Source organism: Thamnophis sirtalis, unplaced genomic scaffold (genome assembly GCF_051295495.1).
Source record: "Thamnophis sirtalis isolate CommonGarterSnake01/CBP01778 unplaced genomic scaffold, rThaSir2_p1.2 scaffold_2, whole genome shotgun sequence".
NCBI lineage: Eukaryota > Metazoa > Chordata > Lepidosauria > Squamata > Natricidae > Thamnophis > Thamnophis sirtalis.
Genome location: NW_028261382.1, coordinates 20,656,302 through 20,778,785, shown reverse-complemented (window position 1 = coordinate 20,778,785; position 122,484 = coordinate 20,656,302). Strand labels below are relative to the sequence as shown.

The 122,484-nt window shown below is 42.2% G+C and overlaps 1 protein-coding gene across 1 annotated transcript; it reads left to right on the top strand.

The window, feature by feature from the left end:
* Positions 1-22,362: 22,362 nt before the first annotated feature.
* Positions 22,363-115,187, top strand: DENND4A (DENN domain containing 4A). Its single transcript, XM_087704376.1, has 31 exons — positions 22,363-22,493; positions 35,976-36,305; positions 40,903-41,152; positions 46,119-46,188; positions 53,126-53,295; positions 55,285-55,511; positions 58,073-58,139; positions 59,085-59,143; positions 61,790-61,934; positions 65,029-65,204; positions 67,269-67,369; positions 69,457-69,675; positions 72,593-72,738; positions 79,351-79,484; positions 83,248-83,383; positions 86,072-86,278; positions 86,580-86,708; positions 90,161-90,305; positions 93,631-93,747; positions 94,746-94,895; positions 96,036-97,126; positions 99,130-99,343; positions 100,394-100,470; positions 103,530-103,705; positions 103,799-103,945; positions 104,852-105,068; positions 106,877-107,131; positions 108,071-108,188; positions 108,839-109,001; positions 111,094-111,158; positions 113,419-115,187. Exons 2-31 carry the CDS (start codon positions 35,998-36,000, stop codon positions 113,553-113,555), a joined length of 5,616 nt encoding a protein of 1,871 aa, XP_087560502.1. The 5' UTR covers positions 22,363-22,493; positions 35,976-35,997; the 3' UTR covers positions 113,556-115,187.
* The last annotated feature ends 7,297 nt before the right edge of the window (positions 115,188-122,484 follow it).

Genomic DNA, 122,484 nt, shown 5'->3' with positions numbered 1-122,484 from the left:
CTGCCTCAACTTGGTCTTCTAAGTAGAAATGATCCTTAACTCCATTTGCTGAGAAAGGTATAGTTTACTAGAAGTCAAGTGAATGAGAGTGGTGAGAGGCCAGAGTTGAGGGTTTGTGCCAAATTTTCCCAGTTAACTTTCCTCCCTTAGTCCCAGTCCCATTGCTTGCCTCTTATTACCAATTACTGCCAACCTGCCTCCCAGTGAGGACCTGAACACTGCACGAGTCAAAAAGAGGGCTGGGAAAATATCTATAGACCCCTCGCATCTTGGACATAAATTGTTTCAACTCCTATCCTCAAAACGATGCTATAGGGCACTGCACACTAAGACAACAAGACACAAGAACAGTTTTTCCCCCCGAACGCCATTACTCTGCTAAACAAATAATTCTCTCAACACTGTCAAACTACGGTATTCACTAAGGCTGCATTACTATTACTATTAGTTTTCTTCTTTTTTATAAACATTTTTTTAATAAACATAAACAGACAAAACACCAAAAAAAACACAAAACCATCTTCCATTACAAATTGTAGAAAGTGTGTCGATTGGTTACAAAAACTTCCGTGCTTCCCTTCCACAGTCATCACCTACAATTCATATCAAATCATATATTTTAAATCAAATATATTTATATATATATATTACTATCATCATACCTCAACCTTCATTTGACTATAATTGTTTTTATGTCCTTTTATATAAAATATTCCAGATTTAAAGCAAAACCACACAATGGCATTCCATTAACTCTTCCCAATATCATCCAGTAACATTACATCTTTATAATATGTTCTATATAAAAACATTTGGTTATATTTAATAACAAGAGTTTGTAAACCTCCTTTCGTAGTCACCATTTGCAATTTATATCAAATTTCCTCTTATCAAACCAATACATATATATGCATTATTATCATTATTTAACTATAGCCATTATCACTTCATTTTATACATAATGCTCTAAATTTAACTCAATTTGACTTAATTTTTTATTATAAGCTTTCATTACATCAACCTGTGTCTTTCCAGTAATAGTGCAGTCTTATGGCATTAGTGGCATTAGTATTCTGGTTATTTCCTTAATAACTTATTGCAACTTCACAACTTATTGCATATTGCATATTTTGCATAAGCTCAAAACCCTTCTTCGATCAGCTTATCTTTGGTTATCACTAGTGCTTCTGACAAAATGTATCTCCTTAGTTCCATCAATTCTTCTCTCTTTTCTTCTTCTATACTTTGAAATCTGGGATAGAGCTCCAGTGCATCTATCTCCCCTTTCCATATTCCACTCTTTCCATTTCCAACCATGCTCAGTTCACTGTCAGTATCAACAATATTCTTGTCTCTTTGTTTATTTTTCCTTCATTTTTTAGAACTCTGACCGTCACTTTCTTCATTTGATGAACATCCTCAATTTTTCCAACAAATTTTACTGTTCTATGATCTATGTTCTCCAATCTCTTCTCAATTTTCTCTGTTACTTCTAATAATTTTTGAATTTCAAACATAATCTTTTGCAATGTTAAGATTTCTTTTTCATGTTGCGCCATTCTTCCAACTTGTAAACACTGCGACTCTGGCATTCAAACTGTTTATTAAATTTAAAGCAAGTTCATTTATAATCTTTCAAGGTTCCTCAGCTTGGAGCAAAAAAAACCATCCAATCCTGCATTATAAAAATAAGGTAAAAGATTTTAATCCATAGATATTAAAAAAAAAAGAATATAAAAAGTAGTAGAAGAAAAACTAATCCATTCAATTTAAAGAATAGGAAGCATTTGCAAAAGTTCCATCCATAAAAGAAAATTTAAAAAAGGATAACACATTGTCTAATGTAGCTTAATTTTGCTGCTTGTTCTCTTCTGTTTTCAAATTTAATTTAGCTTTAATTTTTCTGGGGGTAGTCTCTTTTATAATAATAAGTTTTCCTCACCAGATTCACACTTTCTCTTTTGTTTTCCTCCCATTCTGGAGCTGTCCCAAGTTCAGCAGCTTCAATGGCTGCATTCTGTCGCTGGCAAAAAGAGATTCTATATAGAGCTGAGGTGGCGCAGTGGTTAAATGCAGCACTGCAGGCTACTGCTAGATCAGCAGTTCAGCTGTTCAAATCTCACCGGCTCAGGGTTGACTCAGCCTTCCATCCTTCCGAGGTGGGTAAAATGAGGACCCAGATTGTTGGGGGCAATATGCTGACTCTCTGTAAACCGCTTAGAGAGGGCTGAAAGCCCTATGAAGCAGTATATAAGTCTACTGCTATTGCTATTGCTATTCTCTTGGATCAATCAGGGACTTTGCGGTGTCCCTGAGATCAGCAGGACATACTCTTCCCTATCACCATCTCTTTGTGATGGTTTAGGTCCAAAAGGACCGTCCAGCGGTAAAAGTATCCACTGCGATCTTGGAGCTCCAAGATCGCACATCGTGTTGTTGCGACATCAGCTCCTCCTCCCAAGACACACCAAGGTTTTGAAGAGGCAAATTAAAAAAAAAACACCAGTTTTTGCACTCTGCAGACCTCCCCAAAACAGCCAGTTTTTCACAAAAACGGGCCCGGGTTTTTTTTTAAAAAAGGGGCATGAATAGCCTTTAGGAGCCTTGCAGAGTGCTCCTGGGGAGTTCCCCCCCCCCCAAAATGAGCAGAAAACGGGATGGTTTAGGTCCAAAAGGACCGTCCAGTGGCAAAAGTATCAACTGCGATCTTGGAGCAAAGGGGGGCAGCTACCCTCTACACAAGGCTGTAGGAATACTCCACAGATAAGATAAGCTAGACAGAGACAGGAGCTTGAACCAAAGAACGCTTTGCTACAGCCATAAATAAAAGCTGATATTTTATGCAAGCCTCGTCTGGAGTCTCCTCTCTCTTCGCCATTTCAGTGGGACCTTACAACGTTATATATATATATATGCTGGTCTTGTTGTATTCGGGTCTTTTTCCGTGTAAGATTGAGATTGTCTTGGCAACGTTTCTCTCTAGACGGCAGCTCTGATCACGCTTTACTCGCACAAGCAGGAAGCCGAAAATACCAGCCTGAAGATGGCGAGTGAGACCTCGCTGAAGGCTGTGCAGGGGGAGGGGTCAATAGATTGGGCCCTTGAGGGCCTCCTGATTGGGCTCCAGGGTCCCTGTCTGCTGGGGCAACAGGTATCCAACACCTGGCAACTAAATACAGGTAGTCCTCTACTTACAACAGTTCATTTAGTGACCGTTTGGAGTTACAATGGCACTGGAAAAGTGACTTGTGATCATTTTTCACACTTACGACCATTGCAGAATCCCCATAGTCATGTGATCAAAATTCAGACGCTTGGCAACTGGCTCGTATTTACGACGGTCGCAGTGTCCCGGGGTCATATGATCCCTTTTAACGACCTTCTGACCAGCAAAGTCAATTTGGAAGCTGGTTTCACTTAACAACCGCGTGACTTAAACTATCAACCGCAGCCATTTGCTCAACAACTGTGGCGAAAAAGGCCATAAAACGGGGCAAAACTCATTCAACAATCCTCTCGCTTAGCCACAGAAAGCTTGAGCTCAACTGTGGTCGTAAGTCGAGGACTGCCAGTATCGAAAGACCTTAATTTCATCCTGAACCACAGCCCAGCAAGGACCATTTCGGGAGGCCATCCTGATCTTCTCCTCACAGCATCCACCGGCAGCTTTGATGTATTTTTAGCTGCTCTCAAGGCAATTTCCCTGCTTCCCTCGCTCACTGTTGCCACATAAGACAAATCTGGGACAATCTGCACAACGTTGGCAGTAGCTCAAGCAAGGCCTGGGCTCTTCCCAGCTCCCACTGGAGACACGTCCGGCTGCTCTGGGCCACACCACACCTCTGTGGCCACTGGACGCTTCCATCCCTGGCAGTCGGTTGCAGCAGAAAACAGATTTTTTGACTTCCAGAGTAGAACTGAAGAAGATTCTTGGATGACAAGTGGAAGGAAGGAAGGAAGGAAGGAAGGAAGGAAGGAAGGAAGGAAGGAAGGAAGGAAGGGGAAGAAGGAGGGTGGGAAGGATAGAAGGAAAGAAGGAGAGGAAGGGGGAATGGAGGGAAAGAAGGAGGGAGGGAGGGGATGAAAGGAAGGAAGGATGAGAGAGAGGGAGGGTGGAAGGGAAAGAAGGAGGGAGGAATGAAGAAAGAAAAGAGAGGGAGGAAAAAAGGAGGAAGGGAGGAAAGGATGGAAGGAAGGAAGGAAGGAGGGAACAAAGGAGGGAAAAAGGGAGGGAGGGCAGGAGGAGGAAAATCCAGTTACCTTCTGGAAAAATCCCCTTTAGGACAACCATGACCTGGATGCTTGAGAATGTCCACAGAAGATCATAAAATCAAGTTGGCTTCATTTAATGACTGCAGTGCTTATCAACGGATGTTCTGCTCTCAGTTGTGGCCATAAGCCGAGCACCACCTGCATAACTGTCACTGTATCCAAACAACACAACACACTTTTTGCGTTTTATAATACGTAATAAATTACAACAATACATACTGTAGATCTTCTACTGTAGTTCATTTAGTGACCATTCCAAGTTACAACAGCACTGAAAACAGAGCCTTATGACCGTTTTTCACACTTACGACCATTGCAACATGCCCAGGGTCAGATGATCAAAATTTGGGTGCTCTCATTTTTATGACGGTTCCAGTGTGATTCCCTTTTGTGACCTTCTGAAAAGCAAAATCCAGATTCAATTCATGACCACGTTGCTAACTTAACAGCTGCAGCATTCACTTAACAGCTGTAGCAAGAAAGGTCGTAAAATGGAGCAAAGTTCCCTTAACAAATGTTTCCCCTTGCAACGGAAATGTGGAGCCTCAATGGTGGTTGTATGTTGAGGACTACCTGTACTTCCAGAGAGGCATTTCTCTGCAAAATGGCAGAGCGGGGCATCAAGTTATATGAAAGCTGGGACACGACCAGTGAAGTAAAGACGGGGACAGAGAAAGCTCAAACAGCAGCCTTCAAAATGGAAAAGGCCTTCTGCAGTCACGACTTAAACCCAAGACTGAAAAACAGGCTTGTCAAATGCTGCATCTTTTCTATCCTGCTCAGTGGTGAAATTCATTTTTTTTTACTACTGGTTCTGTGGGCGTGGCTTGGTGGGGCGTGGCAGGGGAAGGATACTGCAAAATCCCCATTCCCTCCCCACTCTGGGGTCAGCCAGAGATAGTATTTGCCGGTTCTCTGAACTACTCAAAATTTGCGCTACCGGTTCTTCAGAACCTGTCAGAACCTGCTGGATTTCACCCCTGATCCTGCTCTATGGAGTAGAATTGGTCTCTGGACCAATTGAAAGCCACTTGAAGAAACTAGAAGCATTTGGAATGTGGATTTACAGGCAGCTGTTATGTATAAGTTGCATTGACAAAATCAGAAATGAGATGGGGATGAGCCCCCTGGGAAAGCCAAGGAAAATCATCAAAACCATAAAAAAGCCAAAGTTAAAATATTTCGGACATGGGATGCAACACCTGGAAAAATATGCCACACTTCACTTAATCCTATAGGGAGAGATTGAAGGCAGACGAGGTCCAGGCAGAAGAATAACATCCTGGTTTCATAATCTAAAGGTTTGGACAAAACTCAACAGCCCTTTTTCTGTGTGGCTGTTGATAAAAATTGGATCACCAACATGATCGCCAACATCTGATGAAAGATATGGAAGAAGAAGAAGGGGAAGGGGGAGGAGGAGGAGGAGGAGGAGGGGAAGAGGAAGAAGAGGAAGAAGAAGAGGAGGAGGAGGGGGGAAGGGGAAGAAGAGGAAGAGGAGGAAGGGGAAGGGGAAGGAGGAGGAGGGGAAGGGGAAGGGGAAGAAGAGGAAGGGGAAGGATAAGAGGAAAAGAAGAAGAGGGAGAAGAAGAGGTGGAGGAGAAGGGGAGGAAGAGGAAGAGGGCATCAAGAAGCATCCTCAAGCACTGTCAGGCTTCAGCTGCCCATTGGTTTGGTGTTCTTCTGGAAGAGCATTTGCCCTGCTCCTAAACATGTTTTTAGCCGTCTTTGGAAAGTGTGGTAGACACTCAGTGAGAGAGGAAATGAAGCCCAGGGAATCCACCAAATCCTGTCCCTAAATTACTCTTCATTAAAGGGCAGCATCACCCATCAGCCTTGCCCCTGAGGCAGAAGAGGGCTCGGTCATCAAAGCCACCTTCATTAGTCTGGCATCTTTTTCTGCCCACTCAAGGGCATGAGGAATATATATGATTGCAGCTGGTAATGTGCTCTTGATGGAAATTAAAACGATCCCATCGGGCACAATAAAAAAAAGTGCAAGAAATATATTGAATGTCTGAGGTACACTGATGGTGTTACTTAGTTGGGTAATGAAATGTCTGCAAGAAAACAACCGGACTCAGAGAACATGGAGGACCCTTCATTCCTCCTCCTCCACTCCACAAACCCCTCTCTCTTCCAGAACTGATGATTTTACCTAGTTTGGTGATGAAATGTCTACAAGAAAACAAGCAAGCTCAGAGAGTACCAAGGACTCCACATTATTATTATTCCTCCACCTCCCTCCCAACCCACCACACTCTTCCAGAACTGATGGTGTTACCTACTTGGGTTATGAAACGTTTGCAAGAAAACAAGGAAGCTTGGAGAGCATCAAGGACTTCACATTATTCCTCCTCCTCCTCCTCCTCCCCCTCCCCCTCCCCCTCCCCCTCCCCCTCCCTCCCAACCCCCACACTCTTCCAGAACTGATGATGTTACCTACTTTGGTAATAAAACATCTGCAGCAGTAGTGGGTTGCTCTCCCCATCGCTACCCATATAGGCTCGTGTCCTGTTCATGCACGGGCGCTGCGCACGCATATGTACTCCACCACCCCTGCGACACCCAGCTATTTGTTGGAGCTCGCACAGGTGCTACATGCTGTGTGCGCGTGCGCAATTGGCCGGTTGATTTAAAAACAGGTATAGAATGCGGGCGGGCAGGTAGGTGGGTCAAACGAGCCACCGAACCAGTACGCTGTCAGCTGCTCCCAGCTACTATCGGTATGGGCGTACCAGTGGTGGGTTGCAGGCGGTATGCCCCAATCCGGCGTACTGGAGCCTGCCCGGTACACCCCGATCCCACGTACCGGATACTGTTCCGGAGGGCCCACCCACCCGCCCAAGCTCCTTACCCGTCTTTTAAGGCTTCTGCGCTTTCGTGCATGCACATGGTGCATACAGCACCTGTGCAATGCTCTGCGGAGCAGCTGGAGTGCCACGGAGGCGCTAAGACGCATGCACACGTTGCATGCATGTGTATGTGGTTGCTGCCGGGCACGTTCCAACTGTACCGGTTGGAACGGGATCCCTAGCCCACCACTGGGCCATACCGTACCAGGGAGAACCCACACTGGTCTGCAGGAAAACCACCAAGCTCAGAGAGCACCAAGGACCCCTCATTTCAACCCTGAGCTACAACTATTCTCCTCCATCGATATTTTACACCTATTTTGTTAAAACATGATACAACAACCGTGTCCCTAACTTAACAACTGCAGCGATTCCCTTACCCACGGTGACCAGAAAGGTTGTAAAATGGGACAAAGCTCACTTAATGGCCTTGGCTAGCAACAGAAATCTTTGGCTCCCGAGGGCTACCTGTCAATGTTTTTGCCCTTGGATGTTTACGGAAAGGAAAAACTCAGCTGCTCTGGTTGGTTTGGATCCCTGCGTCAGAAAATGCCGAAAGGGGTTTGGCCGGACCCTCCACCAATGGCTGTGATTGCGGAACGCAAAGCCCGCAGAAAGGACGAAGGAAGCCACAGCATCCTCTTTCAGAAGCCACATTGGCAAACTTCTTCCTGTGCAAAGGCCTCCTTCTCCGAAGGAGAGGCACAGACGGTCGCCATGGAGATGGAAAATCTCTCGTGCACAACCAGCAAAAGATTTCCAAGGATTCCCACAGCAGCCTTGGCAGCAGAGGGATCTGCAGGCTCTGTGTTCTGATCCAGCTCCCCAAACGCCACAAACCCTCTGACGTGAACGCAAAAGATTCCTTTATTAGGAGGGCTGCCAGCTCCGGCAAAAAGTTTCTCTAGCAGGCTAACACGTCTGTCCGACAGAGAGATGAATAGCTGTCTTCCACATCTATTCATCTCCGCCCCCTGCCTTTTATTCCCAGAGCTAGGGTGGGGCTTTGCTAGCAGCGGTGGCTCTTCTGTCCCGAGGACCAGCCCATAGTTTTCCACTGCTCTCCTCTCCTCTCCTCTGCCTTCTGCATATCCGCACATCAGGCACTGGACCCAGATGTTCCTCCTCTTCATCATCAGCCACCTCCAGACCTAGCAGCTGTTGACTCTCCATCTGACGGCCCAGGCTCCGCCTCTGTCTCTGTCTCTCTCTGTCTCTCTGTCTCTGTCTCTCTCTCTGTCTCTCTCTCTGCCAGCTCCATTCCCTCTTCCCCCTTGGAGCTCCCAGGTTGACGATGCTGACCCTGATTCCCACGCTTCTTCCTCTGCGCTGGCTGCTGGAGGGCCGGCCGCCGACAGGCACAACAGCCTGGTCCAAAAAGCCAGATGGTGGCTCCCACTGTGCAATCCGAGTGCTGCCTTTTCCTCCCTCCCTTAGACAGGTAGTCCTTGACATACGGCCACAACTGAGCCCAAAATTTATGTTTGTTAAGTGAGAAATTCGTTAAGAGTGTTTGACCCCATTTTTTCACCAGATTTGTTAAGTGAATTCACTGCAGTTGTTAAGTGAGTCACAGGGTTGTTAAGTGAATCTGGCTTCCCTCTGTTGGTTTTGCTTCTCCGAAGGTCGCAAAAGGGGATCACATGACTCCGGGACATTGCGACCGTCACAAATGTGACTCAGTTGTCAAGCGTCTGAATGTAAATCGGAAGAGTATGGGGATGCTTCGACGGTTATAAGTGTGGAAAACGGTCATAAGCCACCTTTTGGAGCAATGTTTTTAACTTCGAACAGTCACTAAATGAACTGTTATAAGTTGAGAACTTTCTGTATATTGTTTTACTATATTTCATGTTCTGAAATGCAAGTAGTGCATTGTGTTATTTGGGTAAAGTAGTCATTATACAAGTAGTGCTTGGCTTACAACCACAATTGAGACCAGAACTTGATAAGCCCTGTGGTTGTTAAATAAGTCCAACCTGATTTTATGACCTCTTTTACTTAGGTCAGTGTTTCTCAACCTTGGCAACTTGAAGATGTCCGGACTTCAACTCCCAGAATTCCCCAGCCAGCGAATGCTGGCTGGGGAATTCTGGGAGTTGAAGTCCGGACATCTTCAAGTTGCCAAGGTTGAGAAACACTGACTTAGGTTGTTAAGAGAATCTTGGTTTTCCCTATGCCTTTGCTTGCAGATTAACAGAGTTGGAAGGGACCTTGGAGGTCATCTAGTCCAACCCCCCACCCAAGCAGGAAACCCTACACCATTTCCGACAGATTGCAGTCCAGTCTCTTCTTGAAAACCTCCAGTGATGAAGCTCCCACAACTTCTGAAGGCAACTTCTGTTCCATTGGTTGGTTGTCCTCACTGTCAAAAATTCCTCCTTATTTCCAAGTTGAATCTTCCCTTGTTCAGTTCCCATCCATTGTTCCTTGTTTGGCCTTCAGGTGCCTTGGAAAATAGCTAGACCCCTTCTTCTTTGTGGCAGCACCTCAAATATTGGAACACTGCTGTCATATCTCCTCTGGTCCTTCTCTTCACTAGACTAGCCATGCCCAGTTCCTGCAAGCGTTCTTCATATCTTTTAGCCTCCAGTCCCCTAATCATCCTGGTTGCTCTTCTCTGCACTTTTTCTAGAGTCTCAACATCTTTTTTATAATGTGGTGACCAAAACTGGATGCAGTACTTTATGGAGTGGTATTAATACCTCCCTTCATCTTGATCGGAAACTCTCTGGGGGTTCCATGACCTTGGGATGCTGCAACCCTTGTGAATTCATGCAAGTTGCCTAATTTTAATCCTGTCACCATGGCAATGATCCTTACTTAGAGGGATGATGATATAATGATGGACATTTCTCATCCTAATTAGAACGAAATGATTACCACGGATGTCAGGATGGAGATTTCCTGATTCTCTTTCTAACATCCCCCCTGTGATCTGGCAGGGAGGCAGTTCCCTTTGTCTATAGTGGGGGGAATGCACAGGAGTGTGTAGACACCCACAGAGAGAACAGAGACAATATATATACAAGTATGGTCCTTAACTTACAAAGGTGACAATTCAAAGTTACACCAGCACAGGTACAAGGGACTTATGACCGTTTCTCACACTTATGACTTTTGCAGAGGCCCCGAGATCATGTACTCAAAATTCAGACGCTTGGCAATTGACTCACATTTATGACAGTCACAGTGATTCCCTCCTGTGACCTTCTGACAAGCAAATTCAATGGGGGAGCCAGATTTATATAACACCCACGTTACTTACTTAACAGCTGCGGTGATTCACTTCATAAATGAGCTAAGAAATGTTGTAAAATAGAGCAAAGCTCACTTAACAAATGTCTCACTTAACAACAGACATTTGGATTGTAAATCGAGGATTACCTATTACAGCCATTTGTTGAGTGACCATTCAAAATTACCATGGCACTGGGGGAAAAAATGACTTATGACCAATTTTCACACGACTGTTGCAACATCTCACACGATCAAAAGTCAGGCCCTTGGCAAGTGACTCGTATTTATGACGGTTGCAGTGTCCTGGGGTTAAGTGATCCCCTTTTGTGACCTGCAAAGTCAAGAGGGAAGCCAGAGTCATCGAACAAGTATGTGTTATTAAACTTAACAACGGCAGTGATTCACGTAATGAAACTGCCACAAGAAAGATCGTAAAATGAGGCCAAACTCACTTAACGTCTTAATTAGCAATGGAAATTGTGGTTGTAACGTAAAGCACAGACTCACACTCACACTCTCCATGCAACTGAAAGGGGAACATTTCGCTTAACTGATTCTTAGCCAAAAAAAGAGAAAATTGATCCTTGCCCTAATTTCTCCTGCATGGCACATTTTTGCAACTTAAGTCAAAAAAAGTATATTGTTGTTGGAGAGACAGCAGTTCTCCAGGAGGGTGGACATTTTTGTAATGTCAAAGAGGTTTCATAATGAATTCCTGATTTTCACATTCTTCGCTCTCTACGTTCCCATTTCCAAAAAGCGGCTGTGCCTTGCCTTCCTGCTTTTGTGTTTTAGCAGCTGGTTCCTATTATTTTTTTTCAGACGGGGCAAGCTGAACGTGCCAGAAACATTTCCTAAGTGATGATTTAGTCAAAAATGTAGGACAGACTGGGATTCGGTGGACGCTGACCGCTTGCAAGCAGTCCCTGGAGCATTTCGCTACTCAGGATCTAAATCTTGTTTCCTTTTGTGATAATCTCAAGATTTTAAAATGTTGCAGGTACACAAATAGATAAAAACTGTGCCAGGTTGGGTTTTATTACAGATTAACAGAGTTGAAAGGGACCTTGTAGATCATCTAGTCCAACCCCCCCCCAAAACAGGAGATCCTACACCATTTCTGCAGTCCAGTCTCTTCTTGAAAGCTTCCAGTGATGAAGCTCCCACAACTTCCGAATGCAACTTCTGTTCCATGGGTTGATGGCTCTCAATGTCAAAAAAAATCTTATTTCTAGGTTGAATCTCTCCTTGATCAGTTTCCATTCATTATTCCTTGTCTGCCCTTCAGGTGCCTTGGAAAATAGCTTGACTCCCTCCTCTCTGTGGCAGCTCCTCAAATATTGGAAGACTGCTATCATGTCTCCCCTGGTCCTTCTCTTCCCTAGATTAGCCATGCCCAGTTCCTGCAACTGTTCATCGTATGTTTGAGCCTCCAGTCCCCTAATCATCTTGGTTGTCTTCTCTACACTCTTTCTAGAGTCTGAACATCTTTTTTATAGTGTGGGGACCAAAACTGGATGCAGTACTCTAGGTGTGGCCTTACTAAGGCTTTATAGAGTAGTATTAGTACCTCCCTTGATCTTGATTGTATCCCTCTGGATTTTCAGGGATCCTGCAATGAGAATGAATAAGAAGGAGGGAAGCTACTCATCGTGGTCCTGGGTGAGATCAGAAATGCCTTCTGTTAGTAGCACTCACTAATACAAACTGACTTATAAAGCCTGAGAAAATTCTCAATCATCCATAGTTATCATAATTCCCTCAAATATGCTTTTTTTCTTCAAAAGGCAAGTAGGCTATTTTTTTCCTTGAGGAAGAATAAAACATTTCCCTTCTCACCCAAGAAGCTTCATCAATTCTGATGATGTTGGGAGTGTTGGAAGGAAAGGTACGGACAGTTGAGACTAGATGGGGGTGGGATGGAAGGATAGGATGTTTCCAGAGGTAGCCTCTTCTGGCACAGATCGGTGTGCAAAAGTTGTGTGTTTCTTTTCAGCAGCAGCCAAGAGCTGGAGAAAGGCCACCTCTTGAAAACGACTTCCAAATCCCAAATATGTGGCCAGGGGTCACACCCATTTCCTCTGTGCAATTATAAAAGAAGACAACTCAGCCAAACATTTCCTTTGGGCTTGAACAGCCCCAGGAAAATCTGTGCTGCAAATGTCATCAGCCGGTCTGCGGCGTGCTTCTGAAATGTCAATCCATCAACAGGAACATTGCAAGCTCTTTCTTTATCCCAGACAGGGCATGTGTCAAAGATGTATTTCTGGAATGTCTTCAGATCAGGGGTCAACAGACTATCTGCTGTTTTCTCCAACAAAGAAAGTCGTGGTTTTGTTTTTCCCTCCTGAGACCTGATTTGAATGGAATTTGGTTTTCTATTTCATTGGGGAGTCCTGATTATATTGGTTGAAGGGATAAAATAAAACTGCCAATTTCCCTTGGGAACAAGTGTAAAGTGATAACTCACACCAGTTTGAGTTGCTTCTTCTTCAGATTAAGAGTTGTAAGAGACCTTTTAGGTCATCTGGTCCAACCCCATACCCAAGCAGATCCTACCCCATTTCTGATAGAAGGCAATCCAGTCTCTTCTTGAAAGCTCCCAGGGATGAAGCTCCCACACCTTCTGATGTTCCATTGGTTGATTGTTCTCACTGTCAGGAATTTTCTCCTTATTTCCAGGTTGAATCTCTCCTTGTTTCGTTTCTATCCATTATTCCTTGTCTGGCCTTCAGGTGCTTTGGAGAATAGCTTGACCTCCACTTCTCTGTGGCAGCCCCTCAAATATTGGAAGACTGCTATCATGTCTCCCCTGGTCCTTCTCTTCCCTAGATTAGCCATGCCCAGTTCCTGCAACCGTTCTTCATATATTTTAGCTCTTTGCGCTCTTCTTTGCACTCTTTCCAAAGTCTCAATGTAACACAATACATTGACCTTGTAGGTCATCTAGTCCAACCCCCCACCCAAGACCCTGCACTATTTTTCTGACAGATGGCAGTCCAGTCTTTTCTTGAAAGCCTCCAGTGATGAAGCTCCTACAACTTTCGAAGGCAACTTCTGTTCCATGGGTTGATTGTCAGAACATTTCTCCTTAGTTTTAGGTTGAATCTCTCCTTGATCAGTTTCCATCCATTGCTCCTTGTCTGGCCTTTGGGTACTTTGGAAAAGAGCTTGACTCCCTCCTCTCTGGGGCAGCCCCACAACTGTTCCACAATTGCTCCACAACTGCGCTGGGCAGATTGCTGATTTTTCTTCTGCATATTGAATGGTTTCCGCATTTTAACTTTTTCTCCCTCCTGATTAGCAACAGGAAAGAAAGATCAGGTTTCTGCTAGAGAAAGCTGGCCCTTCATGGGGCAGAATATTCATTAGCCGCTTTTGCAGAAGTGGATTAATCAAAAGCAGCTGTTGATGTGGGTGGGCCCATTGGCATCAGCCACCATGCTGCCTTTCGAGGGCTGAATTATCCTTAATGTGCCTTCTTCCACTGCTGGAGATGATTAGAACAATGGCAGGCAACATGTATAAATGTATTAATTGTGGCAGAAGCAGAGCATCACGTGAATACTAGGAAACGGTTAACATGGAAGGAAGGCAGAAGGATTTGGGATGCCAGCCACTGTGAAATTATCTTGTAAAAAAATCTGTACCGCAGTAACTGCTTCTTCCTTTCGAATTTAAAAGAAGAAAGTCTGGGAAGGAACGGGAATGTCTACAACTATCAATAAAATACCTTTATCTTGAATCCATAAACATGGCAGATTATCCACTGGGAATGTCCTTTGCAAATGAAAAGTGTTTCAGAAAGGAGATTAAGAGTTGCCACTCAAGGGCTTGGTTACAAGATTCTGAACTTTTTCAGCCTGTCAAATTGACTTGGCAGCCCAGAATTATTGGTGCATTCACAACAATATTTGCCTGTTACGGCTTAATTCCAGGAGGAAAAAGCAAGCTATGGGTATGTAGAGTAGTCCTCAACTTAGTCCTCAACTTACAACTATTGGTTTAGTGATGTTTGAATAGGAATAGGAATAGGAATAGGAATAGGAATAGGAATAGGAATAGGAATAGAATAGAATAGAATAGAATAGAATAGAATAGAATAGAATAGAATATAGCTGGAAGGGACCTTGGAAGTCTTCTAGTCCACCTATCCCATTCCAGACAAGTGACTGGCCAGTCTCTTCTTAAAAACCTCCAGTGATGGAGAACCCACGATTTCTGCAGGCAAGCTAGTCCACTAGCAGCTTCTCAAATGCTGTCCTCACTGTTAGGAAGTTTCTCCTTAATTCCAGATTGCTTCTCTCTTTGATTAGTTTCCAACCATTTTTTTTTTGTACTTCCCTCTGGTGCTTTGGAGAATAGCTTGACCGCCTCTTCTTTCTGGCACCCCTCAAGTACTGGAAGACTGCTATCATGTTATCACTAATTCTTCTTTTCTTTAGACTGGCTGAACCCAAAACCTGCAGCCGTTCTTCCTATGGTTTAGTCTCCAGGCCTTTGATCATTTTAGTTGCTCTTCTCTGAACTTTTTCCAAAGTCTCAACGTCTTTTTTGTAGTATGGTGACCAAAATTGATTGCAGTATTTCAGGTGCATATAGTCAAGGCTATGGTTTTCCCAGTTGCAATGTATGGCTGTGGAGGTTGGACCATAAGAAAGGCTGAGCACCGAAGAATGGAGGCCTTTGAACTCTGGTGCTGGAGAAGACTTCTGCAAGTCCCTTGGATTGCAAGGCCATCCAACCGGTCAGTCCTAGAGGAGATCAACCCTGGCTGCTCTCTAGAAGGCCAGATCCTGAAGAGGAAACTCAAAGACTTTGGCCACCTAATGAGAAGGAAGGACTCGCTGGAGAAGAGCCTCATACTGGGAACGATGTAGGGCAAAAGAAGAAGGGGACGATAGAGAATGAGGTGGCTGGATGGAGTCACCAAAGCAGTTGGTGTAAGCTTAAATGGACTCTGGGGGGTGGTAGAGGACAGGAAGGCCTGGATGAATGTTGTCCATGGGGTCGCGATGGATCGGACACGACTTCGTAACTAACAACAACAATTCCATGTCTGGTCTTACTAGGGTTTTATAAAGTGGTAGTAATACTTCACGTGATCTTGATTTGGGACGTGGCAGCCCAGCATCATTGCTGTGTTCACAACAATATTTGCCTGTTACGGCTTAATTCCAGGAGGAAAAAGCAAGCTATGTAGATATAAGAAGTCCTCAACTTACAACTATTGATTTAGTGATATTTGAAGTTACAACTGCACCGAAAACAAAAGTGACTTAGGGCCTTTCCTCATACTTATGACCATTGCAGGATCCCCCATGGAAGCTTGGCACCTGGCTCATATTTATGACGGTTGCAATGTCCTGGGACTCACTTAAGACTCAGTCTTGTTTAGCGTCAGAAGTTTTGGGCCCAATTGTGATCATACATTGAGGGACTGGGGATGGTGAGAGTGGTGTGTGTGTGTCTGTGTGTGTTTGTAAATCCCATGGATGTGGCCGTCACCTTGATTTTTTGACCTCCAACAGACCTCCCTGACTGTCTGGATATTTCTATACCGGATCTATTTTTCATATCGTTTATTCAGATTTTCTCTTGTTTTCTTAGAGTGATTGTCTTTCTCCAGGAATTCTTGATTCCCCCCCCCTCTCTCTATAATAACACTGAACTTCTCTAGTTCCACCCTGACCTTATTTGCCTCTCATCCCACTTAAAGTTGCTTTTTCTGGCAAGAGTAAGTTAGTTCCTTTCTACGCGTTCTTCTCAAAAGTTTTCTTCAACTTTGGAGTGTTCTCACCACATTTTTTGCTCTGCTCCTATAGGGATCCTGTGGGCCTTTAGATTTCATCTCGATCTCTAAAGTATCTTATGCAAAGCAATGGTGGATTCCTACCGGTTCGGACTGGTTTGGCCGAGCCAGTGGTGATTTGGTGGCCTGGGTCACTGGAACCGGAAGTGACCCAGGCCTGCCATGTCCCTGAACCAGTTCTCCAGGCGCTGCCCGAGATGCCGCCATCTTGTTTTTCAGTTTTGCACATAAAAACAACAATTTTAATAGCACTGTGCATGCACGTACATCAAGCGCAAGTGCTCGGCGCGCACATGAGCAAACAGGCAATAGTGCCTGCCGGAACCCACCCCAGATCCAAAGTCAGCATTTTCAAATAAGGAGGCCTGAAGGCCAGACAAGGAATAATGGATGGAAACTGACCAAGGAGAGATTCAACCTGGAAATAAGGAGGAACTTTCTGACAGTGAGAACAATCAACCCATGGAACAGAAGTTGCCTTCAGAAGTTGTGGGAGCTTCATCACTGGAGGCTTTCAAGAAAAGACTGGACTGCCATCTGTCAGAAATGGTGTAGGGTCTCCTGCTCGGGTGGGAGGTTGGACTATAAGTATAATCTTTATTGTCATTGTACTTAAATACAACGAAATTGGACTAGATGACCTACAAGGTCCCTTCCAACTTTGTTAATCTGTTGAAGGATAGATGACGAATTTTTCTGTTAAGGTCAGTTCTTACAAACGGGAGGGTATTCTCTCTATTGCAATGAAAATAAACTATGACTTTATTCCGCACCTGATGTAAAAACAATTGGAAAATGGAATACTTGCAAGCTTATTTAACAGAACAGAGAAATACAAACAACAGTTCGTTTAGTGACCATTCAAAGTTACAATGCCACTGAAAAAAGTGACTTATGACCGTTTTCCACAGTTACGACCTTTGCAACATCCCCATAATCATGTGATCAAACTTCAGATACTTGGTAACTGTTTCATATTTATGACGGTTGCTGTGTCCTAGGGTCATGTGATCCCCTGTTGCAACCTCACCCGCAATGGGGAAGCCAGATTCACTTAACAACTCATCCACTGCAGTGATTCACTTAACAACTGAGAAAGGTTGTAAAATGGGACAAGACTCACTTGACAAATGTCTCACTTAACAACATAAATTTTGGGCTCAGTTGTGGTTGTAAATTGAGTACTACCTGTGCATTAGAATTTTAAAAGCTACTTTCTCTAATTGGGGCCTCTGATTGCTGCTAAAAAAACAACAACCCAAAAGGATCTTGCAATTCTAAAAGACACGATCACCATAACATGCTGTTGGATGAGGAGTTTCACTCATTCACGTCTCTAAAATCAGTGCAGGTAAAGGGAAAGGTTTCCCTCCCACATATGTGCTAGTCGTTCCCGACTCTAAGGGGTGATGCTCATTTCCATTTCAAAGCCGAAGAGCCAGCGCTGTCCGAAGACGTCTCCGTGGTCATGTGGCTGGCATGACTAAACCTCAAAGGTGCATGGAATGGTGCTCCCTTCCCACCAAAGGTGGTTCCTATTTTTCTACTTGCATTTTTTTACATGCCTCCAAACTGCTAGGTTGGCAGAAGCTGGGACAAGTCACGGGAGCTGATTCTGTTATGTGGTGCTAGGGATTCGAACCGCCAAACGACCGACATTTCTGATTGACACGCTCAGGGTCTTAGCCACTGAGCCTCCACGTCCCCACAAAATCAGTGGGGCTTCCCACTAAATATTGAATAGCTTTTCAATTTCACTCACTGCCATTTGTGCTGCAAATGACTTCTAATACAGGTAGTATTAGAAGGCTTACAACTGTTCAAAGTTACGAAGACACTGAAAAAAGTGAATTATGACCATTTTTCACAACAATGACCACTGCAGCATCCCCAGGGTCACATCATGTGATCAAAATTCTTACCCTTGCGGTATCCTGGGGTCATGTGACACAACTGTGGCAAGAAAGGTTATTGATGCCAACTCGCTTAAGTTTCTTGCTTATCAACAGAAATTTTGGGTTTAATTGGGGTTGTAAGTTGAGTATCTTTTGTCCCCATCCATAACTAATATCTGCTTTCCTCTTTTATGAATGTCAAGCCAGTGTCATTGCTTTCCCAAACTTGCTTTTGTAGAAACAAAACAAACAAAATATTTTTGTAGAAACAAAGATATTTAAAGCTGCTGTTTTAAGTCTTGCCCCATCATTACTCCTACATTCAAATATACTTTTCTTTGCTTGGTTTAAAGTTAATCAATTCCCATCAAATATAAGCTCTGAGGGATCAATGCTAAATTTCTTGACAAACAGACCTAGAGCTTTTCTTGGCATTATAGTCTGAATTTTAATAGGCAGATCGCAAGCCAAAAGTCTCATTTTGTATAACCTTTAAGCATCCTAAGAGAACGAGAGGAAAGGGCTGAGCCAATTAGCTGTTTGAAATAAGAAATATTACATTTGCTCACTGTTTATGTTAGAAATGTTTGCTTCTTTGTTCTTCTCCACGCAGGATCAATGCCATACCAAACAGTCACGTACACATAGATATAACCCCTGTGCCTAATGCGGTTAAAACTTCAACTTTAAAAAAATGGTTTTATTAACTGAATTCAACTTTAAAAAAAATAAACATTACACAAAATTATTTTTAAAAGGAAACAAAAAACTATAAAGAAAAACAGAGAGAAAATATATTAATCGATGCACATACATCTATGAAAATTCTACATGAATATTTCAATATATGGTGACTGTCTTCCATTATAAATATCCATCACTGTTCTATGCCAAAAAGCCATTTGTGTTGCTAATAACATCAGTCTGCAAACCAGAACTGCTGCAATTAATATTTTGAAGAGAGACAATAATGTTGAGCCTCGTCACGCAGATTTTTAAGTACATTTCAGTAAGCATACTGAGTTCCTTCCTGGAACAAAATAAGCCAAATACAAAACAATAACCATGTACAGCTTTTGACATTTCATCTGGGAGAAAATCTATGCAGAAATCCTTTTTTTTAATAAACATTGCAGCCTTTAGAATAACAGACTACAGAATTGGAAGGGGCCTTGGAGGTCTTCTAGTCCAACCCCATGCTCAAGCAGAAGACCCTCCACCATTTCAGACAAATGGCTGTCCAGTCTCTTTTTAAAAACCTCCAGTGATGGAGCACCCCCAGCTTCTGAAGTCAAGTCCTTCCACTGATTCTCATTGTCAGGAAATTTCTCCTTAGTTTTAAGTTGTTTCTCTCCTTGATTAGTTTCCATCCATTCCTTCTTGTCTTGCCTTCTGGTGCCTCTCTGTGGCAGCCCCTCTTAATCCTTCTTTTCACTAGACATGCCCAATTTCTGCAATTGTTTTAGCCTTCAGCTCCCCAGTCATCTTTGTGGCTCTTCAAACATCATGGACTGAGCCCCATGGAGTCAGGTCCACCTCCTACCATTGACCTGCTCTCTATTTTCCCACTGAATTAATAATCAAAGTTGATTAGATCTATTCTTCACTGATATCAGCTAATCTAATTACATCTTGAGCATCTGAATAATGGGTGGAAGCTGACCAAGGAGAGATTCAACCTGGAAATAAGGAGATATTTTCTGACAGTGAAAACAATAAACCAATTGAAGAGCCTTCCGAAGTTGCGGGAACTTCATCACTGGAAGCTTTCAAGAAGAGACTGGACTGCCATCTGTCAGAAATGGGACCCTGTGGGTCATCTAGTCTAACCTCCCACCCAAGCAGGAGACACTTCAACATTTCTGACAGATGGCAGTCCAGTCTCTTCTTGAAAGCCTCCCCCTGCTTTTGGTGCACGATGACACGGTGGACCCGTTTTTCACCCTCCCCAGGCTCCAGAGGCTTTCTTTCTTAGGTTTGCCATCACGGATCTATACTACGCAATTTCTTTGGAAGTTGGCAATTACCCCCAAACATATGGAGGTCATAGGAGAGAGTAAGGGGGGTGAATGTTTAATCCAACTTCCCCTTTATAAATTCTCCAGGACTTTCCTCCATGCATCTGTTCCTTCCGGGATGAAAGCATGTCATTGTTTTTCCAGCTGGACAGACCTCCCCCCCCTTTATAAATACATATTTCTCCCTTTTGCCCAGAGGCTTCCATGTAATCATTCATTTATATTGACAAAAATCTGCACACTGTTTCAATCTGACAAGACCAGTTATTATATAATATGGATTTTCTCCCCCTAATTGGGAGTGCCTGAAGGAAGAATCCTTGTTTTAACAGATTAACAGAGTTGGAAGGGACCTTATAGGTCATCTAGTTCAACCCCCCCCCCCCGCTCAAGCAGGAGACCCCACATCATTTCTGACTACGGTAATCTCTGTCCAATCTTTTTTTGAAAGTCCCCAGTGATGAAGCTCCCACAACTTCCGAAGACAACTTCTGTTCCATGGGTTGATGGTTCTCACTGTCAGAAAGTTCCTCCTTATTTCCAGGTTGAACCTCTCCTTGATCAGTTTCCATCCATTGTTTCTTGTCTGGCCTTCTGATGCCTTGGAGAATAGCTTGACCCCCTCCGCTCTGTGGCAGCCCCTCAAATATTGGAAGACTGCTATCCTGTCTCCCCTGGTCCTTCTCTTCCCTAGATTACCAATGCCTAGTTCCTGCAACCTTGCAGTATCTGACCCCCTTCTGCACAAGAAGCTCAACGTAATTTAGGAGACTTAAATGTAAAGTTCTCCTCTACTTCTCAGGGACCAAGACTAGGAACCCCACATCTCTCTCTCTCTCACTCCTGTGGAGCCCCCTCCATAATTCAGGGCATTGGAAGGAGTGTCCCTTCTGGACTGCTGCCAGCCACCCCTCATTTTTCAGAGGTGTTCAGTTGTACACAAAGCCATTATTTTGCAGGGGTTTGAATATGATCCCCCCTTATTTCTGGATGCTGAATCTTAGATCTCTCCTTGGATGGTCCCTCCTGCTGTCGCCATTGTATGGGGTGCTCAGTAATATGAGGGTACCCCAATACTTAGGTCTGTTGCATACTATGAACCCCTTTGAGCACTCACTCCTGGCTGTAACCCAGGACCCCCACATTATTTCAGGGGTGCTTCATAAGATGATCTGCTCTGGCCTCCTGCCTGACCCCGACACCCCCCCCTCTTTCTCAAGGAAAGTATGGAAAAACACCTTAGGGGTGTCTATGAACCCCTTAATCAGTTTGAACTGCCTGCCCCCAAGGATTTTCTCATTATTCCAGGTGATTCATACTATGAGGGGTCCTTGGTGCTCTCTGAGCTTGCTGGTTTTCTTGCAGAAGTTTCATTACCCAAACTAGGTAACATCATCAGTGCACTCCAACCCTTTGCAGAACTGATGATGTTATGTGGTTGGCTCATGAAACATCTGCATGAAAGCCACCAAGCCCAGAGAGCACCAAGGACACCATACCCCTTCTCCTTCTCTCTGCATACCCCACCCCATTCCAACACTGTTGATGTTTCCTAGTTGGGTCATGAAACGTCTGCAAGAAAACCAGCAAGCTCAGAAAGCACCAAGGACCCCTCAGTAGTAGTAGTAGTAGTAGTAGTAGTAGTAGTAGTAGTAGTAGTAGTAGTAGTAGTAGTAGTAGTAGTTCTCCTCCTCCTCCTCCTCCTCCTCCTCCTCCTCCTCCTCCTCCTCCTCAACATCTTCCCCTCGCACAAACCCCACTCCCTTCTAGCACTGATGGTGTTCCCTAGTTGGGTCATGAAATGTCTGCAAGAAAACAAGCAACCTCAGAGAGCACCAAGGACCCCTCAGTAGTAGTAGTAGCAGTAGTAGTAGTAGCAGCTGTACTACTTCTTCTTCGTCTTCCTCCTCCTCCCTCCTCCTCCTCCTCTCTCTACTCACAAACCCAACTCCCTCCTCCCACTGATGGTGTTCCCTAGGTGGGTCATGAAACATCTGCCAGAAAACAAGCTCAGGGACCATCGAAGACCCCACATGTCAACCCTGAGCCACAACTCTTCTCCTGTATTAGGGATTAATTCTGTGTCTCTCATTCCTCTGGGGATTCTATAGACCCCCTTCTTCTGAGGGGGGGGAGGGGGCTCTGCTAGGCCCCCCCACCCCTCATAACTGAAGGGCGCGCACCGCCCCTCCCCACCTCCGGCGGGCCGGTTTCCATGGCGCCCGTGGCTCCGCCCACTCCCCCCGCACGCCCCTCCCCTCGGCCAAGATGGCGGTCGGCGCGCTTCTCCCCGGCGGGGCGCGAGGCGCGGCGGTGGCGGCTGCTGGTTCAGCTGGTGGCGGAGCCGCGTGTGACGGGAGGCTGCCGCTGCCGGCACCGTGACCGGCCTCCTCCGCCTCCGGTGAGCGGGACTTGCGGGAAAAGAGGGCAGCCGGCTGCCTGATGGTGGTGGTAGTGGTGGGTCCCCGGGGGAGGGGGCGCTGAAGTCCCCCAAGCCCTCTAGCGGGGAGGGGTCGGCGACCCTCACCATTTTCTGGAGGGGGAGGTTCCTGGGGGGAGGCATCAGAGTTGGGGGTCCGCCGGTCCGCCCGGGATGCAGAGCCTTTTTGGCTTTCGGGATGCTGCTGCTACTCCTATTAATGGACCTAGCAATAAAAAGCTGCTATTATTGTTATTGGCGTTGCTGTTATTGCTATTATTATTATTACTATTATTATTACTATTATTGTTATTACTACTATTATTATTGCTATTGTTATTATTGTTGTTATTATTGCTGTTATTGCAATTGTTATTATTAGCTATTGATGTCACTGGGACTGGGATGGCGATTGTTAGGATGATCCTTGAGGGAAACAGGTTTTCTCAGCTTCCCCCTGCATCCCTGCCATCCTGGAACCTTTGCCCGGGATTGGCACTGCCTCCCCATCTCTCGGGGCAAACAAGGACCTGGAGGTGCCCAATTTAGAGCCGTGGGCACCTCCCGAAGTAGCTCAGCAGGAGAACGTGGAGGATAGGAGTAGATGATGGGGCTGGTTTCATTCATTCGGGTTCCCCAAGGAGGGCAGGAAGGGGGAAGCCCTGGGAGAGAGTGGTGAGGGCACATTGGGAAAAGGGCGGGGGGGGTCCCCTTTTGGGAGATGCCCACAAAAGGAAAGCCGTATGGACCCCCCCCCCCTCCTGATGTGCTGATGAGACATAGAATCAAAGCACTGGAAGAGACCTTGGAGGTCTTCTAGTCCAACCCCTTGCCCAAGGCAAGAGACCTTATTCCATCCCAGACAAACAGCTGTCCAGTCTCTTCTTGAAAACCCTACAAGTACAAGGATACCCTTCTTGGTGGCAGGAGATGTTGTGATCTTCCGATTCCCCCCAATCTCCATCAACAGACTGGGTTCAGGTTGCTTCTTCCAGCTTGTTTTCATCTCAATATACCTATCCTAAATTCTCATTTTGTCAGGCATTTTAAATCAGGCACAGGGTAGTTGTATGAGTCGATGCCCACCCGTCTACCCGTCCACAGAGTTTCCCTCGGGAAGAAACTCAATCTGCATTTTAGACACTTCTCCCTCCTCTCTCTCCCCACATCCAGGAAAGCTGGTTTACCTCTTTTATTTTATGGCCATCAAATCTAAGAGCCCTCTTGCCCCTTTCAAAGTAAAATGTTTTGGGTGAAAATGCCAGCTTTGCTTTTTGCGAAATGCACTATGTGTTCCTGTTTCGTGTAAACATAATAGCTCCGGTATATATCCGGTTCCATTTATGTAGAATTATAATTATAGGATGGCTGCAACTATCCCATTCCTTGTACGTAGAATGATAATTAAATGTTTACTGTGTATATCCTATTTCATTTATATTGAAGGGTGTGAGTCTTCTGTTTGTACAGCAAAGAAGAAGATTCACATGCTTCAGTAAAGGAAGATAAAAACAGTTTAGAATATTGACATTTTGCTGTGTATAAGAAGAAATCCTTAACTTTCTTGGGATGTATAGCATAAATGCTTAAATTACTCTGACTTCAGACCTGAAAATTAGGTAAGCAATTCTTGCTTTGCATTGAAACAGAAATAAATGTGCTTGATTTTTATTATCTGAGACTGAAGCAGAGGTGGAAAAAGATTTTCTTTGATAGTATTTTTAGTACAGGATTATTACTGTTTCTTTAGCGGTGGTATTTTCAGATTGCCTTTTAGGACATTTAAAAAAAAGATTATTTCTTTGTCTTTGAGGTAATTTACCTAGGATTAGTAATCCGACACGTGGAAGTTTGCTATTGGAAAATAGAGCTGGGAGCTTAACTGCTAGAGTTGTTATGATTGTGGGAATAGCACAATGACAGGCTTAGGCATTTGAGAATGGCTGTGTTTATAGCTTTAGTTAATTCCGTTGGTCTTTTATAAGCACGTTCACAGGAGAAACTGAATTCTAATTCTGTAAGATCAACCGGATAGCATGTGGACTTTCAGATCCAAAAAGATTTTCTTCTTCAGAAAATATATTTAAATGTGAGAAATATATGGAAGGGGAAGCTATTTGTTACAAATTGAATTTACATTGGAAGGAAGGATACTATTTGGTGAAGATGGTGAGAATGAGATACACAAGGTAAAGTTCGAGGATAGAAATAATGCTTTCATTGGGGACTGGAAAATTAGGAGGAAGCAGGTTAATAACACTACCTTTTGCAAACACCTTTCAAAATTTTAGTATCAAGTGTTTATGTTGATCTATGATGGTAAATAAAGATTTGAACATCAAGTGTCAGTATTAGAAGGCATGCTAGGAATGGTCAGTATAATAAAAGAATTGTCCAGAGCTCTGGAACAATTTAGGGGTTCCAAAGAGACCCCAGTAGTCACCAGTCTCCCAGGAAATGCAAAACTGATTGATCGCTCCCTCATTTACTCTTCTCTGTGAGTGAGAATGGTATATATACTGTAATTTAATGTGTGTTGAGTAAGGAGGGGATTAAACTATCTAAAATTAGACGCCTCCGTTTTGTTTGGAAGAGTCGTGATGTGATTTCCACCACCACCTCCCCTTCATTTTCTGGTTTCCAATGGAGACAGTAACTTTCCTTTAGATTTGTGTGTGTGTGTGTGTGTGTGTTTGACATTAGAGGAAATATACTAGATAAATAACTTCGAAATTCATGTTAGAAATGGCTAGATGCTTTAGCGTTTGTTATTTGTCCATGATCTGAAACTGTATCAATGTTTTTTTTTTCATCATAAATGGCATTATAAATGGATTTTTGGAGTGTAGGAATAAATTTGGGTTTGGGTTTAGCTTTGTTTTAGGAAGGTTTCATATATATCATCAGTCTCAAAGATCAGGAAGAACCGAGGTAGTGATTATCTACAGCTACAAATCATTTGTTGACATTGATTTTGATCTGCATTCTTGCAGCACCATAAACATGGTGAAAAGTTTCACTGCATAGAGTGAAGAAAGAAATGTTTTGAAGTTTTTGCTCAGTAGGTCTGCAAATTCAGTTGAACCACATAAAACTGATAACTAGGATGGATCGGATAAACATCAGAGCGACTCAACCCAGTTTTCTAGCGGAGATGAAAAATCAAATGCAACCCACCTTTTTAATGAATCCCTAATTTATCAGAACATTCCTCTTGCATCCATTTGAGAGGACTGAAAAGATAGGAAAATGTACATGCATAAATTGGCCCATTTTCCACTTTGCTGCCTTTAATAGTACCCAGAATGTGCCTACTGAGGCCATTATCTGTGCCAACTCTTGATGCTCTCCCTTGTCTACATAATATCGGTTACTTCAAAAACAGAGTGATTAGTATTTTTCCTCTAACAGAGCAGCAGTGTAAACTGTAAAGGGTATGGGATATTTATGGCTTACCCCTTCTTTAATAATCAGAAAAATCAGCAGGCCAGATACTAATAACACTTAACAGCTTGTTAATTATGGTAGTGACTTTTGGAACCCTGCTAATCTCATGTTCTGTTTTTTTTTAATGCACAAATGTGTCTTGGATACAACCCCAGTCAAGATTTATGTTTCATGGATATTCTGGAAATGTTGAGTGGGTGGGAGGTATGGATTTCACTGTTGAATGCAATGTTTGAAGAGATTAGTGAAATGATGCATTGGATAGTTTAAGAAACATTACAGTTCACATCTAGTCCCACCTTTCTGCTATCCAATATTTTCTTATTTTTTCATTTTCTCGGTTATTAAATGCAGAACAGCAAGGACCTAATCCTGGGGGGATTGATTTCAGTAATGGACATGGGCTTTGCTTGTTACGACTGTCCAGTCTCTTCTTAAAATCCTCCAATGTTGGAGTACCCACAACATCTGGAGGCAAGTCGTTCCACTGGTTGATTGTTCTTATTGTTAGGAAATTTGGTTGCTTCTCTGTTCAGTTTCCATCCATTGCTTCTTGTCTTGCCTTCTGGTGCTTTGGGAAATAAGTTGGCCCCCTCTTTTTTGTGGCAGACCCTCAAATTCTGGAACACTGCTATCATGACAGCCCTACTCCTTTTCCCTAGACTAGACATACTGAATTCCTGCAACCGTTCTTAATATATTGTAGCCTCCAATTATCTTTGTCGCTCTTCTCTGCATTCTTTCCAGTGTCTCAAGATCTTTTTTATATTGTGATGACCAAAATTAGATGCAATATTCTAGGTATGGTCTTACCAAGGGATTATAAAGTGCCAGTGTCTAAGTGTCTATGTTGACTCTTACAAATGAAGATTTAGGATCTGGTGGCTCTATCATCTAGGTAAAGTAAAAGTTCCCCTCACACATATGTGATACTCGTTCCCGATTCTGGGGGGCGGTGCCCGTCTCCATTTCAAAGCCGAAGAGCCAGCACTGTCCAAAGACGTCTCCGTGGTCATGTGGCCAGCATGACTCAATGCCGAAGGCACACGGAATGCTGTTACCTTCCCACCAAAGGTGGTTCTTATTTTTCTACTTGCATTTTTACATGCTTTCAAGCTGCTAGGTTGGCAGAAACTGGGACTAATAACGGGAGTTCACTCCGTTACGTGGCGCTAGGGATTCAAACCGCTGAACTGCTGACCTTTCTGATCGACAAGCTCAGCATCTTAGCCCCTGAGCCACTGTGTCCCTTAATCATCTAGGGAGGAAATTTAAATTTTTGCTCCAGAGTAGACATCCACAAGTGGCACCTTTGACTCTAGTTCATCTCCTTGAGGGGAGCAACTAAGCTATTCAGTTGTAAGGCAGGGCTACAAAAAGAGTACAGTTGTGATAACAGAGTTTGGGAGGGACATCATGTAAGACTGTAACTTGACATCTGATATTGTCTGGCAAAGTTAACTGAATAATGAAAGCTTTCCTTGGGACTTCTGCGCTGAAATGTAGAACCAGATTTATTTATAGGGAAAAGTGCAACCTTCCCAGCAGGCAACATGAAAAGATTTCCTTTCTTGTAATCTACTTTCCACATTGATGAACATTATTCTTGCACTTCGTAACGTTTAAATCTTCTGAAGATATAGATTTGTTGGCCAATCGGTTCCTCTGGCGTCGATTGACGGATGTATTGGTGTGCTTGACTGAATGAGATGGTTGTTGGGTTGTGGTGCAAAGGAAGGTGATATTGCAACCCAGACGTTGCAATTGGAGAAGTAAAGTCGTATGTTTTGTTCTTTTTAATAGGAAACAAAATTAGTTACGGCTTGCTTTGGAAAAAAAAACAGTGTTGATGCATGTAGTAGTTGTTGACCTGCTTGTCAACTGGAGGTGGGGGAGAACTAGAATTTAAATTTGGAATGTTCCCCCATCCCATGAAAGTTAGGATATGCTCCTTTTAATTCATGTGGCCCAACTAAAAATAAGGAAAAAATTGGATAAACCAGTTGAAAGAACTGCTCTCCTGTCTTAAATAATCCTATTACTTTGTGTCTGATAATCAAGACAGGGTTGAACAGAAGGGGAAAAAAACATGTTGGGGTTTAGGGCCAGTTGATACAATAACCAACAATGTATTTTGAAGTATTTCTTAATTACATTGCTAGCATGCTAACATTATTCATTCATCTATGTAATTCCATATGTGTGAATATTAGGTGGCTGTCTGCTTCCTGAACCAGGCAGCTATGTAGGTTGCTACTCTATGTGTAAATGAAATAGAAATAGTATCATAGAGCTGGAAGGGACCTCGGAGGTCTTCTATTCCTTCCAAGACAGGAATCCTCATTCCATCCTGAATAAATGGTCAGGTAAATCTTTTCTTGAAGAACTCCAGTGATGGAGCACCGACAACTTCTGAGGGCAAGTTGTTTCACTGATCAATTGTCCCTCACTGTCAGGAAGTTTCTCCTTAGTCCTAGGTTGTTTCTCTCCTTGATTAGTTTCCATCTGTTGCTTCTTATTTTGCCTTCAGGTGCTTTGGGGAATAGGTTGACTCCCTCCCCTCCTCAAATATTGGAAGATGGCTATAAGGTCTTCCCTAAACCTTCTCTGCATTCGGCTAAACATATCTTTCTCCCCAGGAATAAAAGTATGGGAACTCGTTAATTTCCTGAGGTTTCTTCAAAAAGGCACAGGACAGAAAGCTAGTGAACAAATGAACTTGGAGAGAAATTCCAATTAGTTAAAATGCATCGCACCTTAGGATTGTTGGAAGAAATGTCCTTCTGGGTTCAGTTACAAATGGGGGAAAAGACACTGGAAACATGGTGGACAGGATTACATGGCTTGAGCTCCTGAACAGAAAAGGGGGATCACATGGTTTCAGATCAGTGGTGGGTTCCGGATCCCGGTGCAACCGGTACGGTGCAATGGGGCCGGGCGTCCACCACATGCAATCGCAGCATGCGCGTGGGTACTTACCACCCGTGACACTCTGCGATGCTCCAGCTGCTCGGTGGAGCGACGTTCAGGCACCGTATGCTCCATGCGTGTGCCGTAAGCCCCAATTGGCTCAAATACAGGTAAGGCGGGCGGGCAGACCCTCGAGCACCGTACCGGAATGGTACCTGGTGCTCCCAGCAAGTACCGGAATTCCCATCGTATCAGACCACTGTTCCAGATGTAGGGTGAAGAAGGAAAAGGGGGGAAAGGGCTTGCTGAGAGTTCTTGGGTTTTTTTATACTCTCTGTTCAGCCCCATCTCTCTGTTTCCTGTTCCTGTCTAAGAAATGCATTCTGATTGGTTGTCAGACTTCCAGGGGTGGGTCTTGACTAACTTTGTAGGTTGTGTGTCTTTTGAGTCTCAACCTTGGTTGAGTTCCCAGATGCCATGTGGTGAGTTTCTGTGGAAGGTGAACCCTACCTTTGTTATGTAGAGTAGACTAACTCAGGCTTTTTAATGCCCATTGACAAAGGTGGGGGCTATTAAGAGTGAGTCTCTTTCCTGCCTAAAAATATTCTTATCCAGGGAAATATAATATTCTGCCTTTTCAATATTTCCCAGGATATTTCATTTTTTAGGAGAGGGGTGGGTGCTAACTTCCTACAGGATAACAAGTGGAACATGGATTTTTGTGTTGGAAATATGCTTTTCAGAAGAAGAGAGCCGAAAGGAATTGCCCAACCAAATAAATTGTCCTAAAAAGGTATAATTGATGTAATCATTATTTTACACATAACACTTTAATTTCTCAGAAGAGAAATGTGCAGTTATTAGGCAATTGTTGTCTGACATAGCAGGAGGCAATGATGTAACCATTACTGGGTTTTTATTTTTTCTCAAACTTACTTTCAATCTTCTTGCTTGAGAACGGGCTCTTTTTGCCGGATGACTCTGATCTTCCACTGAGAGGTAGGAAAACGGTTCTTCCTCCGTTTAAAAGTGTAAAATTGCTAATATTAGAGAAAAATTATAATTTTGGAAAACAAAGAATGACCTGCTTTCTTCTTTTTAATAATTACAATAATCAGTCCAGGAGGCTAAAGGGAGATTATTAGGTTTGTTTAAGGGTGGCGGGGGGGGGGATTCATTAAATAAGGTTTACAAAATCTGCATTTCGGTGAAATCCCTTGGTTTTTTTTTAGAATTAACCATTTCTATGGAGGATTTGCTTGTTTTGTACAGATTGGATGGGAAAAGCTTCTCTGTTGAACTCGGATGAGTCATGCCTGTTTTCTTTTCTGCCAGATAGCCTGGCTGGCTTTAAACAAATGCTCAACCCTCCCCATTGCAACAGGAGCCACGTTTTCGAAGGGAGTCATTGCCTCTGGAGAAAGAATCCGAGATCTTGTCCCTCTGTTTCAATTTTTAAAAAACCGTTCCGTACCCTCTTTTAAATCAATTAGATCAGCATGTTTGATAAAATAGCATCAGCTTTCAGAGATTAAGGAAGGTGAAACCAGTTCTTCCCTCCCTGTGAACATTACAGGTCCTCATTAGATGGAAACTGCTTTGTCTTTTTAGAATAGAATAGAATAGAATAGAATAGAATAATAGAATAGAATAGAACAGAAGAACAGAACAGAACAGAACAGAACAGAACAATTCTTTATTGGCCAAGTGGGATTGGACACACAAGAAATTTGTCTTTGGTGCATATGCTCTCAGTGGACATGAGAATAAAATATATTCATCAAGAATAAAAAGATACAACACTTAGTCATAGTAAACGTTACTAATAAGCAATCAAATCATATTAGGAAACAAATAAAACAATATAAATTGTAAAGATACAAGCAACATGGTTATAGTCATAAAAGATAGATACTAGGAAGGAAGAGAAGAATGATAGTAATATAGTCAGTAACTTATTTGACAGTGTTGTGGGAATTAGCTGTTTAGCAGAGTGATGGCATTTGGGGAAAAAAACTGTCAAGTTGTTCTGGTGTGCAGTGCCCTATAGCGTCCAGGATGTGAGAGGTCTGTAGATATTTTCACTGCCCTCTTTTTGACTCGTGCAGTGTACAGGTCCTCAGTGGGAGGCAGGTTGGCAACAGTTTTTTTCTTCAGATCTAATTATCTGTTGAAATCGTTTTTGAGAAAGGATCTGTATTTGTGTTGTTTTGATCACCCCATCAATATTTTATGTCTTTCTCTTACTTTATCAGCACAATTGAGCTGGCAATTCTGAGTATTTTTATCGGAGTTAAGAGGAGGGGGAGGAAGTGCCATATTAGTGAGGCTGAAACAACATAGCCCACCTTTCAGTAGTCATGGAGAGAGATGATGTAAGCACAATGGGATGTCATCATTGGAAGCCCTGTTGGAATATCTCCCTTCCCACACACTGAGGAATTATCTTTATGGCTAATCTCATTTTTTTTTTAAGTTGAAGCTGTGACTGCAAAGATGCAGCTGAAAGAACCAATAATAGAGGCTTTCTCTGCTTATCCCTACTCCGAATCAGAATGACAGAAGAGTTGAAAGGGGCCTTGGAAGACTTATAGGCCAACCCTCTACTCCAGCAGGAGAACTTGTATCATTCTGGACAAATGGCTATTCAGTCTCTTCTTAAAAACCTCCAGTAATGGAGCGCCCACAACCTCTGAAGGCAAGCTCTTCTAAAGGTAAAGATTCCCCTCACACATATGTGCTAGTCGTTCCCGACTCTAGGGGCAGTGCTCATCTCCGTTTCAAAGACGTCCAAAGACGTCATGTGGCCAGCATTATTAAATACCGAAGGTGCACGGAATGCTGTTTCCTTCCCACCAAAGGCGGTTCCTATTTTTCAACCTTCACATGCTAGGTTGGCAGAAGCTGGGACAAGTAATGGGAGCTCACTCCGTTACGCGGTGCTAGGGATTCAAACCGCCGAACTGCCAAGCTTTCTGATCAACAAGCTCAGTGTCTTAGCCATGTAGCCACCGCATCCCTACTGATAAACTGTTCTACTGATTCATTTTTCTCAGTGTCAGGAAATCTCTCCTTATTTCTAGGTTGGCTCTCTCCTTGATTAGTTTCCATCTGTTGCTTCTTGTCCTGTTTTCTTTTTCTGGAGGACGAGAAGTAATGCGATCAGGGCGGTTGAATCTTATTTATTGATAAATTTGACTGTAACGGTAGATGTTTCCTTGCTTTCTTGGTGAAGGATTTCTCAGTCTAGTAGTCTTAGAAGTGGAATATGTTCTTCCAGCCGGCTTGACTCGAAGAATGATTGACTGTTAAAGAACTTCTCTGACAGAGCAAATCAGTGGCTCTTCTTGGTGTTTAGTGATGAATAGGAAGTCCAAAAGAGGGAAGGAAGTGTCCTTCAAGAGGACAGAGAGGTTCTTCAACATTGCCCAACCAAGTGACGGAAACGTTTCCCCCACGGACCCTTTTAGTCATTAGGCAACCTTGGGTCTTCCTTAGTCCTCGTCCTTTCTTTATATCCTTTGAGAACAAGTGGGAAGTGAAAGCAGTGAATGACGGCCACACATGTCACCCTGACTTCCCTTGAAGGCTGGCAGACCATCGCTTAAAAATATGCTGGATTGTATCGAGGCTTAGTTCTTGGAACCTATGAAACAGAACCTATATACGTTCAGTGTCAACTGTACTGATTTATTTGCTGCTTATAAGAGTGCAGTCCCAAGACGCCTGAAGATTGAAGAATCAAAGAACAAGGAACCAGATTTGTGGATCCAGGTGATGAGCAGAGACAATAGAAGCCCAGGAGAGCTTCAAAAGCCAGTTTTCTGCTGGCCAATAAGCTTTGAGAAGAGGAGGGGAGCTGTCTTTGGCTTTCATCTTTCTTCTTCCTTACCATTGGAGGTGTCTCCCACCCCCCCCCCCATCCCCCGGGATAGCTGAGCCTCAGGTAAGAGAAGAAGCCTCAATCCCTAATGATAAGGGCTTGCTTTAAACTCAGAACTGCTGGCTCAATTGTGCTGATAAGGTAGCGGCAAACTGTAGAGACTAAAGAAAGCTAAATGCTGGTTTGAAGTTTATTTTATGTGATATCAGCCGTGGGGATTCCACAGTCAAGGAGCGGTGATTGAAAAGACATCGGTCCATCTTTTCTTTTTCTTTTCTTTTTGTTTCCTTTCTCCTTTAATGCCTTCTCTCTAATGCTTTATCCTTAATGCAGGATTAAAGACTTCAATACTTAGTGAATCAGCAATGCTCAGTCTGGAAAAAAGCCTTTAGTCATGTTTTCTCCCTTTGCTTAAGCTGTGGCTAAAAAGAAGATTTCTCTCTTTCTAAATAAGGTAGACAGAGAGGGATTTTTCTGGGGGAAAATAGTGGATAGCAGCAGGATGGAGGATATACAATAAGATTGTGGTTTAGAGGCACTCATGGAAATCAGTGACATCCAACCTACTATACTGTGTGTGTGTGCATGAGTGCACACATGTGCTTATATGTATCGCCTACAATTATTTGGTGTCAGTTGTGGCATGAACCGTCAACAGAAATTGGGCATTAAAGGCAAAGTGGAATGAATGAAGGATTGAAGCGGACAGGAAGGCCCTACAGAGAGTGATCAGTTCGGCACAAGAAACCATCGGCTGCCCTCTGACACCACTGGATGATATCGCCAGATCTCGCTGCTTTAGCAGAGTAAGGAAGATACTCAGAGATGATTCACACCCTGGTCAGTGTCTCTTTGCACTTCCACCATCAGGCAGAAGACATCAAAGCACAGCCAGCCGAACAAATAGGTTTAAAGATAGTGTCTATCCTTGGGCTGTGAGACTTTTAAATACAACCACAATCACTCCATGCACACACTATTTTTTTTTTTTTGTTTCTGCTATAATTTTGCACCAGTGAGGTTAAAACCAATTTCGTTGTATTTAAGTACAATGACAATAAAGATTATTCTTATACTTATTGAATGAACACAGTATGATGAGGATTTTAAGAAGTGCTTGGACAGCCATTTGCGTGGAATAGTGTAAGGTCTCCTACTCAAGGCTGGGGTTGGACTAGAAGACCTCTAAGGTCCCTTTCGACTCTGTTATTCTGTAGGTTGATGCTGAATTGGTAAATAAGACTCTAATTCCTATATCAGCCTCACTAGTAGACTTGATGAGAACACCATAAAAGAAATAAAAGAGAAGTGCATAGAAGAGCAACTAAGATGATCAAAGGCCTGGAGACTAAGATGTATGAAGATTGGTTGCAAGATTTGGGTATTGATATTCTAGAGGAAAGAAGGATTTGGGGGGAACATGATAGCAGTATTTCAGTATTTGAGGGGCTGCCACAAACAAGAGGGGATCAAGCTATTCTCCAAAGCACCTGAAGGCAAGACAAGAAACAATGGCTAGAAACTAATCAAGGAGAGAAGCAACCTGGAATTAAGGAGAAATTTACTAACCGTGAGGATAATTAACCAGTGGAAAGGCTTGTATCTTGAAGTTGGTGGTTTCTATCGATGGAGGTTTTTAAGAAAAGATTTGTCCAGAATGGTATAAGATCTTCTATTTGAGCAAGGTTTTGGACTAGAATACCTTCAAGGTCCCTTTCAATTCTGTTATTCTGTTCTATAGGAATTAGTGGGATCCAATCCACTTTATCCCATGTGTGTTTGTGTGTGTGCAAGCCACATTTAGATTCAAGTTCATTCCCCCTTTTTCAGTGTAAGCCGCCCCACAGGACTGTTATTAACAGAGAAATATTATAAAGGGAATATTCCAGGTAAGATTCTTTGAGCTCCTGGAGAAAAAAATGGAATATATATTTAGCATCTCTTCTTTTCTTGTTCAATTATTAGTCATTCTGTACTTGACATTTCTGCAGTGCATACAGTTATTTTCTTAATTCCCCTTTTACCCCCTGTTACAAAATAGTGTTGGGGTGGTGGTCAGGGAGAGTAGGAAGACGGCTAATCTGGATTGCAATGTGTAAACTCTTACAAGCATTTGCTTACACAGCCAATATTATGTTTGAAAAAATATTGAAGTTCCATTATGTCGGCACAAATTGCTTTTGAGGGTTGAGGCTATAATTTCACTTAAAGTTCCCAGTACAATAAGTTGCTTAAAATGATGTTGGTGTGTTTTATATGGTATATAACACAACATAGTGATTTTACAAACCAGTGTTTCTCAACTTTAAGATGTGTAGGCTTCAGCTCCTGTGTGCTGGCTGGGAAATTGTGGGAGTTGAAATTCATACATCCTAAAGTCAACCAGGTTGAGAAACACTAGTGTACACTATGGCTAATCCTGAAATTGTGAGCCGCCCTGAGTCCCCCCAGGGAAAAGGGCGTCATACAAATAAAGCAATTACAATTACAATCTTAGCCAAAGGCTGAAAAGGGAATATCTTGATACAAAATTCTGGTATTATTGCAAAAAAGAACTGTGCATTCCTAGTACATGAGTTTTTTGAGCTCACAACTAGACAAGCTCTTTATGCTTATGGTCTGTTGATAAATGGACATTTCTGGTTTTTATATAATGAAGCTGGAACTTGGGTGTATAACCAAATCCTGAAATCTTAAGTGTATTTTCATTCCATGATGAGGGGAGGGGGAAAAGTCTCTTTTACATAAAACTGAATGTGGCTGACTTTGATTAAAGAAAAATATATAAGTATTTTTGTTTCCACATGGAGACCACCTCTAAACTTTGTGCTTAAAGTAGAAAAGGATGAAACACTGATTTGGGGTTTAAAGATTAGACTGATAGATCTTTGTAGAAATGGCTTGTTCATATTATTATGAAAAAGCAAAAAGTTGTGATTTGATGTTAATGTCTTATTTTAACCGCAACAGAGAGAGTGGGAAGTCAATGGTATCCTTCCTCGCTTCTCTTCCTCCCTACCTTTTTCCTATTTACTTTTCTATTTTACATCTTACAATATTTTATAACTCAATAAAAATGTTACACCGAAAACTGAATGTGGACAAGTCATCCCCCTAAAATGTAATAGTTCTTGAAAGTTGCTGGTTTTAAGGGATACTTCCATATGGTCACGTTGACTATGCTATTTATTTGTTTGTTTGTTTTGTTTTTAACCCTTCACCAGATAGAACTTTCTGGAATGGAAGATGGAAGACAGAGGATCTCGGGTTGCTGACTATTTTGTGGTGGCAGGATTAACCGATATTTCTAAACCACTTGAGGAGGAAATTCATTTCAACGATGCTTGTCATAAGCTTGCAAAGCCCAAAGAACCAATCACAGATGTGGCGGTGATCATTAAATCCCTTGGGGAAGAAGTCCCTCCTGGATACAAATGCATTGATGTCACTCCTTCAGGACTGTCTGCTGATCTCAACAATGGCAGCCTCATGGGACCCCAAATATATATGTGCTACAGGAGAGGAAGGGACAAGCCCCCACTAACAGATCTGGGGTAAGTCAGTTTTTCCTTACTAGTTTATTGTTCTGGGGAAACTTGGCGGGAATTGGAGCATTTAATATGGCAGGAAGCATCTGTAGGGAATGAAATTGAAGATGTTTTGACTAGGTTGGGCAAAGAATTTAAAATAAACCATTTGTTCTGACCGAGGCTTCCCAAGAACACGAAGCAAACTCCTTGTCCCAACAAAAAAACCCTTTGTTAATTGACTCTGAATTCTGCTCATTCACATCTAGCAAAGTCTTTCAAGGGAGGATTTACAGCCACCGACCTTATCTGGCTTGGAGAGCTGCCAGGCCGATATCTGCAAAATTTGGTAAAGAGTCTCAGAAGGTCATGAACCAATTAAGCGAACTAACTCTTTCCTGCAAACTCCACTCCCCTTACGCTCCTCTTTTATTTCCTCTGGGAGGCGCCATTCATCGTCTACCTGTGGCCTTACTCCCAAGTTGACCCTTGTTCTTTAGCTGTTCTCTTTGTCTGGCAACTCTGCGCATGCGCACATTGAGAACAGGCTCCAGCTGTTCATCTGCCTCACTGATGTCCGACTCTGAAGGCAGCTGATAACTGTCAAACAGCCCTGGCCCCCTCTCTGCCTCCAACACCGAGCCCTCCTCAGAGCCTTCCCCAGCCTCCAGGACTGGTCCATGTTCCTCCCCAACCTCCTCACTGTCCGAATCTGTTGCCAGTTGTGCTGGCTGCTAGTGGGCCACAACCCCATTCATAACGTAGGTCAGGTGAATGAAACATCTGCCTTTTGAGCTTTAAAGCAGCTGCATTCTTCAGGAGGATAAATGTGGCCATGTTGATGGCTTTCCTGAATTTGGGTGTACATCCATACTCACCTCCACTGAGATCATTATTGAAATGAAGCAACCAGAGAGAGCTTTTGAAACAGTTAAGTCTGGGCCTTTTCATGGAATCACAAAATCATCGGATTGGAAGGGAGCTTGGAAGCCTTCCGGTTCAACCCTTTACTCAAGGCAAGAGACCTTATACCCGTGATGGTGAATCTATGAAATCCATGCCCAGAGTGGCACATGAAGCCATGTTGCCTGGCACATGCAGCCTTTCCTGTTTGTCTTCCTGGTTTCTGGCTCGCATGCACGTATGATGATCATCTGTCCTTTGCGTGCGCAGCAGTGCATAAAACAGATGTGCGCATGTGCGCTAGCTAGCTGATTATCGGGCACACATTCATGCCTGAACCCAGAAGTTCAGCTTTTCCAAAGCGCGGTCCCTTCCTGCACACAGCAGTGCCGAAAACCGGCATGTACGCCAACCAGCTGATCGTCAGGCATGCATGTGCGTTAGAACCCGGAGGTTTGGCTTTTCTGGAGCATGGTGTTTCCGTGCAACCTTTTTGGCACTCGGTGCCGAAAAGATTTGCCATCACTGTCTTATACCATCCCAGACAAACAATTGTCCAATTTCATTTTTGAAAACATCCAGTGATGGAGCAACCACAACCCCAGGAGGCAAGCTGCTCCATTGATTAAGCATTCTCATGGTCAGGAAATTTCTCCTTAGTTGCAGGTTGGATCTCTCCATGATGAGCTTCCGTCCTTTACTTCTTGTCCTTCCCTCAGTTGCTTTGGAGAATAGGTTGACCCCATCTTTCCTGAGACAGCCCCTCTCATGTACTGGTATTTGAATGAGCCAAAAGGAGAATATTATTTTACTTATTTATTTACATTTTTACACCTAACGTAAGAAGGCAGAGAGTATATATTTCTCCTTGTATTTTCTCCACAAGTGTGAGGCGGGTGGGGCTGACAGAGGATTCTGCATATTCAGAAAAGCACAGGAAAAAAAATACAATATGGTATTTCAATTTCAGTGGTAGTTTTCTTAAAGCCACTATGGAAGGATGTTTGATCTTAAAATAAAACACAACTATTTCAGAAAACTGTTAGGACATCTGTTGATCTGTTCATGTCTTGCATTTTTAAACTGTTCAGTTATCATAATTTCATCGGTGGTGTGTAAAGCTATGTATAAAATAAACCAACTGAAACCAACAAAAAAAAAAAAAACGGCATTATGGACATAAAATGTTCAGCAGCAGCAATAAGAGCTGATAAATTGATTGCAAAACAAGTAGCAAAATCACAGTCTTCTCACTATGAAACCTGAGAAAATTACAGATGATTTTTACCATGATGCTGGAATGTAGGTGTCAGGTAGACCTCTCTGGGGAGGGCCTCCCACAGATTTTGGCAGGAGCACCTAGAGTAGGGTCTCAGATGAAGATCACACAGTTTGGATGAGCAAATGCGGAATGGAATTGTCCGTTGGATAGGCAGATTTCAAGATACCTTAGACTCCTTAGTTAAACCACCATTTTGAATTGTTTCCGGGGGAGGGCTGCTGGGGGTTCGCAAGGGTCGGGGAGAACCTCTAGCTAAGATTCTGTGCAGTTTATCTGCTTTTATGTATATAAAGAAGTTAATGAATCCAGCTGAATCAGTTATCTCTGTGTGCTTTCTGGATTTGATTTTTCTGCAACAAACCCTGATATCTCCCTTGGCTAAGAAATGGAGATGATCACTGTCCTCTAGAGTCAGACATGACTGGACAGGGTAAAACTTTACCCTGTAAAGGAGCCGAGGTGGCGCAGTGGTTAAATGCAGCACTGCAGGCTACTTCAGCTGACTGCAGTTCTGCAGTTCGGCTGTTCAAATCTCACCGGCTCAGGGTTGACTCAGCCTTCCATCCTTCCTAGGTGGGTGAAATGAGGACCTGGATTGTTGGGGGCAATATGCTGACTCTGTAAACCGCTTAGAGAGGGCGGAAAGCCCTATGAAGTGGTATATAAGTCTAACTGCTATTGCTATTGCTATTGCTAACTTTACCTTTACAAAATATGCACGGGGGGCTGGAGTCTAACGTAAAAGCAAGAATCTGATTCTCTGAGCAAAAATCGACTGGCTTGACATGATGAATCTGTGAAAAACTGACTCAGGATTTGATTGCTATGAAAAAAGTAAATTCTCTCCTGGAGGTTATTAAGAAAGGCATAAAAAAATGAAACTGACAATATTAATAATGCTCTAATCGAACTTATGGTGCAGATGATGATTTAGAATATTAGGTGTAATTCAAATACCACGTATCATAAAAGATACTAAAGGCATAAAATGGCTGTCAAGAAGATTCAGTAATAAGGAGAAGAGTTTCTTCCTTTCTCAAAAGTATTACAACCTGCGGTCGTTCCAGAAAACCTATTAGTGGGAAAATTGGAATAAGAAAAAGGACTTTGTCACACTGATATGTAGCTCATAAAATATAAGGATGGCCATCAATTTGGAGACTTGACAATACCAAAGAGAAAGCTGTCAGCAGCTAATATATATTTCTCTTGGTTTGGGATCTGCAAGTTTCCCACTATTTACCTGTACTTGAAGCTGAAAAACATAAGAGGAAGGTTGAGTGCCCTGTTTATGGACTTCCCTTTGGCCTCTCATTGGCCACAGTGAGGATGTTATGGTTTAAGAGCCTGCATTTAGTCTGATCCTGTCCTTTTGGGTTTCTCTGCTTCAGATGACAATAGTAACTTGTAAATTATAAACCCAATGGGCCTTTAGATACTCCTTGGTGGCAGAACCAGAATTGACTAGAAAATGTATTTATTTGCAAAAATGCCTATATACGACATTCGATTTTGAGTATGCGACTGATTCTGACTGAAATGGTAGTCCTCAAGTTACAACTTTTGTTTAGCAACCATTTGAAGGTGCAGTGGAACTGAAAAAAATTAACTCACGATCGCTCCTCGCACTTCCGACCGTCTCAACATTCTCACGGTCACATGATGAAAATTCAGCCACTCGGTCTTTACAACGGTTGCAGCATCCCGGAGTCATGGAACCACCCCTTTGCAACATTCCCAACTGGTTTCCGCCAAGCCAAGTTTATGGGGGAAGCGGAATCAGCTTAACGATTCCGTGGGTTTGCGACAACTTCCCAATTTCCTTTTTTTTTTTTGTCACCATGGTGAAAAGTCATAAAACCAGGCACAACTCATTTAACAACCGGTCGCCTAGCGAAGGAAATTCTGGTTGCAATTGGGCTCATTACTGGAGGACTACCTGTAGGGCAGGGATGTCAAACTCAAGGCTCGTGGGGTGGATCTGGCCTGTGGGGTGCTTAGATCTGGCCTGCGGGGCTGCCTTGGAAACAGGGAAGGACTGGCCCGCGGTGCGTCTGCCAGCAAAAATGGAGCTTGGGAGAGCCATGTGCTGCCCTATTGAGCTCCATTTTCAGCTGTGACGGCCTCCTGCAACCCTCTGCCAGCAAAAACGAAGCTCAGGAGGGCCGTATGCAGCCCTTCCGAACTCCGTTTTCACTGGCAGAATGCTCGGGCCACCACAGGCGCTCCCGACACAGTGACGTTGAGCTGGCCATGCCCCCCTGGTCACGCCCCACTGAGGTCAAACACAACCCTGATGCGGCCCTCAATGAAATAGCATTTGACCCTCCCCCTGCTGTAGGGGAGATCTAGGATTGTGCTGTTATGACGGGGCTGAATTTGCTCCGTACCCCAGCAGTGCTTTAAGTACTTGCTTTTAATTTATTTTCTCCCGCCTAGGGTTTTATACGACGGGAAAGAGAGGTTGAAGCAGGGATGCGAAATCATCCAGACCACTCCGTCTGGCCGCCCTGCGAATATCAGCAGCGGTGCTTCGTCCCAGAAAGTGTACATAACGTATCGGAGAGCTTTGGAGAACATGACCCAGAACACCTTGGCGGTCACAGACATCTGCATCATTATCCCAAGCAAGGGGGAAACCCCGCCACACACCTTCTGTAAAGTTGACAAGAATCTGAACAATAGTATGGTAAGGTAATTTCTGGATTTGGAGTTATACCCCCCCCCCCCCGGTGGATTTTTAATACTTGCCATACGGTATAGCACAGGTGAGGGTCTGTTAATTCATTTTAATATTCTGAATTATGGTAGGTTTTCTAGCTAGTTGGGGCTAGATTTTCTCATGCTGCTATTGATGAGTGAGCAACTCTTTTTCTACTCTTGGTTACTTGGTTGTGTTATAATGTTGTCAGTTCTTAGCCATTCTTGAATGCCATAAAATAATGTTTCCCAAGCTGGACAAATTTTAAGACTTCAATTCCCAGAATTCCTCAAACAACCATGGGTGGTGGGTGGTGGGGGTCCTGGCTAGGGAATTCTGGGAGTTGAAGTCCACCCCTCTTAAATTTACCCAGGTTGAAAGCACTGACATATCCTGCTATACCTCTGGGAATTCACACTGATTTTTCCCCCGTTTGCATTTAGCATCTGATACTAAGAGATTTTTCATGAATATTGCCCTTAATGGCTAATATTTCAAGTGCAAATATTTTTTTAATCAGCGTCCGGCAATTACCCATTCCTTGCTTCAAGCAATGGAAATGAAGGTTTTCATTATCTTCTTTGTATTAACTGTTAACGATTCACATAACAGCTTTGAAATGTTGCACGGGTTTAAAGGCATGAATTAAACTACTCTTCAGATGTTACCTATTTTCTGATATTTCAGGTTATAGAAAATGAAAATCTCCTGTTTCAACTGTCAGTTGTGCCAAAAGGACTTCTTCAAATGTAAAAAAAAATGGAAGCTAATAGTTTATTTTTGAAAATAAACATTTTCATAGAATGTTGCTAGACTTCCTATGTGTTAAGGAATTCCTTATCTCCCTATTCTTCAGGGCTGTTTTTAAATGATAAAATGTGGTTTTCGGTCCTTCCTTAGAAAAAAAAAAGGCAAAACCATGTGCATTTTGACAGCTGAAAGAGAAGCATGATCAACACATTTGAATTTTAAAATTAATTTCTAATTACGGAGAGCTTACATATTGTTCCAATCGCAGTGATCGGAACAAATTATGGTGACAGTAAAACAGCAGCCTTCTTCGTTTTAAAATTGCAAAAAATTAAGCAGACAAAGCTTCCCATGTAATAAATGTTATTAATGTTATTAATTTCTTATAGGTTTAAATTTTATGGGTCTTCATTGAACTCCTATTACTGCTGGTCCTGAGATTCACTAGCACCATGATGGCGAACCGATGGCACGCGTGCCCAAAGTGGCACACAGAGCCATGTCGGCTGGCACACATGGCGTCGCCTGTTCCTCTTCTAGGTTTCTGGAAGGCATGCGTGCACGACAATCAGCTGACCTTTGTATGTGCGGCCGTGCCGGAAACTGGAAGAGCTGGTCTTCCATTTTCCAGCGTGAGCATGCACGCCGGCCAGATGATCATCGTGGATGCATGCGCACCAGTAACTGAAAGTCTACCTGCCTGGCACGCAGGTGCTCACCAGAAACCGCAAGTGCATTTTCTGGTGCACGCATGCTCTCTGAGTAGCTCCTCTTCCTGGTCACGGCCCAGATGAATGCGCATGCATGAAGTGCTCCCTTTTCAGCACTTGGTGTTCCCTTTCGGCGAAATGCTCCCTTTTTGGCACTTGATTCGCCATCACTGCTCTAGATTCCAGATTGCCTTTGCTACTAAACCTTAACACCATAGATTCCCAGCCTTTATATTGTAGAGTATATCATGTTTTGGCAGCGGTTTCTATTATTGCCCAATTTATCATGCTATTCTGTTATAAGAATGGCTAGGACTGCCTTAATACTCTGCTTGTCAAAATAGAGAAATTTAATATTTGCAGCGATTCACTTAACAATTGTGGCAGGAAAGGTTGTAAAATGGTGCAAAACTCATTTCACAAATGTTTTGCTTAGCAATGGGAAATTTGGGCTCAATTGTGGCCGTAAGGCAAGGACTACCTGTAGGCTGGTTTACATGATAGAAGACCGTCATCTAGCCTGTCTCCTTTACACAGTTTCTCGAAAACACAATGCTGAAAAAGGCTAATGTAGAAAACAGCTTTTAAAAAATGAAATAATGGTATCAGTTCGTCAGATGTTAGAACTGGGGGAACTCCGATAAGATAAAACTACAGACCTATCAGCCTGACCTCAATACCAGGAAAGATTCTGGAAAAAATAATCAAGCAACGAATTAGCGAACACCTAGAAGCAAACAAAGTAATAGCCAAAAGCCAACGTGGGTTTGTCAAAAACAGATCATGCCAGACTAATCTTATTGCATTCTTTGATGATGTGACAAAATTAGTGGACCAGAGGAATGTCGTCGATATAGTTTACTTGGACATCAGTAAGGCATTTGATAAGGTAGACCATAACCTACTACTAGATAAAGTAGAAGGATGTGGGTTAGACAGCATCACCACCAGATGGATTCGTAACTGGCTGACCAACCGCACTCAACGTATAGTCCTCAATGGAACTGCATCTACGTGGAGGGAAGTATGCAGTGGAGTACCCCAAGGCTCTGTTTCAGGCCCAGTACTCTTCAATATCTTCATCAATGATTTGGATGAGGGAATAAATGGGGAACTCATCAAATTTGCAGATGACACCAAGCTGGTAGAAATAGCCAACACTCCAGAAGATAGGCTCAAGATACAGAAGGATCTTGACAAACTTGAACATTAGGCACTATCTAATAAAATGAAATTCAATGCTGAAAAGAGTAAGGTTCCACATTTAGGCAACAAAAACAAAATGCAGGGAAAAGAGGAGCCATGTTGCGACGTTACAGCATGCAGTCTCGACACTCTGAGACCGCCGTTGACACTTTTGCCGCTGGAGGGTCCTTTGAGACCTAAACCGTCCCGTAGAGACAGTGATCAGGAAGACAAAGCCTTGCTGGTCTCAGGGATATCGCAAAATCCCTGTTAGACCCAAGGGAAGTGCTTCAAGCCCGCGGTGAACAGGCAGCCCCTAGGCGGGACGCTCTGGAAGGAAGGAAGTGAAAAGAAAAAGTGAGTCCATCTGGTGAGGTATTTTTTCTATTTTGCTAAAGACTGCCCAAAGAAATGTTTCCTTAAAGCCAAATTGATCCTTAAACAAAAGAACTGAGCTGCGAAAATAATCCTAATGGGATCGCTGTGGAAAGTTTTTTTCCCCCTTTGTCATTGTAACTATTTTTTGTGGATTGAAATGTCCGTCACATTCTCCATTTCTCCTCTTAAAGTGAACGGATTGATTTTTTTCCTTCTGCTTCTTGTTGCTTATTTTTTGACTTCTGGATTAAAACCTTCCTTTTTATTTTAGCAGTTCTTCCTATTACTTGTTATTAAATCACACTAAAAGCAATCTAAAGAACTTTGTTTCCTACAGAAGGTGAAAATTAACTGCCAGTCGGAGTTTTTTTTTTTAAACAACGTATCTCTTTCTTTATTTGACTTCACTAACTCTGCAGCTGAAGGGTTTGCAACTTGTTTACAGAAACTGATAAAAAACCAAGGGCACCAACTGTTTTCATAGGTGCCTCTGAGAACTATTTTGGCAGAGAAGGAAGGAAGGAAGGAAGGAAGGAAGGAAGGAAGGAAGGAAGGAAGGAAGGAAGGAAAGAAAGAAAGAAAGAAAGAAAGAAAGAAAGAGGGGGAACAGAACCCTTCCCCTTTGAAGAACATAAAAGAACTTGTGTTTAAGTCAACTTAAATAAAATAAAAGCTAAGAGAAGCCTGGAAGACTAGACTGGCAGTCATTATTGGTTTTTTTTCTTTTCTTTCTCTCTTCTGTTTTGGAAACATGGGTCAATACTTAGATGAGGAAACCTTAAAATTCCAAAATATCTTGGCTGGAATTCAAAATCTATTGGAAGGATATGGGATAATTGAGAAGAAGCTGGAAAGACTGGTCTTCCTCACAGCAAAAGATGATGGGGTTGAAGTCTCCAAAATTAAAGGGGAGAATGAAGATATAGAAGATAAAGAAAATAGATGAATGTAATAATGGAGCAAATGTGGGTGAAAATGGAAAGGGAATGTGGAAAAGGGAATTCGACGAATTGGAGCTCTACCCTAGATTCCAGGACACAGAAGAGAAAAAAATACTAATGATGATAGACATAAGATAAATTTTTTCAGAAGCAAGATTGACAAACAAAGACAAGTTAACTTTAATAGCAACTGGTGGGCAAGGAGATTATGTGTTGAATATAAGTGGTTGATTATGAAGATACCTCTTCATGATTATTTTTACATGCTTGGATGTTGTGAAATTTCATATTCTCCCAAGTTCTCTTACTGCCTTTGCAGTTAATGGAAATTTTGCTCTTTGCCTGTTCTCGATGTCCTTAGCTAGTTTATAATTTAGCTTTGACAGCTAAGTCAAATGTATATTTTATCATGTGCATAATACATGAAAACATGCCTTTTGCCCCCCCCCCCCAAATGTCTCTGTCCAAAATGCTTTTTTTGTTGTTGTTGGTAGCCCTTTCCCCTTTACTTCTGGTCTGCCCTGGAATTTAGATGTGTGGCAACGTTTAGTGGGATACCGTAAACATTTTGTTTGCATAGACATGTTGCTAGCAGCAGAAATAAGTTAATACTGCACAGAAATCCTCGAATTGCATAATATTTTTGCTAAAAGTGGATCCTAGAGTGAGTAATTGCAAGTTAGGAGAGCTAAGCACTTTGCCCCAAAAGGTTTAAGTCAGCATGAATCCAATAGAAAAGAGGAAAAAAGGTTGCTATCTTTTACCTATATGAAAAAATAAACTATTTCATATGATTGTTGAGCACGTTCCATTTGTAATTAGAAAAGTTGGTTTAAAGAAGCAGCATTTTATGGAACATAGCTTGTGTTATCGAATTTGTTTAACACTTTATGATCCAACATTTTGTTTCTACATTACCTAGAATAGAACATTGTGCTTCTACATGGCCTAGAATGCTAATCTGCCTTTTTCAATGTTATGTTTCCACAGTGGGGATTATCAGCCTACTTGTGTTATAAGAAATCTGTGGCAAAAACAAACACCATATCATACAAAGCAGGTAAGGGTGGTCAATTCATTTCAAAAATGTTTCTGGGATTACATGTCATGGTTTTATGGATTACATGTCAACCTAGGGGGTCAACCTCTTCCCCAAAGCACCTGAAGGCAGGACGAGAAGCAATGGATGAAAATTAATCAAGGAGAGAAACAACCTAGAAATAAGGAGAAATTTCCTGACAGTGAGAACGATTAATCAGTAGAACAGCTTGCCTACAGAAGTTGTGGGTGCTTTATCACTGGAAGCTTTGAAGAGACTGGACGGCCACTTTTCTGGAATGGTATAAGGTCTCCTGCTTGAGCAGGGAGTTCGACTAGAAGACCTCCAAGGCCCCTTCTCACACTGTTATTCTGTTCTGTTAATCTAACATATTTAGAATATAGAACATAGAATAATAAAGTGGGAAGGAACCTCAAAGGTCTTCTGTTCCAACCCACTGCTCAAGCAGGAAACCCTGTATCATTCTGGCAAGATGGATATCCAATCTCTTCTTAACAGCCTCTAGAGATGGAGCACCCACAACTTCTGGTGAAAACCATTCCATTGATTTATTGTTCTCCTTGCCGAGAAATTCCTCCTTAGTTCTAAGTTCTTAGACCTCTTTAATGGTCTTCCACCCATTGCTTCTTGTCCTAAAGAGACCCTTCTGTTCTTTAATAGCAATAGCAGTTAGACTTATATACCGCTTCATAGGGCTTTCAGTCCTCTCTAAGCGGTTTACAGAGTCAGCATATTGCCCCCAACAATCCGGGTCCTCATTTCACCCACCTCGGAAGGATGGAAGGCTGAGTCAACCTTGAGCCGGTGAGATTAGAACCGCTGAACTGCAGATAACAGTCAGATGAAGTGGCCTGCAGTACTGCACCCTAACCACTGCGCCACCTCGGCTCTTTAACACTCCTCAAATATTGGAAGAGTGCTGTCAAGTCAACCCTTGCCTTCATTAGATTAGAGCGACCTAATTCCCCAATTTTCATTGTATTCTTTAGCCTCCAGACCCCTTATTATCTTTGTTGCTCTTTCTTGGGTCTCAGAATCTTTTTTGTATCGTGGTGACCAGAACTGTATGGAGTATTCCATACACTAGTTTAGGTTTAGGCTGTCTCAAGTAGCCACTCTTCCCCCAGCAAGGGAATTCTAGGTGTGATATTTCAGGGCCAAGTGTCTTCATAGCTGTTGTTGAGTTTGAAAAGAAAACAAAAGAAAACTTAATTGTGAAACTCTGGAGGCGTACAGGTATAAACAGCTAAGCATAGAAATAGCACTATTTTTTTCCCTACAGAGCCTGCCTGGACAAGCCTGTTGAAATACTTCAGAGATTTCAGTATAGTATGTAATCCACAGAGCAAAATGTCAAACTGCATTTTCTGACTGTGCTCCTGAAAGTAGCACAGTCGAAGTAGCAGCGTTGAACTCATGGGAAAAGTTAGGAGCATCGTAAAAGTAGCTGTGCTGTCTGATACAACCAGTATTTAAAAATTCCTACCTGAACTTAGGACATAGAATTTGTCAACTGGTTTCTCAAAGTATTTTGTATAATGAAATAATGGAACCGCAGCTCCTCCAAGCACTGCAAAGGGAAAAGCGATTCATGTGACACAGATACATTACAGGCGTTTGGAGAGAGGGCAGCATCCAAAATTCCGTTGATTGCATTTTTCAAAGATTTTTATTTGATTGCTAATTTGATTTATTCCATTGATATCCCACCTTTCGGTTCAGTCAACTATTTGAGGCAATCAATTGCAATAAGAAGTACACCAAAATATATTTTAAAAGATACTTTAAAAAAAAAGAATAATATTGAAAAAGATGCAGAACATAGAATGATAGGATTGGAAGGGACCTTGGTCATGAAGGTCTAACCTTAATCTAATCCAAGGATCTCCAAATTTGTCACCTTTTAAGTCTTATTTATTTATTTGTCAAACATGTACAAGATAACAAGAATAGGTATGAACATAAACATGAATAAGGGAAGTAAATACAGATAAATGGGGACAGTAGGACAGGGACAGTAGGCACGCTGGTGCGCTTATGAATGACCCCTTTACGATCCTCTTAGGAATGGGGTGAGATCCACGGTAGACAGTTTGAGGTTGAAGCTGTGGGGGTTTGAGGCTTCAAGTCTTCAAGCTCTGCTGGCTAAGGAATTCTGGGAATTGAAGTCCACAAGTCTAAAACCTAACAAGTTTGGAGACCTCTGATGTAATTCTGTGTCAGGTCTAATCTTCTAATGGGAAGATTTCTGGGAGAATCTTCCTGAGAACTAAGACCAGGAAAAGGCCTTGAATGTAGCTGTCTTGCAGAGCTGAATGTCCCGACAGATTGAGAAAGATTCCCTCTATACATAGTTCTTTGTTAGACTATTTTAATAGCCTTTTCACCCTTTTATTTTGAATTTCTAATAATCTGATAGCTGCATAAGCCACAGTCTTACAGCTGGGTGGCCCTGTTTGGTTGCCAAATAGATACACAGTTTACCACCCACATTTGTTATTAAGAGAATAATGATAGCAGTGTGAAAAATAATGCTAGTCAAAACAATGGAGATTAAGTGGCAGCCATGAAATGAGTACACAGAGATCCAAATATAAAACTCTTAAATCACCAAACCTGAATCCAATTCAACAACGTCTTTAGTAAAAACAAATTATTTTATACTTTTACTTTTTGGATGTATTACTAACAACTAAAGAAGTTGCCCCTGCATTTATTGGTCAATTCATCAGTGAATAACTTCAATAAGCTAACCTTTGTTTTCTGTTTGGTTCCACAAGGGAAATTGGGCTCAATTAATATAACATAAGGCAGGATTTGAAAGCCTGCAGGAAACTTTGCATAGTTTTAGAATAAATTATTCAAAGAGCAGCCTTCTAAAGAGATAAACGAACATAACATCTACCCTGGTCACAGTTGTGATGTCCACAATAATTTTAAAAAAAATTATTCCTTTTTTGAAAGAGTTGGTGGGTTTTTTTTTAGACCTTTGAATGCCATGAATGTAGGCTAAACAGATTCCCAAACAAAAGGAATAAATAAATTGGAGGACATCAAAGGGATGGAAGAAACTTGGCTTGCCAGAAGGATATTTGTCTTGACATGTTAAAAAAAAAACACACATTTAGGAGTCCTAGATAATTACACTGAATATAAGCCAGCGGTGTGATGCAAATGCCAACAAAGCTCATGCAATCTTAGGCTGCTCAGCATAATCTCCAATTAATGAGAAAGAACCACGAAGCATTATATCATGAGAAATAATAATTCCAATTGGATGATAGCAATAGCAATTATACACCGTTCCATATAGAAGTTTATAGCAGAGTTTCCCAATGTTTTGGCTTTGTGGACTGGCGGGGGTGGGAGGGGGAAGAGGGGAAGGGTTCTGCACGAGCGGCATACATAGCTCCATTTGCACAAGCAGTGTGCATGCACGCCTGCTGCGCACTTAAATGGGGAACGCACGTGCATGCTCGCTCATTGCTCGTGCAAGTGCTGATGAGCTCACCAGCCGTTTCTGCGGCCTGCAGCCCGGTTGCAAACCCCACAGGTTGGGGACACCTGATTTATATCTCCTCATTTTACCAACCTTGGAAGGATGGAAGGCTGAGGCAACCTTGAGCAGGTCAAGATCGAACTCCTGGCAGTGAGCACCACAGATATATAGATAGACAGATGAAGCAATAGCAATAGCACTTAGACTTATATACCGCTTCACAGTGCTTTTCCAGCCCTCTCTAAACAGTTTACACAGTCAGCTTCTTGCCCCCAAACAATCTGGGTTCTCATTCTACCCACCTTGGAAGGATGGACGGCTGAGTCAACTTTGAGCCGGTTGGAATCGAACTCCTGGCAGTGGGCAGAGTCAGCCTGTAATACTGCATTCTAATCACTGTGCTGCCATGGCTCATGATGCTCTGATTCTGGTCTTAACCCCTAAAACCGTGATGGCGAACCTATGACAGGCGTGCCCAAAGTGTCACGTGAAGCCATGTTGCCCGGCATGTATGGCCTTGCCTGTTTGTCTTCCACTGCACATGCGTGCACAACGATCAGATGTCTTTCGCGCACAGGAATGCCGAAAAGCAGTGTGCTCATGTGCACTGGCTGATTGTCAGGTGCGCATGCGTGCCAGAACCCAGAAGTTCAGCTTTTCCAGAGCGCGATCCCTTTGCGCGTGTAGCACTGCCAACAACCACCCTGTGCATGTGCGCCTGCCAGCTGAACCTCAGGCTCTCTAGAACCTAGAAGTTTGGCTTTTCTGGAGCGCGGCCCTAACGAGCATGCACGCAACATTTCCACGCGAACTTTTTGCCATTCCCTGTTCAGAAGAACCTGCAGAAACCAAAATGCAGCCAGTCAGAAAAACGAGTGTTTGGAAACCAACAGGAAAAATAGGCGACAGATTTGAATCTATCACAATCTAGATCAGAAAAGGCAAAGGGGAGACATGAAGGCCGTCTCCATGCATCTGAAGTGATGTCATGCAGAAAGAAGCTGGAACAGACTCATTGACTGGTTATTCAGAGGACAGGGTGAGAGCTACACTTCCAGTTTTCAGCCTAACAGAGGCATCGTCTTTGCTCAGATATTTAAGAGTGGATCAGAATGCCTTAGGACCACCTTCAACACAGGAAATGTGGAGACAAATTGCTGGAGTGTCACTTGCCAAGGATGCTCTTAATTGCATCCTGTAGCAGTGAATCAGGTAGCATACATGTTTGTGTAATAAGATAAATGTGGCACATGTTCTTTTGCATGGTGAGTTCGGCTACAGATCTGTTCTGGTGCTGAAGGTTAGATAATTTAAAAGGCTGCCTTGAGAACTATAAATAACAGGCAATCCTCAATTTACAACAGTTCGTTTAATGACCATTCAAAGTTGCAAAGGAACTGAAAAAAAAGCACCATGACCATTTTTTCCATAGTTATAAGCATTGCAGCATCCCTGTGGTCGTGTGATCTAACTTGGCCACTGGTTCATATTTATGACAGTTGCAGTGTCATTTGAACAGATTTTGCCACCTTCTGACAAGCAAAGTCAATGCGGAGCTCCGATTCACTTAACAACCGTGTTACTAACTGCAATGATTCACTTAACAACCGTATTACTAACTGCAATGATTCACTTAACAAGTATGGTTAGAAAGGTTGTAAAATAAGGCAAAGCCCCCTTAACAAATGTCTCCCTTAACAACATAAATTTTGGGCTCAATCGAGGTCGTAAGTTGAGGACTATGTGTAGTGAATAAATAAGTAATGGGAAATTGAGCCACATCGGACTTTGAATTCTCCTCATTTGCTCTAGTTGAAGATGTTTTCAAACATCTACACGGTGTTCAATTTAAAATATTTGAAACACAAATGAATATTCCTGGCACAGTAATTTTGAGTTAGGCTACCTGTTGGATTTGAGTTTTACCTGTTCAGTTTTCCATGAATTTCATTCTCTTAGTGGTCAGAAGAAGCAGGCTATATAGCTTGTGTAGAACAGATACGGTATTATTTCGTGGCTGTGTTTGCACATAGGAAGCTTGGTTAATTTTAAGGTTACTATATTAATTAATCCTGCCACCTGATTTTGCACAACACACTGAATCACAAAGCAACAAACTGTCTTGAGATTGCACCACAATGAACTCATCCACAGAAGATACAACCATTGTTAGAACTAATCAAATTTAGCAAAATAAGAGTCAATTTGAATTGACAAGGGCAGCTACAAGAGCCACGGTGGCGCAGTGGTTAGAGTGCAGCGTGGCAGGCTACTTCTGCTGCCTGCCGGCTGCCTGCAATTTGGCAGTTCGAATCTCACCAGACTCAAGGTTGACTCAGCCTCCCATCCTTCCAAGGTGGGTAAAATGAGGACTCAGATTGTTGAGGGCAAGAGGCTGATTCTGTAAAATGCTTGGAGAGGTCTCTAAAACACTATAAAGCAGTATATAAGACTAAGTGCTATTGCTATAGAAAAATGAACAAACAAAACCAAAGAAATGGTAGGCAAATTCAGCCAAATATTCAAATTGGCCTCTGATTTATTCATTGGGTCTTAATTTTGAATCAGAATGAATTAAAACAATTACTGTTTTCTACAGAATAGAAGGAGTATGGTGGCTCACGAGGTTAGAACCCAGGGCTGATGAACATCAGCCTGGCATTCGAGACCCGTTCTGCTGTGGGTTGGGGTGAGCTCCTGTCGCATGCTCCAGCTTCCGCCAACCCAGCAGTTCAAAAGCGGGCCACAGAGGGTAAATAAATGTGTACCACTTCGGTGTGCAACTTCACAGGGAGCCTCCAACTGGGCATCCCCCGGAGCAACGATGATGTCACCGACAGATTCTTTCACCACGAAAGCCCTTCAGTGCTCCTGGCACTGGAGCCAAGGTGGCGCAGTGGTTAAATGCAGCACTGCAGGCTACTGCTAGATCAGCAGGTCAGCGGTTCAAATCTCACCGGCTCAGGGTTGACTCAGCCTTCCATCCTTCCGAGGTGGGTAAACAACCCAGATTGTTGGGGGCAATATGCTGACTCTCTGTAAACCGCTTAGAGAGGCCTGAAAGGCCTATGAAGCGGTATATAAGTCCACTGCTATTGCTATTGCTATTGCTGGCAGGGAAGTAGAAGTACAGAGAAGTGGAGAAATTGAAAACGTTTTATTTCTATATGCATTAGATTTCACATATGGAGAGGTGCAGTGGCTGTGAGTTCGATCCTAGGTAGAGGCAGGTATTTCTCTCTCTGGGCACACTCAGAATATATCTGCTGAACAAAACTCTGCCTTAGCGACAGGAAAGGCATCCGGCCAGTAATCACTCAGCTCCATCCCCCACAAGGGATTATGGGTCATTAAATGATGCTTAGAGTTCATATATATTTTAGTTTTTTTTCCTTATGTACATAACCTTTGAGTGACACGGAAAATTGCTTCCTCTAGGTCTCATATGCAGATATCCAGAAAAAGACTACGATTCATTTCCTCTGCCAGAGTCAGTCCCTCTTTTTTGTCTGCCAATGGGGGCAACCATTGAATGCTGGCCTTCCAACAGCAAATATCCTCTCCCAGTGTTTTCTACGTTTGTGCTCACTGGAGCCTCAGCTGAAAAGGTATGATCAATTGATCCTCAAATGTCATTTCGGTATCCATGGAGATTCTCAGTCATCCAGGTTCTGGTTGTCCCCAAGGTGCTTTTTTCCAGAGGCAGCTGGGCTTCCTTTGTTTTTCTTTGAAGATGTTTCGCTTCTCGTCCAAGAAGCTTCTTCTCCAGGCATTTGCATCCTTTTAGAGCAGCGGGTCTCAACTTTCCTAATGCCGCGACCCTTTAATACAGTTCCTCATGTTGTGGTGACCCCCAACCATCAAATTATTTTATGTTTTCCATTTTTTTTTGAAAATATGTGTTTTCCGATAGTTTTAGGCGACCCCTGTGAAAGGGTTGTTCGACCTCCAAAGGGGTCCTGACCCACAGGTTGAGAACCACTGTTTTAGAGGGTCGCTGAGGCCACTTGGAGGTTTATCTGTAGTCCTCGGTGTCACCTGAGTTGGTGCTCCTGGTTCCTGTAGTCTGCATTTTTTTTTCTGGAAATCCATTCCTACTCCCACACTATTCCAAGTGTCTTCTTCCCAAATTGTGTAGCTAAAGGTCTGTAGAGATTCTCAGTCACGCAGGTCCTGGTTGTCCCAAAGGTGCTTTTTCAGGAGGCAACTGGACTTTTGTGTTTTTTCTTTGAAGACATTTAGCTTCTCATCCAAGAAGTTTCTTCAGCTCTGAGTGGTTGGTGGAGAAATGGAAGGATTTATACTCCTTGCAGACAGCTGGTCATTTGCATCCTTTTTATAGAGACATTGAGGCCACTTGGAGGTTTATCTCTGTCCTCAAGGTCACCTGAATGGTGCAAATGGGTGTGAAGCAGTGGTAAAATTCAATTTTTTTTACTACAGGTTCTGTGGGCGTGGCAGGGGAAGGATACTGTAAAATCCCCATTGCCACCCCACTCTGGGGCCAACCAGAGGTGGCATTTGCTGATTCTTTGAACTACTCAAAATTTCTGCTGGATTTCACTCGTATTTATGACGGGATCATGTCATCCCCTTTTGCCACCTTCTTGACGAGCAAAGTTAAGGGGAAAGCCAGATTCACTTAACGACCATGTTATTATGTTTACAACTGCAGCAATTTACAGAACAACAGTGGTAAAAAGGTCATAAAATGGGGCAAAATTCACTTAATAGCTTTCTTGCTTAACAACAGAAAGTTTGGACTCGGTCATAAGTCAGAGGACTATCTGAATACTGAAACATCCTTACACATTTTGAGTTTGTCAGTCTGTCCGAATCGTTGCCAAAACAATTTGCTTCTTCAGTTTGGGTGACAAGAGGATTGCTCTCTGCTGTCTGTTTGAGCAGGAGCAATTTTACAAAATGTAGAAGGAAATGTGATTATAGCATTTTGTTGCTAGAATTGCTTTTCAGCCTGGAAATTCAGCCTGGAAATAAGAAGACATTTTCTGACAATGAGAACAATCAACCGATGGAACGGAAGTTGCCTTCAGAAGTTGTGGGAGCTCCATCACTGGAAGCTTTCAAGAAGAGACTGGGCTGCCATCTGTCAGAAATGATATAGGGTCTCCTGCTTGGGTGGGGGGTTGGACTAAGTGACCTACAAGATCCCTTTCAACTCGGTTAATCTGTACCTAACTTTTCTTCCTGGAAATGAGGAGGTCCTATTTCTTCCACCACCACCCCCAAATTTCTTCCAGATTAATTTTTGATGGAAGGGCACTGGATTCTATCCAAAGTCTTGAAAAAAGTAAGAAAGGAGAGACTCATTGGGATCCATCCTTAGATTAACAATTGCTCTTTGAAAAGTGATGCCTTTGCCGGCTGCTATACCACTACATGTGCGCAAGCAGATTTTGGCCAGAGCTTATTTTTATTTTCCCAGGTTCCTAAAAACCACATTTGGAATGTTTACAGCAGATGTGCCTTACATTTTGAGTGTTGCCCATGGCAGATCTATTTGAATGTCTTAGGCCTGAAGGAAATCCTTGGCAGATGCAGCATGTCACTTAAATGAAATCTACTGTCACTTACAGGTCTATGGTGCTGCTATTCAATTCTACGAAACGTACTCCGAGGAAAACCTGACAGAAAAACAGAAGGCTCAACTGGGCTTCATGGCCCTGCCCAGCTCCAAAACCGTTCAGACGAACAAGTGCATCTGCCTACTATCCCACTGGCCATTCTTTGACGCCTTCAAGAAATTCCTCACTTTTCTTTACCGCTATTCAATATCTGGTCCACACGTCCTTCCTATTGAGAAGTAAGTTGGAGGGGTATTTTGTGCTCCACACATCATTGGAATACATAATTTTTTTAAAAAATATATTTTTTAATTTTTTTAAAACAAAAAAAAAACAAAACAACACATACAAAAAACTTTCCTCAATTTTGTCAAGCATGTCTTTTGGTTACAAGCTTTTGTGCATCAGTTTTTACAATTAGAAATAAGATCACTGGTTGTCCATCAAACATAACTAAATACATCGCTATCATTGAGCATTATGTGTTCAGGTTACCATTAATATTCCTTCATTTCAAACAAACCTTATTTCCTTAAATCCTTAATTATCTATTAAGTAACAATAAATCTTTATAAGATTATAAAATCACCTATCTCTATCTATTGGCCTTACAAAAATAAAATTCCCATCAACTCATATTGTACATCATTACTTTCAGTTAACCACAATGTCACCAATCATCCATAAAGTATACAATACTTATAGTGTGACATATTCAACTCCAGAAATAATTTTCCATTGTTAATCCAAATAGTTATGAGTATTTCAATTCATGTATGTATCAATTATTCATTACATCATCATTAGTCCATTTAACATATAAAAATCTTTCCAGTATAATGTGATCACTACTTACAATTATACATAACGTTCAAATCATCCCACTCTTATACATTAGATTCATTATTGTCCTTTATATATCATATGATCAAGTACTCTATTTCATAGAAACAAACTTTCATAGCAATGACTATGACTTTCTAGTAATACGTAGATAAACAATTTCATTTCCAGGTTTTTTTGTCTAACCATTGGCAAAAGAAATCCCATACATAATTTTGATCTTTTCAATGGGAAGGGCATTTGAGCCAGCCTATGCTCTTGGTAACTGGTGCAAGCCTTCCTGGCGTTGTCCTCAAATCCTGTCCCCTCCTCAAATTTGGTCATTCTTTTTTTCCCCTTTCCTGGTCTGCTGCAATGCAAACTTGATAGTGTGACCCTCCAGGCTCCGTTTCCACTGGCAGAGGGCTAGCAAAACAAACTAAAAGCAGAACAAAACAAAAGCATTTGAGCATGCAAGAAGGGACAGGAAAGGAGAAAGGAAGAGAGGGAAGTCAAAGAAAACAAAGGGAAGATGAGAAGAGAGCAAGGAAGGAAAAAGAAGGAAAGAGGGGAAGGAAGAAGAAAGGGAAGGAAGAGGGAAGGAAGGAAGGAAGGAAGGAAGGAAGGAAGGAAGGAAGGAAGGAGAGAGATTATAATGAGGGTGTCTGAGGGAAGTCCTGTCTCAGCACTTTGCCACCACAGGCGCCCCCGACATGAGTGACATTGAGCTGATCACACCTACCCTGGCCATGCCCACCCCGGCCCCCAGAGGTCAAACATAGTCCTAATTTGGTCCTCAGTGAAATCGTGTTTGACATCCCTGCTCTAGGGATAGCTTCCAGGGTAGCGGTGGGGAGACACAGCTCAACAATGATACAATGACCTCTATGTTGGCCATAGGAAAGGAAATATCTGACTTTTTTGCCATTGCTTTCTAGAATTGGGGGACAAGTAGAGGTTTAATCTATCCATTTTATATTTAACTGCTGTTATAAAAAGCCAACATCTAGAAACAAGATCTCTTGTGTGTATTTCAGCTGCAAATATTGACGGAATGCATTCTGGCCATAGCCGAGTCCTCCTGTTTTCTTTTCACATGATCGATGATACCATAATGTGTTTGTGCAAAGTGTTTGACCAAAATTCTTCAGTTTATTCTTTATGACTCATCAAAAGTACACTTGGGGGTGTTTGTTCCCCAGCTTGTCTCCTCAGCTGTGCTTGCAACTGAGATCTTACTACAGTACATTGGCCAGAGTTTAGCTTTCTGTCTGAATCTATGGATGGATGGATGGAGGGAGGGAGGGAGGGAGACAGAAAGAGATGATAGATAGATAGATGGATGGATGGATGGATGGATGGATGGATGGATGGATGGATGGATGGATAGATAGATAGATAGATAGATAGATAGATAGAATGGAGAGAGAGAGAGAGAGAGAGAGAAAGACAGAGAGACACGATGGATGGATGGATGGATGGATAGATGATGGGTGGATAGATATGAGAGATAGAGAAAGATATGATAGAGGAGAGATGATAGATATATGGATGGATGGTTAGATAGATGATGGATGGATGGATGGATGGATAGATAGATATGATGGAGGGAGGGAGGGAGACAGAGAGATGATAGATATGTAGGTAGATAGATAGATAGGATGGATGGATGGAGGGGGAGAGAGACAGACAGACCGATTGGATGGATGGATGGATGGATGGATGGATGGATGATGGATGGATAGATATGAGAGATAGAAAGCGATATGATAGAGAGAGGATGGATGGATGGATGATGGATGGATGAATAGATAGATATGATAGATAGATAGATAGATAGATAGATAGATAGATAGATAGATAGATCCCTGCTTAGTTTCATATGGTTTTAATCTTTGCAAGCAATAAACCAAGAATATTCTCTTAGCTTGCTGATTTATTTATTTTTCTTAAGACAAAGTCCTTATTCCCTCCTTAGGCATATTTCCCATTTTATGCACAAGGTTCCTTTTCCATCTCCACAAAGACCAAGGATTTTAGTTCAGGTAAGTGCACATTTATTCCATTCGGTTCATATGTTTGTTCAGACGAGTAGGTTCCACTAAAAAAAATAAAAGTCGTAAAAATGTTACAGACGTGGAGCTGCAAATTTGCTACTCGACACTGGAAGTTATCAAGAAATGTGTATGTCACTCTTTTTATGTTACAAGGATGCTTATTTGTCAGATTATCTACTTTTTAAATATATCTAGGCCTGGGAGCTGTTGATAAAAGAAAACGATTGGCTTTTTCTAAATGTTATCGTTATAAAATAAAGCTAGAGTATCGGATACTAATTTTTAAAAAATCCCATTTGATAGAAATTTGGCATGTTAAATCTGTCCACCAATAAATATTTCTGGATCCCTTTTTGAAAAACAAACCTCAAACACATTTGATATAGAATTCAATTCTATTTTCAAACTTTCTTAGGCCCTACCCAAAAATATATGCCTTTTTTGCTATTTTAAATCATTTTACAATTCAATTTGATTGATGGAAACTTTCCCTTTACGAAAATCAATTCTGTATTAAAGTTTAAAAGCTGCAATAAATGTGATGTGGGAGGTGAATTACAAAAAAGACATCTGGCACTTTTTTAAATATTCAGCCTGCATATTTTTTCTGGGCACTCCCTGGGTTTTTTTTTTTGCGGGGGAGGGGGGGGAGGACATCTGTAATAAATTATTTAAGCAGTTTTATAGCATTTGCAAGCAAATAGAAGCCCTTGAAGCTGCTTGAGATTCTGGAGTCAAACCATAATATCTATTTCACGCTAATATATATACTTTAAAAAAAAACATTAGAGATCTGCATATTTAACCATCATGTTTTCAAGCTTACAGCAACGGTATTAATTCTGTGACAGCAATATGTTTTCTAGACAAACAAATTGCTTTAGATTTAAATCTTCAGGTAAATATAAAAACCATGCTTTTATTGTTTTATAGCTATCACCCCATGATAATCTGATTCTTAGTCAGCCCATATCATCACCTCTACCGCTGAGGCAAGTAAAATATATATGTGTGTGTCTATATATGTGTGTGCTGTTATGTGAAGGATGAACAACCAATTTAGAAATTAATGAAGAAGCCAACAGATGTGTGTGTGTGTGTGTGTGTGTGTGTGTGTGTGTGTGTGTGTGTTTGTGTTTTCATAGATTTTCATGGGCATAGGTATGCAGGTCTTGGCATATTCGGTCTTTTCCCGTGTAAGATTGAAGATGACGAGTGTGACCTCATCGAAACGTCTCCAAGATACTGTCAATCTTACATGGGAATATGTGTGTGTGTGTGTGTGTGTGTGTGTGTGTGTGTGTGTGTGTGTGTGTGTGTTTTCGTAAATTTTCACGGGTGTAGGTATGCTAGTCTTGTTGTACATGGGTCTTTTCCCATGTAAGATTGAGATTGTCTTGGCAACGTTTCGGCAAGGTCCCACTCACCATTTTCAGGTCGTTACAACACAAAAGAAAAACGGACACAGAGCCAGCACCTCAGCCACACAGGATGATATGAAACAGCCCACCAATCTACAAACATCAACTCCAACTTCCAATCAGGATGCAACTACACAGCCAATCAACCCACTTACAGCAACAAAGCCAGCACTTCACATCTACCCACCAAGATTTATAGAAAGACGACAGTTCCGACCACGCCTTACTCGCAACAAGCACGAAGCCGAAAACACCAGCCTGAAGATAGCAAGTGAGACCTTGCCAAAACGTTGCCAAGACAATCTCAATCTTACACGGGAAAAGACCCGAATGAATGAATTTGTTTCCTCTCTAATTCTTAAAGGTTGAGATAAGGAAAACAAGACAGAAAAAGAAATCTCTATTAAAAATAACCCACTTAAAAGCAGGAACTTTACACTACGGGTTTCCTTTTAGTTGCACCTGGATTTATCTTGCTTTTTCACCCCTGCTTACTCAGGCAGCCCTCATATACAGGTAGTCCTCAACTTATGACGACTGTCAGTGAGATAGTTGCTAAGCAAGACAGTTGTTAAGTGAGTTTCACCTTAGTTTATGACCTTTCTTGCCACAGTTGTTAAATAAATCACTGCAGTTGTTAAATCAGTCACACGGTTGTTAAATGAATCTGGATTCCCCATTGACTAGACTTGTTAGAAAGCCACAAAAGATGATAACATGACCCTGTAACATAGCAACCGTCATCAATACATGTCAGTTGCCATGTGTATTTTGATCACGTGACAGTGAGGATACTGCAATAGTCATAATTTTAACTTAACAATCATTCATTTAGTGACCATTCAGAATTACAGCAGCACTAAAAAACCTGACATGACCGTTGGTTTTTTTTTGCACTTAATGATGTTTGCAACGTGATAAAAATTCAGTCACGTGATCAAAATTCGGCCGCTTGGCAACCCACCTTTATGATGGTTGCAGTGTCCTGGAGTCACATGATCCCCTTTTGTGACCTTCTGACAAGCCCCATCAATGGGGAAGCCAGATTCACTTAACAACCAATGGTGTGATTCACTTAATAAGTGCAGTGATTCACTTAACCGGCAAGAAAGGTTGTAAAATGGGGCAAAGTTCAGTTAAAGTCTAAGGTAGCAACAGAAATGTTGGGCTCAATTGTGGTCGTAAATCGAGTACATGTACTGTACTTTATTGCAGTGTTTCCCAACGTTGGCCATTTCTAGGGTAGGGACTTCAATTGCCAGAATTCTTCTTGATGGCTATGCTGGCAGTGGAATTCTGGGAATTGAAGTCCACAATCTCAAAATGGCCGACGATGGGAAACGCTGCTTTGCTGTTTCTGGTTTGTTTCATTTTGTGGTAGATTATTCATAGCTGAAAGATTGGGGCAGTTGACAGATGTATTAAGAAAGCCAATAAATAAATAAACCTTTTTGAAAAAACTGTTTCTGGTTTGTGGTTTTTCTCCAGGCAAGGAGGTCAAACACACCAAAAATAGGAGGTGGGACTTTGCAGTCAAGCTGAGGAAACCAGTCAAAGCTAGATGATAATTTGTTCTTGATTTATGAAGTTATTGAAAGCAGGAAAGAATGAAACCAGATTCAGAAAATGTGAGAAGGGTTACCTGCAGGGCCAATTCACTCAGGGATGCGCTGTGCGGGCATGCGCACAAATGCACGGTGCAACAAAAATTGCTCTGCGCATGCGCAGAAGGCAAAAACAAGATGGCGCTGCCTATGGCGCCACCCAGAGAATTGGTTTTGGGGCGTGGCAGGCCTGGGTCACTGCCGGTTCCAGCACCCCAAGCCGCCACCAGCAACCCTGGTTCCAGCAACCAAGCCGGTTCAGACCGGTTCAACCAAACCGGTCCACCTCTGATTCCATGTCTTGTTTGTTTGCTCTTGAATGGCTTGTTTGCCATGAACAAAGTCCATTTCTGGCTGGACTGTATGCAAATGTTAATTTACAAACTTCACTCTACAACTTTATTTAAAAGTTAATGCCGCGCCAAAGGGGAAACTGCTTTTTTATTCTATTCTGTGCTGTGTAATTTTAGCCTTACTCAGACTAGTAATCGAATACCCTTATGCTGAGTCATTCGATGCTGGGCTAACATTGGGGAGAAAATGTGGTTCAGTTCCTGGAAAAAAGGATGCCATTTGTAGTATTTATTTCTGTTCCTTTTTCTTTGATTAGTAGCGGAGGGAAGTTTTCTGCTCTTCTGCAGAATCTGGGACCTGAGAATGCTGTAAATCTCCTAGTCTTCGCGGTGACAGAACATAAAATCCTCATCCACTCTTTACGCCCTTCTGTCCTCACCAGCGTAACTGAAGCCCTGGTCTCTGTAAGTTGTAAGAATTTCTCAAACAAGTATTTTCAAATTAAGATAAACAGAAAAGGAGGCTTCAGAGAAGCTTCCTGAAGGCTCCGGAGGGCGAAAAACAGCCCTATGGGCAAACTGGAAGTCTGTTCCCAAACTTCTGGTTTGTGCGTTGGGTTGTTTTTCACCCTCCAGAGCCTTCAAGGAATCCTCTGGAGGGCGAAAAATGGCCTTAAAGGAAGCCGAAGTCAGCTGGCCAATACCACATGCACACTGAAGCTGACAGGACAACATCTCGAGTGCCCTAACAAATGGCTCCGTGTGTCACCTTTGGCACGCGTGCCATAGGTTCACCATCACGGGTATAGGGTCTCTACTTGAGCAGGGAGTTGGACCAGAAGACCTCCAAGGTCCCTTCCAGCTCTGTCATTCTGATGTTCTGGTTCTGATGTTCTGATGGGCCTTTGCTCCCTTGTCTAGGATCCAGAGCTGTTTGCAAAATTCTTCAGCTCGGGGGTTTTAGAGTGCTTTGCTCAATACCAGCTGCAGATCAAACTGAGCAGGAGGTTTGAACACCATTAGTGGAGCAGGTGGGAAGGCCAATTGTTCAAAGAAATGAAGTCAAAAATTCCACTGAGCTAGCACAAGCCCCTCCTGCCCTCCACTTCACGCTGAGTGTCATGTTTTAAACATTTTATTTGTTCTGCTTTCACCTCCTGAGGATGTTTGTACAGATGGCTACGGAGCCGTATTATTCATCTAGCTCAGATCATTTGCACAGCTTTGTCAAAGGTTCTTCTCCATTCCGTACAGATTAACAGAGATAAATAAAACATCCTTTTGTTGATGGAAAAGGGAGGTATAAATCTAATATATAGAATAGAATATTATTAGAATACAATAGAAAATAGAATAGAATAGAAATGGAATAGAATAGAATAGAGCCGTATTATTCATCTAGCTCAGATCATTTGCACAGTCCTTGTCAAAGGTTCTTCTCCATTTCGTACAAATTAACAGATAAATAAAAGGGAGGTATAAATCTAATGAATAGAATAGAATAGAATGACAGAATTGGAAGGGATCTTGGAGATCTTCTAGTTCAACCCCCTGCCTAGGCAGGAAATCCTACTTCACATCAGACAAATGGTTATCCAACATCTTCTTTAAAACTTCCAGTGTTGGGGCATTCACAACTTCTGGAGGCAAGCTGTTCCACTGATTAATTGTTCTCGCTGTCAGGAAATTCCTCCTTAGTTCTAAGTTGCTTCTGTCCTTGGTTAGTTTCCACCCATTGCTTCTTGTTCTACTCAGATGCTTTGGAGAATAGTTTGACTCCCTCTTCTTTGTGGCAGCCCCTGAGATATTGGAAGACTGCTATCATGTCTCCCCTAGTCCTTCTTTTCATTAAACTAGACATACCCAGTTCCTGCAACCGTTCTTCATATGTTTTAGCCTCCGGTCCCCTAATCATCTTTGTTGCTCTTCTCTGCACACTTTCTAGAGTGCAGAGAAGAGCACTTTAATATAGATATGTCAATAAATAATCATGGGTTATTATTAATACTATTATTTCAAGCAGTTTATTGATGAAAATTTCCCAACTGTATCTATCCATTGGCTTAATTAATATTTCAAAAGAAAGGAATGGCTACTTTCAATAATGATGTGCAAGTATTGAAAGTAGAACATGGTTCGTGAATGTTCCCTTTTCTTCCAAGGCAGACAGCTTTTCTTTTGTCAAGAAACATCTTTTTCCAGGATAATAATATGCTAGTCCTCATGGAGGATCAAGCAGAATCAGACAGATTCTGCTTTATTTCAGTCATGGACCAATAAGTACAATCAATAAAATGAACATTCCAATATTATCTCCTAATAACAAGAATGCATAGATCCTTTGAGATGCGTATAGTCTGAAACCTTCTTTTTCTTCTGCAAAACATTCCAAAGGTGCTTTTTCAAAAGGCAACTGGACTTAGTTTTTCCTTGAAGACCTTTTGCTTCTCATCCAAGAAGCTTTTCTTGTTCTGACTGAAGGTCAGGTCAGAACTGAAGAAGCTTCTTGGAAGAGAAGTGAAACATCTTTGTGGAAAAACTAAGAAAGTCCAATTGCTCAAGTCAAAAAGAAAAAAGAAGCATAACAATTAAAGTATTAAAGTGGGCATGAGATGATGGATAGATGATTTTTCATTTTTGGTGTTATTTTGATTGGCTTCTCTTTTCCTCTCTCTTTTCTTTTTTTATGTGGGTAGGTGACATGATTAGAAGCTAATCTAATCTTTCTTCAGTAGGATAGAAAGAAAATGTTTTTTAACAAAAGATGACATGATTAAAAGTTAGAATAAGAGATAGAAATAAGAGAAAAGGGGAATATGGTGCATATACTTTTAATAATAATATTATTATTTTAATTATTATTCATTTTAATAATAAAATAAGAGCAATAATAAGAAAAAAACATGGAATAATTGAATAATGACAGATTGCATATAAATATGTATTACTATTAGAAATATATATATTGGTTTAAAATAATAACTATGACTAATTCTATTAGTTTTATTTGTATTCGAATCAGGGCTGGGTTCCTGTACCAGTTGGTACCGATTTGCTTTGCGTTGCTCGTGCATGCGCAGTTGACTGAAATTTGTTCTGTGCATGTGCAGAAACATGTCGGCAACGGCAGAAAAGACCAGGGGACCTATTTGGGGGCATGGCCAGCCTGGCTCGCTGCTGGTTCTGCAACCCAGGCCAGATCACCACTACTGGTTTGGCCGAACTGGGAGCAACCCACCTCTGATTGGAATGTATGACACCCAGGTGCCACATTGTTCACGCATTGATATGGTTGTACAAAAAAAAAAAAAAAAAACTTTAAAAAAGAAAAGAAAGTCCAATTGCCTTTTGAAAAAGCACCTTTGTGACCTGGATGAGAATCTTCATAGACATTGATTAGAACGTATTCTTTTGGGACTCACAGAACTCTTGGTCAAGGTCTAAATCATCTCTTTGGGTGGGTTGAAATGAGTTCAAGAGTTACAGACTGTCCACCCTATTTTTCTTGAAGCACATCTAGCTATCTGCATTCAACATGTTTGTTCTTCTCTTTTGAAAGATGATCTTTCCTTTCCACTGGCCATGCCCGTACATTCCTCTCTGCCCTCTAGCCCTGGCTGATGTTCTGAGCGCACCGTGTCCATTCATAGTGGGAATTGATTCCAGATATTTTGATCTTTATGACCCACCGCCAGATGTTAGCTGTGTTGACCTAGATACAAACACCATTTCACAGTAAGTATTTGGAGAGCTTCGTTTCCTTGCTTTTTTGATCATATGTAATTCAGGGGGCAGCAGACTTTTAAATTAATTTTCCTAGGTTTGCTAAATTATTTATCAGAGAAGGGAATGAAAGGGTCCGTTCACATTTGCACGGATGTCCCTTGTTTACTGAGCAGTAGAAAAACATACAGTTGAATCTGTAAATTGATTCCGCTAAAAACATTGTTTTGAAGATAAGCATTTAATCCTTGGATATTAGATATCTCACAGAGGCAAATTACATTTAGTAAATATAATTATTTAGCATGTGCTTGTAATCTATTTCATGTTGTTGCAATAGCCTTGTAAAATAAACTGGCATTAGTTTTAAACTGGGAAGCAAGATTAAGAGAATAATTGGCCCTTTACCTAATAAATTTCATGCTGAACTAGAAATAGAGGAGAAACGTTCATGTAAGGACTATTATCTGTTTGTTTTCTTTTATTGCCTTGCTTTACAGGAACAGTGCATTAGTGAATGACAAAAACATATTGGTTGCCTCAGCAATTTGTTTTTGCCAGTCCGTGTACAAATTAATCTTTTAAACACTTAGCAGATAGTCCTTCCATTATTCTTAGTACTTCGGAAAAGCTTTATTACCACAAAAAGTTGAAGTCCTTGGGGTGAAAAAATATTTCTTAACATGAAATACAACTTTGTGATCTAGTTTTAAGCAGCTCCATCAAAAGGAAAAATTGCAGGGGAAAATGTGCCTGTAAAGTGAATGAAACGGCCTTCATGAACAAATTCTAATTTATTCAAAGTTTAACTGCTTCTGAACTTGGAAATCTGTTTTGTGTATGGTTACACTTGGTATTGGGACGCGGTGGCTCAGTGGCTAAGACACTGAGCTTGTCGATCTAAAAGGTCTGCAGTTCGGTGGTTCGAATCCCTTTTAGAAAACCTAAAATTTGAGTTTTTTGTGATTGAATGACAGAGCTGGAGAATTTCAAATAGGGTGTCGAGTGCTCGACAGAACCAATACCCCATGAAGGGTATTGTCGCTCAACTAAAGAATCTGTCATTTGCACCAAGCAATAGTCACGTGCTCCAGGAAAACTGAACTTCCTTTTATGCAACCCAACAAGCAAATTTTTCTGCAGAAGCTGAGAATAGCTTCACCCAGAAAGCCAGAGTGCCTGCATCCAGGAAGGAAAGGAATAAATATTCATATTTGGTTTTTCTATTTATATTTGCTGGGTCATTCTGGGTGGGAAGAGAACCTTCCTGCTGCAATTTGTCATCCCATCTACATTGCCATGGGTGAAATAATGATGCCAGGAAAGGAAAAGCAGAATCACTTCAAACCATGAGAAAGGCAGCAAATAAATTTAATAATAATAATGTAATAATGATCACTCTGATTCTTCATTCTCTGCTTGCCTCTGAAACACTTGGTTTTTTTCCTAACCAGTCCTACCTGCAGCCCAAATTAGGTCCCCTTCTAGATTATAGAAATGATTTCCTTGCAGATGAGAAGGCAGAAGTAGATATTTACTTCTAATAAGCCTTCCCTGAAAATATTGCAACACAGCAGCAGCCCTGAGGTGACCACGGTCGCCGCCTCCTGTATCTCAAAAATAATAAGACCTCCCCGAAAATAAGGCCAAGCACTTATTTCAGGGGTCAAAAGAAAATGAGATCTTATTTTCAGGGAAACATGGCATTGAAGATTTCCATTCCATTGGATTAAGTTCAGCTGACAATACTGAAGCAGAAATCACTTCTGGGAGTTCTGGTGCTCAGATTTTACCAAATATTTAAGTCAATATTTGGTCTTAATGAATAGTAATAGCACTTAGACTTATATACCCCTTCACAGTGCTTTATAGCGGTTTACAGAGTCAGCATATTGTCCCCAACAATCTGGGTTCCTCATTTTACCCACTTCGGAAGGATGGAAGTCTGAGACAACCTTGAGCCTGGTGAGAATCGAACTGTTTAAACTGTTGGCAGCAGAAGTAGCCTGCAGTACTGCACTCTAACCACTGCGCCACCGTGGCTCTTAATCCTTCACATTTCCCTTTGGATTCCAGGCCAGGAGATAAGCGAACGATCGCATGGAAGATCTTGCCGAAGAAGCCTTGTAAGAAACTGATGAGCACTTTAAATCACTTGTATCATCAGCTGGCAGCATGTAAGTGGAGGAGGGCCCAAAAGACTCTCTGTGATTGTGGTTGTGGTACACTATGATAGTGAAACTCTTTTTCACGTCGAGGAGGAGCAGAGGGAAGTTAGATTCAGGTTATACAGAGGGAAATGTGTGCTTTGGGGATGTAGCACCGAGGGACCCAGCACCTGATTTGCATGATGTGTCACTTCCTTTGCAACCCTGGCTAAGGTTTAAAAAATAATCCTTTTATTTAAATACATAGAGCAGGGGTGTCAAACTCAAGGCCCAGGGGTTGGATCTGGCCCGCAGGGTGCTTAGATCTGGCCCACGGGGCCGCCCTGGAAACAGCTAAGGAACCTGCAGCAGTGCCTCTGCCAGAGAAAATGGAGCTCCGTCCCATCCCTCCCAAACTCTGTTTTCACTGTAAGAGGATTGCAGGAGGCTGTCACAGCTGAAACAGAGCTCAGGAGCCCATTTTCACTGGCAGAGCGCTCGGGCCACCACAAGAGCCCCCGACATGAATGATGTGGAGCTGGCCAGGTTCACCCTGGCCACCCCTTCCCATGTCAAACAACCCTGATGTGGCCCTCAATGAAATCGAGTTTGACACCCCTGCCTTAGAGCAATATTTCTCAACCTTGTCAACTCTAGGAGTTGAAGGCCTAGAGTTTTAAAGTTGAGAAGGTTGAGAAGCTCAGACCTTTAGAAAGTTCTTGTGGACCTTGGATGTTGACTGTGTGTCATGATAGAACCTCTTTGTTTCTTTCAAACTCTATCACTATTCAACTTGCCAATAAACGGGGTGGAAGGGGAAATGGAATGCTGAGAAGTTGGGCACAGATCCTGGCAACCGTCAAGTTCACGACTGCAGGTTCTTGAGAAGGAGGTGGACTGTTCCCATAACAAAAGGATGTTTCATAATTGGACAGTGTTATCACCCAGGGGTGGGGAGAAAGGGAAGCCATTGTTTAACTAGGTAAGCATTTGCTCGAAACCAGAGCTGGTTTTGATTCTTCAGTACCACAATGGCATATTCAATAAAGTTTTACTTTTGGGAATTCAAAGCTCCTGAGAGTGTTTCCTTATTTTGGGCCCACTAGTTGGACAGTTGGCACTGTGCCTAAATCAGATTTAACCCCACCTCACTGGAGGCAGCCTTTGTTGCTTTTGAATTATGCTTTCTGGGTACAAATCAGCTGTCCTGCAGGTTTGAGAAGGTCAGTGATGGGCTTGTCACTGCTAGCAAAATGTATCTAGTGCAATCAGATAATGAACCTGGCAGCAAAATCAGCCTGGCAGAGGAGAAAGAAATACTGTGGTCAATACTAAGAATCTTTAATAATTTAGTCTTTTCTTTAATCTTCCTTCATTTTTAATGGTCGTATATTATCTTTTCATGCTTCTATTGTCTGTAAGTCTAATTTAGATGATTTAGACCTTGAGCAAGAGTTCTTCTGTGTGTCCCAAAAGAATATGTTCTAATTGTCTATGGAGATTCTCCGTCATCCAGGACCTGGTTGCCCCAAAGCTGCTTTTTCAGGAGGCAACTGGACTTTCTTGTTTTTTCTTTTGAAGACATTTTGCTTCTCACCCAAGAAGCTTCAGCTCATTGCAGACTACAGGAACCAGGAGCACCACTCAGGTGACTCTGAGGACACAGATAAACCTCCAAGGGCTTCAACAACCCTTAAAAAAGGATGCAAATGACCAGATGTCTGCAAGGAATATAAATCATATCATCCATTCCCCACTATCCTGTCAGAGCTGAAGAAGCTCCTTGGACGAGAAGCAAAAGTCTTCAAAAGAAAAAACAAGGAAGTCCAGTTTCCTCCTGAAAAAAGCATCTTTGGGACGTTATCTATAAGCTGTCCAGAGTTGCTGTGTAACAGTAAGATGGGTGGGATATAAGTTTCATAAGTAAATAAATTGTGGGTTTTTCCATCACTGGAGGATTTTAAGAAGAGTCTAGGCAGCCATTTGTCCAGAATGGTAGAGGTCTCCTGCTGGAGAAGGGGGTTGGACTAGAAGACCCCAAAGCCCCTTCCACCTCCGTCATTCTTTAAATATAACCATGTTTTGACATTTCTCCTTTTTTATTTTTTATCCCGCAGTGCAGCAAAGACCCCGTGACGATGCTTTAATGGAGCTGGCTATGAATGACTACGATTTTCAATCAGGCTCCAAGCTGCATCTGTTAGATGTAGAAATTCAAGAGGCATTTCTCACGTTTATGGCTTCAATCCTGAAAGGTTACAGGTCCTACCTACGCCCTATTACGCAAGCCCCTTCGGAAACTGCCACTGATGCAAGTTCCCTGTTTGAACTGCAAGGTAAACCAGAGCCTCTATGTTTGTAGCATTTAAGTTAGCTAGAGATTTGGAGCAGTTTTTTCTCAACCTTAGTCCATCTTTAAGATGGGTGGACTTCAACTCCCAGAATGGGAAGTCCACAAATCTTAAATAGAATTCTTTTTTTTTTTCAAAATGTTTTTTTTATTTTTTATTTTCTTAAACACCATTTTAAGTATACATTCACATAATTGTTATTCTTCTTTACATTTGTCATTCTTATACATTTATTATTTCATTTAATAGGTTATAATATACAGTTTGGGTTGCTTTATTTACCACCCCTTCCTCCTGTTGTAACACCACCTTATTTTCCCTTTCTTTTCTCCCTCCCTCCCTTCTCTATTTTCTTCCTTCCTCCTCTCCTTTCCCTTCCTTCTTCCCTTCCCTTTCTCCTACTCCTACTCTTCCTCTTCCCCTTCCTACCTTCTCTCCTTCTCTTTCTCTCCCTTCCACTCTTCTCTCCTTACCTCTTTCTTCTTTCCCCCGTCTTCCTTTCATTCTCTCCTCTTCAGTAGAATAGAATTCTTTATTGGCCAAGTGTGATTGGACACACAAGGAATTTGTCTTTGGAGCATATGCTCTCAGTGTTCATAAAGAAAAATAAAATGCATTCATCAAGAATCATAAGATACAACACTTAGCGATAGTCATAGGCTACTAATAAGCAATCAAATCATACTAGGAAACAAATAAAACAATATAAATTGTAAAGATACAAGCAACATGGTTATAGTCATAAGTGGTAAGAGATAGGTACTAGGAAGGAAGAGAAGAAGAATAGTAATACAGACTTAGTAAATATTTTTACAGTGTTGTGGGAATTAGTTGTTTAGTAGAGAGATGGCATTTGGGAAAAACAGTTCTTGTGTGTAGTTGTTCTGGTGTGCAGTGCCCTATAGCATCGTTTTGAGGGCAGATATTGAAACAATTTATGTCCAGGATGTGAGGGATCTGTAGATATTTTCACTGCTCTCTTTTTGGCTCGTGCATTGTACAGGTCCTCCATGGAAGGCAGGTTGGTTTTTTTTTTCAGCAGTTCTGATTATTCTCTGAAGTCTGTGTCTGTCTTGTTGGGTTGCAGAGCCAAACCAGATAGTTATAGAGGTGCAGATGACCGACTCAATCATTCCTCTATAGAACAGAATCAGCAGCTCCTTGGGCAGTTTAAGCTTTCTGAGTTGGCTTAGAAAGAACATTCTTTGTTGTGCTTTTTTGATGACGTTTTTGATGTTAGGTGACCATTTTAGGTCTTGAGACATGATAGAACCTAGAAACCTGAAGGTCTCTACTATTGATACTGTGTTGTCTAGTGTTGTAAGGTGATAGTATAGGAGGCTTTCTTCTAAAAAATTCTCCAGGTTGAGAAACACTGATGTGGAGGCTGGGTTGAAATAGAAAACACAAGTTAGGGGCATTTGTGGAGATCTGGGGCATCAGCAACTGTAGATCAAAACTGTCCCCCTTTATAATGGGTGTTATGTATATGCAAAAAGGGGGTGGAGCTTGGATTTTCCAGTCCCACCCACCGTTTTGGTGCTATTGAGCACCCACTCTCCCCTGTGGTCACCCCAATATGAACAAAGCATCCAGCAAAAATCAAAGTGCTTCTCTCAAAGTCTCTGCAGTTGCTTCTGATCTTGGCACTCTAAGTCTATATATAATTTGCTGGTTGATGGATTTGATCAATTCTAGTATTAAGTGGCAGTTGTATTTGATAGACCTAAATATCCTGTGTCTATCAAGACAAAGTTTTTAGCTGTTTTTCTGTTTTCTCTAGTTTTCTATGCCTCCCAGAGTCTACCAAAGTGAGCTGCCCAATAAATTTAAGTAAAAACATAAATAACATCACCCATGCTTTAGATTACAAAGTGAAACCTTTTCCTCATTAGAATAGTGCAGAGGCAATTTTCAAAATAAACCAGACAAAAATGTTGGCCAAAGTTTCATTGTCATGAAACCTAATTAAAACAAAATGGGTTTAAATCTCACGTGTAAAAATGCCAATAACACCCAGTACATTCCTAATGAAAGTATACTTTATTTGTTGCTGGTCATTGATAGTCAGTCAATCAATTACATTATTGATTGATTTATTTAACTTATACTCCAGTTGTCAACCAACTACAAGTGACCAGTTCAGTGACCTGGTTTCCCAGGAAATTCCTGGATTGTTAAATCCCAGTTTACTACAACAGAACCATCATCAGATCTGGTGTTAACAGTAGCAAGACACAGATGAAACAAGAAAACATGATTTAAAACAATCAGGATTAACATGCTGATAATGAAGGGAACAGTCTGTGATTCAATCCTAATACTCAATTTGCAAATTACAATTTAGTATACTGGAAACATGTATCCAAGATGGATTATTGTGAATTTGGCAATATTTAAATATTTTGCTCAGTTTCTCTCTCTATCTCTCTCTCTCTCTCCCTCCCTCCCTCTCTCTCCCTCTCTCTCCCCCCCTCTCTCCCTCTCTCCCTCTCTCCCTCCCCCATATCTATCTATCTATCTATCTATCTATCTATCTATCTATCTATCTATCTATCTGTCTATCTGTCTATCTGTCTATCTGTCTATCTGTCTATCTGTCTATCTGTCTATCTGTCTATCTGTCTATCTGTCTATCTGTCTATCTGTCTATCTATCTATCTAATTTATATGGCCACCCATTTTGCAAAATAAATGATTCTGGGTGGCTATATAACACAAACACAGATACACACACATACACACACACACAAACACACACACAGATCAAAATATATGTGGCTTAGTGAGCATATGAATTAATTCGTTGTGTTTAATTTCATTTCTTCCTTTGTTCGTGGAATATTTGCTCCTTGTTTTTCTGCTAGTGGGATCAACAACTTCTTTTTTTTTAATCTTACAGGATTCTTGAAAAGCCGTGATCGTTCACATCAAAAGTTTTATACTATGATGACTAAGACCCAGATGTTCATTCGCTTCATTGAAGAATGTTCTTTTGTTAGCGATAAAGATGCAAGCCTTGCGTTTTTTGATGACTGTGTAAATAAAGTAAGTGTGCTCTGGTGTCACACCCCATCTGACTGTACTTGTTGCTCCAAAGACTTTTGCCAACTCACTACGCTATAGAGGGACTCCCACTTTGGCTACAGTTGCTCAAGTGTCTAACAAGAAAAGCATATTGTGATTTACACCCCCTTTTCTTCTATTTGTTAATTGGCTTGAAAGGTATGACTGTTTTCTTATTTTCACTGAGCTAGCAGGGAGGAGATGTCCCTACTAGCTTCTAGAGGGTACTTGACCCTTTCCTTTTATTCTCCCCCACTTCAGTAAATTACCTGGCTGGTCTAGGAGAGGCCATTCCTCATCTTACCCAATCTGGGCATGTCTGCTAGGAATATAGCAATAGCACTTAGACTTATATACCGCTTCATAGTTCTTTTACAGCCCTCTCTAAATGGTTTACAGAGTCAGCATACTGTCCCCCAACAATTTGGGTCTTCCTTTTACCCACCTCGGAAGGATGGAAGGCTGAGACAACTTTGAGCCTGGTGAGATTTGAACTGCCAAATTGCAGGCAGCCGGCAGGCAGCAGAAGTAGCCTGCAGGACTGCACTCTTAACCTCTGCGCCATCACGTCTATATAGGGAGATATTACCCTAACATCTGGAGGAGACCAGCCAGAGAAAGGTTGCCTTGAAGCAAGATGCAAGGAAATACAAAACTCTCTCGAACTCAGAGCAGTCTAGAAGATTGGGTTGGGTAACAGAAAGATTATTAGTTCTCACCTCCTAGTTGCAAGCTCTTCAGTAAAAAAAACAAACCACATAGAATATCAGAATTGGAAGAGACATTGAAGGTCTTCTAGTCTAGCCCTGTGCTAAAGCAGGAAACCCTGTTCATTTCAGACAGGTGGCTGTCCAGTCTCTTCTTAAAAGCCTCCAGTGATGGGGTACCCACAATTTCTGGAGACAAGTCATTCCACTGGTTCAATGTTCTTAACTGTCAGGAAATTCCTCCTTAGTTCTAAGTTGGATTTCTCTTTGATTAGCTTCTATCCGTTGTTTTTATCTTGCCTTTGGATGCTTTGTAACATAGGTTGACTCCCTGTTCTTTGTCACAGCCTTGCAAATATTGGAACACTGCTATCATATCATACCTTTTCACTAAACTAGCTATACCCAATTCTCAACAGGGTCTGGGAACATGACTATAATTTATGATGTTTTTGCTTCCGGTTTTCGAAAAGAACACCTCATAGCAATCAATGGGTTTGCTTAATAACCATGGTGTTCACTTAACAACCGTGGATTCACTTAATGACCATGGTGATTTGCTTAACCACAGCAACCAAAAATGCCAGAACTGTCATAATCCGGCATGATTACAGGGACATCATACTTTACCATGATGTCACTTAGTAAAAGAGTTGCTTGTCCCTGTTAAAGTTATTAATCACGGACTAACCGAAGACTTACAGTTGCATAAGGAATCCATTTTATCCCTTACAGCCCTGGCTTCAATCACTTTCGGAGCTCTGATACGCTGCTCAAACCCTGTTTGCTTTTCCAGTAGCAATAGCAATAGCCCTTGGACTCATATACCGTTTCACAGTGCTTTACAGCCCTTCCTAAGTGGTTCACAGAGTCAGCCTATTTCCCCCAATAATCTGGGAATTTAACCGACCTTGGAAGGATGGAAGCTGAGTCAACCTTAAGCTGGTCAGGATCAGACTGCTGGCAGTTGGCAGAGTTAGCCTGCAATACTGCATTCTAACCATTGCACTACCATGGCAATAGAACAGAACAGAACAGCAGACAAGAATAGCCCTTAGACTTATATACTGCTTCACAGTGCTTTACAGCCCTCTCTAAGCGGTTTACAGAATCAGCCTCTTGTCCCCAACAAGCTAGGTCCCCATTTTACCAACCTTGGAAGGATGGAAGGCTGAGTCAACCTTGAGCCTGGTGAGATTCGAACTGTCGAACCACTGTCAGTCGGCAGTCAGAATTAGCCTGCAATACTGCATTCTAACCACTGGGCCACTACCGCACTTAGGAGAGGGGATTTGCACATCCATTCCCTCGTACTTGTCAAAATATTTGTTTGTCTTGATCTATCCAAGGTATGTTTGTGTGCATATTGTGTCTGAAGTTTGGGTGCATATTTAGATCTAAAGTCTGTCACCTTAATGGCTTTCCTTGTGAAATGACTTTTTTCAGAGACTCTTTTGATCACACTTTCTTTGGCGCAGCTTTTCTGACAAGATGTTAAATTTAGTGAGACGTTACACGTTAATCTTCATCTGCAATTTGATTCTTTTCTTTCTTGCTGTCATGAGTGATGAGGACAATCCTTGTCTAGCGACAATTGGGATCGGCAACTCAATTGTTAAGTGAAGCAGTCACTAAGTGAAACCACCACTGCTGCTTACTTCAGCTTTTCTGTGCCGTACAGGACTTGTGAAGGTTGTAGATGCGAGGTTTGGTCACAAAGTTGCTTTTTCATCACTGTTGAAGCAACTGAAAATGGTCCACAAATGGGGTAGTCACTAAAAAGGGTTAAACAAGGATAATGTGTAGGCTCTAATACCAATAGGCTTACAAGGAAGGATTATGTCTGTGGAAACTTATAGCACACCATGTTTTCAAAATAATAACTTCAAAGTATTACTTATTTTATTTAGCCTCCGGCTTCTTTAAAGTATAAATTGAAATGATAAAGTATATTCTTAAAGTACAACATCAGCAAAACTCTCTGTTGTTGTTTTGCTTCAACACATTATATGTCATTCTGAGAGAGAGAAATTTCATATGGATTGTGTGTGTGGAATAGAATAGAATAGAATAGAATTCCTTATTGGCCAAGTGTGATTGGACACACAAGGAATTTGTCTTTGGTGCAGATGCTCTCAGTGGACATAAAGAAAAATAAAATAGAATACATTCATCAAGAATCAAAGGATGCAACACTTAGTGATAGTCATGGGTTACTAATAAGCAATGAAAGCAAACAAATAAAACAATATAAAATTTAAAGATACAAGCAACATGGTTATAAGCGGGAAGAGATAAGTACTAGGAAGGAAGAGAAGAATAATAGCAATATAATCTTAGTAAATAGTTTGACACTGTTGTGGGAATTAATTGTTAAGTAGAGTGATGGCATTCAGGAAAAAACTCCTTGTGTCTAGTTGTTCTGGTGTGCAGTGCTCTATAGTGTTGTTTTGAGGGTAGAAATTGAAACAATTTATATCCAGGATGTGAGGAGTCTGTAGATATTTTCACAGCCCTCTTTATTATCACAATCGCTCTCCATTTGGTAGACGTAAGAACCTTTTGTTTTTCATCTTTTCCCTCCAGGAAAAAAGTGACAAGAGTAGATCTGCCTAGAGTCCCTCAAGTGTAACCTAAGAAAACAGAAAGTGACTGGGGATTAATTGTTGTGTGTTGCATATAAAGTGAGCTTGCCGTAGGAAAGATGCTTTGGAAATCATCCTTCAAAGATTGCATTAGCAAATAAGTCACACAGCATACCTCTCCTGCCAGGATCCCAACCTATTAGAAGTGTTTTCTTCAGCTTATGAAAGGTGGAAATTCTCCTTCACCTGTCACTAACCTTCTATATTGATAGAAGAAGTGATCAATCATAATAGAGCTGGAAGGTACCTTTGAGGTCTTCTAGTCCAACCCCATGCTCAAGCAGAAGATCCTATACCATTTCAGACAAGTGGCTGTCCAGTCTCTTCTTAGAAGACTCCAGTGATGGAGCAACCACTATGTCTGAAGGCAAAGCTGTTCCACTGGTTGATTGTCCTCACTGTTAGGAAGTTTTCTCCTTATTTCCAGGTTGCTTTTCTCCTTGATTAGTTTCCATCCATTGTTTCTTGTCTGGCTTTCTGGTGCTTTGGAAAATAGCATGACTCCCTCCTTTCTGTGGCAGCCCCTCAAATATTGGAATACTGCTATCATGTTCTATTTTTAAAAAATGCACAAATGTGTCTTGGACACAACTCCAATCAAGATTTTTGTTTCATGTGTATTCTGGAAACATTGAGTGGGTGGAAGGTATGGATTTCACTCTTGAATGTAATGTTTGAAGAGAGCCAATTAGTGAAACGATGCATTGGATAGTTTAAAAAACATTACAGTTCACATCTAGTCCCACCTTTCTGCTATCCAATATTTTCTTATTTTTCATTTTCTCGGCTATTAAATGCAGAACAGCAAGGACCTAATCCTGGGGGGATTGATTTCAGTAATGGACATGGACTTTGCTTGTTACGACTGTCCAGTCTCTTCTTAAAATCTTCCAATGTTGGAGTACCCACAACATCTGGAGGCAAGTCGTTCCACTGGTTGATTGTTCTTATTGTTAGGAAATTTGGCTGCTTCTCTGTTCATTTTCCATCCATTGCTTCTTGTCTTGCCTTCTGGTGCTTTGGGAAATAAGTTGGCCCCCTCTTTTTTGTGGCAGCCCCACAAACATTCAAGCACTGCTGTCCTGTCACCCCTAGTTCTTCTTTTCCTTAGACTAGCCATACCCAATTCCGTCAACCGTTCTTCAAATGTTTTTGTCTCCAGGCCTTTAATCATCTTAATTGCTCTTCTTTACATCCTTTGCTTAATTGCTCTTCTTTGCATTTTTTCTCAAAATCTCAACATCTTTTTTGTAATGTGGTGACCAAAACAGGATCATGTCTGGTGATGTTACCTAGATGCCTTCACTTGAAGAAAGTTATGTTTTGGATAAACAACTTCAGCAAATAGTATATGGAACAAAGTAGCCACTTCCTGCTCAGGATAACAAGGGATACTCTTTATTTACCATCACTCTGTTCCAAGAATAGATTAACTTCATGATAAATCCTAGAAACCTTCCTTTTGGATGGGATTATCTAGACCACTGAGGTCAATCCAAGTGTAGAATCCAGGCCTTCTTTAATTCCCCATCAAAGGTATTGTCCTATAAGAACTTCTATTCCTGGATGGGAAGGTTAACCAACTTCAGAGCAATTGATTTTTCTTTGGTTCCTTCTATTATATTATTTTGCTTTTCCATTTTTCCTTTTCTGTGTGATCTTGACCCAAAGACCCATTCTTGTTCAAATATTAATAGTCCACTTTTGATTGATGTGGTAATTTCCATAGGGTGTTGAAAAAGAAAAACAAATGGAATAATGAAGCGTGAGATGCCATAGCTTCAGTATAACTTGCATTTATAATGTGTTTCTATAATGAGGTTTATCCTCAGCACCGTTTTGCTTCAGACAGATTTTATAATCTGTCCAAGTAATTAACATGTTCATGGCTTGCTCTCAGTCGCATTGAGAGCAAGCCATGAAATTTCTTTGTGACGCGGAAGCCGTTTGAAGACAGTAATTTGAGATTTCTGTGCACTGTGGAAGCCTTTCGAAGACAGTAACATTTATTTTTGCAAGAATCCCCTTGGGCTAATGGCTGCAAATTCGAAAACTACTCATCAGGCACCTAAGAGGAATGAGCATAGCAACTATGAAAATTAAGCACATTTCCTGCATGCTGTAGAAAAAGGACCAGCTCCCCAGGTGCCATTTTATGGATGACAAGTTCTTCGGCTGGCAGGAAAACATGTTTTCGGTTGAGACTCAGTGACATAGGATCCTGTGCAGAAAAAAAATGCTTTTAAGAAAGTGGCACATAGAATTTCTTGTATAATGTTATTAAATACAGCTAAGCAAGCTTGTTGATTTAAATCAATACCTAACCTCCCCCCCCCAAAAAAAGTTACTTCACATTATCTCTGCAAAGGGGCTGAACAATTGCAAAAATGTTTGCAAGAGAATAGAATAGAAATGGAATGGAATGGAACGGAACAGAACAGAGCATTCTTCATTGGCCAAGCGTGATTGGACACAAAAGGAATTTGTCTTCGATGCATAAACTCTTAGTGTACATAAAAACTATAATCATGATCATAGTCATCATAAAAATGCATTCATCATAAATCATAAGATACAACACTTACTGAGAGCCATAGGATACTATATAAGCAATCAACATAAATCATACTAGGAAACGAAATAAAACAATATAAACTGTAAAGATACAAGTAAAAGTTATGTAGAAAAAAGAGATAGGTAATAGGAAAGATTAAAAGAATAATAGTAATACAGCCTTACTAAATAGTTTGAGAGTGTTGTGGAAGTTACTTGTTTAGCAGAGTGGTGACATGGGGTGGCGGAAACACTGTCCTTGTGTCTAGTTGTTCTGGTGTGCAGTGTAAAGCCTGTGTTTTCTCAAACATAACCACTTTAAAAATGTATATTCTTCTGCATGCTGGCTGAAGAATTCTGGGTAGTTGAAGTCTACGCATCTTAAAGTTGCCAAGGTTGAGAAACACTGCATGACAGCAGTCTCTTCACAGAGCAGGTATCTTTTGAAAGAAATGTGTTTGAAAACAATCTGATAGAGTCCTTCCAGAAAAAAACGCAAGAAAGAAGATTATCTTCTTTTTCTACCAGATTATAGAATTACAAATAATACCAACAAAGTAGTTTTTAATAAAGGTTTTTAACATTATCCCTTAATCTGCATCCTGGCAACTGTTTGCAAAAGCTCACCAAATAAAGGATTCTTAACTTCCTGGCAAGGAATATAATGTATTTTTATCCGTTTTGGACAGGTGGATGTAGACAAGACAGGCGACACACGGCTTATAGAACTCGATGAGTCCCACAAGAGCGAGCACACCGTCTTCGTAACTCCCCCAGAGATTCCTCACCTTCCTAATGGAGAGGAACTCCCATATCAATACAGGTAATCATGGGGATCTTTCCATGGTGATATCCCAATGGTCCTTTTTTTCAAGAGGAAAATGGATTTTCTGGTTTTTCTTTGGAAGACGTTTTGCTTTTCATCCAAGAAGCTTCTTCAGCTCTGACTGGATGGTGGGGAATGGAAGGATTGATACTCCTTGCAGACAGCTGGTCATTTGCATCATTTTAGCGAGTCAAGTCGTTGAGGCCACTTGGAGGTTAATCTGTGCCCTCAGGGTCACCTGAGTAGTACAGATGGTTCTTGTAGTCTGCAATTTTTCTGGAAATCCATTCATACTCCCATACCATTCATAGGGTCTTCATCCCAAACTGTATAGCTGATAGCTGTATAGCTGTATAGTCTGTAGAGGTTCTAAGTTCACCTGAGTCATGGTGGCCCCAATGATGCTTTTTCAGGAGGCAACTGGACTTTTGTGGTTTTTCTTTGAAGACCTTTTGCTTCTCATTCAAGCAGCTTCTTAGGCTCTGACTGGATGGTGGGGAATGGTAGGATTGATACTCCTTGCAGACAGCTGGTCATTTGCATCCTTTTAGCGAGTCGTTGAGTCCACTTGGAGGTTTGTCTGTGTCCCCAGGGTCACCTGAATGGTGCAAATAGGTGTGGTAGGGGTGAAATTCAGCAGGTTCTGGCAGGCTCTGGAGAACCGGTAGCATAAACTTTGAGTAGTTCGGAGAACTGGCAAATAACACCTCTGGCTGGCCTCAGAGTGGGGAGGGAATGGAGATTGTGCAGTATCCTTCCCCTGGAGTGGGATGGAAATAGAGATTTTACAGTATCCTTTCCCTGGAATGGGGAGGAAATGGTGATTTTGTAGTATCCTTCCCTTGGAGTGGGGAGGGAATGGAGATTTTGCAGTATCCTTCCCTTGGAGTGGGGAGGGAATGGGGATTTTGCAGTATCCTTCCCCTGCCAGGCCCACAAAGTCACACCCACAGAACCGGTAGTAAAAAAATTGAATTTCACCACTGGTGTGGAGTCTAATTGGCAGAAAACATTCTCGCAGCTTTCTACAGTTGAGTGATTTTAATTAACGGTTTTCGTCTTCTTGATTGCAATCATTTCAGTGGGTTTGACTGGGCAAATTTTAGTTATGCATGGATTTGGTACTCGGATACTTCCTAGTGCATTCAAATGCACGTAGAAATATGGCTCCTATTTAGAATGTCAGCTTCAGAGGTTGGCAGTGAGCAATCTCAATGAACAATGAGCAGATTGTAGTCATATATACTAGGTTTCTATCATATCCAGCCTGAATGACTGCAGAATATTCTATACTGAGCTTCATTTTGAAAGGGGTTTAAAATTTCAGTGCTTAGCCTTTCTAACAGATATTTTTTACTTGAGCTCAAACAGCCTTTTTGTTGTACTTCAGCAGCAGCTAAAGAGTGTCTCGTACCAAGTAAGGTAAAATGCATGTAATGCATTTAATTATTTGATGTCCCAGACAATAATTTTTTTCTGTTGTTTTTCACTCATTCTGAGACTCTCATTTTCATTCATCATCTAATTTTCTCTATCAAATGAATCTATGGTTTAGTATTGATTTTCACGGGCTATTGTTTCTGCCGATTCCCTAAAAACTAAATAAGCTTTATAAACTGCATTCTTAAATGTGGTCAATACTAATGAAGTTGTCAGTCTGAATAAAATAAAAAATCCCATCCTGCTTAAATACTGAAATTTAAGTAAGTGTAGAGTTTCCTGAACAGCAGCTAGTTTTTGAGCAATGACATGGCAAGTCCTCAAAGCCTCACCAAGTCAATTTGCCATGTATTTTGATTCTCATTGGTACCAGTCTTCAGCTCAGTGGAGGACATCCATTGGTGTCAAATCCACTTTATCTATCTATCTATCTATCTATCTATCTATCTATCTATCTATCTATCTATCTATCTATCTATCTATCATTTTTGCTGATAAATAAATGAAGGGGGACTAGTATAGATCTATTTCAAGCTATTTAGCTCTCATCAGCTAGCCATGCCCTTACTGGGATTTGAACTTAGGCTGTTTTTACATGTTATGTAGTTATATTAATCTCTAAGCCACAAGCTCTCCTCCCCTATCAGCTGAGCCAAGGGAATGATGAAATATTTTTTCTTTTGTCAAAGCACCTGCTATGCCCAAAGGGAAGCAGTATGCTCCCTCCCATATTTGGGCATACTAGGTGCTTTGACAAAAGAAAAAACACTTAATATATATGTATATATGCGCGCACACAGAGAGGGAGGTGTCAAACTCGATTTCATTGAGGACCACATCAGAGTGATGTTTGACCCTGGGGGTCCAGGGGGGCATGGCCAGCTCGACGTCACTCATGTCGGTGGCACCTGTGGTGGCCCAGGTGGGGAAATCCATTGTCTTGAGTGGAGGGAGACCAGGGAGTCCTCCAGAGGAGCCTCGTCATCCCTCTCAGGCCACATGGAAGGACCCCCAGATGGCGGTGCAGGCTGTCCAGAGCCCTAGGCAGTGGACGGCGTGCCCAGCACTCGAACTCAAAGGGCACTAGGACTCTACAGGCCAGGCCAACCCTGTTTACCTGATAGGGCCACACACATTTTTTGGTTGCAACGTCCTCCTCCAGCAAGCTGCCAGTGAAAATGGAGCTCGTGTGCCGCTCCGTTTTGGCTACGACAGCTTCCTCCAGCATGCTGGCAGAGGCACCGCAGGCTGGTCCTTCACTGTTTCCAGGATGGCCCTGCGGGCCAGATCTAATCACCCATTGGGCTGGATCCGGCCCACGAGCCTTGAGTTTGACACCCCTGGTCTAATCTAACACAGAGAAGGACTAGGGGTGATATGAATAGCAGGCTTCCAGGACTTGAGAGATTGGACAACCATTTGTCTAGAATAGTATATAGCAGTGATGGCGAACCTTTTCAGCAATGAATGCCCAAACTGGAACGCCTGTCCATGTGCGAGCATGTGCGGACTAGAGCACCAGAAGACTAGTTGGACGGGGTGCGCGTGCCTGTTTTTTGGCTGTTTTCAGGCCCTTTTTCAGACCATTTTCAGGCTGGTCTTGGCCCAAAAAACATCCTGGAAGTGGCCTGAAAACAGCCTGAAGAAAGGCCTGAAAACCAGCCCAAAACAGCCTGTTTTGTGGGCATTTTTGAGGCTGTTTTTTTTGGCCATTTTCTGGTGCTCGGCGCCCACAAAGACTAGCTGATGGAAACCAGAAGAGCAGGTGGCGATGGAACACATGCCCACAGAGAGGGCTCTGTGTGCCATCTTTGGCAGGTATGCCATAGGTTCACCATCACAGGTATATAGGGTCTCATGCTTGAGCAGTGAGGTTGGAATAGAAGACCTCCAAGATTCCTTCCAAGTCGGTTATTCTGTTACAATCAGATGACAGAGATTACTTTCTGACTAAGACTTTGGGGAACAACAGGAGTCAGTAGTGAACTTACCGGAGGTTGATGTTCAGCAGCCCAAGAAAGGGATGTCAGTATAAACTTCTGGATTTCAGGGTTTGGAAGGGTTCCTTTCCAAGAAAAAATGTATGATGTATAACATATGAACGAAGCGTACCTTTTAGAAATAAGTATGTCAGTAAAAAAAAAAAACTTAAGTAGCAGCTCTTCTCAAGAAGTTTGTGGTCTCCTACAATAGGTGAAATACTCAGGAAATAAGCATTTTAGACATGCTCCAGATTTTCTACCTTAATGGCAAAGTACGAAGGAGCCTTCAGGGGTTTGTTGAGTACAAGTAAATAAAAGCATGCTTTACTCTTTTTCAGCTACAGTGGATTTCCGGTACTGAAGCAAAATTTATTTGAGCAGCCAGCAGGACTTCTGACAATACAAAACAGCAAATTGTCTTCGAAAGTCAGCAGCCCAAACAGTCCTTTGCCAGTGTTCAGAAGAACAAAACAGGTAATTTATATCCTTGTGATACAATGCAGCATTAACATAGGTGAACATAGAAATAACAAACTAGATGTCCCTAAAATCTCCTGGGATTGCTGCTCGGACAGCTTGCCTAGATGCTTGCCTTCCTTGAAGAAGATTGTAAATGTCATTCAATTTCTTTACAACATTTTATCTAGGCTGAATGTCCCACAGCAAGAATCCAAAATCTGATCTGGATAATATTAAGACAAGGGGTAGGCAACCTTAAACACTCAAAGAGCCATTTGGATCCGTTTCCCACAGAAAAGAAAACACCAGGAGCCACAAAACCCTTCTTGTGCCTGACTATTTCCTGAGCCGCCAGAAAACTAGCATATTTAGTTGAATTAAACACTCTGTTTTCTTCCCGAAACTTTCATTTTCTTGTATTTATCCATGGTTGGCCTACCGGGGGTCAAAAAGCTCAATAAATTGCATGCTGGCAGGAGTCACACATTGGTGGTTGTGACGCATATTTTGAGCAACAGGGAGCCGCAACAGAGGGATGAAAGTGCCACATGCGGCTTAAGACAAGATATTTCTTTTTCTTTTATAGGTTATATTACAGTGGCAAATACAAGCATTTATTCTGAAACATTCTGCCCCAAAATGTATTTGTACCTACGTTCCTAGTGGATAATTTTGATCCTGTATAAATGTTTCATTTTTCTCAGGGTGTACAATCAGTTTTTATTTTTCCAGTTGCAAATATAATAGCCATGGTAGATTCCTTTAGTTTGCAATTTTTGTTGTGCCTTTAGTCTATTTCTTGAGATGTATCATGTCGACATATGTCATCAGATCTCTCTTGCCATCATTGCCTTTGAAATCAGTAGCATTTGACAGTGATGCTAGTGGTAAAATAGTTGGATTTATCCTTGCCTTTAAGGGGGTTTCCTTTTATGTCACTTCAGATAATTGTCTTCTTTGTTCCTTTACATCATCAATATCCGTGAAAACCATTTGCTAAATCTGCTCTTTTTCTAGTTTATATTCTACAAATAGGAACTTTTATTCATTCAGGTGTCATGATAAATGGCATACTTAATAATATAATCTGAAATTGGGAAAAACTAATTTTGCCTTTTCCCTTCTGTGACTTACAAAATTTTGAATCTTACTCTTCTTTTTCCCCATTCTATATCTATCAATTATTCTTTGCCAATTCTGCAACTTGTTTTAATCTGGGATTTGAATTGGTGCCATTTGTAATAAGTTCATCTCAGGTAATACTTTTATTTTTATTCCTGCTGTAAATCTCAGCCTGGAAAATGTTAAGCTTTTCCATCTTTCAATGGCTTCTTTTATTTCCTTCTATTATTTGTTACAATTTTTTTAAAAGATGTCTTTATTGTATCCCATCAAGTAAAATCCTAAACATTTCACTGGATATTTTGTTATAGCATGGTCTTTTTTCACAATTTTTTTCCTTTGAAATCAAGTTTTTGTATTATCTTTGTTGATTTTTTGTCTGGAAAAGCAACCAGTACCTTCAACAACGGCCATGTGGAGTTTTATGATTTCTAATTATTAATACTTCATCATTTACATAACAATGAAGATATTCCTCTCCTTTTAAATTTGACTTTGAATTATCTATTTCTATATATATATATATAACAACCAGGGGTTGTGACTTTAAGTATATATATATATATATATAGGTCTTGTTGGTCAAGATTCAAAGTTAGCAAGATTCAAATAACAAATGCTAAAGCCAGAGTTGCTTTAACTGAGCAGCCATATAAATACGATAGATAAACAGGCAAAATGTGTAAGGCCAGATTCCAAAACTATGATTCTTAGGATAAATTTATTAAACTTTACTAACAAAAAAAGTATGCTAAGGAAAAAAGTGTTACTTTTAAAAAGCTAATTTTAGAACGAAGGATGGGATTAATGTGTATACTGTATTAGAATGATAGAACAATGGCAAAGCAAAAGAGAATTAAGAATGATATCATAATAATAATGGCAAAAGAATGAAATGAAATTGGATGTTAAAATGAGGTGCATCTGAGGTGTTGTAAGACTTAATCTTGCAATCATGTAGTAGAAGCTCTCTGCTTCTCAGTGACCCAAACAAAGGTTGAAGGTTTGTGGTGGATTTTAAAGAGAAGCCAGGACCCTCCTCCTTCCTCACTTGGTATTATAATCTAACCTCCCATTTTGTCAGAGTATATTCATGAATTGGAATAGGGCATAGCAACAAGGTCAGCCAATGGGAACTGAAACACTTTGGAGCCTGGGTGTGGTTTAGCTCTGTAGCTCTGAGTCTGTGCAAAAGCTAAGAACTAGTTTAACTAGTCTGTGCTGGAATTAAAACTGGAAACTGTTCTCTCCTCTGCCTGTGTTTGCTTGTACTCTCTCCCATGTTGGAAGAACCACTCTTGATATTGTATATATGTCTCATGTGTTATATTATGTACACTATATTGCTAAAAGTATTCGCTCACAACTGATTCTGATTATGTGGATGGGTGAGCGAATACTTTTGGCAATATAGCGTATATAAAAAGAAGTTAATGAATCCTGCTAAATCAGTTACCTGTGTGTGCTTCCTGGATTTAACTTCTGCAACGAACTCTGAAATCCCAGTATTTGGTCCAGTATTCCCAATAACCATGGTGCTGCAGCTGTGATTAACCTCTTCCTTTCTGCCTCTCTCGGCAGGAAATCAAGTCTGCACACAAGATAGCCAAGAGATATTCCTCCATCCCGCAGATGTGGTCCAGGTGTTTGCTGCGCCATTGCTATGGCTTGTGGTTTATCTGCCTACCTGCTTACATCCGCGTTTGCCATTCCAAAGTTAGGGCCCTCAGGACGGCCTACGATGTCTTGCGCAAGATGCACACGAAAAAAATAGAGCCACCCGATGAGGTAAAGGGACAGGCTTTCTGGCAGTTGAGGCCATTTGATGGGTGGGTTAGCTTTCCAAGAGTGAAAAAATAACAACCCCTCCTCTGTCTCCCTCCCTCCCCCCCTCTCTCTCCCTCCCTCCTTCCTTCCCTCCCTACTCTTTTTCTCCCTCTCTCTTTCTCTCTCCCTCCTTCCTTTCCTGTCTCCCTCTTTTTCTCCCTCTCTCTCCCTCCCTCCTTCCTTTCCTCCCTCCCTCTTTTTCTCCCTCTCTCCCTCCCTCTTTTTCTCCCTCCCTCCCTCTCTCTCTCTCTCTTTTGGTCAGGTATGCTACCGGGTCTTGATGCAGCTCTGTGGGCAATACGGTCAGCCTGTCTTAGCTGTGAAAGTCCTTTTCGAGATGAAGAAAGCTGGCATTGATCCTAATGCCATCACCTATGGTTACTACAATAAGGTAAAGTGAATATTTGGCATCAGATAAGATGGAAATGCCAGCTCACTTCCCTGTCTTTGATCAGCCCTTGTTTTCCAAGCCAGTTGAGCATCCTTTCCATCACATGGGCTTATCCATAGTCATGTGTTCTGACCCCCCTCGTCCCACACCAATACACACTCCAAGCAAAAGATAAGTTACGGCATTTAATTAACAGACAGACAGGCCCTTGGCAGCAAACCGGCACAGATAAGGCTTGGCAGCAATCCAGCCTGCCAAGCTCACAATAATGTTCTCTGACATTAATTCCTGCGTTGACTTCTGCAAGAGGGCCGTGTTCACAAGCAGTCTTTTTATAGTCTGGAGAGGAGCCTAATGACCACCAGCTGAGTGCAATTACCTCCTGTACTTGCGCAACTGTTCCTGACGCTTATTAGCTCTTCGGTGCCAAGCATCCAGGAACAACTCACTGCTGGCGCCCGGATCACTCTCCCTTGTCTGCTCCCACTGGTCCAAGGTTCAGGCGCCTCCTGGTGGCCAACCAGCCTCTCTGCGCCCTGCTCGGAGTCGGAACCCTGTCCAGGATCCTCCAGAGCCGACTAATAGGGCCCCTCGTTGTTGGAGTCTGGTGGCAGCTCCAACGGCTCCTGCTGTGCCACAACAGTCATGTATATATCGGCCGAATAGGTAGTAACTTGGCGGCCTGAGTCTCTGGAATCGGCAGCAACCCAGGCCTGCCACGCCCCCGAACCAGTTCTCTCGGCAGCGTCATAGCTGCCACCATCTTGTTTTTGGCTTCTGTGCATGCGCAGAAGCATTTTTTTTAGTACTGCGGATGGCGCATCCCTAAGCAAAACAGGCAGTAGCAGTAGCAGCAGCCAGAACCCATCCCTGATAGAAACATTATAATAACATTTTTATTTATTTATTTTTTGGCTTCCCAGCTAGGCACAGGGTAACTCTTGGTGGCTTACAGTGTTGAAAAGATAAAACTACAAAGCCTCTAGACAATATGGAATAGAATACAATTTTTGATCCAAATATTCGGTTCCACGACAAATGCGCGTATGTCAAAACCACGTGTGACTAAACTGCGGTGACAAAACCGCGCCGTCAAAACCACAGAGACGAATGAGCGCTGAAGCGCGCCGACAACAGCGCGCCGACAGAAGCGCGCTGTAACATAGCCCTAAACCTAACCCTAAACCTAACCCTAAACCTAACCCTAAACCTTACCTTAAGTTAAATCGCGCTTCTGTCGGCGCGCTGTTGTCGGCGCGCTTTTGACATCGCGGTTTTAGCGCCGCGGTTTTGTCGGCGCGCTTTTGACGTTCGCGGTTATGTCGTGCCACGATATATTCAATCCGAAATAAAGATGGGGAGGGGGGGAAATGAGAAAGGGGAGTAGGTGGGATCTGTTATTAATCTATCCACTACCTCCATTGTGAAACACCCCCCCCCCCCATTGGAGCCCAATTAAAAACAAGAATAAAATCATTACAATTTTAAAACATCAGAGGGGAAGTTTCAGGGACCTAAACATCCCCATGGCTGCCTGCCCCTGTGGGCCTCCCAAATGAAGCAGCAGAGTCATCTTTTAACATGTTTTAACAGAGTGGAGACCTAATGTCAACTTATAGTTGCCATGGTGAGGAAAGGGGGGGAGCACATTCCATGCATTCCTTTGGCTAGAGTTGGATCTCAGATAACTACAGCAGGCTTGTGAGGCGTGCACCTTGTTGGTGAATGTGATTTATGACACAGACTGAGGGAAGGGAGGAAACGGGTAAAGTTCAGCCATAATTAAAATGAGATCAGATCTGACTGCAATGGGGTATTGCCGAAATGGTGTTCCTAATTAATGACTGGATTTCTTTTGAAACTTGGCTCGTGGCTCATGAATTAATTAGGACATTTTTCGGAAACCTGACGGACCTCTAGGGGAAGAAAATTCCACAGGTTTGGGGCCACAGACGTGAAGGCTCCCTTCCTGGGCCCTGTCAGTTGGAATTCTTTGACTTTAAATCTGTCTCGCCTAATATCAGGTCTTTGGACACTTGCAAACTCTAAAAACAAAAACCTCTTAGCTTTCTGCAAAGATCTTTATTGCTAACGGGGTAATGTAACAGAATCTTAGGAGCCTGCTTGAACTGTTCTCTCACATGGGCTTCCCAAGTTCTTTTAAGCATTACATCGTAGCTACAGCCCCTCATGATCTTCTGTAGAATTGCTAATCAAGTAATCCATCCTAGAACCAAGGAGAAATTTCCTACTAGTGAGAACAATTAATCAGTGGAACAGCTTGGCTCCCAGAGTTGGGGTTCTCCATTGCTGGAAGTAAAGATCTGTGAAGATTCTCAGTCATCCAGGTCATGGTTGTCCCAAAGGTGCTTTTTCAAGAGGCAACTGGAGGTTTTTAAGAAAAGGTTGAACAACCATTTGTCTGGTATGGTATATAGGATCTCCTGCTTGAATAGGGAGTTGGACTGAAAAACCTCCAAGGTCTCTTCCATTATTATTATATTATATTGTATGTACATCATTAAGACACAACAGTAAGAACAATTAATCAATGGAATAGCTTGGGGTTGTGGGTGCTCCATCACTGCAGGTTTTCAAGAAGAGAATGGACATTCATTTGTCCAGTATGGAATAAGGACACCTGCTTTTGGGTTGGAGTAGAAGACCTGCAAGGTCCTTCCAGCCCTATATAAGTATAAATCTTTATTACGGTCAAAGACCAGCAATGCACATTACTTTTTACAATATATTAAAACTGACATTAAAATATATTGTAAAAAGTATTGACATTAAAAGGGGATAATAACATACATGTTCTCAAACTGTTCGGGTCACTCCCTGGTTTACGTGGGTGAAAAGCCAATACTTATGGGAGTAAATACAAGGGCCCAGAAATTGTTAGAGATATGTCCAAATAATTGGTACAAGATGACAACTATAATTCTGTAACATTTTTTTCTTGTGGACATTGCAGCAACATAGAATTTTGCCACTGCATGTGTGGTAGACGGGTTTGTGTCCTGGAGGAGAAAGCCTACATAAAAATTGTCTGCCCTTCCTGGCAATCTCTCTATTGAGCTCTATTATTCCATGATTCTGTGTATTTCTTAATCAAGTACACTGAGCCATGGTGGCACAGTGGTTAGAGTGCAGTACTGCTGCCTGCCGGCTGCCTGCCATTTGACAGTTTGAATCTCACCAGGCTCAAGGTTAACTCAGCCTTCTCTCCTTCCAAGGTCGGTAAAATGAGGACTCGCATTGACTATCCAAGTACTGAACCATCAGAGCAACCCAGATTTAGATTCTATCTGTATGTAGCAATGAACCTTCTTGAATAAACCCGTGTCTCAAAGCATTACTTGTGACCCTAGATGGTTTAAATTCAAATAGGATCTAATCTTTGCCAAGATCCTCAGAAATGCATGGTTAACATCCATTTGATGTCGTTGCAGGCTGTTTTGGAAAGTAGCTGGCCATCAAGCAATCGGAGTGGCTACTTCCTGTGGACCAAGATAAGAAATGTCATTTTAGGAATAACCCAGTTTAAAAGAGTTCTAAGGAAGCAGCCTGCAAATGGCATCCACAAAGCTCTTTCTGGTAAATCATTTATGTATGTTTTCTGGTTTGAAATTTCTAGGAATGTTTGAACTTTAGACTACTGGAATTACAAGAAATGTTTTCACATTGGTGATGATGCCTCTGAGCCTAAGTAAATAAATAACTTGCTAGCGCAATGATCCATTGCCATGTATTTAGAGAGCCAGGAGTTCTACAAAGATATCTGGCTGCCAACTGTCGTCAACTTCCAATTCTTCAATGTAGTCTGGGTACCAATTGTCACTAGTCGTTTGGTTCACTATCAACAGCTGTCTAACAACTTCAAACATCACCGCAAAGTGGAAAGCCAAATGGGCTGCTGAACGCCCAGATACAGGCAGCTACGTAGATAACCCTACACAGAAGGTGCCAGTTTTTGACCTTCCTCGCCAGCATTGGTCAACTCAGAACAGGATCAGCATCCAACATGGTGTCTGCCAAGAGATATGGTTTAAGTGGGGTCTTGTCTCTACCCCTCAGTGTGACTGGTGCTCCTCGACAAAATATCCACCACATTGTGTCCGAAAATGATCCAAGAGGGATCTTGGAGTCCTAGTGGACAACCATTTAAATAGGAGCCAGACCGTGTGCAGCAGCTGCCAAAAAAGCCAACACAGTTCTAGGCTGCATAAACAGAGGGATAGAATCAAGATCATGTGAAGTGTTAATACCACTGTATAATGCCTTGGTAAGGTCACACTTGGAATACTGCATTCAGTTTTGGTCACTACGATGTAGAAAAGATGTGGAGACTCTGGAAAGAGTGCAGAGAAGAGCAACAAAGAGGATTAGGGGGCTGGAGGCTAAAACATATGAAGAACCATTGCAGGAACTGGGTATGTCTAGTTTAATGAAAAGAAGGACCAAGGGTGTCATGATAGCAGTGTTCCAATATCTCAGGGGTTGCCACAAAGAAGAGGGAGTCAAAATATTATCCAAAGCACCTGAGGGCAGAACAAGAAGCACTGGGTGGAAACTAATCAAGGAGAGAAGCAACTTAGAACTGAGGAGAAATTTCCTGACAGCTAGAACAATTCATCAGTAGAACAGAAGTTGCCTCCAGAAGTTGTGAATGCCCCAACACTGGAAGTCTAAGAAGATGTTGGATAGCCATTTGTCTAGAACGGTATAGGGTTTCCTGCCTAGGCAGGGGGTTGGACTAGAAGACCTCCAAGGTCCCTTCCAACTCTGCTGTTGTATTGTATTGAATGTCCATGTAAAGCTTACACCAGCTCAATGTCTGGTTTTTCCAACATAGACCACCCTGTCCTTGAATGGCTGGGTGGACTGGACATTAACGTTTGAACCACTATAAGTCCATGTATTTGCTATACATTAAATAAATAAATAAGCACAATGATCATGCTAAAAAAAGAACTTGATAGCAGCAGTATAGATTGCTCATATATTAAAGTTATTAAATATTAACAGCCAATAAAAATAACAGAACATGTCAGGGTAGTCAATGCTCTAATAGAAACAGATGTCATTCAAAAAACCATGGACCTGAATACAAATCTTAAATGCAGCAAAGGTTTGGCACTAGCCTGTGTGGCCAGACCATTTCAGGCAAACTGGAAACTCTCCCAAACAATAAATATTAATGTCCACTTCCTGTTTCTGTACTTTTCCCTTTATGGTTTCCGTTGAAGCTCATGAGTCCTTCTTGAATAAATTAAAGGCAAAAAAGCATTAGAATCTCATTAGCAGTAATAAATCAAATTGTACAAACCATTACAGAAACTGGAAACTAAAACAGAAAGATTAAACAAATGTGCAATATGGATACAAAATTAAGGTGGCGGGGTTGCATGGAATTAACTACCATAGATCGTATTAAAAAAAACATTAAATACAACCTTTGCACTAAAATAAGGCAGAAGTAGTAAAGAAATAGATGGTCGCACATTAATAGCTAGCGACCAATTTCTGGAAAACAACATCAGGAAACAGTTCATATTCTTTAGCTCCAGAGTTTATAAATGTATTTATTCATCTGTTAGCCCTTTATCTAGATTGTTGATTGAGTGCCCAGAGGTGCTCACAATATTGATTAAACAGAATTGTTGATAAACCTGAAACTTCAAATTTAATTTTTGATAAACCTGAAACTTCAAATTTAATTGAAACCATAAATGAAATGAAGAGAAGAGAAGAGGGGAACAACTTGAAAGAAAGGACCAGATGCCCAAAAACACACCCACACCTCCTGCCATTGTTCCTCAGGGCTTAAAGGAAAGTAGACCAAAAGAAATAGCCATAAAGTAAAGATAGCTCCATACTATCCAGCTGTGAGGAACTATGGCTTCTTCATGATCTGTGGACTTCAACACCCAGAATTCCTGAGGGTGGCTGGCTCAAGAATTCTGGGAGTTGAAGTCCACAGGTCATGAAGGGGGCATAGTTCCTCATCCCTGCTCTAGTCAGTCTTAATTAAAGTAGGTACAGGTAGTCCCTAAGTTATGATGGTAATGCAGCCGGCCAATAATAGTCATAAGTTGTGATCATAAAGAAGGTCTGTATGTGACTGGACCTTGTTTTTCAACCTTTTTTTGCAGCAAACAGATGCAATGTTAAGCAAACATTTCATTTTTGCTGAAAACTGGACATAAATGGATGGCACTGCCAACAGGGCTGACTCTATAAGGAATAATTTTATGAGCTATACTTAATTTAATCTCAATTTAATTTAAATTCTACGGAAATCAAATAGATATTTGGTCCTGGCTCCATTTAGAGGCTTAGATGATATCTCCAGTCTGGAAAAAAAAGGAACACCGTCCTGATTTAGAGGCCCGTGCTTTTAATAAATTTCAGCTATGACGCAGGTTTGTTTTTCTCCATACAATAATTGAAAAATAAAATGAGCCACACATCATCCTCTTATTTGGGGATTTATGATGCACTATATTAAAGGACGCGGTGGCTAAGTGAGTAAGACACTGACCTTGTCTATCAGAAAGTTCGGAGGTTCGAATCCCTATCACTGTGTAACACAGTGAGCTCCCGTTACTTGTCCCAGCTTCTGCCAACCTAGCAGTTTGAAAGCACGTAAAAATGCAAGTAGAAAAATAGGATCCACCTTTGGCGGGAAGGTAACAGCGTTCCATGCGCTTTCGGTATTTAGTCATGCCGGCCACATGACCACGGAGACGTCTTCGGACAGCGCTGGCTCTTTGGCTTTAAAACAGAGATGAGCACTGCCCCCTAGAGTCGGGAACAACTAGCACATATGTGCAAGGGGAACCTTTACCTTACCTTATTTTAAGATATGTTTTATCCTGTTTTTTAAAATTGATTTTATTTGTGTTTTTTTTTTTAATAGGGGACCATTCTGATCTCTTATATAAGTTGTCTAAAGATGCAGTTAAGCAAGGAAAAACAAACATCCAGAGCAGCATTGATCAAAGATATGAGAAAAAAGAGAGCGACTCAAGTTCCTGTATGTACCAAATGCAATACAATTGAATTTGATTTATTTAAAAAAAAAATACTCAGGCTTGATTTGTTTTAATTCCAACCACGCTTGACTTTGCCATCTTGTGTGAAGGTTATTTTACTGTGAAGCTTTAAAAATATTTTTTCCTCCTTGCTGTCAGAGATCACTTAGTTTCCAGGTACCCAAGCAGAAATTTACAGAAAAACCTGCCTAGATTTCATGTTATCCTTGACTGAGGATCACAATTGAGCTCAACATTTCTGTTGTTAAATTAGATAGTTCTTAAGTGAATTTTGCCCCAATGTACCAACTTCTTTGCCACTATTGTTAAGCGAATCACTGCAGTTGCTAAGTTAGTAACACGGTTGTTAAGTGGGTTCCACCACAAAAGCGCGTAGGACAAAATCGCGCTCGACAAAAGCGCGCTGTGACGTCATCACAGCGCGACGAAAAAGATCGAAAAAATGTAAAAATAAAGCTAAAACCTTCCCCTAACCCCCCCAAACCTAACCCTAAACCTAACCCTAACCCTAACTCTTAACCTAACCCTAAACCTAACCCTAAACCTAACCGTTAAAGTAACGAAAAACGTAACGCTAACCCTTATCCTAACCCTAACGCTAACGCTAACGCTCTAAAGCTAACCCTAACCCTTAACCTAACCCTAACCCTAACCCTAACCCTTACCTTTATGTGAATCAGCTTGCTTTAATTTAATTTTTATTAATTTTTATTTGAATTTTTCGATCTTTTTCGTCGCGCTGTGATGACGTCAAAGGCGCGATTTTGTCGATCGCGCTTTTGCCGTCCGCGCTTTTGACGGGTCACGGTTTCGTGAATCTGGCTTCTATTCAAACATATTTGCTGACATTCCAGGCTCCATATAAATCAATCGTTGCTAATAACCCAGTTTAAAGAATAATAAGTTGACTATCTTCAGCCTTTGATTAAGAGTAAGTTTAACTTTTGATCAATTCTCGTGCCTTTTTGTGTGCATATAGTATCTGAAATTGAGAGTGGAAAGGAAAGTGGTGATTGCCTCCCCGCGTTAAATTATCAAAATTCCACCTGTGTCAAGCTCGGTTCAAGGATTGTTCGTGTTAATGATACAACTGGCAAAATATCAGATGCAGCCGGAGACAGGGCTATAGGTAAGCTGATGCGGCTGAGAGTTCTTTCTAAGCACGGGTGAACTTTATTGATATTGACTTACTTTACATTCCCCTTGCACAAGGCTATTCATGAATGGCTAGATTTTCCTGAAAACTGTTGTGGCCTGTCGGCAGAATCAAAGGAGGAAGAGGAGGCGTGGGAGTCAGAGTCAGCATGCAGGCAACCTGAGAGTTCTGAGGGGGAAGAGGGAATGGAGCTGTCAGAGAGAGAGGGAGGGAGGGAGAGAGTGAGAGAATGAGTGAGTCAGTGAGAGAGAGAGAGAGGCAGAGCCTGGGCCATCCATCAGCCCTCAGATGGAGAGTCAAGAGCCCCCAGGTCGAGAGGTGGCTAATGAGGAAGAGGAGGAACAGCTGGGTTCAATGCCTGACGTGTGGATGCATAGAAGGCAGAAGAGAGGAGAGTAGTGGAAATCTATGGGCCGGTCCTTGGGATGGAAGAGCCACCGCTGCTAGCGAAGCCTCACCCTAGCCGAGGTGGCGCAGTGGTTAGGGTGCAGTACTGCAGGCCACTTCAGCTGACTGTTATCTGCAGTTCAGCGGTTCTAATCTCACTGGCTCAAGGTTGACTCAGCCTTCCATCCTTCCGAGGTGGGTGAAATGAGGACCCAGACTGTGGGGGCGATATGCTGACTCTGTAAACCGCTTTGAGAGGGCTGAAAGCCCTATGAAGCGGTATATAAGTCTAACTGCTATTGCTATTGCTATTGCTATTGCTCTGGGGATAAAAGACAGGGGGGCAGAGATGAATAGGTGTGGCAGACAATTGTTCATCTCCCTGCTGGACAGAGGGAGAGAGGGGGAGGGGGGGAGAAAGGGAGAGATAGGGAGGGAGAGAGAGAGAGAGAGAGAGACTTTTTGCCAGGGTTGCTGGCACTCCTAATAAAGGAATCATTGATTTAACTCCAGAGGGTTTGTCGTGTTTGGGAGCCGGGTCAGAACAAAAACTCATCGTGAATTGAATAGAAAAAGAAGACTTGCACCCTTTCCATGTTAAAAAAAGCAACTACAGCAAAAACCCTGTGAGCATATTAAGGGGAATCCTGTGAGTCTGCTGGTGTTTTAGCAACTTAATGTAATATCCTTGGATTGTGTCCATGCTTTTTTCCCCTCTCTTTCCAGAAACCTCTGCAGGATTGCTCTTCTCTTGTTTTGACAATATCAATAAAACGGGAGTCGCTAAGGCTGAAAAGCTGAGAAACAGGCATTTAAGTGCAGCTGAAACGGAACACAAATGGAATGTTTGGCGCAACAGAAAGCTGAGCGGAGATGCTCTAATGGAGCTCATGAAGAATCAGATCAATCAGGAAGCCAGGCCTGAAGAAATTGTGGAGAAACTGGGCGTGGATGCTGAAATCCTCACTAAAATGTTTGAGAAAAGAATGAGGCCGAAGACCCTCGACCTCCGGCCGGCTGCTTTGGGACCTGCTCGGAAGAGCCATCGGGAGAAAGAGTCTAGCGATGAAGACGTAGCCTACGAGAACGGCCTAGTGGATAAGACCGAGTCGCCAGTTATATTCGATTTGGAAGACCTGGATAACGAACCCATCCCGCAAGTGAAACCCCTGAAGCCGATGCATAAAAAGGCCAAGAAGATTCAGCGGGCTGTCAGCGTTCCCGTGAAGCCCGTCGAGAAAGTTAATGTTGAAACTGGCTTTGATCCACTCTCCTTGCTGGCAGCTGAGACGGGACAAGGAAAGGAAGAGGAGGAGGAAGAGGAGGAGGAGAAAAGGGTCTCCACCCCATCAGCAAGGCGCGATTTAGCTGAAGAGATCGAGATGTACATGAATAATATGAGCAGCCCTTTAACAAGCCGGACGCCCAGCATCGATCTGCAAAAGGCCTGCGGCGACAAAAACCCCAACAAAAGAAGTCCGACCTTAGGCCAGCCGTGCCGAAGATCAAGCCTCCCGCCAAACTCACCCAGGTCGATAGTGCTCCCCAAATCCAAGAGCTACCAGGTCAAAAACGAAAGAGGAAGGGACCGGCTTTGGTCCTCTCCTGTGTTCTCTCCCAACAACTTGTCAAGGGGGCAACCTGAAGACATATCCGGGACAGTAACACTCGCCTCTCCAACCTCCTTCAACCTGGACACGCTCCTGACGCCGACGTTCGATGTTTTGAAGAGCAGCATGTTTTCTGCAGGAAAAGGGGTGGCAGAGAAGGCCAGCAGGTGGTATTCGAAGTTCGCCACCTACGCAGCAGCGTCGAAGGTAAGGCTGTCGAATAATTGCCGTGAAAATAACACAGTTCAGCAGAGATTCCAGTGTGGCTGCTTGTTCTTCCTCACCCCTTGATGGCTCAGGGTAGAACACTGCTTCAGCTCCATAGGAGTTGCCTTGAAAGTCTTATGTCCCTGATGGCAAACCTATGGCACATGGAGCCATATTTGGTGGAACACCAGTCATCAGCTGATTTTTCGCCCTTCCGAAGGGCCAGGGGAGGCTGTTTTTGACCTCCCCGGGCTTCAGGAAAGCCTCCGGAGGCTGGGGAGGGCAAAAAAGGCCCCCAACGGCCCAACCGGAAATTTGGGGATGAACTTCCTGTTGGGCCATTGGGGCCATTTCCCCCCCTCCCCAGGCTTCAGGAAAGCCTCCGGAGGCTGGGGAGGGTGAAAAACAGCCCCAACAGGCCAACCGCAAATTCGGAAACGATCTTTTTCCGGCTTTTGGAGGGACTCCGGGAGGCTGGGGGAGGCCATTTTCACCCTCCGGAGGCTTCAGAGCTTGGGGTTGCGCGTGCATGCTCAGGTGGGCAGGGAGATTGAGTGGGCATGCTCAATTTTGGCACGCCGTAAGAAAAAGGTCCGCCATCACTGTCCTAGATGATGTTTATACTCCTTGGTGTTGGCTAGGATCACGATGCCTACAAGACAAGTATTGGTAGAAGAGAATGTCTGTAGCTGAGGGCTGAACACAGGGCCCTTTGGCGCTCTCTGAGCTTGGTTGTTTTCTTGCAAATGTTTCATTACCCAACTAGGCAATATCATCAGTCCTAGAAGAGAGTGGGGTGTCCAGAGAGGAGGCAGAGGAGGACCGTGGTGCTCTCTGAGCTTGGTTGTTTTCTTGCAAACAGCAAACAGAACTCTGAGGCAAGCAGGTTCCTCAAAAGAAAAGGTTTATTGGATATATCATATATTGGCACAGGCTGGTGAAAACCGACTCTAAAGGTTTCTGTAGTTTTCACTTAAGCAAAAGTTTTTCCCTCTTTCCCAAACAGTCACGTGGTCCAATCAACGTGCTGTCCGGGCGCTTGGAAACTTTACTCCTCTTTTGAGCCATCTGTGGGAATGTCCTTGGTTCTCAGGGGAAACTATTTTGTTTTGGCTACAAAACCCCAGCTATCTCTCTTCCCCCCTCCCTATCCCTCAGCTCCAGTGTGGCAACACTGAAGCCTCCAAGATGGCCTCAGTCAGGCCAGCTTCAGAGTTGACAGTGGGTCCTTTGTAAATTAGGATGGTCGTAGGCAGGGGTTGGTTCCAGCAGTCACTACTGCCGGTTTGTGCGTGCTTTGCGTGTGCATGCGCAGTGCAATAAAAATGGCTCTGCGTAGAAGCAAAAAACAAGACGGCGGCGCCTACAGCGGCCCCTGGAGAACCAGTTCAGGGGCATGGCAGGCCTGGGTCGCTGCTGGCTCCAGCGCCCCAGGCCGCTAATACCGGTTTGGCTGAACCGGTCTAAATTGGTAGGAACCCACCACTGGTCGTAGGCCAAGGACTACCTGCAGTGCTTTGCTGCTGGATCAGGGGTGTCAAACTTGTTTTCATTGAGGGCTGCATCATGGTTTTGTTTGACCTTGGTGGGCCAGGGTGGCTGTGGCCAGTTTGACATCACTTGTGTCGGGGACGCCTGTGGTGGCCCAAGCGCTCTGCCATGAAAACGGGCTCCCAAGCTCCGTTTTCAGCTGCAATGGCTTCCTGCAACCCTCTGCCAGCGAAAACGGAGCTTGGGAGGGCCGCGTGTGGCCTTCAAACCTCCATTTTCAGCAGCAACAGCCTCTGTGTGCAGACTTCCCAACCTCCGTTTTCACTGGCAGAGGCACCGTGGGCCTGTCCTTCGCTGTTTCCAGGGCGGCCCCACAGGCCACATTTAAGCACCCCATGGGCCGGATCTACCCCCCGGGCCTTGAGTTTGACACCCTTACACTAGATGTTTGCTACCAAATGAGAATCTGTAGCAACTCCAAACACCCCCTCCAAAGCCTGTTCTTGTTTCAGGATCAAAACTCGGACCGAGCGAGCTTGTCATCGCTCGGGGCCCTGGATTCGGAATCCGCCTCGCTAACCGATGAAGACATGTGCAACGACCTGGAAAGCAGCTCCTCTCCTCGAGACGACGCGTCGTCGGCCTTCAAGGGCATCGGCCTGAGCTCCACCAGTCTTGAAAGCGCCGCTTCTCACAACGGCTCCTCAAAGCCTTCCTCGCATTGCGGTAAGAGAGCTGCTCAAATGGTGTTGTTGTTTTATTCCCCCCGTTCACTTTCATCAACTGACACAGGCTTGGGAAACACCTGTCGCCCTGGGATCTGGTGAGGCGGCCCCCTCTCCTTCCAGAAAGGGATAGCATGAAAATTGGCCCAAGGGATTCAATCACAAAATAAAAATTCTTGCAAGGTTTCAATTAAAATAAGGGTCGAAGAATGCTGACCTCTCGCAAGTTTCATGGAAGAAATCCAGAGTGGTCTCTAAAGCTGGAAGATTCCTTCTTGATGGCAACATTAGAAGGAACTTGTCTCTCTCCTGCCATCTTTGCCCTTTTTTGTCATTTTAGTGTCTTCTTTAATGTTTTAAATATATGTAGAGTACTACATCCAGTTTTGGTCCCCACACTATAAAATAGATGTGGAGACTCTAGAAAGAGTGCAGAGAAGAGCAACCAAGATGATTTGGGGACTGGAGGCTAAAACATCTGAAGAATGGTTGCAGGAACAGGGCATGGCTAGTCTAGTGAAGAGAAAGACCAGAGGAGACAGGATAGCAGTGTTCAAATATTTGAGGGGCTGCCACAGAGAGGAGGGGCTCAAGCTATTCTCCAAAGCACCTGACGGCCGGACAAGGAATAATGGATGGAAACTGATCAAGAAGAGATTCAACTTGGATTTAAGGAGAAATTTTCTGACAGTGAAAACATTCAACTCACGGAACAGACGTTGACTTTGATAGTTGTGGGAGCTTCATCATTGGAGACTTTCAAGAAGAGTCTGGACTGCCATCTGTCAGAAATGGTGTAGGGTCTCCTGCTTGGGTGGGGGGGTTGGACTAGATGACCTGCAAGGTCCCTTCCAACTCTGTTAATCTAATCTAAATAATAGATAAACTTTTCAGAGTTGCTGAGAGTCAGGTGGCAAATACATTTTAATTATTTCTATTATTATCATTATCCCTTTCTCTTTAAAATAAAGAGAGGGGGCAGCGGAGAGGATATCTTCTTTTCTAGGATTTGTGTAAATATTTGCTTTTACAATGTCCTTTTGGTTTTTAGGCTCCTTTTCCAAATCAGAGATGGTTTCCTCCTGCAGTCCAAGCAGCACGAGCGTCTTCCAGAATTACGCCCTGGAGGTAGGGTATTTTTTGCTATCGTTACCATAAACCAGGGGTGTCCAAACTTGGGAATTTTAAGACTTGTGGACCTCAACTCCCAGAATTCCCCAGCCAGCCTCGAAGTCCACAAGTCTTAAAGTTCCCAAGTTTGGACACCCCTGCCATAAACAGATTTCAAAAGAAGCATTATTTGCCTTCTACTTTTACATTAAATTTTTCCCTGACATCCTAACATTTCAATCCAAGGAATTATCTGATTTAATCATCTGGAGTTTCATGGGAACATTTTTGGACAGGTATTCCAGGCAACCGCTCACCCTTCAAATAAAGATCAAGGCATCATTACCATCCGGAATGGCCTGTTTTGGATAGTTCCAGAATATGGGAGCTGCTATGAGAAAAATAAAAAGGACAAACCACTTTAAAATGTATTTGTCAGCTGTATACATGGATTAATTCAGCTGTTAATTCTGTTGACATTCCAGTGCTTGCCACTTTTTCTTCTGTTGAAGAAACTAATTAATTTTACTGCCTGCTTTGGCCTCCTGTTTCAGCACCAGGGCTTTTTAAATGAGATAATCAATTAAAAGCTAGAAAGGCACTGGTTTGATCCTCAATCCCCCAGAGCTAATTAAAAGGTGTGGATTGGTTGGCTCTGATCTTGGCCTCATTATATATACTTTCAATTAACACTCTGCTTTCATGGACAACACTGAGTCCATTATTATTATTATTATTATTATTATCTATTGGGGAGAAGGGGTGCCATTATACTGGAATGTCCATCAAATCCGAACTGATTTTACACTTGAATAAAATTTACTCACAGAAGACTAGAGTTTATGAACACATTTTAAAGCTTGTGTCAAAGCCAGCTAAACCATTAAATGAGGGTTTGTGGTACAGGCAGCACATCTCTATATCCTAGATAATATTACTACTCTTAGAAGAAAAAGAAAGAGCTGCATTCTAATTACTGCCCAATCAGTCTGTTAAGTGCAATTAGTAAGAGGAGTCCTTGGTGCTCTCTGAGCCTAGTTGTTTTCTTGCAGACTTTTCATGACCGAACAAGATAACATTATCAGTGCTAGAAGAGAGTTGGGTTTACTGGAGGACAAGGACTGTGGGAGCCTCGGTGTTCTCTGAGCTTGGTTGTTTTCTTGCAGACATTTCATTACCCAAACTAGCTAACATCTTTATTGCTAGTCTGGGGAATTCTGGGAGTTGAAGTCCATACATACATCTTCAAAGCTGCCAAGGTTGAGAAACACTACAATAGAGCCTGTGTAATCCAAAATCTTTCTGATGCTCAATTGGTATGGCACTGCAGTTAGAAGAAGGATGATAAAACTGGAATCCAGAGCCTGTTCACAGCTATTTGTTCTTCTGCCCGTAGGGCTCAGCCCCTTTAATCCTGGTCCATCTCTTTTAATTTCCATGGGTGTGGGAAGTAGAAAAGAAAACAATTCCTGTTAAGCTCATCCCACAGGTAATCTTCATCGCATCACACTTGCGTCAGAAGCACTGAGGTGCTTCCAGATTGAAAGGATCAGCTGGTGACATCACTGTTGCCCAGGGGATAGCCAAATGTGGTGCTCCTTTCATGGCACCTGCAGGAGCCTGAGCAAAGGACAGGAGTTCACCCTACCCATGGTAGCACTGGGGTCTTGGAGGTAGGTGTCAGGTTCCAAGTAATAGATCCCTAGCAAACTCCCAAGGCAGGTAGGGTCCTCAAAGAATATTTATTGGATATATCATATTGGCACAGATCTGGTGAAAACCGTCTCTGAAGGTTCCCACAGTTTTCATCTAATTAAAAGTAAGTTTCTCCCTCAACCTCAAACAATCAGTCACATGGTCCAACCAAGGTGTTGTCTGGTGGTCTGGTGACATCACTCCTCCTTCCTCCGGCCAGGTGGTAGAACATCCTTGGTTCCCAAGAGAAAGTATTTTATTTTGGCTACAAAGACCCCAGCTACCTCTAATCCCCCCTCCCTATCCCTCAGCTCCATTGTGGCTCCAAGGTGGTTTCGGTCAGATCAGCGTCAGGATTGATAGCAGGCTTACTAACTTCCAACCCAGTGTCCTACCTACTTGAGCCACGATGCTCCTTGGATATCCTTCATAATGGGCGATGAGGAAGTTGAGACAATGCAATGGCAAGACTCAATTGGTACTGACACGGTGGCAGTCTGTACTGGAATATGTATTATTTCTACCAATGAACTTACTGGAAATAAGACATTCAATTCCTGCAAGGAAAGTTATGGGGAATGTCCTTTTTTTTTTTTTTTTAGCAAAATGTCAGGAAGCATTTACCTTGGTGTGTTGTAATATCCTTCCTTTAGTAGTTCTAAAAGACAGGTATAAAAAGTCTCTCTGATGAGAGATTTAGCCCTGGGCACATAAAACCCTGCTTCCTCCCTTCCTCTCTGCTCTTTTTATGAGAATTTTCTCATTTCTTTGCTAAATCCAGTCATCTGCAAAAATGTCTAAGCACCCAGGTTACTTTTTACATTAGTCAGGTACACAGACCAAGTTTCTAAAATTACGGGGCATATGAAAAATTTGTTGCCTGTTTATGAATAGATTAAAGTTTTTTTTAAATGTGATTTGTATGCTTGTTAAAGGTGCTGCGGTTAATTTTATTTGAATTTTATATTGTTCGGTTTATCTGCTGAGTATCTAGATCAGAACTTGAATATTTATCAGCAACTATAATAAAAATGACGTTAGTTACTCATGTCTAAGGGCAAGGAAGGATGTCCCTGGAAATATTTAACAAAACTTTTATATGAGTTATATGAAAAAGAAGTAAAAAAAAAATTAAAAAAAAGATGTGGTAATTTAAGATTCTGGGGTTCCTATTGGTATGCATACAGTAGGGATAATAGATCCGTTATTATCTGTGTACCTTGGATAAGGCATTGTCCTGTTTTCCACTGGGTCTGTTTGTTAAAACTGGACTTTTCCCCCCAGACTAGGAAGCTGTAATTATATTAATTTGTAGATTAGTCAGCTAAAGCCCAAAGAAAGCCAAAATGGCCCCCATGGCTTTAACTCCGTGCCTCCCTTAGGTCCTGATCTCAAGCTGTTCCCGATGTCGAACCTGCGACTGCCTGGTTCATGACGAAGAGATCATGGCAGGCTGGACGGCGGACGACTCCAACCTCAACACCACCTGCCCCTTCTGTGGAAATCTCTTCTTGCCTTTCCTGAATATTGAGATCCGAGATCTCCGGGGACCTGGAAGGTACGTGTTTACCGATCCTTTGGAAAGGGATTTTTTTTTATGGGCAATATTTTCCACACCTGACAATTTCATAACCACCTGAATTTTTTGTAGGTACTTCTTAAAGCCCAGTCCTTCTTCGGAAACTATCCAGCTTCCATCCTCTGGGGTGAACCAGGCCGGCAAAACCTGCATTGCTGATCCCCTTTCAGGGTTTACTACTACTTTAATTCCAGCTCAAAATGACGTCGTTTCAGAAAGGTACATTTATCTCACGGTTTTTAAAACATTCTTAACTGCATTTATAACCTCCTTTTCCTCTAAAGCCCGACACCCCAAACTTGGCGAGGTTAATTGGGTGGAGAAAAATGACTTGCAAAATGCTGTCAGGCCTGGAAGCCATCTTTTACATTGGGGCCTTCAGGCCTTCCACATTTTCAACTGTGGGAAAATGGGAGGGCGGATTACATGGAGTATGGGAGATATATAGTCAAAATAACCTTCCTTTCTCAGAGAGTCAAGGACACTTTGACCTGCAGCTGCGGTGGTGTGAATGGGAGGATGGTCTCTGATTGGGCCATGGGATGGACATGTGGGTGCTGGGCAGGGGTTTGGACTTTCATTTGGGTGGGGAAACCTGGGAACTTTCAGATTCGGGTTTTCCCAGATGGGGCAATATGACTTCTAATAAAATGGAACTTTGAGGAACCTCAAGCCTCGGAGTCTTCTTTTCTTGGGGGTGTCACTTGGAATGCTCCATTTTTGGTGCCAGGAGGCTTCAGGGAGGGCCTCCAGAGCCCGGGGGGTAGTAGCCATTTTCACCCTCCCGGAGTCTCGAGAAAAGCCTCCAGAGCCTGGGGAGGGTGAAAACACCCATACACACACTATGATGAAGGAGGCCAAGTAGGTCGTGGTGTGTGTGTGTTACACATGCCTGTGCAAGGATGGTTACACGTGCATGCACAGGGGGGCAGGCGCATTGCATTGTGGGTATGGGCGCATTATTTTGGCATGCAAAGAGAAAAAGGTTAGTCATCACTGGCATAGAGTCTCCTACTTGAGCAGGAGGTCGGACTAGAAGACCTTTAAGGTCCCTTCCAACTATGTTATCCTGTAAATGGCTTAAATACCTGGAATCTTCTAAGCAGTCTATGTAAATTCTTCCAGCAGCTGCAAGGCAAAACATTTGGACACCTTCTGTGCCAAGAGCATCCAGATCCCTTCTCAGCGAAGGCATCCTTCAGCCAAAGAGGAGCCCCTTGGCCACCCCCTGTCAAGAAGCGTCAGTGCGTACAGTTCTTTAGAGATAGATGAAGTGGGAGTCCATACCCACAACCATGTGGTGCCCACGGGGAGCTTGCCTGCAAATTTCCAGCAGAGAATGGTAAGCGCCCAAGTGTTGTGTTCCTTCTTCACCTGGATTTTCAGAAGAAACATAGCCATTCCTTTCCTATGTTCTATTCCATGCTATTCCTATATTCTATTCCATACCATTCCTATATTCTATTCTATTCCATTCCTATATTCTATTCCATTCCTATAGTCTTTTCTATTGCATTCCATTCCTATATTCTATTTTATTCTTTTCTATTCCATTCCATTCCTATGTTCTATTCCATGCTATTCCTATATTCTATTCCATTCCATTCCTATATTCTATTTTATTCTTTTCTATTCCATTCCTATATTCTATTCCATTTCATTCCTATATTCTATTTTATTCTTTTCTATTCCATTCCTATATTCTATTCCATTTCATTCCTATATTCTATTTTATTCTTTTCTATTCCATTCCTATATTCTATTCCATTTCATTCCTATATTCTATTTTATTCTTTTCTATTCCATTCCTATATTCTATTCCATTCCATTCCTATTCCTATTTCGTTCCTATATTCTATTCTATTCTATTCTTTTCTATTCTATTCCATTCCATTTCCTATTCCTTTCTATTGCCATGGTGACAGTGGTTAGAAATGCAGTATTGCAGGCTGACTCTGCCCATAGTCAGGAGATCACACAAGGTTGACTGAGCTTTCCATCCTTTCGAGGTGGGTGAAATGAGCACCCGGGTTGCTGGGGGTTGTAAACCAATATGTATGTCTTAAGTGCTATTGCTATTGCTAAAGTTTTTCAGTGATAATTATTTGTCCTGCCTTTATCGTTTTTTAAAATAATTCAAGGGGATGACTCTATCCAACACACCTTCCTCACCCTCTTTTCCCCACAATAACAACCCTGGGAATTGGGTTGGGCTAAGAGAGAGGGACCGACCCAAAGTGACCCAGCTGGCTTTCATGGCTAAGATGGGACCAGAACTCACCATCTCCTGTTGCGTTCTCCTGGCCTAAAATCATCCCATTGTTGGACCTAAAGTTAACAGGTCTCCCTCTTTCCAGTTGCGTGCCTTAACCCCTTTGAGGTTTAATTATGAAATCACTTTGCTGAAAATTATCAGAGGGATCTCAGTGGGAAGTAAATCATTCCTGCTGTTGGATTGATGATTTTGTTATTGGTCATTTTACAGGTAGTCCTTAACTTACAACCGTTCACTTAGCAATCCTTTGACCTCACAGCGACCCTGTAAAACGTGTTTTAGGATCATCACCGCATCCCCATGATCATTTGATGTGGACACTTGGCAACCAGCCTGTATTTGTGATGGTTGCAGCATCCCAGGGAGATGTGATTGCCATTTGCCACCTTCCCAACCCACTCTCAACAAGCAGAATCAGTGGAGGAAAGCTGGATTCGCTTAACAATCACAATAACAATCACTTAACAGCTGCAGTGTTTTGCTTAACACCCATCGCCCAAAAAATCAGAAAACCGGGCGTCTCCCACATAACATCCACCTTTGCTTAGCAACAGAAATTCTGGCCCTCCCTGTAGTCGTAAATTGTGGTAGCAGTTGCCTTTTACATTATTTTTGAGGCGCGCTCTGGGCTCCTTTAGGAGGAGGAACAAGAGAAACCATTAAAATGCAATTTAATTACGGTACAGTATCCCACGAGACCAACTTCTCTGTAGTTAAAAATAGTCAAAAGCAGGAAATCCCAGGAAAATCAGAAGGTACATACCCCTAACACCTGGAAGATTCAAGAGGAGGGTCCCCCAACCAAAGACCCCTTTCTCGTGATTATTCAATACGGATTTCTCACTTTGTTCTTAATGCCCCCTTTGGCATCGCAGGAGTCTGTTCAGCTGGAGTGGCATCTGCCTAGCCCGGAGCCCATCACCGTTCCTTATCTAAGTCCTCTCGTTGTCTGGAAAGAGCTTGAGAGCTTATTGGAAAATGAAGGAGATCACGTGATCACCGTGGCAGAATTTGTGGACCATCACCCCATCGTCTTCTGGAACCTGGTCTGGTATTTCCGGCGGTTGGACTTACCCAGTAGTTTGCCCGGATTGATCCTCTCCTCTGAACACTGCAATAAAAATTCCAAGGTATGGAAAACAAAACATTCTGCTAATTGTAAGCATTGGTTTTGTTGGGGAAATCTAGCAGATAATTTGTGGTTGTTATTAATTTAAAGAGCTGTGAGAGAAGGGGTGGCAGAACCTTGGGGGGGGGAGCGGAGTGAAAAGGGGAATCAGCCTAGAATCCCTGCATGGTCACAAGGGAACCAAGTCCAACCCCCCCACTTGAGTACTGTTGATCCTTATCCAACTCTAACTCTTGTGAATTGATTCCTGTGCATAGACCTTGATCAATAAATCAGTTTAATTGAATCTTTTATGCGTGGACCTGATCTTTCACACCTTATATTTTAACTAAACTGGGTGCTTTGTCTCGTGGGTATAATTTTTTTTTACCTTTCTATAGAATGTATAGCCCTGATTTACAATCATGTTAAACTACAGATAGTCCTCAACATATGACCACAATTGAGCACAAAAATTTCTCTTGCTAAGAGAGACCATTGTTAAGTGAATTTAGCCCCATTTTACAGCTTTTCTTGCCACAAGTTGTTAAGGGAATCACTGCAGTTGTTAAGTTAGTAGTACCGATCCAGCATCCTCATTGACTGCTGGTCAGAAGATCACAAAAGGTGCAACTGTTATTAGTAATATAGTTACCAAAGTAGTTGAATTTTGATCATGTAACCATGGGGATGCTTCAGCGGTCATAAGTGTGAAAACAGTAATTTTTTAGTCCTGTTGTGACTTTGCACAGTCACTAAATGAACTGTCGTAAGTTGAGGATTACCTGTACTGAAGCATTCATTTTTGCTATATTCTGGAATTTCCAGTGCCTCTTCTCATCCTGAGCTTAAATTCCATTTTCCTTCGCATTTCCCATCCCTTGTGATTTTGCTTCCAGGTGACGCTGCCTTATTCCCTTTGACAATTGTATTCAAAATCTCTTGTGTCTTCCCCCTACAGATACCCAGAAACTGCATCTTGGAGAACAGCAAGCATGTTCTGATTCAGATGTTGTGGGATAATATGAAACTCCACAAAGATCCAGGACAGCCCCTCTATATTCTGTGGAACGCCCAGAGTAAGTTCCCCGGTAGTCTTAACCATTTTATGGGAAAAGATTTCCCACCAGGCCAGAAGCCGGAAAAGATAAGGATTCGGAGTTTGATCACGCCATTCTTGTCTTACAGGTCAAAACCATACCCTTGTGTTTGAGAGTGAGTGTTGTGTTACATCTTTGCTGTGGCTGAGAAATTATTTATTCCTTGACTTACTTTCAACCACACACTTCTCTCCTTTCCTAGTGTATGTGCGTGTGTATATTTTATGTGGTTGTTTTTTTTGCTTACAGCAAAGTATCCTGCATAGGCATACCTTCCCCGCCCCTTTCCCCCAGCTATTTTGTGTCCTAGTTTCATTTTCTTTGAGATAAACCCTTGGAATTCTTGCAATTATAATTTGTAGATGACTTTTCAACTTCCTCCCTGTTTTGACCTGGCCTTCAACATTCCTTCGCTTACAACTCCTATATGCCCTTGATCAGACTGTCTTTCTTATGGCTGGCTGTTCCCTGTCGCACTTCATTTTTATACCCCAGCTTCACAAAATTGCCTTTATGCAATATTTTTTAAATTTTTTTAAACCAGCTGGCAGTCTTGGGGGGTTTGTTGTTGTTGTTGTTGTTGTTGTTGTTGTTGTTGTTCACTGTACTTTCTAAATGTCTTTCTACAGCTCAGAAATACCCGGTGGTCCATTTACTGCAAAAGGACGACAGTTTCTTTAACCAGGAGCTCTTAAGAAGCATGGTCAAGAGTATTAAGACAAATGATGTCTATGGACCAATGAGCCAGATCCTAGAGAGGCTGAACAAAGGACCACAGATCAAAAGGCAGAGGTGAGTCTGGAAATTTGCTTTTTTTTTTCTTGGAAGAAAAAATCAGAAGATTCGGTCACTCATTCGTTGAGAAGGTAAAAAGAGAACAGAGAACCAAATACTCAGAATAACAGAAAGGACCTTAGAGGTCTTCTAGTCCAACCCCCAGCTCAAGCAGGAAACTTATTCCATTTCGGACAAATGGTTGTCCAATCTCTTCTTAAAAACTTCCAGTGATGGAGCACCCACAACAGGCAAACTCTTCCACTGATGAATTGTTCTAACTGTCAGGAAATTTCTCCTTAGTTCTAAGTTGCATCTCTCCTTGATTAGTTTCCACCCATTGCTTCTTGACCTGCCCTCTGATGTTTTGGAAAATAGCTTGACTCCCTCTTCTTTGTGGCAGCCCCTTGGATAGTGAAAGTCTGCTATTGTATCATTTCTCCTATTCCAAAAGAATTGGGGCATCTGGATTTTGAGTTATAGTGTGGTATTTTTGTCCCACTGGTTTCCTTAGTTTAGGTCCATACATTGTATTGAGATGGGTTGAAGCATCTTCCCTTGGGCTGAGCATTTGGCAGGGCTCCAAGCATTCAGTAAAGCTATAGGTTTAGTCATTAAAAACCCCTAATTGTTCGTTTGTTTCATTTAAAAAATGTGCATAGTTGCCCATCTTGAACAAGGACTAGGGGTCTCGTGATAACTGTCTTCCAGTACTTGAGGGGCTATCACTGAGAGGAAGGGGTCAAACTGTTCTCCAAAGCATCTGAGGGTAGGACTAGAAGCAATGGATGGAAACTAATCAAGAAGAGACTCAACCTAGAACTAAGGAGAAATTTCCTAATGGTGAAAACAATCAATGGAAGGGCTTGTTTCCAGAAGTTGTGGGTGCTCCATTTGTGGAGGTTTTCGAGAAGTTACTAGTCAGCCCATTTGTCTTGAATGGTCTAAAGTCTCCTGCTCAAGCAGGGGTTGGACTAGAGAACCTCCAAGGTCCCTTCCAACCTTATTTATTCTAATACAAGCTCACAGCAGCACTAAAACCAAGTAACTATAACATATAACCATAAAACAATCACATAAACCTCACCTCCCACCCACCCCTACCCCAATCAGGTGCTCCCGGCAAGCTCCATGTACCCTCATTCTGTTCTATCTCTTCTGTTCTATCCTATCTTTAGCACCTGGCTAAAACAAAGCAGGTCTTGACAGCCTCCCAAAAGGCTGTGGGGAACTGCCAAATCAGCAGGGTGAGCCTGTTCTGAATTGTTGACCTTTTCCTTGAGATGATGCTTCCAGATGGCATTTTATCACTTACAAATAGAACATACTTGAGAAATTGTTGTACAATGCGAGCTATTTTTACATCAGCACTTCCCTGTAAAAATAGCCTGCGCTTTTTAAACATTTCCAAATATGTTCTGTGCTTATGGGATTTGTCCTATCACAAAAGACTTGCGGCAACACCATCTCTTCCTTTTGTCCCCGCTTCCTCTTTGTGGCCTGTTGAAGGGTGATTCCTTGATTTCGGCAACACCACCATTCCAGTTGTGGGTTCCGGGCGGTACGGCCGCTGCACCACTCTTCCACTTTACCAAAGGATCCCTTGGTAAAATGGCAAGCTATTGTTTCTTAAGTTCATTCTTCATAATAGAAAATATTTGTAGCTTAGGTTTCAGATTTCGGCAGTGGTTTATGTGAAGTTTCCAAAGAACACCCTAATTAAAGGATGCTCTCGAAGCCCATTTCTTCGTTGTTAATTATTTAATTATTAAATAATCAATCTATAATTATTAAGTTGATGATTCATTAAGTGTCCTTAATCAGTGCAAGACAGCACATTAAAAAAAAACAGTAAATGCTCTCTCTGCTCCAGCCCTGCTTGTTTCAAAGGAGCGGGAGATTTCCAGAGCAGCTGCTTCGTTTCCTTCCGTTTAGGGCAGGGGTGTCAAACGCAAGGCCCCTGGCCCTCCTGAGCTCCCTTTTCACTGGCAGAGGGTTGCAGGAGGCCGTCGCAGCCAAAAACAGAGCTCGGGAGCCCGTTTGATAGCGGATTTAAAACAGTGACTGAAAAATAAAGCTTTCCCATTTTATTTTGTCTGTTTCATTTCAGGAGTCTTTATAGAGAGATACTATTTCTCTCTCTCGTTGCTCTTGGAAGAGATAATATCGATATAGGTAAGTGATGCATGCCAGTATTGTTCTCCTAAGTATGTGTTAAATGTTTACTGCAAACTATCGCTTCTGATCTTGGAAAACATATTTGTATTTGAAAAGTGTTGAGTCCTCTTAATATACCCTATTTTCCCGAAAATAGGACCTCCCTGGATAATAAGCCTAACCTGGTTTTTGAGCACATGCACTAAAATAAGCCCTCCCCAAAAATATTGCAACACAGCAGCAGCCATGAGGTGACCACATTCGCCGCTTCCTGCACCTCAAAAATTATAAGACCTCCCTGAAAATAAGGCCAAGCGCTTATTTCAGGGGTCAAAAGAAAATAAGATCCTGTCTTATTTTCGGGAAAATACAGTAACATACAGGTATTTAATCCTTTCTGTTCTCCAAAATAAGGAATAAATTTGGCAGGGGAAGATTGGGTTCAGAAAGTCTGGTAGAGAAGCTTGTGTAAAGTAGAATAATTGAATTTGTTTCTCTGCGCAAAAATACTTTCCCCAGAAAATGATCCTTAATTGCAGACTCTGGCTTTCTTTGGCTTTTTAATGGGGGGAGTAAAATTTCCCATTTCCCAACCTTGATGCTGTTTCCAGGCTGAATTAGCATCTCTTCCCAACGATGGTCATTCACTCAAATGTACCATCCCAGTTCCAGCCAGAAAGGTAGCCATGGTAATTGCCAGAGACAAAAGCTTCCAGCCTCCTTTGAAAATATGCTATGCTAGTTTTCAAATCAATTAATCACCAGTCACAAGCCCCTTCTTTTCAGCACTATCATAACGTTGTAGGGTTGTTAAATCAGGTACTGCCTGTATATTAGCCTCCCAAAAATAAAGACTTTGAAAACATGAGCTTTTAAACTGTGCATCTTCTTATATATTTTTGATAGGTATCTTTTTGCATGTGGCTACATTTTTATATATATAGGGGGTGGGTGGGGGTGTCTGTGTGGGTGGGTGCACGCACACTTTTGTATGTGCCTATGTGTGTGCCTTTGTGTGTATATACATTTATATATCTCTCACACACATATCTCTATCTGCTTATCTATCATCTGTCATCTCTATCTCTATCTATCATCTATCTATCTATCTATCTCTATCTATGTCTCTATTTCTAATCTATTTATATTTGTTTATCAGTTATCTGTTCTGACCTAGACTTCCCAAGAGCATGAAACAAACTCCTTGTTCCGCCAAAAACCCCTTTTATTAATTTGCTGTGAATTCCGCTCATTCACATCCAGCAAAGTCTTTCAAGGGAGGATTTACAGTCACAGACCTTATCTGGCTTAGAGAGCTGACAGGCTGATATCTGCAAAACTTGGAAAGGAGTCTCGGAGAGTCACAAACCAATTAAGTGAACTAATTGTCTCCTGCAAACTCCACTCCCCATTCGCTCCTCTGTTGTAATATAGTTCCTTGTGTAGGTGTGTGTCCTCCATGGCCCAGTTCATACTAGGGCCTGCAGAGTCACGCTGAATCACACAGGAGAAAACAAACTCCTAGAACGCCATAACATCCTGATAGTGAATAACATAACATTCTGATATGTGCCCTACCATTGACGTCCAGGATTTGACCATATATAGACTGAGCAGTAGATTAGAAATTGTACTTTTACAGGCTGTTTTTAAACACATGCTATTGCTCCTCCTGCCTTTGTTCTATCCCAATAAAAGGGGCTACCAGACCCCCAATCTGGGTCGCTCCATCTCGAGAAAGTTCGTGTCCTGTCTTTTCTCAAACATTGGCCTCATGGTCGACCCACGGGAACATCACATTTGGTAGCAGAGGATGGTTACTTCACACTCCTCTTTTATTTCCTCTGGGAGGGGCCATTCATGATCCACCTCTGGCCTTATTCCCAAATCAATCCTGTTCTTTAGCTGTTCCCTTTGTCTGGTAACTCTGCGCATGCGCACACTGGGAACAGGCTCCAGCTATTCTTCTGCCTCACTGATGTATGACTTTGAAGGCAGCTGATAACTGTCAGACAGCCCTGGCCCCCTCTCTGCCTCCAACACAGAGCCCTCATCAGAGCCTTCCCCAGACTCCAGGAATGGCCCATGTTCCTCCCCAACCTCCTCACTGTCTGAATCAGTTGCCAGCTCTGCTGGCGGCCACAATACTATCTGTCTACCTGTTCTATCTCCCGTGTCTATCTTCTGTCTATCCTATCTATCTGCCTACCTACCTACTCTGTCTGCCTCCCTGCCTGCATAATCCCACGCTATAGATATTTTCTTCCTCTCTCTCCAGATGCTTTCGACAGAGAATACAAGATGGCTTACGATCGTCTCACCGCGAATCAGGTCAAGAGCACCCACAACTGTGATCGGCCACCCAGTACCGGCGTGATGGAGTGTCGAAAGACATTTGGGGAGCCGTATCTCTAGACGGAATCATGGCGCGTCATGAAGTGCTTCGTAGGTGAACAATAAAAACAGCCGCCGCAGACTCTCCTCCTCTGCGAAGAAGCCTCTGGGCCTTTGTCGAGAGGAGAATTCCTGCAAGGAACACAGCCCAGGATTACGAAAGACCCCTCTCCCTTCCCGGGCTCTCTCTTCATCTTGACGCAGAGATAAGCCACGTGGCGCAGAACACGGAGCGTTTTGCGGCAGAAAAGGGCAAATCAGGGTGGACCAGAAACACGCAGGGAAGGGAGCATGCATCACATAAGCTTTTGAAATAAACTGTTTGCCGAGGAGGTGCAAAAAGTGACAGAAAGCAGGCCAGAATTATATTATAACAGATTTTAAATTATTTATAGCAAGTTCATATTTTTTTAACTTTTTAAATTCCAAGAGTGAACCGAGGGACTTCATTGCCTGAACATTACTTTTCAGAATATTGCTGTGTATAGCAACAGGTCTGATTCCCCCCCCCCTTCCTTTTTTTCTAAAGAAACACCTCTTTTGTTTAGTTTTTTTTTTTTTAATGTAACAGAGAACTTTCGGTACTATGTTTCCTATCCTGCAAAATCTATATTTACGTAGCTCGTTTTAGCTGACAAGTATTGCTGACTGAGTAATAGGAAGCTTGGTAAGTTAACCAGATTTGTTACAGTTTGAACACTGAAGCTGATGTCATTTTCCTTCTGTTCCCCCCCCCCCCAGCTGAGATTCTCCAATATTTTTCTGTAAAAAAATCATTGAATATTAGAAGCTGAATCTTTGCAAAGAACAGTCTAAAGGCATCTGTGGAGCAGAGTGCATGCATCTCTGTACAGCTAGTCCTTGAATTACGACCACAATTGGGACCAGAATTCCCGTCACTAAGCAAAGCAATTGTTAAACGGGTCACACCTGATGTTACAAACTTTTTGCCATGGTTATTAAGCAAATCACTGCCATCGTTAAGTCAGTTCTTAAATTAATCCAGCTTTCCCCACTGACTGGGAAGGCCAGAAGTGGTGATTACATGATTTCAGGACATTGCAACCATCGTAAATACATGCCAAGCATCCCAATTTTAACCACATAAATTGGTGCCGTGATGCAAGTCACTTTTTTTTAAAGCGCTGTTGTAACTTTAAACGGTCGCTTACAGGAACGGTTGTAAGTCGGGGACTATCTGTATATTGCAGTAAGGAGCTGAGCATTTGGAAGGCTGCAAAATATTCAGGCAGAATTGCGTCTTTTCACTTTCTATTGTTCATGTCTGTGCTTCTTGGTTTTCTAAGAACCGGAGGAGTTGGCTTCCCATATTTCAAACTGGCATATTGATGGAAAATTAGGTGTCTGTAAAAGCAACTCCCTGCCAGAGGTGCACAGTGCTTCAAATTCAGATCCTGCGCACTGCCAAAGATGCTTTGGAGGGCTTAGGAACATGGGAATAGCATCTGGAAGCAGCCGTGTCTTCCCTATATTGGACGTGAGTGATCCTTGAAAAAGACACAGTTGATTTCCAAAATGTTATTCTTATGGCTTCATCTTTCTTATTATCCAATTCAGGAGTCTCCAAACTCGGCAACTTTAAGACTTGTGGACTTCAGCTCCCAGAATTCCCCAGCCAGCTTATGCTCCCTGCCAGAGGTGCTTATGCTGGCTGGGGAATTCTGGGAGTTGAAGTCTGCAAGTCTGAAAGTTGCCGAGTTTGAAGACCCCTGATCTAATTTAAAGGCAGATTTTATCAGATTCAAGTCTCTGCTAATAACAGATGAGATCTGATTTATGCTTAATCCAGGAAAAAATACTTTCAGTATAAAAAACTGAAGTCAAAGAGTGACTCTGTGGACACATCCACTAGTTTTCCTTTCAACAAGATGAAAAGGAAACCTTTTTCCATGGTGATTTTTGATTTTGCATTCTTGCCAAGAGGCCCAGGATTTCTTACTGGTCCCCCGTATACAATAAATGCTAATTTAGCTTTTTTTTCCTCCAAGGTCATCTCAAACTAGGTGCCCCAGTACATTTTAATAATTGCATTATTGAGATTTTGATTCCATCAGTTTCCTTTGCTTTTGAAGGATTTAAACAGGATTTGCCCCTCCATTTAAAGAAACTGAAATCTAAAGCCATTACAGGTGAAACTCGAAAAATTAGAATATCGTGCAAAAGTTCATTTATTTCAGTAATGCAACTTAAAAGGTGAAACTGATATATGAGAGAGACTCATTACATGCAAAGCAAGATAGTTCAAGCCGTGATTTGTCATAATTGTGATGATTATGGCATACAGCTCATGAAAATCCCAAATCCACCATCTCAGAAAATTAGAATATTACATGCAATCAATAAAACAAGGATTGTACATAGAACAATATTGGACCTCTGAAAAGTATAAGCATGCATATGTACTCAGTACTTGGTTTGGGCCCCTTTTGCAGCAATTACTGCCTCAATGCGGCGTGGCATGGAAGCTATCAGCCTGTGGCACTGCTGAGGTTTTATGGAAGACCAGGATGCTTCAATAGCGGCCTTCAGCTCAGAATTGTTGGGTTTCATGTCTCTCATCTTTCTCTTGGCAATGCCCCATAGATTCTCTATGGGGTTCAGGTCAGGCGAGTTTGCTGGCCAATCAAGCACAGTAATCCCACAGTCATTGAACCAGGTTTTGGTGCTTTTGGCAGTGTGGGCAGCTGGAAAATGAAGTCAGCATCCCCATAAAGCTCGTCTGCGGAAGGAAGCATGAAATGTTCCAAAATCTCCTGGTAGACGGCTGCGTTGACCCTGGTCTTAATGAAGCACAATGGTCCAAAGTCCTCTCTTCTGATGAGAGCAACTTTTCCCAAAAGTACCAAAACCTGGTTCAATGACCGTGGGATACTGTGCTTGATTGGCCTCTCCATTCTTCCTCCATACTCTGGGTCCTTGGCTTCCAAATGAGATGCAAAAAATTCATATATTATGAAAAGCTATAAGAATCTAAGGGACAATACAGCAAGATTTTTCTTCCTGCCATACTCCTGTCAATTTCCCTGATGAACCATACTTTTCTACAGTTCTGAATCCAACTTTTATTTATTATTGAATTTTTAGACTGTCCTCTCTAGGAATTGTGTGATAAAGCTGGATATTCTAAATTTCCAAAATCACTTACTGCTAATGATTTAGCAATGTTGGGGCTTATGTGTCTGTTAATTTCCCTGTACAGTTCCTAAGTTATTGTATCTCCAGAGGAAACAAATATAAGCGCCTACGGTACTTCATTTGTACACTACAGGTCATCCTCATTTAATGACCCCAGTTGGGACTGGCCATTTGGTCATTAAAGTGAAGCAGTAAAAGAAAAAAACACAATGTGCTTATGATCTGACTCCGGCCTTCCTTTGCTTCACCAGTCTGCGAAGATCATAAATGTGTGAGAATTGCTCATATAGCCGATGATGTAACTGTGGACTGTCGCTAAATAAGGCAGTCGCTAACAAGATGCCAGCTTCCAAACTGTATGAAAGCCTCTATTTTATAATATTTTGTAGCCATGATGGAAGGAAGCCTCCTCCTGAGCTGTAACTTAGGGCTTAAGAGAACCACTAGCCAGAATCGATGCTTAAGCTGGAAACCATCATTCATTTAGTTTTGGCAGATATGCTTCCTGATCAGGAATATTTGCTTGGAGCTTTGCTTAACCCAGGGGTCGACAAACTTAAAGATCCATTTGGACCCATTTCCCACAGGAAAGAAAACACCGGGAGCCACAAATGTCCTAACCAGAAGCCCCCTGTTCAATTCTGGAGCTGACCGGAAGTTCGGTTCCCCCACCATAGAGTCTCCTCCTAGTGCTGCATACTTTTTCCTCTACCTGTCATAACCGAAAACCCTATCAGTTGTGGAGACAACTGGAAAACCCTCTCCTTGCCATAGAGTCTTCTCCTGGCGCAGTGTGCTTCTCTTCCCCCCCTCCCCCACCGGAAGCTCCTCTCAAAATTGTGGCAGTGACGGAACCGCAGCAGAGGGAGGAAAGAGCCACATGCGGCTCCAGAGCCCCAGTTTGCTGACCCCTGGCTTAACCCAAGAGAACGGTATAACGACTGGGAAAAATATACAAGCAGTCCTGGACTTAAGACCACAACTGAGCCCAGAATTTCTGTTGCTAAGTAAGAAATGTGTTAAGTGAAGTTTGCTCCATTTTACAACCTTTCTTGCCACATTTGTTATGTGAATCGCTGCCATTGTTAAGTTAGCAAACGGTTGTTAAGTGGGTTCTCCATTGGCGTTGCTTGTCAGAAGGTCACAAATAACCCTGGGATGCTGAGGCCAAGCATCCAAATGTAAATCACCTGACCATGGGGATGCTGCATAAGGGTGAGAAATGGTCCCAAGTCACTTTTTTCAGTGCCGCTATAACTTTGGTCACCAAATGGACTGTTGTAAGTCAAGGACTACCCTGTAGCCTCATTCTAATGAAAGCACTTCCTGTGAGCTCCTCTTTAGATGTGGTTCATTCAAAGATTGCAGCCAAAGTACCAGGCTGCTACTAAAAAATGACCCTGTCATTCAGTTTAAGTAGGATAACTCCAACTTTCACAGCCAGTCAATATGGAGGGTCTTCATGGACAGCCAGAGTAACTAACAGAGAGAGGTTAAAATGTATAAAACCAGAAACATCACTAGAAGCTAAAATCAGAAGGCTGTATCTGAATTATTTTGGCCGTGTCATGCTTGCACATTCATTGCAGAAAGCAACGATGCCAGGAATGGTTGGAGGAACAAGAAGGGGCAAAGAAAGAGCTCGCTGACTTGATCACATCAAATTTGATGCAGACTTGAACATCCAGCAAGTGAAAGAAGCTGTGCTTGAGGGGGTAGCATGGGGAGCACTTGCCTATAAAGTCACCAAGAGTTGGACATGACTAAATGGTTAAAAAACAGAGTCTTCAACATCTGTCACATAGAAGAGGGAGTCAAGCTATTTTCCAAAGCACCTGTAAGCCAGACAAGGAATAATGGATGGAAACTGATCAAGGAGAGATTCAACCTGGAAATAAGGAGATTTTTTTGTCAGTGAGAACAATCAACCCATGGAACAGAAGTTGCCTTCAGAAGTTCTGGAAGCTTCATCACTGGAAGCTTTTAAGTAGAGACTGGACTTCCATCTGTCAGAAATGGTGTAGGGTCTCCTGCTTGGGCAGGGTGTCAGACGATGACCTACAAGGTTCCTTCCAACTCTGTTAATCTCATTAAACATTTAATAATCTGCTACATATTCATAGCATCAAGTTCAGGAAGTGGAATCTTACCTTGACCTTATCTGTACAATCAAACAATACAGGTAATCCTAGACTTACAACCACAATTGGGTCCAAAATTTATTTTGCTCAAAATTTATACAAAGAGAATTCTGGGGCCTCTGCTGGCCAAACCATGAAATTCTGCCTCATTTTACATTCCCTTAAAAAGCAACTCAAGACATTATTATTATATTATTATTATACAATTGTATTATTATTATTATTATTATTATTATAGTGAATGAAAATGAAATGCGGCATTCCCTTTGAGCCTCCTGTTTTATCCTAATATTTTGCAACAGTTTTGTACTTCCCCTCGTCATGAAACCAGTCTCCCCTCTGTTTGCTTCAGGGTATCAGACGGAATAAAATGTTTGTAAATAAGCCTTTATCAAGAATCTGATAAAAGTGTTTTATCTTAGTAAATTAGCATTCCAGTAGGAAATATTTTACTCCCAAAGACAGAAATGGAGACTTATTACATGTAAATGTGTACATAAAACATAAAAAGAAAAAAGAAAATCTGTGGGTTTCCAGAAAGTAATTTTATCTCTCAAAAACATACGATCTCACTGGAATTTCAAAACAGACATTAATTTGCAAAAGAGCATTTCACAAAGGAATGGTTGTAGATTTGTACATACAAACTGTTTACATTTTGTTTACCAAAAAAAGGACATCAGTTCAAGTGTTTATTTTTGGTTTCAATTTTGAGATGTATATTTCAATCTTCACAATGGGAAAACGTATTTTTTTCCTGAAATGTCATAGAGAAGAAAAAAAGACTATTTAAAGTTTTACAAAGACTCAATAAAGAAAAGTTTAAAAAAAAGATCCTTGTTCGTATTTTTTGTTGTTGTTATCAAGCAGGAATACCTGTAATTTCTTTACACTTCTTTTCAGGCTTCATAAAGACTTCAGTATCGAGAGTGGATTGTAACAGAAAGAAGACCTGCAGTCTTAAATTGCTATTTTTCCCTATTTTCTGCTTTATATCTTTACAATAATGATGTCAGCCCTGCAAGATAAACCAAGGCTGACTTCATTTATTAATAGATTCTTAACTACACTATAGATCAAGGGTGTCCAAACTTGGGAACTTTAAGACTTGTGGACTTCAACTCCCAGAATTCCCCAGCCAGCCAGAATGGACTTCAACTCCCAGAATGTCTGGCTGGGGAATTCTGGGAGTTGAAGTCCACAAGTCTTAAAGTTCCCAAGTTTGGATACCCCTGATCTATAGATAGTAACAGAAGCTTGTGTCTTCCCTCTCCTCCCTCTACATCCCACAATATCTCAAGGGCCCATAATATCTCAAGAATCTCTTCTACATACTATGCCCCTTCTCAGGGCTTAAGCTTCTGCCCATGTTTCTGTAACACCACCTGAATCCAGGCAGTTCTCAACTTAAAACTATTTGTTTAGGTGAAGGTTTACCTGTCCAGTTGTGTCCAACTCCAGCAGTTGGTGCTCATCTCTGTTTCCTAGCCGAGCATTGTCCGAAGATTTTTCTGTGGTCCTGTGGCCAGCATGACATACAGCATCGGCCAAAATTGTGGAAACCTTATAGGAGAAGTGTGCTTTTGGCGTTTGATGGCTAATAACACCACTTTTTTTTTTTAGTAGTGCCATACAATTATATATCAATGGGAAGATAATTTAATCAAAAAAGTAATGCAACAAATTATCTGTATTCTATGAAAACTTATAGCCAAATAACCAGAAGAAGGAAGCACAACTTAGGTTGATCTCAGGTAGTTTTCCTTCATCTGATTGTAGCCAATGAGCATGAGTGTTTAGAGAGCCAAACAGGTGTCATCTTGTTTTGGCAATGAGCTAATCAGATAGGATTCAGTTATTGATGTCATGTATTGAAGCTGAGAGGAGGATATTTGTCAGAGTGTGTTACGTGATTGCTATCAAGTTGGTCAGGTGGGTTCCTACCAGTTCGCACCTATTCGGTAGAACCTACCGAACCAGTTAGAAGAGGTTCCACCAGTGGACCCGGAAAGCAGGCCACACCTACAGAAGGGGTTCCAAAATTTTTTGAAACCCACCACTGGCAAGGATCTTGTAACTTGACAGCTTTAAGACTTGCATGCTTCAATGCCAGAGTTTCTGAATAGCTACTTGGACCGACCTAAGTACTAATTCATAATTTCATATCCGGTCACATGGGCGGCAAGCCACTCCCACCCAGTCACATGGGTGGCAAGCCACTCCCACAAAGGAGGCCACACCCACAGAGTAGGTTCCAACAATTTTTGAAACCCACCACTGAAGTTGGTTGAGTTTTTTGTGTTCTTTCACTTAGTGAGCTTGTAAAACAGTAATAAAATTAAAGTAATGGCGCAAAGAGTTGACTGGTCGCCCAGAAAGCAATGTAAAATAGTAATATCAAGTGAACAAGGCTACAGTTATAAATAAATTAGAAGAAAAATTGGTGGAAACTTAACCAAAGGTAGCATTTCTAGGTTTTTGAAGAGGTATAAGGAGACTCCGTCATTACAAAGCTACACTAGCAAAGGCAGGTAAAGGTGCATAACAGCAAGTGACGATAGAAGAATTAAGAGACTGCCTACGTGACAGAAGAAAATCATCTGAGTGCATACAACATGAAGTGGCACAATGCAATGTGAAGTTGAGTGCAAGGACAGTTCGGCGCAGGCTGCAGGAATTTGGTCTAAAATGTAGAATTCCAAATAAAAGCTGCTATTCTAATACCAAATCCTTCATAAAAGTTATTGCATTGCATTTTGATTAAATTATCTTTCCATTGATATATAATTTTATGGTAAAGGTAAAGGTTTCCCTTGCATATATGTGCTAGTTGTTCCTGACTCTCAAAGCCGAAGAGCCAGCGCTGTCCGAAGATGTTCTCTGGTCATGTGGCTGGCATGACTAAACACCAAAGGCACATGGAATGCTGTTACCTTCCCACCAAAGGTGGCTTCTATTTTTCTACTTGCCTTTTTTTGTGTGTGCTTTCAAACTGCTAGGTTGGTAGAAGCTGAGACAAGTAACGGGAGCTCACTCCGTTATGCGGCGCTTGGGATTCAAACCATTGAACTGCCAACCTTTCTTATTGACAAGCTCAGCGTCTTAGCCACTGAGCCACTGCATCCCGTGTCAATGTATGGTACCACTCCAAAAAAAGTGGTGCTATTAGCTATCAAACCTCAAAAATACTGTACACTTTTCCCAAAAGGTTTCCACAATTTTGGCCACTACTGTATGCTGAGGTGCACAGAACATTGTTACCTTGCCACCAAAGTGATGCCTATTTATCTACTTGCGTTTACATGCTTCCAAACTCCTAGGTGGGCAGGAGCTGGGGCGAGTAATGGGAGCTCACCCCGGGTGAGGTCTTGAACCTTAACTGTCAGTTTTCCAGTTGACAAGCTCAGCATGTTTAACTGCTGAGCCATCGTGGCCCTTTAATCCCTTAGTGCAGTGGTTCCCAAACTTGGCAGCTTTAAGACTTGTGGACTTCAACTCCCAGAATTCTCCAGCAGAGCAGGCTGGAGAATTCTGGGAGTTGAAGTCCACAAGTCTTAAAGTTGCCAAGTTTGGGAACCACTGCTTTAGTGTCATTCAATGTTATGACGGAGCTGAGAAAAGTGATTTGCAACCATTCCTTGCACTTGAGAACT

Excerpts from the sequence above, each read along its gene's own strand:
- DENND4A (XM_087704376.1), top strand. The coding sequence starts at position 35,998 with ATGGAAGACAGAGGATCTCGGGTTGCTGACTATTTTGTGGTGGCAGGA. Across the intron at positions 36,306-40,902 it reads CCCCCACTAACAGATCTGGG|GGTTTTATACGACGGGAAAG; the intron begins GTAAGTCAGTTT and ends TCTCCCGCCTAG. Across the intron at positions 94,896-96,035 it reads AGCCGGAGACAGGGCTATAG|AAACCTCTGCAGGATTGCTC; the intron begins GTAAGCTGATGC and ends CTCTCTTTCCAG.